At 41.2% G+C, this 103,831-nt stretch overlaps 1 protein-coding gene across 6 annotated transcripts; it reads right to left on the bottom strand.

Moving 5' to 3' along the window:
* Positions 1 to 1,620: 1,620 nt before the first annotated feature.
* GTF2I (general transcription factor IIi) lies at positions 1,621 to 100,369 on the bottom strand. Of its 6 annotated transcripts, none has more exons than XM_045786154.2 (35): positions 99,980 to 100,369; positions 78,262 to 78,365; positions 74,158 to 74,296; positions 71,795 to 71,929; positions 70,329 to 70,512; positions 70,127 to 70,155; positions 66,160 to 66,214; positions 65,634 to 65,677; positions 58,308 to 58,385; positions 49,664 to 49,723; positions 47,492 to 47,548; positions 45,518 to 45,580; positions 38,162 to 38,272; positions 36,813 to 36,878; positions 33,399 to 33,582; positions 30,361 to 30,419; positions 29,348 to 29,419; positions 24,284 to 24,467; positions 22,895 to 22,953; positions 20,028 to 20,099; positions 18,788 to 18,971; positions 18,087 to 18,145; positions 17,632 to 17,706; positions 11,764 to 11,865; positions 10,944 to 11,009; positions 10,430 to 10,613; positions 9,258 to 9,316; positions 8,786 to 8,866; positions 8,265 to 8,348; positions 7,722 to 7,905; positions 6,519 to 6,547; positions 4,813 to 4,854; positions 4,023 to 4,064; positions 3,469 to 3,545; positions 1,621 to 2,755 (listed from the first exon to the last, which is right to left on the bottom strand). In XM_045786154.2, exons 2-34 carry the CDS (start codon positions 78,358 to 78,360, stop codon positions 3,487 to 3,489), a joined length of 3,000 nt encoding a protein of 999 aa, XP_045642110.1. In that variant the 5' UTR covers positions 78,361 to 78,365; positions 99,980 to 100,369; the 3' UTR covers positions 1,621 to 2,755; positions 3,469 to 3,486. The 6 variants fall into 6 exon arrangements, with proteins under 6 accessions (XP_045642110.1, XP_045642111.1, XP_045642113.1 ...); XM_045786155.2 differs by having other exon boundaries at positions 49,664 to 49,720; XM_045786157.2 differs by lacking the exon at positions 45,518 to 45,580.
* Positions 100,370 to 103,831: the final 3,462 nt, after the last annotated feature.

The following is a 103,831-nucleotide window of genomic DNA, read 5'->3' as shown; positions in this document are numbered from 1 at the left end:
GCTCCAGCGGCGGCCCTTCCCCTCAGGCCCACCCTCTGTGGCACTGCCTCCCAAAGGCTCCAGGAACCAGGCTTCACTTTGCCCACCACTGAAGGTCCAGAGCTTGGAAGGCGGGAGGGGGTCAGCCCTTGGCCCGACTCTGCGGACGGGCTCTAAATCCTATAATCCTGGGATGTCCGCGTTTCCTTGCTTGTACTGTTTAACTGATGGCAGGTTCTCAAGGTTAACAGTTGTCCGGAAGTGGAGCTTGGATGTGGTTAACAAAGCCTGGGTTCCTCATCACTACACTCCCTGGTAAAATTCTGTTTAACCAAAACTCACGGAATGAGGAGGACGTTTCAGAAACACTAAGCATCAGAATCACTGACGAGACCTATCTCGTCAGACCTATTTGCACAGTTTCGTTTTTCCGTTTGCTCCTCACTGACCTGACAAAGATCTTGGTGGGCAAGTTTAATCCCCTCACGCCCTCAAAGGATCATGCAATCTATCCACGGTCCCGTTTATGCACGTGCTGCCGACTTGTGGACACCGGGAGCCGAGGGCTTCAGCCTGGGGACAACCCGGGCTGGGATCTCGCGAGCCAGGGTGACCTGCCATCCATTAAACCAGTCCAGGGCGGCCTTGAGGGCAGGGAGGCAATCTGGGAAGGTGGAACCCTCACAGAGGCCTGGAGGACAGAGGGGAAGGTTCTGGAGACCACAGTGAGTCCGTAAGAAGAACCACTTGTTCCACACGCGGGCTCCTCCAAGAGGAGACAGGACAGCGGCACCCCCTGCTGAAAAGTCAACATTTCTTGAAGAAACCAAGCTTGTCGAGTTAAGAGGGGAGGCGGAGTAGGCCAGGGCAGCATTCCTTTCAGAAGTTACGTGGCTGCAGCGCTGATTCTGGGCTGTTTGTCCAGAGTACACAAAGTATTTGCTTGGCAGATGTGAAATTAAAAAAAAAAAAAAAGCAAAAGCAAAAGCTTTCTAACAATACATGAAAACGGACACCGTGTGTATGCGTACAGAATTTTCCACTGGCCGTGTACACTCATGCTGGATAGGAAAACACATCTCCCTGCCGAGTCTGCAATCCCACAATGTGTTAAGGCAGCGTTAATGTATGTGCTTAACTCCTTTTAAAAGCGCCCGTGCGTGGAGAGGCTTCTTAAGCAGGTGGGATGGGAAGTTGTGGGCAAGGGCGGCAAGGCTGTGCACACTTCTTAAGAAGGCTTCAGAGGAACCACGAGATCTGCTGGAGCAGCTGTCAGCCGCCGATGTCAGCTGGCAGGGTAGCAGGCGGGGAGCTTTGCTTTCCCTGAGCACACATGGGTCGGGGAAAGGGGAGAGGCAGGGGCTGCGCTGGGAGAACAGAAAGAAAATGTGTAGTCTGGGCGTGATTTATTTTTGTGGGGGGAGCTGATGCATGTGCTCTATCTGGGGAGGGATCCTGCCTCCAATCCCACAGAAGTCGCACGCAGCCGGCATGCCCCAGCTCAGACGAGATGCGCACCGGTCGCAGAGAGCCCGCGACAGTGCCCGCCGAGCCTTCACTGTGCGCTCCACCTTCCACCGAACCACCCACCTTCCCCAGACAGAACCATGAAAACACCTTTGAAAGAAATGAGTTAGTGTGTGAAAGGCATGGATGGATTTTATTTATTACCCTATATCTACAATTTAATTTGAGGTAAAATATAAGCAACACATAAAAATGCCTATTTCTGCTACCATGTAATATAATTCTCCATCGTGAATATTGTGATAAAGCTAATGAAAACTCTATGCCATCACGTACTCTAGCTTCTCATAGCTGGTATTTTACAACTCTCATTGTCTGTGAAATCCAACCCACGTAAGATTCTCCCACCAATGGCGCAGAATATCGGAGGGCGCGCCACTAGCTTAGCGGCCCCCGCTCCCCACACTGGAGCTTCCGTGTTACAAGTAGAGTTCTAAAATAACGAAGGCGATGAAAACCCCTGGAGTCTGATCCGAGCTGGAAGTGTTCCAGAGAGACCCACACCACAACAGGTTACATGATCGCGAGGCTGTCGTGTCGGTCACTGGGCTGGCCCAGACACTCACACCTGACCTTACGCTTCCAGTACACTGTGCGTTTGATTCGGATGCAAAGTCACTGGGGACGAGGTTCTCGGCACTGCATCTCTAGGCCACACGCTGACATACTAACCTCTCACTGGCTTGTTAGGTGATCCAGATGGTGGTTTTTTTAATTATGATAAAAAACATATGAACCATGATAGATAGCTTAGGAAAAGGTTTAGTCAAATATACAGATACTAACTGTTCACTCAGTCGTCGAGGAGAGCCGTGAACAAAAGGATCATTTAAATGATTTTTCAAATAGAAAAACTAAAAGGACTGAACTACCACAGGTGTTTCTTCACTGCAGGAGCTGAGATGTTCCAGTAGGAGAGATCTTCGCTTGATTGGAAAATAAACACCATAGCTGAAGGCTCTGCTGATACGTAAAAAATCTGATGAGATTCATCCCTGTCATTTTCCCTGTCGTTTTTCCAGCATTGCTGTAAAATCCTTATAATACATTCCAAAGTAAACCAGCCATTCCAAATCTACAGTCACTCTGCTCTTTAATTCAATTCACAGAACTGCTGAAAAAGTAGACATTTCTATCTAAAAGTAGAAAAAAAGGTTTGTATAGAAGGTATTTCTGTTATACAAGTATATTACACGGCTTGGGGCAGTAACAGGTCCGAAAAGCTCTTCTCACCCACTGATACTTTAAGCTAAAATAGGAGAGAAAACAAAGAAGCGAGAAACCAGTTATTCCGGTTACAGGAATTTAACACTGGCAAACAGCAAAACTCAATCAGCACGTAAGTCCATGAACTGACAGTATATGGCCAATTCCCAGACAAAAAAAGGTCTCTGTATAAAAAAGTGCTCCGTCAGGTACAGATCAGAGCAACTGCTGTGAAGCCAAGACCCTACAACCATCGTCAACTATTCAACAGCTCGGGCTTAGCGAGGTTCAACGGGACCAAAGAACCGAGCGGGCGGACTCCTGGTGTAGAGCTGCCTCTGCTGTTATCGACGTGGCCAGTTCAAGGCTGTAAGTTAATTATGCAAGGTGCACAACGGGTTGTGCATCTCAGCCAGACTCTGCAAATGCTACTTTTGTCAGTGTAGTGATCCGCATTCAGAGCCTATTCCAATAGAGAGGGTGAGATTACCCTACGGATTAGAAACAAAACATTTTTCTTTTAGGGCAAAAGTGCTTTTACATCTTTGACTCGCAGACGAACACTGATCCAAGGAAAATCTCTCTGCTAATGCTCTAACTCAAACCATCCAGTAGGGCTTACACTTGACCTCCTATGAACTGAAAGGGGAGGGGGCACCATTTATGGCTGAAGCGGGGAAAACACACTAGCTTCTGAACACACAGGCGGGTTCAGATGAACATCAGATGGCATCCCGGACACAGAAGCTGACTTACCCTTAGGAAGGAAGAGGTCTACCACGTAGGGTCTGGTTCTTGCTTGATCTGAGAGTTTCCATCAGTCTCCTTTACTTCTATCAAGAAAAACAAAAGGGAACTGGTAACTTGCACTATGAATGCACATCTGTGTAATTATAAACCCACTCCTACCAAACTGTGCACTAAAATGGTCTAACAGGAATCGTAAGATACTAAAGAACATTTTCAGAGACAGTGTTCCTCCAGCAATCAGTTCTTAAGTGTGTTACTCAAGTTTTCAAAGTAACAAACACCTTATTATTTTTCTATTTAAAAATCTAGCTGAGAAAGTGGTCATTGTACTGGTTCAGGATTCATTACGAGTCATTTAGAGAAAAATGGAGCGGAAGAACCACAAGTCATTGCTAACACGACGTTTCTGGAGGTAATCGACAGATTCAATTCACCCCGAAACAAAAGAAAACACAACCACAGGGTTCCAGGGAGGTAGTGTGAAAACCACAATCAATCCTTTGTCCTCAGGACACTCTTAAGGAACTTCAGTGTTTGGAAGCTGGACTAACCCTTTTTACCTTCTGTTGCAGGAACCTCCAACTGGCCGGGCTCAGCCGATTCTGAAGAGAAACACATGAAGATTTACTCTAACACTGTTCTAAAGTCGCTCTCACTTACTTAAAGGGCCTAGAGGAAGCAAGGAGAAAGCTCTCCAACACTGTACACAAAGCACACGTCCCAGATGCAAGAGCAGCCACAGCGTCTTGGGGTTAAACATGTCGACGCAACCGTTTCGGACACGTGCTAAGTTACCTTACACAACCCAAGTCTTAAATAACAATCGTGATTAACGTAGCTCTAACGAGAAAGAAAGAAGTTCCTTTTTAGGTCTTCTCCCCCCTTCCTGTGGATTCCTTTTCGATAAAATAAAAGCCTTTTGTTGCTTTCAAGTGGATCACAGTAGCAGGCCTCAACCCTGGTTCCTAAGGAATGTGTAAAGTCCCAATTTCTACTTAACACAATTGGGCTGATGAGCAGCATTAAATATGAATGACATAAAGGGATAAAGTTAGAAAGACACGCTTCTCACTAAAAAATTATGCTCTACAACACTGGCCTCATAGGTTCCTGACCTCCCTTCTGCCTGACCAGGACAGTGAGGTCAAATGGCATGTGGCCCACAGTTCTCAGGACTCAGAGCTCAAGCATATACAGGTCTCTGAACACAGAAGCCGAAAACACAAAGTCTGAGTGTGTAAATGACTTTCCCTGAAGTGAGCACACATAAGCAAGTGAGGCCCCACAATTTTATGTGATCCACTGTATCGCAAAAGTAGGAATATTTCGGTTTTACCCTGCTTAATTTACCTTGTATCACTGGGCCTTCTGACTCACTCTGATCAACCAACTCTGAAAATAAAAGCAGATTCATTTAAACAATAATTTGATGACATGTTGTTACAATGGAAAAGCATTTTTACATACAATCTCTATTTGGATGCTTTGACCTTGCTGTAACAGGCACTATTTTCCGTATGACAAGAAGGGAACACGCATTAAGAGCTCTGGTATGTCCCATCAGAGTAACTAATTCACCGTAATCACGGGAAAGTTCTGTTATACACTACACCACACAAGGATGAGAACAAAACCGAACATTTTAAAAATAACGGAAGGGGGCAGGAAGTCTTAAAATACAATACTCTGTGAAACTAGAAATTACACAGAAGACAGATGCATTGGGATTAATAACGACAACAACAAAAAATCTGAAGGAAAAAACCATCATTGGATTTCTTTAAATGACCAAGCTCCCTGGTGTGATTAAAGCTGAATGTCACAAAGAGGATTAAAAATCTATGAAGCAAGGTCTATGTCCTCTTTCATTACTGACACTACTGGATATTTACATCTTTCGCCAAGATAGAGAATATAATAAAAACGGAACCTATAAGAAAAGAATTCATGGTTTAGGAATCAAACCAAATGAATATATTCTATGATAAAGTGAAACCCAAAACCGGGTAAGCAGAAGAGACAGAACAAAATCTATGACCCTGAAAAGTGAAGGCCCCAAACAGGGCCAATAGTGTAAAGTGAACAGAAGGGCAGGGGCACCTACAGTGACTGCCTGATTTCCCGGGGGAGGCCCTCTGCTGCTCAAGGGGCCCTGAAAACTCCAGAACACGACACTGGAGAGGCTTACGCTCTCCCAGTGAATAAACTACAGAGCTGAGTGCGAAGTGTAGATGGGTTTTAGAGTTAGAATGATAATACCAACTGGAAAAGAGACTGAAGCGCTAACGGTGTTGGGGAAAGAGAATTCTCACTTTTGAAAAACTTTAATAAAGTTATAAGACATGTACGTATAATATTTGCTAAAAATACGATTTTAAATGTTGTGAACTTCAGGAAATTGGAAAACCACATACATTTGTTCGTGCAACAACATTTGAGAGCCCGACATGTGCCAGATACCGGCTTAATTAATAACAGAAGCGAGCGACATCCCACGAAGAGGCCTACCTGTTTCAGCACAGTACTTACACTGGAATAGTGCAGGCACGGCAGTAGTAATACCAAATTCTGCCTGTACTTACTGAGCACATCAAGTACGGCTCTAGGTTAGGGGTCAACAAACTTTTCAGTAAAGAGCTAGTTAGCGCGTATTTCAGGCTTTGCAGGTCACAACGGTCTCTAGCCGCTTCCCAATTCCATCAGCAAAGAGGCCAGGAAATGTTCTAATAAAACTTTATTTACAAACAGACAGGAGCTTGCTGAACCCTGTTTAAGATGCCTGACACCAAAGGAGTCATTTAAACTGCTCGAAGACAAAATGGGTACCAATATTCATTCCTTTTATGAATGAATAAGATTTAAAAAGCTAAGCAAAACCCCATTTTACATGTAGAAGTGCCTGGTGCTTGGACACTGAGGCTAAAACACCAACTTTACAGGTGACTGCCATGGGTGAAGTCAAACACTCCATTCTGTGAGCAAAGAACAGGTGCACACAAACAATCTCTCACACCCCAGAAAAGAAGAAAGGAAAAGACTTCATGAAATTTACTCACGGTTATTAATCACAAGTCCTGGAAATGGTCTAAAGAGAGAAACAAATTATGTAACAGTTTATTTTTGCTCCAGAAGAATTTACATGTATATTCAGTTTATTTAACTAATATTTAACTCACGTCACTTACGTGTTAGAATGAGCAATGTTATCCAACTACGTTTCAATCTTACACTTTTTAATCTATGAATAGACAGACACATGAATAACTACTACAGACCATCATTAGAAAGGGCTACACTAAAGATGCTGTGAAAACAACAGGAGCCAGGAAAAAAGAATACAGTAATTCCACTGACATGGTCTAATGGAAGCAAGCTTTTACCCAAACCCCTGGGGAAGAGGACAGCCCACGGACCACGGACATGGGTTTAGTGGGACAAAAATGGGATTTTTAGAGAAAGGGTACTGGGAGAAGGTGAGCGGGTGACAGAAAGCCTCGGGAAGTTACCACATGAGCTATTTCTGAGAGCCGGTCCTAAGTGATTTGTACTGGGAACAGTGGAACTTGAATGAACTGACTGGGAAGATTTAGTGACAGAGAAGTTTTGGGGAACCGGAAGGGGTGAAGACTACATGGACTCCTGCTTAGGTGGAAGGGTAAGGGGACATCTGCTGAACACCTACTTGGACGAGCACCATTCCTGCTCCGTGGATAAGGAGCCCATTCTCAAAGGTGACAACTCTATCTTTATGGTACAGACAAGGAAACAGAACGACCTGGCTGACTTGGGATCAGATCCCTGTCTGACCTGAGCCTGGGATGACGTTCCTAAGACACAGGCTGGCCAGCTGTTTTCTGTCCTGGGTCAGCCGGTAAGTATTCTCGGCCTTGCAGACCATACTGTCTCTGTCCCAACAGCTCCGTTTCATCCCGCAAGCTGAGAGCAGGGGTAGATGCTGTGTACCGCGAACTGTGTGTAGGATTAGGCTTTAGGTACTGTGTTTTAATAAGGCTTTAGGAAAACAGGCAGCAGGGCTGGATCTGGTCCATGGGCAAAGGTTCGCAAACCCCTTGCCTTAAAAACCAGAGAATTCAGAGTAGCTCAGGGAGAAGAAAATCTCACAGCAGAAGAATTCAAGTATTTTATGTGTTACATGGAAAACTTGACTCTATTATTACCTAGGACTACATTCTGGAAGATGACTTAGCCTCACCATCGACAGACTCATTCCTACCAACAAGCAAGGAAGGCTCACTTACCTAATGACTGTGAATTTAATGAACTCAGCAGAATCTAAGATCCTCCTCATGGAGCTGATTTCCAGGTAACTGGGGGCTTTGAATGACACTCCGGGGGGCATGCCATCAACCACCACACAGCCAGGGTTAATGGTGATTTTCCTGTAGGGAACTTTCACAGGGAAACCCATACCAATAGCTTCACCTAGGACAAGACAAACAGCATAAAAGCAGAGATCAACCTATCATCTCCGAAGTGGCTGAAAGCACATGAGCAACACTGAGGACAGTCCCCGCAGTTAATGACAGCCACAGTACACGCCAAGCAACCTCACCTCCGAACCTCACTTCTACTCACTTTGATGGCGACCATCATCGAGAGTCTAACACAGCTAAGGTTTCCTTAGGAAAACACTTTGGAGAAACTCAAACACTTGCATTTCAACCTCATTTCCTTTTCCCCAGGGAGATAATAGCTATCTGAGTGCTATCTACTGCTCAGCTCTCACTGGAAGGAAATGTCCTCGCTTACTGCAAGCGGCACTATGCAAACGCCAAACTCACCAAATTTCCGACTGAAGAGGTCGTTCACTTGCTCTCTGAGCTGTCTCGCTTTCTCAACTTTTGACAGTCTTTCGTTATCATCATCTAGAAAAGGCAAGAGGACGGTTATCGCTTAATAATGCAATTTTAATTCCAAGTCCATTTTTAGGTGCTCTGAGTGAACTCACTTCATGTTTTTGGGAAGATTTAAGTATTTTACAGTGACCTAGATTGAAATGACTTCACCAAGTGATTTGACTCCAAAAACAAACTGAAAATGCTATGCCTTTGTCCCTATTGTAAGGATCTCTGCCTGCTCTTTTGTACAGGTTTCCTAAGACACTAGGTACTAGCTCATGCCGTTTCTGGTAACTGCCTAGAGCTTTCTGGAAAGGAACTGATGAGATGCGTTTGGTGAGCACCCTCTGCAGGGCGGGCGGGGGCAGAGCACCGCACAGAGTGAGTCCCAGGAACCCGAGTCACTCAAGTGAAAATCCGAACATGGAAAACCCCACAGCGAGAGAAAGGCAGAGAAACCATACCTGGAATCGTCACCTGAATGATGTTAAGATCTTCAACACCTGATGCAGTAGTATTAACATTGGGCGATGAATTTATTTTTCCTTAAAATAGAAACTTCAGATTAGAACACACACAAAATGTAATTAAACTAGCTCTACCAGTGCACTTGAAATTCAGACTACACAAGACGGTATGTAGCCCAATTTCGTGCACGGGTTGTTCCTTTTGATGGTGTATTTTGTCATTCTGGGGCATTAAGCTTCCTGAAAGACTGCTCTCCCCCAACTCTTTTTCTCTTTCTCGTTGTCTCAGTACAGCATCAGACAAAGATTCTCATTTATTAAATAAACTCAAAATTGTAAAGCAATCAAAACCACAACTTTTAATGAACTTTCTTGGTTTTAACTCAGAAGTGGTTCTTTCAATGACTCTTAAAATTACCGCTGCAACATAAATTTCTCACAGCACGTTTTCTGTAGCAAGGACACTCACTCGGAGGGCTCTTCGAGGAGGAGGTGCTCTCCTTAATTGCGGTCTCGAACATTTCAGGCCTGAAAAACAGGAACGGACAAAAAAACATGTGTGCTAATAATCCCATAGTAAAATGTTAAAAAATAAACAAAGATTTAAAAAACCATTTACTTCCTGTACATATACATTCAATTCCTAGTAACGGGAGAACAGAAAGAACATGTCTCTCGTCTAAAGAAACATACAAAAACCCCAATTCTAATCATGATCACCACACCAACCCAGCTCTGTCTAGCTTAAATTTTAGCTTCTCTTTCCCATGGTTTCAACTATATCCTGGAAGGATCCATGCTAGACTGAGAATGGACACAGGGAACATGCTGTATGCGGGCAGCATGGAAACAAGAGGACAAGCTTGTGAAAACTTAAGCACGAGTCTTTCTCTAGGAGGACGTAGAAGCAGAGGCCTTAGCTATTGCCAGACCTCTCCAGACCTGGCCGAAGTACAAAAGGTGGCCATCACGGTTGGCAGTGTCGGCTTTAAGCATTTGACAATACTGTTATGACTCAAAAAAAAAAAAAAAAAAAAAGGCATTAATAAATGACACCCAAAATTCACTTCCATTAATTTCAAATAATTGAGCATCAACATATATTTTTAATTTCTGATTATTCCCATCCATTTCAAGGGTGTTGGCCTAATTCATAGACCTCCAAAGCCAACAGAAATTTAAAATATTCTGGAGGCGCCTCGCAGGCTCAGTTGGAAGAGCATCTGACTCTTGATCTCATGGTCATGAGTTCAAGTCCCACAATGGGTGTAGAGATTACTAAAAAAATAAATAAACTTAAAGAAAGAAAGAAAAAATATTCTGTAAGCTGGAGAAATCCTAAGGCTTTACATAACTGAACAACTGCTTAGACCCCAGCAGCATCAACCATTAACAATAAGGCAGTGGCAGAGTGAACAAAATCAAACTGTTATCCCTCTGACAAGCCACAGCCCTCCTTCCCTCTTATAACCAATTATGAAAAACTTAAAAGATTTATAAAAGTACAGCTTAAAGAGCTCTTTGTTGACTCTTAGAGCTAATTTGGTCTTGACACAAAGTTGAACCCAAGTACCAATCTGCCTGCGTCAGACAGAGCACTGACGCCTCACAGCCAGGCTCCTTTCAGCTCACTGCTCTTACTTTTTAATGATGAACTTAATCTTGGCCTTGTTTCTGAGTATCTTCTCCAGCCTTGGAATGCCAAAAGTAGACGGCCGCCGGAACGGAACACCCTCGGGCAGGCCCTCCACATAGAAGTCTTCTGGGAAAGACTCAAATAATGCAAACGGCACTTTCACAGCCTGCTTAAGGCCAAGAGCTTCACCTGTGAAACACACACAGACGTTTCTCTTATTTCTCACATTCGTCACTTTTCAAAACTAAACCTTTCTTAAAAATACTTTTCGAATTACATTTTGTAGGTCCTAAAATTATCTATTTTTTTGGAAAAATCATATTATTTTCAATTTTAGAAAAATGTGTTCAATTTGCAGTGCCCAGAAAAGTGGGAGAAATGATGGCATCCACGCTCACAACACACATACACTTGCAATGACACTAACATTTCAACACTGCACACTTGATTCTGCGCACATTCTTCTATTTGGAAAAGGCTACTACATGTTTTAGCACTAATATTTCAAAATAAACTTACCGCATTTTTCATTGAAAAGATTTTCAACTTTCTGTTTTAGGTCTGTGATTTTGGCATTCCAGGCCTCTGCAAGTTAAAAACAAGACAGTTACTAGCAACACTTAGCAAAATACATCTACGTTCAGCACTTTATTTTACTGTGTTATCTTTAAGAAGTACAAAAAAAAAAACCCACAACACAGGTTTTGTTTTTTGGTTTTTTTTTAAAGATTTTATTTATGTGACAGAGAGACAGCCAGCGAGAGAGGGAACACAGCAGGGGAGAGGGAGAGGAAGAAGCAGGCTCCCAGCCTAGGAGCCCGATGTGGGACTCGATCCCGTAACGCCAGGATCACGCCCTGAGCCGAAGGCAGACGCTTAACAACTGTGTTACCCAGGCGCCCCACAACACAGGTTTTTAAGCATGGTCACGTCTTGGCAACTACACTAATCCTACATTACTAAACTGTTTCACTGTATTACTGATACACTGGCAACAAATAAATGACATAGGCTAAAATAAAAAACAAATGAGAACCAAGAAATCTCCCAAAAACCAATGATAGCACCTTCTATGCGCCAGGTATGGTTCTACCCTTTAAATAACTTAGTACTTATAATCTTCATAATAACCCCACAAGGAAGGAAGCAATATTATCCCCATTCTACAAATCCAGAAACTGAGGCACAGGGGGGCTAAGTGGCTACTACAGTACCTTTAACAGCTCATATATACCAACTTACCAAATAAAAAAACAATTCACCTAGAAAAACAGAAGTGTTTGTACTGGCTCTTTTCATTTAAAATGATGAAATTAAGAAAAATAAAATTCATACTTACCAAAGGAAAACTCTCTCCCTCGAGGCTTGAAGGGAACGTTAGAACCATTAGTCTGGGTAGGGGTTCGAACCGCAGAGGTTTGAGGGTTGTTGTTATTAGGGCCTGAAGAAGAATTAAAAGGAGAAAATCATAATCAATACAAGTACTTCATCACGTTTAAGCACCGTTTGTGATTCCCCTGAAAAACCACGTTAAGTTCCAACAGCGTACAAGCACTGTGCAAGGCAAATGGGCACCGAGGCCCAGAGCCACAGCCTCCATCCATTTTTCTGCTTCTGTCCCTACATTCAGCCATTTTGCCCCAAACAGAATTAGCTTTCTAGAAGACCTGACAGATTTTCAAGTCACTTAATACTTCAATGCACCTTTTTGGAGCCATCGAATTTTTGGGTAGCTGTTTGCTTCTGTGTTTTTCTTTTACCTCTTGAACATAATCACCACCTCAGGTACGGTTTTACTATCTCCACTATGAAGCCTTCCTTTGGATTCTCTACCTGACTCTGGACACATCCTGCCTTCGAATTCTTCGCACAAATTAGAAACAGTGTTATAGGAAACCAGTTGTTTTTCCATTGAATAAAAAGGACTTAAACTAAATTATTCCTGTAAACTCCTGGCCCAGACTCTTCTTTATGTAGAGGTCACCTAAGGCTTAAATAGTTAAGTTTATTTTAATCTGAAGCCAGCCAGCAATTTTTTAAAAAATAGCCAAAATGGGAAAATAGAAAAAAATTAAATTTCGGGGTGCCTGGGTGGCTCAGTTGTTAAGTATCTGCCTTTGGCTCAGGTCATGATCCTGGTTTTCTGGGACTGAGCCCCACTTCGGGCTCCCTGCTCAGCAGGAAGCCTGCTTCTCCCTCTCCCACTCCCCCTGCTTGTGTTCCCTCTCTCGCTGCCTCTCTCTCTGTCAAATAAATAAATAAAATCTTAAAAAAAGAAAAAAGAAGAAATTAAATTTCTTCAGATTTTTTGGGAAAATAACCAACATTCTAAAGATACATCTTCGAACTCCGAATTTCCCAATTTGCAGAAAATTTTGTATAGACTCTGGGCTTTCAAGGCGCCTGGGTGGCTCAGTTGGTTAAGCGTCTGACTCTTGATTTCGGCTCAGGTCATGATCTCAGGGTCCTAGGATGAAGCCTTGCATCAGGCCCTGCTCTTAGCGGGGGTCTGCTGGAGATTCTCTCTCCCATACCCAGCACATGCATGCTCTCTCAAATAAAATAAAATGAAATAAAATGTCAAGATCCAACATTCTACTCTTTAATTATTTCAAAACTCCTGAATAAAAACAACAGCTTCCTTAAGACGGCATAGTGACAAAAGCCAAGTGTCCGAGGGCTAGCTGTCTCTAGCAGCCTGGGCTGGCTGGCGGGTACAACCCCGAAGAGGTGATCAGTCCATCCCATCACCGCCGCCCTGCAGCAGGCTACTAAGGTCAGCCAGCTTACACCTCTGCTTAGGCTCCACGCTCATGAAGCAAGCCTTCGATAGTAACAGGGTGAGACAGGAAGGAACTGGGGAACAGCAGACACAACGGACATGATTGAAATATCTAGTTCTTATTCGACATTAATAAAGCAGCACTGGGGTTTATAGTTAAGTGAAACAGCGCCACACGCCCACTGGAAAAGCTAAATTTAAAACAATGACAATGCCAAGGACCGAGAGGATAGGTGGCAACTGGAACGCATCCCCTCCCGGCAGGAGTGTAAAATGACAAAAGCACTTCGGAGAACTGTTCGGCCGTCTCGCAGAATGTGAAAGGCTCCACGATTCCGCTCCTGAATCCCTCCTCAAGAGGAGAAGAACATATGCCGCACTTTGTACACAAATGTTCTCAGTATCGTTTTTAGACAAGGCTGGAAACAAACCCAAATGTCCGCTGACAAATGTATAAACAAAATGTGGTGAAGCCACACCATGGAGGAATACCCCGCCCGCGATAGAAAGAGGACACTGAAATGTGCCCCGAGTGTAAATCAAAAAGCATTATGTTGAGAAAAAGAAGGCAGCCATGAAGAGTAGAGCCAGCGGGACTCCACTGATACGAAATTCCACAACAAGCAAAAGCATTCTATGGCGACAAAAAGCAGACCGAGGGCTGCTTTCGGCCTGGCTGGGAGGACCGGCCGCTGCAGCGCGCGGGGCTCAGGGCAGGGTGATGGAGATGTTCCAAAAATTGACTTAACGTGGCGGCACCAACACTTTTCAAAACTCAAACTGTACAATCGCACTGGGCACATTTTACTGTGTATAAATGATACGTAATACATTTATTTTTTAAAGTAAAAGAATTCCAAACAAGCATGCTGTATCATTTAAAACAGTATCAGTATGGTGCAAGCAAAATACCTTCCCCCACCACGAAACTGCCAGAAAGTTCCTGGACATGGACACAGCTTTTACTACATACATCACCTTAAAATACTAACAACTATTTTATGGTATTTTAATGAATATCACTTAAGTTCATTTATAGACTTGGTGAAACAACAGAAAGCTACTATGGGACACGGACCTCTACGGCACGGGGAACGTAATATAAACCTATTCTCTGTCAATCTGAAGGCAGGTCAATACCATTTTTCACCAAGCCATCACCAACCTTAGCCCTCTCCTTCTGAATTAGAAACCAAAAGTATAAAGTGTGCTAAGTGAGGGTCTAGTACTTACATGGTATTTCTTTCAATTTAGAAACAATGGGTTGTTTTTTTAATAAGATTTTATTTATTTGTCAGAGAGCGAGACAGAGAACACAAGCAGGGGGAGCAGCAGGCAGAGGGAGAGGCAGGCTCCCCTCCAAGCAGGGAGCCCAATGCAGGGCTAGATCCCAGTTCCCACTGAGCCACACAGGCGTCCCGAAACAGTGGGTTTCTAAACAACAGGTTTATTACCCAACCTAAAGAGCATCCCATTCCTATCTCGTTTCCCTTGCTGATTCTACTGCAAAGCAAGAAAAGTATCAGCATTTACACGAGATAATTCTAGTTAACACATTCATTTGTATTTAATAATCAAACCCTCAAAAAATAAACAGAGATTAAAAATCTCTGTCCATACAAAAACTTCTATATGAATGTTCATAGTAGCATTATTCGTAACACCCCAAACCAGACACATCCCCAATGTCCATCTGATAAATGGAGAAACAAAATGTGGTATATCCACCCAATGGAATATTAGTCACCTAGAAAGAGAAACGGACACCCATTAGGATGGATACCATCTGAAAAATAAGAAACAGAAGGGGCACCTGGGTGGCTCAGTCTCTTAAGCGTCTGACTTCAGCTCAGGTCAAGATCTTGGGGTCCTGGGATCGAGCCCCAGCATCAGCGGGGAGTCTGCTCATCCCTCTCTCTTCACTCCTCCCCCTCCCCCTCTGCTCAAGCTCTCTTGCTCTCTCAAATAAATAAATGCAATCTTTAAAAAATAAGAAACAAAATAGAAAGCGGTGGCCAGTACGTAGAGAAACACGAACACTTGGTGCGCTGCTGATGGGAATGTCGAATGTGTGGCTGTGGTGGAGAATGGCGTAGCAGTTACTTAAATGAAGGGATTCACTGCTGACAGGGGCAGAGGACAAAGTTCAGGAGATCGATGGTGGTGACTGGTGACAGTCCCACAACAATGTGAACGCACTTCATGCACAGAACTGTACAGTTAAAAACTGCAGACCGTTAGAAGGGCCGATCTTTGTTATGTATATTTAACCACAAATCTTGAAGGTGGACGGAGGGGAAGGACTGCAGTACTGGGACAAGCTACAACACAGATGAACCTGGAAAACATTCCACCAAATGAAAGAAGCCAGTCACAAAGGGTCACTCACTGTGTCATTCCACTTATGTGAAATGTCAAAAATAGGCTTATCTGGAGACAAAAAAGTAGATGAGCGGTTCCCAGGGGCTGCAGGGACGGGGAGACAGGGAGCAACTACTACAGGTATGGGGTTTTTTTCTGGGTGATGAAAAGGTTCTGGAGTTCGACTGGCCTGAAGGTTGCACAACCTTATGAATATACTAAAAACTACCGAATTGTGTATTTTAAACAGTGAATTTTAAAAAATAAAATGGTGAATTTTATACGTGAATTACACCTCAGTTTATGAAACAGCACGGGAGTTAAGTATCATTCTTATTACTGCTTTACCGACGCACTAACTGAAGCAGAGCTTTTAAGTAATTTGCCTAAACGATGGAGCCCAGACTTAAAAATCCAAACACGTTAGTACCAGAGCCTGTGCATTATTTTGTTTTAAATTCTCCCCTCCCAACCAAGAGACCTAAGAATCAATCTGCTAGGGAATTCTAGAACGGCTTCTTGCTTTTGCGGACAATGGGTCCAGGCAGGTGGGATACTCCATCCCCTCCATGTCTTGCCTTGTGTGTATACCTGAACCCGGAACTCAATCGTTCTTCTTGTATCCACGAAAGAAAGGACAGGAGGAAACCCAGAAGTCAGTCTCATAACTTCTGAGCTACTAAAGGGTAACCTACCTTCAGAATTTCTTTTATGTAAGAAAAACAGGCATCTCCCCTTGTAAAATCACAGTTGTTTACAACAGAATACAATCCTAATTTCTACCTGGTAACCATACTAATATAGACCTAATCACATTAATGTGTTACGTTAACTCTTCGTTTCTCTATTTTCCTAGCATCTAATTGATAACCAAGAGTTTACTTATATTTATTTAAGTAGGCTCCACACCCAACAGGGGGCTTGAACTCATGACCGAGATCACGAGTCAGCCTGCTCTCAGAGTTGTGAGATCGGGTTCCACATCAGGATCTGCACTGGGCATGGAGCCTGTTTAAGATTCTCTCTCTCCCTTGCACCCCCCAAAAGGGGGGGTGTTAGGCTGGCTCAGTTGATTAAGCGTCCACATCTTGATCTCAGCTCAGGTCTTGATCTCAGGATTTTGAGTTCAAGCCCCATACTGGATGTGGAGCCTACATTTAAAACAACAACAACAACAACAACAACAACAACCACACACACACACACACACACACACAAAAAGAGCTGCATGCTCTACTAACTGAGCCAGCCAGCTGCCCCCAAGATAACTAAAAGGGAGCTAAGGTTCCATTTAGTGTCAGTACTACAAACCATTAACACAACACTTGAGGTTATGTGACAACAAAGAATTATCCTAATGTAGTTATTCTTTCTCTTTGCGTTAAGCGAAGAGACAGAAGGTGATAGCCATACCAACAACAGGCTGAGACCTACCTATATTGTGTGAAGTACTTTAATACCATGAACCTTAAAAGATGAGACTCCCACAGTCCCATGGGAATAGAGAAGGTGTTAAGCTGAGGATGTAGCAGGAACTAGTGTAACCCAAGGTACTGCTGCTTAAATTACCCCTCAACTCTTTACTGGAAAGAATAGGAGGGGTACCTGGGTGGCTCAGTCCGTTAAATGCCTGACTCAATTTCAGACTGAGCCTGGCACTGGGCTCCACACTGGGCATGGAGCCTGGGATTCTCTTTCTCCCTCCGTGCCCCCACCTCAGAAAAAAAAAAAAAAAGAAGAAGAAGAAGAAAAAGAAAAGGAGAGAAAAGAATCCCATGTGTTCCTCTCCATAGCCTTACTTTGTTAGCAGGAAATAAAAGCATTTTAGGGATCTTCTTGCAAAGCAGATTACGATGTGCTCTAGGAACACCATGTAGACCATTGTGAACATTGCAATCAGAAAGATTCAGAAAGTTAGCTTTATCACAGGTAGGTCTTCATGCATAAGCCCAGTTTTGTTAAAAATTCACTTGCATAAAAACGAACAGTAAACTGAAGAACTGATGGATGTAATTAATCACTGAACTGGAGACTCATCGGAAACCTGCCCCAGAGTGGCCTTACCTTCCACAGTGACCTCAATTTCAGGAACTTTTGAATTACTCCCAGGGCTCCGTGGTCTTTTTGGCGACTGCAAGGCTATAAAATAAGCACATGAGCACCTTTGTCTATTGAGGGGGAAACACCCAGAAGGGGACGCTTTATGAAAGCGGAGTATTAAAATTCATACAGTTTGGATCTTTTCAAGAAAACCTGAAGAATTAAACTGGTAATATAATCCTCCACCCGAGTCTCAACAAAGCTATGGAAACACGAACGGAGGACTGAAAGCACGAAATTTTCAATGAAATGTTTTTAAAGGGGGAGGAGGGTCCACCACATAGAATACCTTAAAAAGCAAAGAAACAAACCGAAAGCCCCCCAAAGACCCTAGCACATGATTCCGTGTGATTCAGGTAATGTCAATAAAGAATGTCTGACTGCACGGAAATGTTAACAGAGTATATATCATCTCTTACCTTTAGTGTTTATTTTACTAGCCATTCCAGGAGGCAGGTAGGAAACAACTAGTTCAGGTCTAGAGAGAAAACCAGGAAACATTACAATAGCCAGCACACTACGGGTCTTCACAGCTAGTAAACATTATCACGACCAGTGATTTTTATAAAGGCCATCATTCTGTAATGCGACAATGCACTCTGTCATCATGGACAAAAACATCCCTCACTTGTCCCTCCCACCATGATCTGCTACATGATTTTGTGAAGAGTAAATGACTTCTTCCGTGAAATGAAGATTAACGGACACCAGCTTAGCTCCCTGCAAGTACAGACAGCCTGCAGGCGTGTAAGGAAGAAACACAGGCACGGACACTCAGCTGCCCACGAGCTGCCTCAGGAACACCGGCGCAGATGCGGATCCATGTCTTCACCCCCCACTCAAGTACTGAGGAGTGCTCGGGGGCAGCAGAGCGTCTGTGACCAAGTGGAACACCGCCCCTGCGAGGCAGGGGTCACCCTTCTTGTACGGAAATAGAAAATCTATACGGGTTCAAGGACGAGCCAAGGCAAGGGCTCTGCCAGAGCTGCAGCTCAGAGCTGCGCTTTCCCACCGCGACTCCAAAGCCTTAGCCGTCGCCCGCAGCTAGGAAAAACTTCAAATGGAAATAGAACTTTACTGTTTTGATTCCAGAAATGACTGTATGGCAAATCGAACTTACTTTTTAACAACAAACTTGATTTTATTACTCCCACGGACAATCCTTTCAAGTCGGGGGATTCCGAACCAGGTTGGGCTTCGGAAGGGAATTCCTTCTGGCAAGCCTTCTACATAAAGGAACTCGGGGTTTGATTCAAACACAGGGTACGGAACTTTTACTGCCTCTGTGAGTCCAAGAGCTTGAGCTGCAAGTTAAGAGAACATAACGTATGGAAGGTAAAATGTTACAGACATTCTTTTATTTTTGTCTGTATGCTTTTTAAAAATGTTTCATTTTACTGAGGTATAGCTGACATATAACATTACACTAGTTTCAGGTGTACGGCATAATGATTTGGTATTTATACAAACTGCAAAATTATCACCACAGTAAGTTGAGCTAACATCCGGGCATTCTCAAATGTGTTATGCAAAGATTCCCTATCATCTAGCAATCGCCACTCAGTATTTTTTTTTTAAAGGGGAGTCTCCACTCAATTATTGGAAGCATTTTGTGTACTATATTGTGCAAACCTGAAGAATGGGCCTAAAAAATAATTACTTGGAAAAAGAACATTTCAACACTTCAACAAATCGAAAGGATAGTTTCATTATTAGTCAAAATGGTCTTTGTGCTCTGGGCAGAAATGAACTATGGGCCATGGCACACCGAAGAGGTAAGTCTGCTATTGACAGATACAAACTGCATATGGTGCACCCAAGTGGAACTCATCAAAGTTAAATCAGAGGCAGAGATGGAAGATTCTGGATCCGAAACAAAACGTGAACACCTTTTGATAATGATGGATGGGAAGGCCCCGGGGATACTGCTATCACTCCCACTCCTTACTTCCTTCTCCATGACAGACACACCCAATCAACTGAAACACTCTTGCTGAATCTCCTCAGAATCCTCCTCAAGACAGCGCTCCAGGAAACCGCTGTCAACAAATCTACGTTGAAACAAACGATGAAACCTATTTGCTGTACGTGCGGTGTTAGCCAGATTCGAAGTGCAGACAGTGGGACTGAGCCTTCCCCCAACTCCTCCCTTCCTCTCCCGTTTGCACATACCAGAAAACCAAATCTGAGAGAAATAAAGGAACTTGCTCAGGTAAAGCAGCGAATTTAGTAGCAGAAATAAACGAAAACCCAGTTTCTGGGACCTTCCTTCCGTAGGCCCTGAAGTGCTGTAATTCATTCAGAACACTGCCTTTCATTTAGGTTTCTAAACTAAGACATAATCACTGGGTTTTACTTACCAAATTTCAAATTAAAAATCTCTTCCACTTGCTTTCGTAGCTTGGTAATTCTGACATTCCAGTCTTCTTTGACTAGAAAACAAAAATAAATGTTAATTAACAATGTTCTTTCTTGGTGCTGACACAAAATTAGGTTGGAGGTCGTTCCTCGCGGTGATGCTGCTTTAGAAGCGTCAGAGCCGGCAGCTGGCTGACGCACAACACTGCCTCAGCTTCGGGGGTACATTCCAGTGATGCTCCGAACCTGATCTTGTTAGGAAACAAAACCCCTGGGTCTTAAGGAGAAGGAGGATTCCCTGCACCTGTCAAACATCAGAACTTGAGGAAGACAATTCAAATTTCAGTCCGCACTGTAAATAAAGAACTTGTTCATAAGAATGCTCTAAATGAGCTCCTCCTTGGGGAGCACCACAGGCTCCTGTCAGGGAAGGCAGGCGCGGTGTGTAAGGGCCTGGGCATCCCATGCCAGCTTCACAGAACAGCTTCGACTGTGTCTGCTTTCTGTACAGGCATGCCTTGTCTTATGGAACCGACCTGCGGCTAGAGGTCCACAGAAAGCCGACTTCACTAATCACAGAAATACATGGGAGAGATAACACGTTAAAGAGATTATGGAGATGTGACTTGACACCACTCACATCTATATTCTGGCTTACTTTCTTCCCCTTATTCACAGGACAACCATCCCCTTGTAAATAAAGGGAAAAAGAGCCACTGCAGAAGACCTGTAGGATGTCATTGACTTAACAGACACTCAGGGCTTGTTCGGTGGAGCTGTGGATGGAGAGAAGCAATGGAGGATGACGGGACGGGCCAGACAAAAGAGAGGAGAGGAGAGAGTGAGCGAGCAAGAGAAAGAGGGTGGAGTAGAGCACAAGGATCGCATCCAGGGTAGAAGTCATCTGTGTCTGCGGACAGAGGTGGTGGGAAATGATGGGAAAGCTCTGGAAATACTGCTAAAAGTCTCGTAACACACTATTTTTTTACTACAGGAGTACTTTAAAACTCTTCCTTTAAAAGAAAAGTTAACTTCTAAAGGGTTTCATATGGTGTGGCTCAACTGTTCAGCCAGAGGAAGGAAGTCTGGTACAAACCAAAATTTTTAACTGTAGAAACATTGAGACTCCCCTTCTCCAAGATCAAGAGCTTCTGTTCACTTGTCCAGTTTCTGCCTTACCCTACGCCTCCTCTGCCGTGAAGATCTCTGTGCTCCTCCTCCTAGGAATCAAGTCACCCTCCCTGTTCTGCCCCTTCAAAGCTCAATCGTCCGGTTAACTCTAGAACTTTCTCACATGTGACATACGTGTATGTTACAAAACTGACGGCAAAGTGCCCCCCCCGTGTTTAAGCATACAACTTTTATTGAATCTCATGTCATGCCAAGAATTAAGTAGACCTTTCGTCACGCTGCAGCCTGACTTGAATTGGCCCAGCGAAAAACGAATGCCTGGTTTATTGGCAGACCAGATAAACGTTTTTGCGGGAATGAAGAATGACAACTTTAATTCTTGCCAAGGTCTCCTAGGAATGGTGGAAGGCCAAGTATCGTTAATGATTCAGAGCACTGAGACTATGTTCGATGACAGGCTTTTCAGGTATCTATGCTAGCGGACAACAGATCAAGTACGGCTGACAATGGGATCCCTCAATCTACCATTCTCACATTTGCAGTCACTATCAGAATGATTAAGCAGAGATCCCATTAATCACAAACTTGAATTTGCCGTCTCTCTTGAGAAATGAAGACTCGAACAGAGACTTCCATCACAGTCACACTAATCCAGGTTAACCCAGTTCTACCTTCGGGAACATTTCTCTTTCCATTACTTCCCTCGGCAAAGTCTAGGTCATCCTCAACCCTCCATTCTTCACCAATACTCTGTTTCTTTGCCTAAATCAAAAGCACGCTGAGGAGGTCGCTGTGTGGTTTCTGATGCTCACTGATCATACAGTCTCCCTAGCAGGATTCCTGGCACAGGAGAATTCTGTCTCCCTCGCATGGTATTTCTCAACCACTTTGCATGCCACTAAAAACAAATGATTTTACAATCTCTCCAGCACCCTGGCTGACCTTTGATGGCTGCCCACAGGTACCCTCAGTGCTAAGGATCAGTATTTAGAACAGACATCTTGTATACCATTTTGCCGCAGTATTTGTAAGAACAATTAACTGCGTGAATTCAGAAACGCCCCCTAGCTCTTGGCAACAGAAGTCTGTAATGCTGTAGAAGATATGCAGGCTGTGGTCACTTTTTCTGACACTACACATGGTAAACAAAAAGATAACAAAGAAATAAAGGCAGACTTATAGTTCAGATGAAGAAAATAAAACCATGCATTCACACAACTCAGACTGAGACCTCCCAGTTCTACTGGGCTATGAGGTCAGTGCAGCTGCTGGAACTGCAATGTTTGTCATTAAAAGAACAGGGGCCATGGGAATAAAGATTATGGTCTCAATCTGCATGGTCTGCCACATCAGCCACACGTGGCAACTGGACACATGAAACGGGCTTCGTTGACGTGAGATGTATTCCAAGTGTAGCACATGCACCAGAGTTTTACCTCATCATGTGTTTGATACAGGCTGAAACAGATCTGGCTACCAGAATATTAAAAATAACACGTGGCTTGCATTTGTGACACACATTCTATTTCTACTGAAACCACTGATCTAAATTCAAAGCCTGAGCTTTCCCAAAACTAGCTGGGTGTGTACTGATAAATGAAGGAGTGACTGTATTGAGTGTCCACATATGATTTTGGGGGGAAAGGGAGAAAAGATGAGCTCCATCACTTTAAAAGATTGTCAAAAACCTGAAAAACACTGATCTGAGCTCTTACAAAGGAATTCACGACTATCTTACCTGGTGTATTCGTTCTTGGCTGAGTGACTTCAGCAGTACTGTGGGTCAGAAGTTCTGGTCTGTAAAAACATGGGTGAGGTGAGTAACAGCACACACAAATGCCTCAGAGGCCGTCCCCACACCGCTGTGCACTGTCAGTGATGTCCACTATGGTTCATTCCCACTCCATTTCCAGGGGGGGAAAAGTCAGTTGGAGGACTCGATTATTTTGAAAATAGCGATTTTCACAGATTCAGGTTCGGACCTGTATGTCCTCAAAGGCATCTGAAGCTCAACTGTGCGAAACAGTCGCCATTTCACCCAAATCAGTTCAACTGTTTCTAAAACCTCAGATGAGCTCCACCACAATACAACCAGAAATATCTAGCCGTGTTGTCCCTTATACGGTGAGACCCAGTGACCATACAAATGCACAAGCCCCAATGACTAAGCCAGAGCTACACACTCCACCCCTACTGCACCCTTCTGTACGAAAGCCAGGCCTCCGCACGCTCCCCCTGCCCCCAAATCACCCATTCTGCTATCCTTCAAACTCCAGCCAGAAGAATCCTTTTAAAATGCAACTCCGAATTATTATTATTATGATGATGATTATTTAAAGTAAGCTCTACACCCAACATGGGGCTTGAACTCGCAAACCCGAAATCAAGAGTTGCACGCCATACCACTGAGCCAGCCAGGCATCCCTCCAAATTCTTTTAAGAGGAACTGGCCTTAAACCTTTTAATTACTCCATGATAGTACAGAGGACCGAAGAAGGCCTTCTTCCACATGCCCACGTCTGCCTGGCTTCCCACACCCACAGGACATCATCACTCCTTCCTTCCACACTGAATGGTGCAGTTATGTGACACTTCCCTCCTCTACTTTTTTTTTTTTTTAAGATTTTATTTATTTATTTGACAGAGAGACAGCCAGAGAGAGAGGGAACACAAGCAGGGGGAGTGGGAGAGGAAGAAGCAGGCTCCCAGTGGAGCCTGGGATCACGCCCTGGGCCAAAGGCAGACGCATAATGACTGAGCCACCCAGGCGCCCCACCCTCCTCTACTTTTACTATTTCCTGTATTTGAAGCCCCTTTCCACTGCTCTATGCACAGCTGACCCATCTACCTGCCACCCTCACCTTCTCCCCCAAAGCACCCTGTAACACCTTATTGCATTTATCTCTATAATAAGCCTCCCAAGACAGGGTTCCTTTCGGACCCAGTTTTGTCCATCTGGTACCTGATTCTAAATAAACATTTGCTCAATAAATGAACCTAACTGTAATACAACTTAATTTTAAATAGGTAGAGTAAGTCCAACTGAGAGGGGAACAAAAGACGCACGTGCATGAAATTAATCTTTTAAGAACAGCATTACGAGTGTTTCTAGAGATTATAATCTTACCTTTTAATAACAAATTTAATTCGATTGCCCACTTGGATGATCTTCTCCAGCCTTGGGATGCCATACCATGAGGGACTTCTAAAAGGAATGTTTTCAGGTAGTCCTTCAACGTAGAGGTCATTAGGATGCGCCTCAAATTTCTGGTAAGGTACAGCCTTGGCCTCCGTGCTCCCCAAGGCTTCAGCTTTACAAAGGAAAGGCAATTCCGAAGATTAAGCTTCTGCTGAAATCAGTTTAGTACAATCCAAAGCAAGGTGGTCGTCAACTTTTTGAAAAGCAAAGTAAACTCTGGATACATACACACTAACTATGGAAACAGACTCAGCACAGCAAAGGCAAGTATGAATGGCCCGTGATCAAGAGGTAACTTCTGGTGGAGGGAAGTTTCTGGATTTGAAGACCATCTTAATAGCTCTAAGGTCCTATAAGAGAATTTTCAGTATCTTCGGGAAGAAAGAAGAGGATAAGAGAACCACCATACAGAATGAAGACTGTAACTTAGATACTACTTTTTCAAACCATCTGGAGGCTGGCTTTTGCTGCTTTGTGTTCTCTGAGTGTGAAAACCCCGTTACCGGCTCCGGCACACAAAGTTACTGCAGGCTCTATTTTTTACTTACGTTGCAACCATGAGATGAATGTTCCTTACACGAGTGTGGCATTTTAAGAGGAAATAACTTCTGCAAAGAATGCATGGAATGGGAAATAAAAACAGCAAGCAGAGACTGGTTTAGATTAAAAGACGCGTTGACCAAAGCTAATGCACAAGTGTTGTTTAGACCCAGATTCAAAGCAAAACCTCTGAAAGTACTTTTCAAATGAATGAGGAAACTCATAGACGGGCTAGCCAAGAGTGGGTACAAAGGAACGGCTAATTGTGTCAGGAGTGCCGACGACACGGTGCTCGTGTAGGAAAATGAAAGCACACTATTCACAGAGGCGCAGTGAACACCACATAAATGGTGCAGTGCCTGTGATGTGCGTTACAACGTTCCCACCGAGGGAAGAAAGAGGAAAAGATGAACAGCACAGAAAAATCATAACAATAACTGGTTCTGAAACATGGGTCCATGGGAACGCATTGCACTGCTTTTCTAGTTTTGAACAGGTGGAGAATTACAATTTCAAACTGTAAAAATGAAATTTCTCATCTTCGCTCTCAAACCATACTCGAACAGAGCTCTAATAAGAAAGATTCGAGGCCTTCCATTTATCTTCTTTCTTATTTCATTAGCACTAAATCTGAAGGGCCCAAGTACAGGATCTCTGTCCCTCTCTTTTTAAATATTTTATTTATTTATTTGTCAGAAAGAGAGAGAGAAAGAGGGCACAAGCAGGGGGAGCGACAGGGAGAGGGAGAAGCAGGTTCCCCTCTGAGCACGGAGCCCGATGCAGGACTCAATACCAGGACTCTGGGATCATGACCTGAGCCAAAGGCAGATGCTTAACCAACTGAGCCACCGAGGTGTCCCTGGATCTCTTTGGTGTAAGTAAAGAATGTGTATTTGAAAACCACACAGAGTGTAATAAAGATCATGACTGTTCAAAGAGACACTCCCCTCAAGAAATATGGTAGAGCCTTTCACACCACACCTGGCAGAAATCTACAATACAGTAAGATATGTAATAGAATAATAATCACTCAGGGAAATATAGCAAAAAAGGATACAGTCATAATTCTAATGAAATTCCTATGAAATAAAAAAGAATCAGCTGCTGCAGTGGAGACAGGAAGAGCAGAAGTTATGGGAAAAGGGGAAGGCCAACTGCATTAGCTGGTCACCAGTGAGGCTTCCTCTAGAGAAAACAACAATCCGTCTGGCTCCCTGTTCCCCTCTTGGCCCCAGACCACGTAACACCGCTTGTATCCTACGTATTCACTTGCTGCTCTGCTGTGCGTCTGTGTACTGGGTCTGCCTTCTGCTCTGCTGCGCTCTCAGCACCTGGCACCCAGGGGTCCGTGGGTGCCGAAGGCCTAAAACTGACTATTCTGCTGAAGCAGTGGAATCTTCTAGACATAGGATGTTTGACACTTACAGAAAATGTAAGCTCTCCTCTTTCCCTTTCAGGAACTTTAGAGAAAGCAGCAATCCTCTCTACACTACCTCCAGTCCTAGACTCACCTAAGGCCATGAGCAAAAACAAAGAACCAGACTTTTCTGTTTATAATGTAGCAACACGTAAGCTCCTACCTATTTTCTTAGCTCTGACACCAGGCCAGAGTATTTTCCACTGGCCCCTTTTCGTGTGAATGAGTACATGGGCTTGTCAACAGCCTCTTCTTGCCACGAGGCTAAAGTCAGCTTGCTTGGCAAGCATCAGCGCTGCTAATAGGTTTGGCCGACTGTTTTCCCAAGCTCAACTTCCAGAAGCACACGTGAGGGCAAAGTTTAAACCTGTTCATGCAGATACTCCTGGACTCTAACAACACTATGGTGGTCGTCTAACAACACTATGATTCATTTTACTAAATGCCTTGGAAATACAATGATCTTTAAAGTGGGGAAGATGCTTTAGTTTATTGCTCAGTAGCTGACTTCCGACCAGACGTACTAAAAGGAGAGAACTTGTCACTAAGGTCCTGCATTCACATTGCCTAGTCAAGGACAGGGCTAAGGAGAAAAAACTTAAAATTCGGACTTCTCCCCAGTGTCTTCAATTCCCAGGTCAAGAGTACAGGTAAACAGTAAGTATATGGATTCTACAAACAACATATAATCAGTGACCTAAGTTGGCAGCTGCCACCTGAGATGTACCTAAGAGCTGGTTTATTAGGTCTTTAACACCCAGGGCCATGCACCCTGCTTGGAAACTGCAGGGCAAATAAGAATCATCACCCAGGAGACGGCTTTTTATGGTAAAACTCAAATGGTTTCTCTCGCAGAATAGTGAGAACCACTGTGGTCCTGGGACTCTCCGTGCCAGCCAGCCACACTGCCCTCTGCTGCAGCCTTCCCCGTGCAGGACAGGTGGGGTGCTCCTGGACAACCTCTGGTCTTCTCGGTGACATAATTTAACGAGGTCCAATGTACACTACCTGACTGAAAAGCTCAATGATTTCTGGCGACGTTAGCATACACGTCCATGACACTGGTCTATTCAGAAAGTATTTGGTCAGTACCCGCTCCAGCACCAAGCGCAGTTCTAGCAGTAGACAAGACACGCAAGAGCTTGGCAGCCGTTATCTACGGTGCTGTAGTGGGAAGCAGAAGAGCACCATTAGTGCTTCGAGGAACGAAAATGGGATGAGATAGGATGTGTTTAGTGGTGTGCCGTAGGCAAGTACCCCAGTGAAGATCAGGCCGATGCGGCCACATTTAAATTGAGATGTGAATGAAAAGGAGAGGCACAAAGACATCTGAGGTCCCAGCAGGACAACACTCCCTAGGAGGGCATGACCTTCGAAAATTCAAGGACAAGTAGATGGTCATTACAACCGGTACGAAGTGAGCCAGTGGGACAGTCCATGATGTGATATTAGAAGGCAGGGTGGCTATGACCAGGGACTGTGGCATTATTCCAAGAACAAAGGGAGGCCATGGAATAGAAAACAGAAAAGGGACATGCCACCATTTTATGTTTTTAATGAGATTAAAACCTAGCTGCTTTGTGATTAAAACCGGCTCTGACAACAGTGAGAAGACAGCAGCAGAGAAGGAAAGGGTAGGGATTTGGGGTGGGCTAAAGTCCGGCCAGCAGGAAGCCTTGTGAGAATCAAGAAATCCTGGGTGACTCCCAGGGCTTTAGCTGGGACAATGGAAGAGAGGGTGGTGCCCCGGATGGTTGGGGAAAGTAACATGTTGCAGAGGTGACAAAGATCCTAATGAGGACATGTGAAGTCTGCAGAGGTACCAAACAGGCGGGGGAAAAATAAAAGTTCTGATGTCAAATGGGAGTTTCCAGCACTAGAAACTTAAATGCAAAAGCCATCAGGAAATAGAGAATCTACTATGTTCATGACGTGAGATGGGAGGGACTGGCTGCCGAGAGCACACAGCAGGGAAGGAGACAAAGGACTCCACAACTGCGAGATGCCCAGCGTTGTCCAGCGACACTGGGTCAGAGTCACTCAGGAAAAGAGCTCGTGCCTCTGCTATGTGGTTCTCTCTCCTCTGGTATGGGTCTAAAACTCTGCAGGATTGACATATGTATATTCACCAATGAAAGAAAACTGGAGGTGACACACCGGTCAGAACAGCTGAAATGAACAAGTCAGGTAATGACAGATGTTGGTGAGGATGTGGAGAGAGGGGAACTCTCCTACACTGCTGGTGGGAATGCAAGCTGGTGCAGCCAACTCTGGAAAAGAGTACGGAGGGTCCCCAAGACGCTGAAAATAGAGCTGCCCTATGAACCAGTAATTTCACTACTGGGGCTTTCCCCCAAAGATACAAATGTAGTGAACCGAAGGGGTACCTGCACCCCAATGTTGACAGCAGCAACGTCCACAATAGCCAAACTGTGGAAAGAGCCCAGACACCTATCGACAGATGAATGGATAAAGAAGATGTGGGTAGGGGGGTGGGGTGTGTGTGTGTGTGTGTGTGTGTGTGTGTGTGTGTGTATGGAATATTACTCAGCCATCAAAAAAATTGAGATCTTGCCATTTATGAACTAAAGGGTCTCATGCTGAGCGAAATAAATCAATCAGTGAAAGACAATTATCGTATGGTCTCACTCATATATGGAATTTAAGAAACAAAATAGGATCGTAAGGGAAGGGAGGGAAAAATTAAATTAGACGGAATCAGAGAGGGAGACAAACTATAAGAGACCCTTAATCACAGGAAACAAATAGAGGGTTGCTGGTATGGAAGGGGTGAGGGATGGACATTAAACAGGGCATGTGATGTAATGAGCACTGGGTGTTATGTAAGACTGATGAATCACTGAACTCTTCCTCTGAAACTAAAAATTCATTATATGTTGATTAATCGAATTTTTTTTAAAAAGGGGATAAAAGAAAACTGGAGGTGAATCATTTCACTGTATTTACTTTCTCAAAGCAAAATGTGGAAAACTTATTCTGCAATATACTTTTGTTGTGGAAGAAATCAGACTTACCAAATTTTTTGCAGAAAAGCTGATCTACCATCTTTCGCAATTTAGTGATTCTGGCATACCACTCCTCCTTCACTGTAAGAATAACAAACACACAAATTTGCTCAAATTGGTGGCAGTACTAAACTAGGTTAAGTATTATGATTTTTTTTTTTTTAAGTTTATTTAAGTAAGCTCTACACCAATGTGGGGCTCAAACTCACGACTGACAGATCAGGAGTCGCCAGGCGCCCCTGTTGTAAGATTATTTCTAAGATTTCAGAATGTGTTTCTTAAAAACAGTGCTGACACCGAATAAAAAGAACAAAAACAAATGAAACAATGACAAAATGGAAATTAATAACTGAGGAGTAATGTCACAGGTACTCTCAAGGGTCATGATCACAGCTCGGAAACAGCAGAGTTCAGTGCACCGAACAGCAGCCTGGAGGTGAGCTCCAGGACGGTACATTTAGGGATAGGATAATGCTGGCAAGCCTTCCATCGCACGAACTCGAAGTGATAGGACTTGTATTATCTAACCCCACCCGCAGCCCTCCAGAGCCAAAGGCAGTAAGAGAGCAAGTCACAAATGTATTTTCCCCAAAACACGTCTCACAAACAAGTGATGATACCCAGGGCTCTGTGCTCTGAGAAGGAAGCCCCTTTATGTCCTGTGGACAATGACAGGGGATGACTCAGGTGACTAATGCAGGCCTGGCTAACAGACTTGCTGTCTCAGAAGTAGAGCGGCCTTAGCTCTCAGTCCACCCAGCAGTGTGATGTCTGCACTTATTTATAATGGATTATCAGGAAGAACAGGAGTTTATTCTTCTAGAGAGCAGAGAATAGTATTTCAATATTCTGTATTTCTTGTATATGATGTTCTGATTTGACACATTTTTAAAAAAGTAACCTCTATGGCCAACGAGGGGCTTGAACTCACAACCCCGAGATCAAGAGTTGTGTGCTCTACCAACTGAGCCAGCCAGGGACCCCACTATGACACACAGTTAGAAACAAGACAGGAGACCTACCTCCTGAAGCTGGTTTATCAAGCTGTAAGTCTTCACGTGTTGAATTCAGAAGTTCATGTCTGCAAGGTGAGAAAAAGTACTACGTATTTACCAGGTTAACACTTAGCGAAAGCAGGAACTACTAGTACTTATTTGATACTCGGTCATGAAGGCAGTTTGAAAAAGAGGAGACACTCAGAACTCTTGAGCACAATTAAATCCTCGTTTCTGGAGATTTCAGAGAGTAATAAAACCAAATGGTAACTGCAAATTGTTTCATAAGGTGCGTCTTGGAGCATGTGTCCTTCACGGAAAACGTTCACTTTGCAATCCAAAGATATCTTATAAAAGTGGAACACCAAAAGAAGAGAACCACAAAACTTTTTAATGAGAACCTTTAATTTTACATTATACTCAAAACCACCTCACTTAAACACATCTCTAAATTGGTTATACAAATCCTAAATATATTTCAATATTAACACATCTGTAAGACAGATTACATGTTTATTTTGTAATAACAAAACTGCCCAGAAAACATGATTTCTAGATCAAAGAATTTTCACAGTCTAACTTATATAGCCCATCATTCCTTTCTTTTTTTTTTTTTTTTTTTTAAAGATTTTACTTATTTATTTGACAGAGAGAGTGACAGCCAGTGAGAGAGGGAACAAAAGCAGGGGGAGTGGGAGAGGAAGAAGCAGGCTCCCAGCGGAGGAGCCTGATGTGGGGCTCGATCCCGGAACGTCAGGATCACGCCCTGAGCCGAAGGCAGACACCTAACAACTGCGCCACCCAGGTACCCCAATATATATAAAAATTCTATATAACAAATCTATAAAATAAATTCTATATTTTAAATATTTTGTTATTTAAAAATGAATTTAAGGGGCGCCTGGGTAGTGCAGTCGTTAAGCGTCTGCCTTGGGCTCAGGGCGTGATCCCGGCATTCCGGGATTGAGTCCCACATCGGGCTCCTCGGCTGGGAGCCTGCTTCTTCCTCTCTCACTCCCCTGCTGTGTTCCCTCTCTCACTGGCTGTCTCTCTGTCACATAAATAAATAAAATCTTTAAAAAAAAAAAAAATGAATTTAAAACCTCTAATATTAAAAGCACAATTTAATAAAATGACAGTGCAAAAGTTTTCTTAAACTTACTAATGAATCAATGTGTAGGGGGAAGGGGGATGCTTATTGATGGTTCTTGGCTAGGGCTTTAGAACAAGCCTATTTGGTTGACAATTCAATTTCCTGAGCCACTAGATCTCGAAACTAAAAATTTATTTGCAACAAGTTCCTCTCTGTGGAGGACAGCTCACTTATTATCTTGAGGTACCTCTTGGGTCTTTTTCATGCTTAGTTAAATCTTAAAAGCTATCATTCCCTTACTGAATACCAATACAGATGCAAGCATGCTTGGTTGTAATCTTTGATCCAAGTGGTTGTTAAATTCCCATTTTTTCAGCAGTACCAGAGTGTTCCCGAAGTAATGAAGTTGAATACTTCTGCAAATGATAATATTATTATTCCACTACTGATTTTTTTTTCAGGTTTATTTTATTTGAGAGCAAGCAAGAGAGTGCAGTGGCAGGGGGCAGAGGGAGGGAGGGAAAGAGAAGCATAAGCAGACTCTGTGCAGAGCCCAAGGCGGGACTTGATCTCAGGACCCTGAGATCACGATCAGAGCAAAACCAAGAGTCAGAAACTTAACCAACTCTGCCACCCAGGAGTCCCTATTCCATTCCTTTCATTTACTTTACTGTTTATAGTTCAAGAGATGTCAGAAAAAAGTTTAAAAAATCAGTTATAATATGCACACAGTTCAAAAAGACTCATTCCCAATAGGAGGACTTAAAACGAAAATGAAAGCTGTATCTTTCAGCAGAAGCAAACCCATCGCCCCTCCTTGGGGCCCGAGTACTGCTTGGTCTAAACCCATAATGGTTTATCTTTCTCATGCTTGTACCTGGTTGAGGAATAAGCACTTGACAGAATTCTAACCAGAGAAGAGTTAAGGCCACCTTCCAAGAGAAACAAACATAGGTAGCTGCTGTCTCTCCTCTACACCCTGCCTGGCTGTGGGCCTGAATTACTGCATCGAGCACACTACTGGTCTAAGGAAACTAGCAGCACAAGGAGGGAAGAATCCGAAGAATAAAAGCAGAGCCCCACGTACCAGTTTTAATCATCCTACCTCTGACCTCTTTGTGATGCAAGCATTTTACTACATGACGCCGACTGACAAGGATTTTTGTCCCTTCCTGCTGCAGATCCTAACTGCTACCCTACCCTTTCCATGTCAGAAAGTCTCTATTTGGGGGGTGCCTGGGTGGCACAGCGGTTAAGCGTCTGCCTTCGGCTCAGGGCGTGATCCCGGCGTTCTGGGATCGAGCCCCGCATCAGGCTCCTCCGCTATGAGCCTGCTTCTTCCTCTCCCACTCCCCTGCTGTGTTCCCTCTCTCGCTGGCTGTCTCTATCTCTGTCGAATAAATAAATAAAATCTTTAAAAAAAAAAAAAAAAGTCTCTATTTGGGGCGCCTGGGTGGCTCAGGTGGTTAAGGGCCCCACTCTTGGTTTTGGCTCTGGTCATGATCTCAGGGTTGTGAGATCGAGCCCCATGTCCGGCTCCACACCCAGCGCCAGAGTCTGCTTGAGAGCCGTGCTCTCTCTAAAATAAATAAATAAATCTTTAAAAAAATTTTCAGACCTAACAACAAGACACTGTTTATAGATACTGATTGGTACTACATTGCTTTTTTAAATATTATACTGATCCATTGATACTCTATTCCTTTCTTTAGCCGACTCAGCAGAAAACTGGAGCAAGAGAAGGGCAGCTATACATCAATCACATATGGGCAAATATTCATGTTCCAAAAGCCAAGTCTGGGCATGACCAAGAAAATCCTGTCCACAGAGACACATTAAAATGTGGTAGATAAAATAAATATATAACTCAAATTTAATTAGAACACAGCCCTAGAGGTTAATGGACACTTGACAACAGCATAAAACAATGCACTAAACAAGAACAAAGACAAGAGTCCAAAGAGCGTCTTACTTCTTAATCACAAAACGAATCCTTTCCTTTGCCAGTAATATCCTCTCAAGGCGAGGAATTCCGTAAGTAGATGGCCTTCTAAAAGGAATTCCTTCCGGAAGTCCTTCTACATAAAGATCTTCAACGTGTGACTGGAAAAGAGGGTATGGGATCGTCACAGGACCTTTGGCTTTTATAGCTTGAGCTTTAAGGATAAAAAGAGAAAGGAAAAATCATTAATTGACAGGGATTAACCACACAGTTTATACAAAAGTAACTGAATACACACTGCTCTGTAACTTTTCTATCTTTATCTTTGCTTCTGTTTCCTGTAACTGAATCACAAGAAAAGTAATACAAAGGAACTAAAAGAAAAAGAACACCAACGATGCCAGCACTCTAACTAAATCTGCAATCAAATAATGTATTATTTTGGGGTAATGCAGATGCAGCTAGACGTTCTACTGAAATCTGAAGAACGTACGATCCAGAGAAACATACCAGTTCATATCAGCTAATACATACAGTATTTACAGGAAGACAAGTAGTATTTTTCAATGATAAACATTAGTGTAAAAAGGATTTTTTTTAAATAAAATAACAGAAGCAGAAGATTTTTCTGAATTGTAAAGATTCTGCTACAGTTTATCTGCCCAGAGGTAAAATAATGCAGCAGCTGCAAAAGGTCAAAAGCATGGGGAGTCTCAAGATTCAAATATAACGAGAAGACCTTAGTGAGTTTGTCAAACTAGAAAGGGTCAGATTCTCTGAACAACAGGGTACATCTGAACACCACTGGGTATTACATGTCATGTTTTCAGGTGTGATAATGGAACTGAGATTAAGACGGTTCTTTCCCCTCACCCAACTCCCAATTTTGCACTGTTTGTTTGCAAAGTAAGCTTTATGCCCAGTGTTGGGCTTGAACTCACAACCCAGAGATCAAGAGTCGCCTGCTCTGCTGACTGAGCCAGCCAGGCACCCCTCAACTCCCCATTTTTTTTTTTTTTAAAGATTTTATTTATTTATGTGACAGAGAGACAGCCAGCGAGAGAGGGAACACAGCAGGGGAGTGGGAGAGGAAGAAGCAGGCTCCCAGCGGAGGAGCCCTATGTGGGACTCGATCCCAGAACGCCGGGATCACGCCCTGAGCCGAAGGCAGATGCTTAACAACTGCGCTACCCAGGCGCCCCCCTCAACTCCCCATTTTGAAATGTGCACTTCTTAGAGCTGAAATGACAGGATGTCTAGGACTCTGCAGTTTTAAAATATGCCTGCATCTTGGGGCGCCTGGGTGGCGCAGTCGTTAAGCATCTGCCTTCGGCTCAGGGCGTGATCCCGGCGTTCTGGGATCGAGTCCCACATAGGGCTCCTCCGCTGGGAGCCTGCTTCTTCCTCTCCCACTCCCCTGCTGTGTTCCCTCTCTCGCTGGCTGTCTGTCACATAAATAAAATCTTTAAAAAATAATAATAAATAAAATAGAATATGCCTGCATCAAAAAGAGATGGGACAGGAGAGAGAGGACAAGAGGGAAAATACTGTAATGTTAAAATAAAGGTTGTTGAATCTGGGTAATGGATACTTAAAGGGTCTCTGTATCATTTACTTTTGTTTGGAAATTTTCATAATATAAAGGTTTTAAAAAGCATTGTTTAAGCTCCCCCACAACAGAGGCACATTTACGGATACTATCAAAAATTCCACAGTGAAACCTTCTGATACTGAGTCAATTGACGACAAAAGTTCTAGGACGCAGAGCAGACAGACATCTATCCCTTTTCTTCCAAAGACCTCTACTTCACTTAATGAGCACAGCACCACTATGGAAAAAGCTTTCTAGTGGGTGTGCCGCAAGAATAGCAGGTGAGCTACTGACCTGGCCAAAAAGGCCCCAAAAGCCCCAAAGCAGAAAGGACTCTGTGACCACCCCGTGCTCCCTCCTTCTCCCAGAAGAATCCCCCTTCATCAGAACAGCCGCCCTTCCTTACTAGTATTTTATGTATGTCTGTTTGCTAAACATTAATACGTGCACTGAAGTTGCCAGTGGACCACAGTACACACTAGCGCTGAGTTACAGTCAACATCCTTTGTGGACATACTGCATCTGAAAATCCTATTCACATAACAAAGAAAACATCTTCCCCTAAGGCTATCACCATTAAAATGGTTTCCATTTGAAAAATGTGAATATTGTTCTTATGATCTCACAATAGTAGGAAAATATTATTTTCTTATATGCAAAATAATGAAATAAATCACCATCATGACAAAAGCAAAAACATAATCTTTGTTTCCCTTTATGAGAAGCACTGAGATTTATAAAACTGTCGTAACAGGAAATTATTTTTACTCTATAAACAGTACTACAGAAGTATATAACAAAAGTATAAACAAAAAGCACTTACAATGTACTTATGTGCCACCTACGACAGACACTATGCTGTCTATCTTACCAAATCTTCCTAACAGATCCTCAGAGTGGATGAAGAGAAAGGGCCGGGCGTTGTGTCCCCAGGGCCTGTAACCTTACCAGCACAGGACAGTGCTGAATATAGAAGAAGTCCTGGGAGTTTCTGCTTTGAAGTGGACCAATTAAGACCACAGGGAAAACGCTATGGGCACTGGAGAGAGAGGGCTACTAGGACAGCCTTAAGGAAAAGTTACTGAATTCGTTACTGAATTTACTCTTATTCCGAATCGTCACAGATGGGTCAGCTGTCATCCATGAAAAATGGTACAGGAGCCATCACTTCAAGTTTAGTAAAGTAAATAATGCCAGTGCAGTCTATCATTTCAGAACTTCACCCAGAGAAACTCAGTGATGCGGGACAGCACACTAACAATAGGATTTTCAAGTGAAAATCCGGTATAATCAGCCCATTTTCCAGATTGTCAGGCCATTGCAAAGTTAAGAATACTCCAAATAAAAACATCATTCAATGAAGGTTGCTATTTTTAGCTGAGCATTTAATATATACCAACCGGTGGTAACGTGGTACTTGTGTCTTTGATCACTACCCTGAAGGCAGATGTAGGACAGAATAATAAAAGAAAAGGACAAGAGAATTTAAGACCTAACTTAACCAATTACATACCAATTGTCAAGAAAATAAGGACACAAGATGAATACTGGACTTAACACAGCAGACGAAGAAAGACTATTACTGGAAAAGCTCATCTTCAATTTCATCTCCCAAAGGAACATGTTGAAGGGTTAAAAGAAATGCTAATTGGTAATCACAGAAAGAAAACTTTCCTGAAGTGTCACAGTAATCTAGGAGACGAGGTTTCTAGTATTTGAACACTCTCCATGACCTTCTGAGGGACCAATACTTCACTGCAAGAAGTGAACTTTCCTACATTGGATGAAAAGTAACCCCACTGTTAAAAGGCTTATCAACAAATGATTACAAGAATTTCTGATTTTAGACTTACCATATTTTCTTTCAAACAACTCTTCCACTTGTTTCCGTAGATCAGTAATTCGAGCATTCCATTTCTCTGAAAAATTGAGAGTTCAAGTTACATCTAAACAATAAATCCCTTTTTGGGGGCACTATCGTATTACAATGACCCAACATTTAATGACATATTTTCTACATAATATATACTAACTTTGTTTACATTAAGTAATCTCTATGCCCAACATGAGACTTGAACTCACGACCTCACCAAGATCAAAAGTCACACATTCTACTTACCGAGTCAGCCAGGTGCACCCATCCTAATTTTTAATAATCCAACTCCCTCTATGTAACTTTACTGCTTTCTTAAGAACTTTCCCTTTTTTGTGCTTCTTAGAATTGGGCCAATGAGAGATTACTAGAGATGTTTTTAAAGTTTATTTTCGAGGGGCACCTGGTGGCTCAGTCAGAAGAACACCCAACTCTTTTGATCTTGGGGTTGTGAGTTCAAGCCCCACATGGGATATAGAGATTACTTAAATAAATAATTTTAAGAAAAATAAATACAGTTTATTTTCAAAACACTGAGTACCTACTTCTTTTTAGCCTGATAATTTCTAAGAAGGTCAGAAAAGACCAGTCCAATTAAGCAGTACAAAACGGAAGCAAAAAAGAGGAGGTGTCCAAGATCATTCAGGAAACCTTCTAAAGCATGCCTAAGTTGTGTGGAAATAAGTATTTACATACAGTTGCACCTTAAAATAGAGGGCTAAGGACTATAAAATACATGTAAACTTACTACTATCTATATAAAACCAATTTATATCCAACATTTATGATTATGACAAATGAAAATACTAAAAAGCTATTTTTAAAGTGTAGAAGTTAAATGTTCTAACTATTCAAAATATGGATCGCAAATATAATTTACTCCAATGATATTTTATTTAGCCCCTTCAAAAAGATCATCTCCTGGGGCTTGGTTAGATTAGCTGCTGGCAGTTACACAGTACAAGAAAAATCAAAGTGTAAAATAGATCTTAAATAAGGAAGGTTTTAAAGCGAAGAAAAATGACCTAATTACTGAGTCATCAAAACACTGATTCAAAGTCTATTACCTGTACTTAACATTAGAGGATGCACTGTCTCATGCTTTGGTCAACCCACACTACGCTTCAACAGTGTCTGTGAGCTTGCTTCAAACTGTCTTGGTTTTCCTCACACTAGAATCTAAGGCAGTAATGTATTTTAAAGTATCCCCCCCTCTCCTGCCCCCAAACATACACACACACACACACGAATGGCTCTAAGTTTTAGGAGAAACAGAAAATGTGTGAAAGGAAAGAAAGCAAAGGGGCCTGCATCTGAGCGAGAACCTACCGAAGTTGAACTCCCTCACTTTCCGCTTCCCAGCATTGGCGGGCTCCGTGGCCGGTGGCTGGGGGGGCTCGCTGCTCTTTGGTCTCTTGGTAGGTGGAGAATAATCATCATCTTGAAAAAGAAAATTGTCATCACTGGAGGAAAAGTCTGAGTGAGTTCCGACTACCATCTGTTCAATTCTCAACATTCAAAAGACAGGGGCCTTTACATCCGTTTGCAGCCATAATCAGTACTTCTCTATGGTCATTTTAGGCCTACTCCTTCCCAGTTACACCTGCAGTGTTCCTACTCGGAGCGGATGTGCTCGGGGGAATAGTCCTCATTTTCCTTTGCCTTACTTCATCATGTAATTTGAATGACGACCTCATAAATTTCCCTTCTCCCCTAACTCCTCTTAGCTCATAAGATTACAGTTTAAGTCTCTCAAGAAAAGGGTTTTAACAGAGACAGATACCTACAATTATACAAATATACACGAAAAGAGGGAGGAAATATAGCTTGAAGAGAAAAATATTTCAGCTTATACAAAATCCAAGCATGCACCAACAAGGGAGGGCGGGTAACCGTATGTCGAACACTTTTAACAAACACAAAACATACAGAATTAATGAAATAGGGCTACGTTATTTATGAAACAGATAATGCTGACGGAGTCAACACAAAACCCAGCAGAAACGAGCAAGAAGGCATTGAAGTACAGAATGAAGACTACTTCAGACGTTTGTAGTGCGAGTTCAGGCTACTGCATGTCCTGCAGCTCAACCCCGCTAGAAAACTTCACCTAATGCTAAAATTCAGGACATCTGGATAAAATACGAAAAGCTACCAATGTCATCTTTTCCTAGAACCCTGAAAATGTCACGTGGCACAATACTAGGCTTTCTGCTCAAACATCATCCATAAATTATTAAAAATATCACTTCAAGAAATCTCCACTTGAAACTCAATACGGGGATAGAAAAGCATAATCACTGTGTTAGACAATCACAAAAAAATGCCATTCAGGTACTACAGGTCACCCTTCTAGATAATTTGCACTCTCCCCTCGCAGTTCAAGAAATCGGCTTCGCGAACGTTGTGTGACTTCACCTTGTCACGCCGCTCGACAGAGCGCAGCTGAGATCAGACTCTGAGTGTGACTCTTAGCACCAAACTAACATGGCACTCTCCAAGACCTAACAAGAAATCCAAACTCAGCCAAACACACGACGTCACCTGGAGCAACCATACATAACTTCTATGCACTTTGTATATTAATCAAGGGAAAATCTGACCAAAGCCTAAAACACCTGTATGCCATTCCTCTCGGATCAGAGAACACACTCAGATGCTGTCACCCCAGCTCGCCGACTTCGGGTTCTTCCTCTAATGCCAACAGGTAACTCCAGTAACCTGAAATCATTCGCTGATTATTCTAACCAATAAGAGAAAAAGTCACCAATGACACCAACAAGAGGTTAAGTCACATTAGGACCCATTTATGAGCTGAGAAACACCAAAATGCCACGTTTAGGGGATACTGGGAAATGTTACCATATGAACAACTTCTAACTTTCATGTGTTGACTGCCATTGTAGAAACCCTTCCTCAAACCCAGAAAAAAACAAAATCTATAGTAGAAGATTTTAAAATTACAAACTACTACTAAAATAAAACTTGACCATGTCATCTGGGCTTATTAAATTACTACAAGGATTAGTGGTCAAATGGCTATAAAAATGGCCAAAACAGTATAAAAGATTATCAAGTAATTAAATTCAACCTAAAAAGACACATTTGGGAAAACATATCAGGTATCATTAATACGTTTGCCCTTCCATTCTGAAAACGTACTGGAAAAAAACATCTTTTTCCACTTCCAGATTTTTAGAAACCTACAAGTATTTTTATGCTAGTTTGCATAAAGTAAAATGAAAGACACTCGTTTCACCTATGAATAGTGTCAAACCATTTTGTTTTATTTTAAGTAATCTCTACCCCCAACGTGGGGCTCGAACTCATGAACCCGAGATTGAGAGTGGCATGCTCTACCGGCTGAGCCAGCCAGGCGCCTCATGTCAAAGCATTTTAAATGCTTAATGTTTACGTTTCTTTACAAACATTAAGCAATGACATGAAAAACAAAAGTACTTTCCCTGTAGGCTAATGTAGCCGATTTCTATAGGTCATCATTTAAACTGATTATTAACTGAATTACATAAAATGAAAACTAATAAAAGAGTGTAAAATTAAGAAGACAAGAGAGCTGGAGGGTGGTAATGAAGAATCCCAGCAATCTATTAAATTAATCTCAACTATAAGCTCTTTGAAACTGAGGCCCAGGGGAAAGGACAAGAGAGCTTTCTTTAGTGTCAAGACTGCTTCAATCAGTCCAACTTTATTTTACAACATAAAGGATTTAATGGGGTAAACATATTTTATAAAAGTAACCTCATTTACCATAAACAGAAAAAAGAACAAAGACAAATCTAGGATAGTATGCGCAAGCAAGCCAAGCGACTGAACAGACTGTAATGTATTAAGAAGTGGTATCCTGTTTCTCCCCAGCGACAAGTTTAAGCTATAAATGTGAACATATACAAAGAGATGAATGTAATTATTTGTGATAATAAAATATCACACCACACATTCTAGTAAAAGACCAACCCATTTCATATATTTACTAATCAATCTTCAGGTGTTTTAAATCCTGTGAAACGTGGAATGAAATCCCAAGAACGGCTACGAACCTGACCACATCTTCCATAGTCTTTTCCATTCTTTGCTGCAAAAAACTGTAATTTCTTTTGCGAAGGTATGAGAAAATGTTATTCTTGACCTCAAAATCCTTGCCACAAAGGATCAAAATTACTTACTTCTCTGTAGCAAAAATACAAATAAAGCTCTAAGCGTTTGCCTCTTCTGACAGTCAGGTCTGGCAGACAGAACACGGTCACTCTAATTAACCGTGGCATTTCCATATTAGAAGCAACGACTTTTGTGTTAAAAGACACATATTTCAGGAAGCTTCAAATTCAAGCCCAAACTGAAAATGTTTACATCATCAATGCTAAAATCTTTTAAGATAAATTTCGTATCTTAACATGCAGAAGCTATTATGAGGGAAGAACTAAGTATTACGCTGCCAGTAGTAATACAAGCACCCACATCTTGCAAAAAGGCAGCTACTGTCCCTAACTCAAAATGTGTGTTTAGAAAAGCCCGTTCTCCTTTTTGCAACGTATTTATGAATATACCTACAGGACAGCACAGACTTCAGAGCTAAAATTTATTACGGCATCCTGAATGCTGAATGGATTAACAGAATATGAAACAAATCGCCTGCTACTTTTATTTGCAACACAATCCAATAGTAATGTTTTCATCATACAATCTGACACCGATTTTTTAAGAATCGAAATAAACTTGACACTATTATCCCTTCTGAAATTACGCAGAGCCATGAATTACCCTACACATTTCAAATTAACGGATAGCAGCTTTCATCCATGGATCCAGGTCCCAACTCCTCTAAAACTCTAATTTCTACATAAACAATTGGAAGTTCATTACGTGACTCTTTAGCAGCTATAGAATTCAAAACACAAAAACTTCAAATACTAACCTACTCAAGCATCCAGATTCTATGAACGCGCCGGTAACATTTCTAAGATAAGCACAATAATTAAATAATGATGAACAGCAAAGCCTACTTACTGACTCTATTTTCAGAACATACCCAGAATCCACCCACTTTTATCTCCACTGCCTCCGTCCTCTTCTGAAACACCTAGCCTTTGGCCCTGGGTAGCCAAACCAACAGCCTTCTATGCTGGTGTTCTTGCTCCACTCCAGTCTGCTCTCAGGCTTTCACAAAGCAGCCTTGTTTCTTCAAAGGGAAGGAAAGAAACTGTCGTTCCTCTTCATCAAAACCCTCCAGTGGACTTGCCTATCTTGTTCACGCCTAAATTCTTACTACTGCGCACGGTGCCAAAGCACGTACAAGGTGCTTGGTATTTACGCAATGATTGAATGAATACTTGCAAAGTGCGGTCCTCAAGCATAAGCAGCAGCCAAATATTTACGAAGGGGCTATGCATGAATGTCACAAAAAAGGATTCCAGCAGAAGACGACACATAATCCAGCCACTGAAGCTCTAACACATGTTCCCCGATGACAGCCCACGTGCCAACTACGTGTAGAACTGCACTCCTGTGCTGAAGTATTTATGTGTTTCCATGTACAGGAGAAAGAAAATCTACTATTTCAAACACAGTTTTACTTAAGAAGATGAAGGATTAATCTCTAAATGAATCTCTTTACAACCAATTTAAAGAAAAATCTGGGGTGAAGAAACCAACAGGAGGTTAGGCCACAGCACAATGGACATGTGTGAACAGCTCAGGTTTGGGAACCAATGCCCTAAAAAAGTGAGCGTGATCAGGGAACCTCTCCTGAAGCACAAAACATCCCCTTATTACCATGCCCATGACCGATAAATCAAACAATTCTGAAATAAGATTTTCTCTGCACATATCAAAGACCTGTCAGCAGTCTGATTTTACCTCCAAATGCGGGCACGGTGTTGACTAGATTAAGGCAAGCGTGGTCCTCTTATTCCAAAGGCGATTTCCCAAACCTAAGTCACACAAGGGGGGAATGTATACCACTGACTTCAAGGACAAATGGACCACCACGAACGGGAGAGCACAACTCTGAGCACGCCACCAGCAACGGTGAGGACTTTGATCCTAGATGATGCGTCCGCATCGATGCCAAATCAGCCCTCTGCATCTCCACATGATTTCAAACACAGAGAGCGGTGATAAGAGTGCTGTGGAAAAGTCTAACAAACCTACTTCGTGACAAGTTCTTTTTTTTTTTTTTTCCTTTTCTATAAACTATTTGGGAAATGCAGAAAGATACAACGGAGAAAATAAAAGTCATCCCAAGCAAGCAGGATTATCTTCATTTTTCTTCTTTTAAGCCCAGCATTTTCCTAAATAAAACTAACATCATTCTCTAGATACAATTTTCCTTTTAAACTTTTTTTGTTCATAAAAGGTAGAGAATTTTCAATCTCGAAACTTTTTCAGGTCACTTATTTAAAACCAAAATGAACAAAAAACCACCCCCCTACTTCAGTGCCTGTGTATTTTTTCTATTTTGAGATATACCACATTTTATCTTTCTCACTCTCAATATTGAACTAGTTTCTACCATTTTGCAATCATCTTTCCAGAAAAAAGATACAATATATTTATCAAAGAGATGTGCATGTAAGTTCTCATTTGACCTTAGTTTACCTTCCTGCATGTACGAATTAAAAGCTAATTATCAAGTTTAATTCAGGTTGGTATAGATCATGTGCATGAAGGATGTGCTGTGGAGAATGACAGCCTGAAAAGCAATTACTTTGCACAAACCTGGCATTTCACTGCTCTTCTGAACATAAAGACATTCTACCACTTGTTGATAAATTCAGCTGGGTAAAGCAAACTTCTGGCACTGTCTTAAGATTCAAAGAAATAGGATTTACCACTTTCCTCCAAAGAGTCAAAACTGAAAACACTGACACACTTTAGGCTCATGACCCATTTATTTCAAGACTATCTTTAAAGGTCTTGTGCTACAAAAGCAGGTATTTATTTTCTAATTTTAACAGCCTTTATCTGCTTTAAGCGTTCATAAATCCACTAGGTTACTAGTCCTATTTTAAAGTTTTATTTTAGGGGCGCCTGGGTGGCTCTGTGGGTTAAGCGCCCCTCTTGGTTCCAGCTCAGGTCATGATCTCAGGGCCATGAGACTGAGTCCCACATCGGGCTCGTGCTGAGCAGGGAAAATGCTTAAGATTCTTTCTCTCCCTCTCCCTCTCCCCAGCCCCTGCTCTCTCTCTCTCTCATAAAAAAAGTTTTATTCTAATAATTTTAATACTCATCTGTTTTTCCTATCTCTATAGAAAGGACAAAGTTCTGAGTGTGTATAATATTTACATGCTCTCAAGATATCCTTCTCTCATCACTGAGGTTTCTAACTAAAAAGCAATTAAATTCGAGTATTTAATGCTGACTACAAACAATCCAAAACTACTTTTAGGTCAGTAAAATTACATTAATGATACAAGAAATATGTATGTGATATTAACTGAGATATTAACACATAAGTATGACATAAATTCTCATGAGAATTGTCAACTTATATTTCAGAAGCAATGAAGACATTTTGAGTAGTATGAAACAGCCAAACATGATAAATAACCAAATGACAAAAGAGCCAGGTTATTAAAAGAGAGAGAGATCAAATTAAGTAAGGTTAGGCTGCAGGAAAAGAACAAAAAAACAAAACAAAAACACAGACACACACAAAAACCCCAAAAACCTGAAGTACCAAGATGTGTGGTTACTGTGGGGGGAAATCTATGGAAATGTGATATACGTGTATTTTACAAGTCCATTATAATGTTGTATGCTGAGAAGACCTACATAATTTTGCAAAACTATATACATACATGTGTATTTATAAATAAAATTCCTTTTACGTATATGCACAATAAACTGACATCTACCCCTGCGTTTAGGGACTTAAGAACAGGGCAGAGGGGTAAATAAAACTTCACACAGTGCAATTTATTGTAGTGTTTCAATATTTTACCTTAGGAAAGAACTACTCTGGGGGTGGGGGGGGAACCTTTTAGAGGGGTAGTGAGAGACATTAACTGAAAAGGAAAAATATCAACATGCATTTAGTAGTTATTAAGTATGAAAACTGACACTGTTAATAATCCTATTAGCTGGATTTATACATAATTCTGGCTCATCTGCATTCATGCAGTACCCTGGAAGACAAAACTAGGTTTGAAGCCACTTTAGCTGCAGACATTACTTAAGACTCTACTAGTCACTACTGCTTCAATAATTGTTTTTAAAGACAGATTCTGCACTAGCCTCTCATAGTTTTCTAGGGGCAAACATGAAGAATGACAGGCTACCTCTCCACACTTTCCCTCAGAGCTCACTGAGGTACTGGTTAGCTCCCTTCCACCACGACCCAACCACCGGTTCTAAAGTCTGTTCTCGTGTGCATCATGTCTGGTCATAGTTTTCATTGATTTTCGATTCCCGGTGACAGAAAAGGCTCGGTCCACCCGCGGGCCACGGCCTGTGCTCACAGCTTGCTTTGTTGTCTAGAACTCCCAAAGCACTGGCTGTGATGCTGGGAAGTGGGCTGCTTTGGTCACACATACACATATATGCTTCAATTCTTTTCACAAGTTTCCGTTAAGAATGAATGAAATGCATACTTAGCAATGTGAATGTGACAAAGAGTTTTATGACCAGAAGTAAACTTTTGGAATCAAGGCTTTTAAGGTAACTAACCTTCAATAGTCACCTCAACTTCGGGGTCCTCACTTGTTTCTGAAGGGACATGCTGAGTAGAATCTTGAAAAAAATAAAATTCTAAAATGACATTCATTATAAAGCACTTCTATATGTTCCAACATTTCACTGATTTGTTACTCCAAACGCAGCCTACAAGAAAATTTTTACTGGCATTTGAATTCAGCTCATAGTTGTTAGGTTAAAATATCTGACCCTCTTCATTGCAAACAGGGATGAGAGAAACCAAAAAGAAAAACTCTGGGAAACTATTTGATAAAACCAAGTTACTTGCATTAAGTATTAATGGACTCAAAAGCCTCTGATTTTAGAGGAAGGAGATTATAATGCCATCACTATTGTTTTCCTGCTGTAACTAGAAAATGCTAGGATAGACACAAAGGCTTTCTCTTTTGTTTACTATTTCCCCTCTCCTTTCAGAAATCCCAGGAGTGGTTTACATGGTTAAATAAAACCACAATCAACGTTTTGCTTTGGGGACCTTCATATTAAGACAATGACTAGGACAGATGCATACAGGACTCTAGCCCCTAACTTGATACGGGACTTGGATATTTTATTTATATTTGTGTTACTACACAAAACAAATGTACATCAGAATGTTAGTGCTAGAAAGCTCAGCTAGAGAGTATCCTCGTCAATTCTCTTTTCATTTTGCAAAGGTTGAGAGATTAATTGATTTGCCAAAGATCATGTTCACTTGTTAGTAAAGGAATAAAGACCAGAACCCAGGTTCGATTCAACTCTATTCATACTGCAGTGTGACAATAAAAATCTCAAACATCAAGTATTTCAAAGCCTAGTATCTGATGACAGCATTGTGGACCATGGAGCAACGCAGACTGCCTGAAGACTGCCTGGGCCCCGTGGGGCCTGCACACAGGTATCCCTGTTGCACGCAGACCGCCTATCTAAAACAGAGATGTTGTTACAAAGGAAACATCTAATTACCTCCACACAGTAAAACATCAAAAAAAAAAAAAAATCATCCACACAATTTTCTATAAAAATATCTCAAAAATAAATGTAAAATACTGTTAAAAATAAGCATCTTAATATTTTTTGCAAGAAAGGTACTTCAGTTAGAAACCCTAATTCTAAAATTGAATTTGGAAAGCTTAGCCACCATTCCAGCGACCTTAAGACCTCCCTCTCCTCAAAAGAGGGTAGAAATCAAATTAATGACTTTAAAAAGTTAAATAAAAAAGCAAATATAAGGGATAAAAATTTACCGTAGAGACTCCCTTTTTATTCCGGGGGCGGGGGGGGAGGCACAACATGACCAGTTTATGAGAGAAATCATAATCTGAGAACAAGATTCAGGTACCTAACACCAATCATGTTCCTTGGGAGAAATCTACGAGAGTTCTTCTGAAGCTACATAAATTGCTGAGAAATAGGAAGGCATTTGGCAGGATAACAGCTTCCCTTAGGATTGTGAGAATTTAAAGAGCCGCACCACAGTTAAATATTCCCTCAATGCCACAATCGAAGGAGGACTGGCTGGGAAACAGAATAAGCAGAGCGAAAATCCCTCCTTTATTAAATCTTATGTGGAAACACTACCCTACTTTAAAAAATGGTACCATTAAGTAATATGTTTAAGAATGAAATATAAACAGAAGCCAGTCATATTTTTAGGTCTAAAATATTGAAGCCATTCTTTCTTAAGGGATCCTTAATATGGCACGAGACGATGAGGATAAAAGGGCAGCATTTCGCATCATGAAGAGTTTCACTTACCACTTCCGTTTCCATCCCCATATGCTTTATTACTCAGTACAGTAAAATATGTAAATTACATTTTAGGACTAAAAAAATAAACCTGCTGGCTAAGAAGGCATACCAAAACAATCATCTTTTTGGTTCCAAATAAGGTGTTTTAAGGGTAATATTTAATAGAGAACAAACATAATATGAATACTGCAAATTAAAAATCCCTTTATTTCTAACCTTCTGCTGGTACTTCCATTTCTGTTCCTTCATTGCCTTCTGAAGAATGATGGCTTCCTAAAGAGAAAATAAACCACATATACTAAACCAGTAAAAACTTACACTGAAATAAGAGAAACTAGGCAACAGTGCAAATAATTTAACACTTAACCATACAAACATATACAAACTGATTAACTCTTTCGCAGTTAATTCCAACAATGTGATCTAATTCAGAAAAACATGTAACACTTCTATTTGAAAGCACAAAAAGCTATTTTAAAATGTAAATAGATAAAATAAACCTCAGTAGGTTTGGGGATTTCATGTTATTTACTGTAACTATACAATATAATTACTGATAGATGGTGGAATTTGAGATACAGAACAATTGTGGTTCAAGGTACCATGCTCATCTGTCAATGACGCACACACAAAAACACAAATCTGAGTAAATGCTATCTTTGCTCACAGATTCTATTAAAGTCTATACAAACAAGTTCAGGTTTGGCTGTGAATGTTTCCTGCTTTCCATTTTTACAATGGCGGAAGCTATGGAAACTCAATCCCCATTATTTAATCAAAGTTGTACTAAAAGGAAACTCGTAAGTTAAAATTTAAGATACTACCTTTAGTCTCAAAAGCATTTTAATTCAGGTAATATAATCTGCCTGCTTCTAAAAACTGGAACATAAAGCAATGTATCAGGTTAGGCAGTCACAAGGTAAACAGGCTCATCCTACTAGAGCAGTTTTACTCATAAATAGGAAAGAAGTAATCTACAACATTAGAGAGCCACTTAGGATTAATTGCCCAAACTGCCCCAGAATATTCCATCCTCTGTCTGTCCTTAAATGTCTGAGCTGCAAATACGGAAAAAGCTGAAAATCACTGCCTTTGTGTATCAATAAACTGTATTACCTAGGAGTAAGAACAAATCACACAGGGGAAGCAAAATCCAATGTATTTGGTCATCCAGTGATAACTGAACTCAGAAGCTATACTAAAGGTGTGACCCTCAGACATAGGTTTAAGAGTATCTTAAAAAGCATATCTTGCTAGTTTAAGAGTATCTTAAAAAGCATATCTTGCTTTTTTAAGAGTATCGATTACAGTTTCAAAAACTGCCATCCAGTGTCTAGTACCATTTAACTTAAAATGCCATACCAAGGTCAAATACTTTGGGTTTTTAAATGTCTAGCTTTATGATGCCATAATTATCTTGGGACTCTGTTCCACTTACTCCATATTATAAAAACTCACCTGAGCTCAAAATGCTAGGTAAATCTATAAACCTAGAGCCATGAACTAATCTTTAATTAACTTTTTTTAAACTATGCTTTCTCAACACACAATGCCCCCCCAACCTTTAACATTAACATCTGAATTCATGGAGCACTGGCTTCTTTGACTGTAAAGTCAAAGAAAACAAAGATGTGAGGTCAGAGGAATGCGAGATAATGGAGCAGAGAACAGTATTTCAAGAGGGAAGGGTGGGTAAAGAATAACTAGTTAAGGAGGTAGTTCCACCCCAATATCACAAAGAGCATGGCAACAATGATTCTGTGTCCTTTCTGTTCTTTTTTTAAATCTGAAATAAGCAATTACATTTACAGTCAAAGTAAAACTAAAATGAAACAAACAAACAAAAAAAAAACCAAAAAACAAACAAACAAAAAATCCTACTCGACCACAGCCAGAATAGACAGAAGTAAAAGCCATCACAAATAGCCTATGATTATCAAGTTAACGGCACACTATACAAAAATTCCCAGAAAAGTATTCAATTAATAAACTTAGGGATTTATTTACAAAGTGGTATTTCACAAATCTTTCTAAAAACTAAGTATCAACATGACCTTATCGAAATTTACATTACTAACTATACAATAAACACCGTATTTCTGGCTATTCTGATATAAGGTATAAATGTGTACTTTACCTTAAATATGAAAGTGTGTCATGTACCCATTTCGAGATTCATTACTAGATTCACAAAAGGGAAAATTGGTTTTGAAAAATTGTTGCTTGTGAAGTTCATTTATGTTTAAAAAAAAGGCCAATACATTTTCTTTTTCCTTTTCCATTTAGAAAAGTAACAATACAGATATTAATACTAAAACACAGTCTGTCCAATATAAAGAACATCACATCAGAACAGTATGTGGGAAAACGGAAGCAAAAAGGTTATACCTTGTAAAGACTTCGAAAGGGGGAGTTTGTCATCAACATCATCAGTTTCGGAAGGGCCTGCTTTGGAATACAAAGATAATACTTCAAAAGTAATCCCAAAAATATATTTTGGGTCACTTTAGTAAACAAATTTGGGTGAGAGAGATGGAGTAATACAGCCTTTTCATGAACAAAAAAAAGGCAAAATGAAAAAAAAGTATGACAAAATGAGTGGCATCAATTCATGGTCTTACTGAATGGAAAAGGTGTACTCAGATAAATTCGTATATAGACAGTTCAACAAAATTTTGAAAATGACCAGACATATGGACTGAATGGGAATGACATGTCTAAAACGGTGGACATGGGTCTTTCTACCCAGTAGAAGGTTGGTTCCTAACAGCAAACTGCAACTTTCACTTCATACAGATTGTAATTGAAGATTTATCACACAAGGTGTATTTCTTCCTTCCTTTACAAATATTTAATTTTTTGTCATGCTGGAGAAAACTGCAGAATCAAATTGTTATACCTTCCTCAGAATCTCTAAAATCATGTAATTAAACTATCAGTAAGCCTGAATCTCCACTGAAACAGAAACAAGACAAACTAACAGTTACTAATTCACAATTCCCCCTTTCCTGCAGATCCAAAGGATTCCTTAATAACTTTACATTGCTCTTCCTAGTTATTAATATAGAAAGTATTCTGAGTTAACTGAAACTTTAGAGAACGCTATAGAGATTTTGACAACACATTACATGTAGTATCAAGCTTGTTCATGATGAGAGTAATCAATCTAAAACAGACAACAAAACATTGTGTTTTTAATGGCTACTTAAAAGAAATAATGTTCTTGTACTAAAAGGCACACAAAACAGTTCACTATTTCCGAATACTGCATAGTATCGTAAGACTTTTGAGAAGTGTCGCTAACTCATGAGAAATTTCACAAAGACCCAAACTACACTTTATAGGTAAAGAACATGTCACAGAAGAAGACAATTTCAGATAAAATGCACAAATTGTATGTGAAATTTCAACTAAGAGCAAGATGCTGAATGAAAGAGACTTGAATTCAAATATAAGATTCACTGCTTCCTAGTCATGGGCTCCTGGGTAAACAATACACAGAAAACAATTAATTAAATGATAGCGAAGGGTGTTACTTGACCTCTAAGTTCGGCATTAGCTGCTTTTTCATAAGTCTGGCTTTGTAGTATTCTCAGTGTGTTCTGCTCTAGTTTTTCAAAAATAAAGTCCTCTTTAACACAAAGTACATTTTTGTAGCACTTTCAATGTATAGGATTTCTATTTTAAATAACCTGTTTACTTCTGAATTCTAATTACATTACTGATTATATTATGTTCAGAGAATTTAAGGTTATCTGCAAACAAGGATAAAGTCAATTTTTTTAAAAGATACGTGCTTTGTAAATTTATGTGCTCTGTGCAGAGTTCTCCATGTGCGTCAATTACCTTATACTTCTAAACTGCAGCATGCAAATATTCTCCTTATAATCTACAGATATTCATCTGCATGTGTTAGTCACTGACAGTCATGTTAGAATCTCCCACGTGACTGAGCACCTGGGCAGCTCAGTGAGCTAAGCATCTGACTTCAGCTCAGGCCACGGTCTCAGGGTCCTGGGATTGAGCCCCACACTGGGCTCCCTGCTCTCCCTCTCCCTCTGCCTGCCACTCCACTGGCTTGTGTGTGTGCGCTCTTTGTCAGATAAATAAAACCTTAAAACAAAAAAAGGAAATCTCCCATATGACTGTAGATCTATAAATTTATCACAGTTGTGTCAATTCTAATTTCTATTTTAATTCTGAGGCCATACTGTAAGGTATATACAAAGGTATATATATGTGTGTATATACATACACACAGACACACAAATATACACACACACGGTAGATATTAAGAACCACTATATCAACTCAGTTACTTATTAGTATATATTATATAGTTTAATTTTTTATGCCTATTACTTTTTTCTTCTTTGGCCTGAAATTAATACTTTTAAAACTTGATTTCTAGTGGTTAATATTTGCCTAGTGTACCTTCACGGATCACTATCCTCTCCAACTGCCTATGATGTTAATTTTAACTATGCATGCTTTAACCAATATGTTTGGATTTTATTCATCCAAAGCACACTCAAAATGCTAGTGGTGTCTACCCAGTCATGAAAATCAAACATTCCTAATGCTCACATCTGAGGACCACTATCCTAGGGAAACGCTGACAAGTGCACAGAGATATGTCTGAAGCTACTTTAAAATGCCGACAGTTTTGGAAGAAAACATAAATATCCTATGTAGAAGAATGAACGAATGAACTACAGTATAATCACGCAATATACTATCACAATAACACAATTACATATACAAGTGACAAAACAAGTGAACCTCAAAAACTCACCGTGAATGAGGGACACACAAGAACAGGTACGCATCCACATATATAGTACAGTACCGTTTGTGTCAAGCTTAAAAACTAAGAAAATACTATATAGAAAATGCATGTGCATGGAAATACACAGACACTTCTGTGGCACTAGATACGCAGTGAGGGCATAAAATCCTTACGGGTAGGGGGCACCTGGCTGGCTCAGTTGATTAAGCATCTGACTCTTGATTTCGGCTCAGGTCAGGATCTCAGGGTCGTGAGATCTAGCCCCATACTAGGCTGGGCATGAAGCCTGCTTAAGATTCCCCCTCTCTCTCTCCCCCCCTCCTCAAAAAAAACCCAAACAAACCTTTATCAGTAAGGATGGCCCTCAATTTCAAGAAAATATTTAACTTGGAGGAAGAGAAAAGAAAAGCAGAAATTTGGGAGAGTCCGAAGAAAGGTGTCAACTACGTATTTAACATGTTCTACTATGCTGATGGTGGTACTGGGGGGGGGTCAAAAGAATAAGATTCCATAAACCTGGGCAGATGTACATTAGGTCTTTAGGTCTGAATATTTTATTTTAAAAGAAAGTATTTTAGAAATACAATACAGCAATGCAAATAAACGATCTATAAGAACACCTAACAATATGCCTCACAAATTTTGTTTTATAAAAGCAGCCTAGGGGCGCCTTGGTGGCACAGCAGTTAAGCGTCTGCCTTCGGCTCAGGGCGTGATCCCGGCGTTATGGATCGAGCCCCACATCAGGCTCCTCCACTATGAGCCTGCTTCTTCCTCTCCCACTCCCCCTGCTTGTGTTCCCTCTCTCGCTGGCTGTCTCTATCTCTGTCGGATAAATAAATAAAATCTTAAAAAAAAAAAAAAAAAGCAGCCTAGGGGTGCCTGGCTGGATCATTCGGTGGAGTGGGTGACTCCTGATCCTGGGGTTGTGAGTTCAAGCCCCAAATTGGGTGTAAAGATTACTTAAAAAAAAAATAATAAATTAAATAAATAAATAAAAATATTTTTAAAGAACAGAAGCCTAAAACAACAGTACATACAAAAGGATTTCACTTATGGGAAATACAAAACCAGACAAAACTAACGTAGGTTGCTACAGGTCAGGAGAAGGGTTACCACTCCTAAAAAGGAGCCCAAGGGAAGGAGCTTCTAAGGATACTGGCACCTAACAGCAGCCCTTCAGAAAGCATCTCAGAAAGGAGAAACAGATCCAGAGTCAGTTGGAGATTTCAATACTGTATCTGCTACAACAAGCAGACAGAAATAGCAGCAGGGATAGCAGAGCTAAATGACTGTCAGCCAACCTTAACAAAGTTAAAATAAGTGAGATTATCCAAAGAGTGTTCTCCAACCATAATAGAAATAAACTGAGAATCAGTAATAGAAAGATACCCAAGAAGTCCACAAGTATGTGGAAATTAAAACTACACACTTCTCCTGCTACAACCCAGTAATCACACTACTGGCTATCTACCCAAAAAATACAAAAACACTAATTCAAAGGAATACGTGCACCCCAATGTTTACTGCAGCATTACTGACATCATAACAGCCAAATTATGGAAGCATCCCAAGTGTCTATCGATAGTTGAATGGATAAAGAAAATGTGGACTATAGAGAGAATGGAATACTATTCAGCCATAAAAAAGAATGAACTCTTGCCACTTGCAATGACATGGATGGAGCTAGAGGTTTTTTTTGTTTTTGTTTTTGTTTTAAGATTTTATTTCTTTGACAGAGAGAGAGAGACAGTGAGAGAGGGAACACAAGCAGGGGGAGTGGGAGAGGGAGAAGCAGGCTTCCCACCGAGCAGGGAGCCCGCTGCGGGGCTCGATCCCAGGACCCTGGGATCATGACCTGAGCTGAAGGCAGATGCTTAACGGCTGAGCCACCCAGGAGCCCCACAGATGGAGCTAGAGTATTACGCTAAGCAACATAAGTCAGTCAGAGAAAGACAAATATCCTATGACTTCACTCATATGTGAAATTTCAGAACAAAAGAAAAGAGTAAAGGGGAAAAATAACAGAGAAAGAGACTCTTAAAACAAGAAAAAAGACAGAAAGAAACTTAAGAGCAAAAGTCACTGAAAGTAAAAGTTGGATCTCCGAGAAAAAAGAAAAATTACGTAAAAGCTCTAGAGCTGGACCAATGCTTCTCCACTGCTAGTGACTGTGTCCCCACTGCACAGGGAGTGATTACAGCACGTAACTATGACAGTTCTGATGGTCACAACTAGGGAGATACTACTGGTATCTGGTGGGTAAAGGCCAGAGAAGCTACTAAACGTTCTACAGTTCATAACATCAGAGAGAGACCCGCAACAGTGAACCGTCTGATCAAAACGTCAATACTGACAAGCTCGAGAAACCCTGAGCCAGGGCAACCAAGACAGACAGACAGACACACGTTAAAAAACTGGAAATGAGAGGGGCATCATAGACCTTGCAAATATTAAAATAAAAAAAGAACATTTAAGGCAAAGTAGAAAGATTCCCGAAGAGACACAAACTGTTAAAGCTCAATCAAGAAGAAATGCGTACTCTGAACAGCCCGCAACTATTAAAAGAAACTTAAAAATTAAAAAACAGACCGAGTTTAAAAACTTGCCATTATGGAAACCAAAAGGTCTAAGTGGCTTCACTGGCAAATTTCACCAAACACTAACAAATAGAACAGTACCAAATTCTACAAAAACATTCTTCCAACACATCACTTTCCAATTCATTTTACTGAGGCCAGTATTGCCAAAACCAAACACAAAGACATTTAAAACAAAAGAAGTCTTCTGATTCGTATCTCTTAAGGACAACCAATAATACATAAAAAGAATACATTATAACCAAGCAGGGTTTATTATCCCAGTAATGCCTGGCTCTTTTTACATCTGAAAAGTAATATCAATCACCATTTTAACAGAGTAAACAAGAAAAACCCATATAATCATCTCAAGAGATATAGAAAAGACCTTCTACAAATTCAATATCCAATCAATATAAGTACTGAACACAAGAGAACTTCCTCGAACTGATGATGGGCATCTACCAAAAACCCACAGCTATTATACTGGAGATCTGGATGTCTACTCTCAGTACTACTATACAACATCAGAGGGTCCCAGACAGTGCAATTAACACAAGGAAAGGAATGGAAGGAATGACATTATCTACTTAGAAAATCCTGAAGATTTTACCCACAAGTTGCTAGAATTAGTAAGTGAATTTTAACTGAGTCACAAGGTACAAAGTCAGTACCTAAAAATCAACTGTAGGGGTGCCTGGGTGGCTCAGCCATTAAGTGTCTACCTTCAGCTCGAGTCATTATCCCAGGATCCTGGGATTGGGCCCCGCATCGGGCTCCCTGCTCAGTGGGAAGCCTGCTTCTCCCTCTCCCACTCTCCCCACTTGTGTTCCCTCTCTCATTATCTCTCTCTCTCTCTGTCAATTAAATAAAATCTTTAAAAATAAATAAATTAATTAAATTAAATAAAAATCAACTATAATTCTATGAATTGGCCATAGCTGGAAGCTGGAATGTAAAAGAACTGTACCATTTTCAGTAACAACAAAAAACATTAAATACTTCGATGTAAATCTTACAAAACGTGCACTACAGGATCTCTCCGCCGAAAACAAAGCTCTGATAAAAGAAATCTAGGAAAAGCTAAATAGGTAAGAGATGGAAACCATGGTCATGAACCAGAAGATTGGGCATGGAAGGAATTAGCCCAAATGAGCTGTACTGATTCAGCATAATCTCTATCAATATCCCCACAGCTCTTTGAACAAATCACCAAGATGATTTTTACAAATAAAGGAGCTAAAATAAAATAATTTTGAAAAAGAACAATTTGGGGCGCCTGGGTGGCTCAGTCCTTAAGTGTCTGCCTTCAGCTCAGGGCACCCCACATTGGGCTCCCTGCTCCACTAGGAAGCCTGCCTTCTTCCTCTCCCACTCCTCCTGCTTGTGTTCCCTCTCTCGCTGGCTGGCTGTCTCTCTCTCTCTCTCTGTCAAATAAATAAATAAATAAATAAATAAATAAATAAATAAATAAATAAAATCTTAAAAAAAAAAAAGAACAATTTTGTAGACTCCCACACTCTGATTTCAAGACTTACTATAAGCTACAGTACTCAGCACATATCAAGTTGGCAAAAGGGCACACAGAGATCAACAGAATAGAATATTCAGAGATATAAAGGTAATGTAATGGAAAAGAACAGTCTTTCAACAAATGCTACCGGAAAATTTGGACTTCCATATGCATAAGTTTGAACCAAATATCTTCCACACCATTCAAAAACTAAGCCTAAATTGATCGAAGACCTAAGTGTGAAACTACAAAATTTTTATAAAACGTAGAAGACACACATTGTTTAGCTCCTATCTTCTTCAACTCTACCTAAGATACTACCATTTCAAACAATCCCTCCCTCTACAGACATCTGATTTCCAACCCTCATTTCTCAGGCAACCACCTTAAATCACTCAACCTACAATCTCAGAAGGGGACAGAAAAGCTTCTATACTCCTGGCTGAGAATAATACAGCTCTCAACAGACACTACCAAAGATGAAGGCAGACTTTTTATTTTAAAAATAATCTGTGTAAAAAAAAAAGACAAGACTATTTTATTCAACAGTATTTATTAAATTTATGCCCATGTATTAGTAAGGTATCAACAGTCACTTTTATAAAGGCCAATTTTTTACAAACTTTTAACTGTTTAATTAAAACTCCACAGAACTGTCTCAACTTCTTAGCCATGTGATTACTAATGTCACAAGAAATAAATGTTCAAAACTGACAAATAAAAATAATGAATTCTCTATGAAACGGTTTAATATACGTATACAGATATTCAAATGATCACAAATCAGAATAAATTTCTTCATAAAACATTTACAATGCTCCAGAACTGATAAGGGCTTATCTTTTTAAATGAGCTACAACTGTTAGGCAAATCACAAATCACAAGTAAAATGAGGTCTTGTAAGACACTCACTAAAATGGCTAAAAAGAAGAAGACTGACAGGACAACTGTTGGCAAGGATGTGGAAGGAACTACTTATACGCTGCCGGTGGAAATGTAAAATAGTACGAGCACTGTGCAAAACACTTTGGTGGTTTCTTACAAAATTAAATACCTACCATGTGTCCCAGCTATTCCATTCTAGGAATCTACTCGAGAGAAATGAAGGCATATTTCCATACAACAATTTGCACACACAAAAAAGTTCACAGCGACTTTGCTTTTAATAGCCCCCCAAACTAGAAACAACCACTATATCCATCAATATACAAAGAGATAAACAAATTGTGGTAGACAGCCAAGCAATGGAACAATCCTCAGCAATAAAATGGAATTAGCTATGGATATATGTAACACTGTGGATGAATTTCAAAACAATTATGTGGAATGAAAGAAGTCACATCCCATCCCAAGAAAACAGTACATACTTTATAATGATTCCACCTATAGAAATTTCTAAAAAAATGGAAACTCATGTCAAATGACAGAAAACAGATCAGTGCTTGGCTGCGGAGGGCAGTGAATTGTAACATAACACAAAGAAACTAGAGGGCTATGGAAATGTCATTATCCTGACTGCAGTGAAGACAGCTTTATAGGCATATACAGAAAGTGAAACTAATCAGCTTTTATACTTTAAATAGTTTCATGTATTTTATGCATCTATAAAAATAAAATGGACTATAAAATACAGAAAACGGTCTTCTAAACTAAAATTTGATGATGGGTAAGAGCAAACTGCATTATAAAACCACAACCTTTAATGCTTCCCTAATGAGCAAGCAAAAAGATGTGGAACGAAGTGATAAATAATAGCTAAAAATTTATTAATGTCTTACCTTTTATAGATTTTTAAGATTATGATAATGCTTACACAGGTATTTTTTGTTGCACAAATAGAGCATTCGAGGTTCAGAAGACCTCTTGTGTCTTGCAAATTACACAAGAAAGAACTGAATTCTAAATTGTGCCACAACTTTTGCTTGTCCTTTTAAGAATATTAATGGCTATTTTACATTTCCCCTTTAGATAGTTTACTTATCTCATCGCCATGTTTTTTGAAATCTATCTTATTCCAGTGATAAATTATAAGCATGCATGACAATCAAGAAACAATCAATAGAATAGTATTTAACGAAGTCAGGCAATCGATACATTTGAATTTCAACTGCCAATAACTTTTGGAAAGAAAAACTGTACAAACAGTATTACCTTGAATGTTATATTGATAGTAATCAGGATCTTCTGATTCTTCTTTTACTGTCACAGCTGCCATTTCCAGGGAAATACCTGTAAAAGCAAATGAAAATATATAATTACACTTTAGGGCATGCAGTTAGATGGTGTAGGAAAATCTCTCCTGCCCTAACAATGCAGAGCAATGCATACATAAAGACTTGAAAGGACAAAAGTTTGCTAGGTAGAAAAGGGGCAAAAATCATCTAAAATCCAACCTAAGCAAAGTTTTAACTATAATTTTTTGAGAATTATTTGCTGCTTTTTTCTCTGACATTCTTATCTTTGGATTTGAAGAAAATTGGTCATACTCTCTTTTCACTCAACATTAAAAATGCTTTTACAGGGATGCCTGGCTGGATCAGTCAGTACAGCACACAACTCCTGATTCCACAGTCATGAGTTCAAACCCCATGTTGGGTGTAGAGCTTACTAAGGAAACAAAAAAGACTTTTACAGACTACTGAAAATCACTTGTAGGGGCGCCTGGGTGGCTCAGTCAGTTAAGCACCTGCCTTAGGCTCAGGTTATGATCTCAGGGGCAAGACATGGAGCCCCGAGTCAGCCTCTGTGCTGGGCACAGAACCGCTTAAGATTGTCTCTCTCTCTCCCTCTCCCTCTGCCCCCCTCTGAAAAGAGGAAGGACAGATGGACGGAAGGAAGGAAATCACTTGTAAAACCAGAGTTGTAATGACTCAATACTCTGCAGTTAATGGCATAATTTTAAATCATTTTAATAAGATACATTGATTTTTTCCCCCTCCTAATAAATCTCTTTATTAACAAGAGTACAAAATACACCTTTCTGCCTCACGCTCTACTTACAATTAGGAAAGATAATTGGACGTGGACCTCTGTGGCTAGACATAAAAGCACACACTGCCTAACTGCACATGTAGGAAGGCCAAGCACAACCACACGGTTCTGCGATGCACTAACCCTGTGCTGGCACTTCTGTGACGTGAGAAGCACGCAGAGAATGTCGCCAACTGAAAAGAGCTCAGAAAGAGCTAGCCTGCCATGCTAAGGGACACTTATCCCTAAAGCAACAAGCAATTACCAACGGGAAATGGGTGTGCTCCCCATGACAGCAGCAGGGAATAGTCTGGAACCCCTGAGATTCTGTGGGCTCTTTACTACATCAGTGTTCATCAGTAAAAGTTATGAGAAACAAGAAAGCGAACAAAAAAGGCAAATCCATTGGGGATTTAGACCATTCGGGAATGAAGGTTCAGGTGACATCAACCAAGTAAACCACCTTACCAGCTAAGGTCCTGACTGAAGGCAAAGGAAATACAATATAATGGGTAATGAATTTAAAAAGGTAGGAATTTTTGTGATAAGTTGTAGAAATGTGAACACTGTGCATATTTTCTTCCATGTTAGGAGTGTGTCTTTCTGCAAATACAATGTATTTGGATATATAAACTTGTTCTCCATTCTACTTTGCAATATTATTTTACAAGTTTTGTTCAGTTTCCATTACCATGTAGCCTCTAGAAAAAAGAATATTCAAATAGGTTGAGAGTGAATTTGAGACACAAATAATACAGCTCATGGATGTACACTAATCAGTCTCCCAGAGACAGGCACAATGACTGTCGGAACACTGCAAGTCCTCATTCTAGGGAGAGGGCATAAATGACTGACTGTAGGAAAGACAGCTACATCCTATCAGGTGGGAACATATGCTCTGCTGTTTTAGGAAAGTCCAAATATGAGGAGAAGGGTGTGGATGGAGCAGCCAGAGTTGGTAGCCTGTGCAGTCATGAAGCTGCTGTCCCAGTTCCAGATACAGCCTCTGAGACCCTGTTGGAGCCTGGACTGCAAACCAGTTTGGCTCCTTGCAAAAACTCCCAAAGGAACACAACAAAGAGGAGGCTACAAGGCTAGAGTAAAGAACATGAACCCAAGACTTCCTTTTGGCTTCTTGTCTGCATCTTGTTCTGATCAGGGTCACTCAGTGCTTATACCCTCCATCAACCTGGTGAAAGTAGACCCTTCCCATAGCAATTAGCGGGACCCACCGGAAAACTTCCAACACTACCAGAACCAGTTTTAGCAAGTCCCCATCCCCTCAGATACCAGCACCATCCAAACAGTCTCCCACCTCAAAAGTTAAAATTAAAGTTCTAGGGGTGGCAGCCAATTCCCTGGGTTGTTACTTATGTGACACTTCAGCATACTCCTTCTTGTTACAAAGCTAATGACTATAACCAGTTCATCTTTAAAGGAAATTTTCTCCATTCAAATAACTGGTATGGGTTTTTTTTCTCCTGACTGGACCACGACTGTTATACCCAATAAATATATAAAAAAGAAAGTAAAGTGGAAATATTAAAAGAAATTGTAGGATAAATTGAGAATATGAGGATACAAAGTACAAGGGAGAAAAAAAACCCTCTACGATAGAAATGCTATTATATCCAGTACATAAAGATCATTAAAGAATTCAATAAAATAGGACTTTTCTCAATTCAGCATGTTTATTTTTAGATACAAACTATTCAGGAAATAATACGTGAATAAAAAACAATTTACAAAATGATGATTTAGGTGCAATCAACTAAAAGCTAAACGCAAAACAGATCTCCTGTGGTATGAAAAAGAAAGGGAAAAACCTTCTGTAAAATAGTGTAATAGATTCAAATACTTCCTCCCAATACAGATATTCAATGCTACCTTTCTTGCACAAAACACTAAGACTTGGCCTATCTGTAACATACACAAAAGTTCCCGTTCTCTCCCTCTCTCCTCACCACCCCTATCTCACACCAGCACACACACCAGCACAATTAATACAGCTTCCTCGTGGGGCGCCTGGGGTGGCTCAGTCGGCTTAGTGTCCAACTCTTGATTTTGCCTCGGGTCATGATCTCACGGTCATGGGACTGAGCCCCCAGTCGGGCTCCGCACTCAGCGTGGAATCTGCTCGTCCCTTTCCTGTCTTGCTCTCTTGCGGATAAATTAAAATTAAAAAAATACAGCTTCCCCTTTCCCCAACTACTAACCCCCAACACAGTGGGTGCCACTGAGCAAGTTAGGCAGCTCCGTCAGGGGTTCCGTGACGCAGAGTAGGGTGGCAGAATGAGAAGAGGACTGACAGGAGGGGCAGGGGAAACCGAGCGAGGGCTTTAGGAGATGGAGCTAGATGAGGGGGCAAGCTTGAGTGGTGACAGCCCAAGAGGGAGGGTCAGAGTGGGAGTGAGGTTAAGGAGGGTGGCAACGAGCCACGGGTTAGACGACAGGACCCGGGAAAATGAAGTCAACATGCTAAGAGCAAGATGACCCTTGACCACCTTCTACTACAACAAAGTAAAAAGTTCTTGGGGCACCTGGGTGGCTCAGTCGGTTAAGCATCTGCCTTCAGTTCAGGGCGTGATGCCAGGGTCCTGGGACTGAGCCCCACGTCCGCCTCTCTTCTCAACAGGGAGTCTGCTTCTCCCTCTCCTGCTTCCCCTGCTTGTGCTCTCTCTCTCTCTCTCTAATAAATAAAATCTTTAAAAAAAAATGCAGTAAATGCCCACTTCTTGTTGCCAATCCTAAAGCAAATTATATGTTCCTATAAAAGATCTTTCAAAATTCTGTATTATCTTTAAGAGATGAACCTGCTTTCATTCACAGAACCAGAATAAGAAAAAAAATTCTGGGGCGCCTGGGTGGCTCAGTCAGTTAAGCATCTGCCTTCGGTTCAGGTCACGATCCCAGGGTCCTGGGATTGAGCCCCACGTCCGGCTCTCTGCTCGGTGGGGAGCCTGCTTCTCCTTCTCCCTCTGCCTGCCGTTCTCCATCCCCCTGCTTGTGTTTTCTCTCTCTCTGCCAAATAAATAAAATCTTAAAAAAAAAAAAAAAGAAAAAAAAAAATCCTATCAATGGAATTGTAATCCAGTCAAGAAGAGCTGTATGTTTTATAAATAAGCAAAACCACTTGCATCCTAGAAATGGAACATGGCAAGAAAGCAAACATTAAAGTAAAATATCCAAGATCGTGCTCAGTTCTCAAAGAATCTGAACAGTAAAAGTCAATTTAACTAGATGGTCCAAGTGGGAAAGGGGAAGATGTATTGGGAGACAGTAAAATAATTATATCCTCATTGTCCCATATGTTAACAGATAACAAAACCAAACCTTCAAATGACATGAGCCACAATGTGTTGGTCTAAGACTGGGCATTTGAGTTCAAGGGAACAGAAGTACACTTGGTCACCTGCTGTCTGACACAGGTGTGGAGGCGATCCGATGGGGACTGTACTGCTTTTCAACAAAGGACACCCAAAGGACACTGGGGCAGCAGGGTGTCCACACGCAGAAGGATGAAATCAGACCCTTCCCTGGCAACCCGCGCAACAACGAATTCAAAACAGGCCTGAGGCTTAGACATAAGAGTTAAAATTCTGTAATTCAAGAAAAGCACAGCAGTGTAAAATTCCTCATGACCTCAGGTGAGGCAAAGAGTTTAGGTGTTCTCAGATGTAACACCAAAGCCCCAAGTGATAAAAGAAAAACTGGAAAAACAGAATTGCCTCAAAATGACAACACTTCTAGGCTTCAAGGGGCACCATTAAGAAAATGAAAACACAAGCCAGAGAGTAGAAAACTTATTTGCAAAACACTATTTCTGATTTAAAAAATTGTATCCCTAATATATAAAGAACTCCTATAATTTAAAAAATTTTTCAATAAAAAGAAAAAGGGAAGAAAAAGGAGAAACAAAAAAGAAGGAAATCTAGCCATCTGTGACAACACAGATAGACCTACTTATGCTGAGTGAAGGAAGTCAGACAAGAGTAAGACAATATGATTTCACTTGTAGGTGGAATGTAAACAACAAAACAAATGAACAAACAGACTCTTACATACAGAGAACAGGTGGTTGCCAGAGGGGAGGTGCATGGGGGGATAGGCAAAATAGGGAAAAAGGATTAAAAGCTACAAAACTTCAGTTATATAATAAATAAGTCAGAGATAAAAAGTACAGCATAGGGAATATAGTCAATACTGTAATTATGTTAGATGGTGACAGATGGTGGCCATATTTATCATGGTGAGCACTGAATAATGTAGAGAATTGTCAAATCACTATGCTGTACACCTGAAACTGATGAAATTGTATGTCAACTCTACTTCAATAATAAATAACCAAAAAGAAAGACAACAAACAGCATAATTAAAGAATGAGCAAAAGATTTAAAAAGACATTTCACTAAACCAATATAGGAGCTAATGAGCATACAAAATGATGTTCAACATTGTTAGGAAAATGCAATTAAAATCACTATTCTAGGGGCGCCTGGGTGGCACAGTGGTCGAGTGTCTGCCTTCGGCTCAGGGCGTGATCCGGGCGTTATGGGATTGAGCCCCACATCAGGCTCCTCCGCTAGGAGCCTACTTCTTCCTCTCCCACTCCCCCTGCTTGTGTTCCCTCTCTCGCTGGCTGTCTCTATCTCTGTCAAATAAATAAATAAAATCTAAAAAATAAATAAATAAATAAATAAATAAATAAATAAATAAATAAATAAATAAATAAAATCACTATTCTAGGACATTCTAAAAACAGCAAAATGATGGAGGCGTAAAAAGATCAGTGATGGATGGCCAGTTGTTAGAGAAGAGAGGCAGATGGAAAGGCAGAGGACAGAGGATTTTTAGGGCAGTGGAACTATTCTGTAGGACACTAAATTGGGGGTGCACATCATTATACATTTATCATAACTCACAAAATGCACAAGATTGATCCTTAATGTGAGCTATGGACTCCGGGTGATAACAGTTCATCATTTTTAATACCACTCTGATGTGGGATGTTAATCGTGGGAGGCAGGGTTTTCATGTGTAGGACAGAAGATACATGAAAACACCCTCTTTACTTTTTGTTCAATTTTGTTGTGAACCTGAAACTATTCTAAAAATACAATGTCTATTCAAAAGCATTAAAAAAAAAAAAAGCCCACACAATGAAATACTACTTCATACTCACTAGAATTGCTATAATCAAAAAAGACAGACAACACCACATGTTGGCCAAGATATGGAGAAACTGAAACCCCCGTACACTGCTGCTAAGAACGTATACCACTTTGGAAAACAATTTGGCAGCTGCTTGTAAGTTAAGCAGAGTTACCATAGAACCAGCAATTCACTCCTGGGTATCTATCTACCCAAGAGAAATGAGGACAGACTTATTTCCACACAAAAACAAATATGTGAATGTTCCCAGCCATGTTATTCAGAAGAGCCAAAAAGTGGGAACAACTCAAATGTCCACCAAATGGTAAAGGATAAAGAAAAGGTAGTGTATCTGCACAATGGAATAATATTCGGGTATGAACGACCTAATTACAGTACAACTATTCTTAAAGATGAGCCTCCCAACATGATGCAGAGTAAAAGCAGCAAAATGTAGAACTCCCTATTGCAGGATTCCACTCATGCAGTGTCCAGGTGACCTACAAAACCCAAGATTAGACTAACGGTGGGAACAGAGTTTCTACATGGGTACCAGGTTTCCATTTGGGCTGACAGAAATGTTCCAACAACAGTTTGTGGTGATCACTGCAAAACTCAGTATGTACCCAACATCACGGAATTTTATACTTAGGGCAGGTGAATTTGGCTGCACAGAAACCGTATCTCAAAAAGCTACCCCCAAAAATCTGTATGAAGTAAGAGTACAAGCATGACATTTAAAAATAAGAAACTGAACACCAAAAACAGCGCAGAGTAAAAAGCAGTCTCCTTGGAGAATAGAAACAAGGGGAAAGGCGGGTGCGGCAGGAAGAGTAAGGAGGTATTTGCTTGGCTTGTGTAAAAAGCACTGTAGAAAGAGCTGACATTTTACACTATTATTTCTATATAATTGGAGGGGGGAACCTAGTAACAAATTCTGTTTACCAATGGGTAATTGGCAACAAACTTCTGCAAACCATTCAGTAAATAAACTTTTTAGGTTTTAGTATAATATTTGGTAACATTAAGAAATAATGTTGGGGTGCCTGCGTGGCTCAATTGATTAAGCCTCTGCCTTCAGCTCAGGTCCTGATTCCAGGTTCCTGGGATCAAGTCCCGCATCAGGCTCCCTGTTCAGCGGGGAGTCTGCTTCTCCCTCTCCCGCTCCCCCTGCTTGTGCTGTCTAATAAATACATAAAATCTTTTAAAAAAGTTTTTTCAAATAATGTCACTGTTGGAATAAATTTGCTCTGTCTTCTCATCAAAACATTACAGTAAATTATGTCAAAATAAAACCTTCTATTTTAAGGAAAAGGCTCCCTTACACAGTGGATTCTTAAAAGCACTGGTACATACCAGAATCTTCCGTAGGTTCAGTTTTCACTTTGACGGGGCCACAGCTGAAAGGAAAAGAAGGCATGATGAAGCTGTGTGCTGGCGCGGGCCGTCCACACACCACCCACATATCAACACATAGAATCACTCACCTGACCAAGCTTACTGCAAACCTGACTCAAGGTTAAATTTACGTATTTATTTCTTGCATAAATGTAACTTGTCCACTGAATTTAGTACTTTAATTCCAATCAACCTTTTGAGGGAAAAAATATAACGATGTAGGGTAGCACAATAACTTGCAAATTCCACTTTCCTTGAAGGCCCGCCCTCCTCTTCCCAGTGTGGTTATCAATCTATCCTTTTAGCTTCCCCCAGGAACTACTCAGTCAAAAACTGCATGTTCATCGGACCCCAAATGAATCAGCTGAATATTAACCTTCAAGACATGTGACATGGGCCTTTTTAGTGTTCTAATACCTCCAGAGTCTAAAACCTAGAGCCACTGGAGTGTGAGGTGTATCTGTACTGATGAACTGTGCTTTACCTTCCACCTGGAGACAGCAGGGACCTTTCAGTATCTGTCACCATCACACGACCACCTGTGTACAGAAGAAATCATGAGATTTAGGTTTTGCCAACACCTGCAACAGGACTAATATTTCCAAAGTCCCTAACAGAGAATGAGTGTGGACAGGAGCACCTGCAGCTCTGGGTCACACTGGGGTGAGTGCCGTGTGAATGCACACAACAGTGTCCTTCACTCTCCCCCATAAGGAAGGGAAATGGGGATGACGACCATCCAACAGCTTTCATCCCCTCACCCAGCAGCACCCTCTCCCCTTAAGGAAAAAACTCAATTTTTTATTGGCAAAACAAATACAGCAACGTACTATTACTCCAGCAATATAGACAAAGCCTCCAGTGATAACAGGAGTGCTGACAGAGATTTCTGTTAGGGATACATCTGGCTCAGAACTAGGAAACAGTAACTGGTTAACAGGTACGGGATTTCTATTTGGGGGTGATGAAAATGTTCTGAAATTAGATTGTGGTGACAGTTGTCCATCCTGGAAATACACTCAAACCCACTGAATTGTACACTTTAAAACCATGAATTTCATATTAAAAAAAAAAAAAACATGAATTTTATGTTTGCAAAAAAAAAAAAAAAAAGGTAAAGAGAGACTAATGCCACCCAATGTGATGAAGATACAGAATAACTGGGACTCTCTCGCTGCTGGTGGGAACACCAAATGGGAGTAAATCACATCGAAAATCAGTATGGCACATTCTTAAAAAAGTATATATGTAAATACCACGTGCCACTCCAATTTTAGGCATTTACCCAAATTTATGTCCACATGAAGACTTGCACTGAAATATTCATGGTTTTCTTTATTAACAGCCAAGAAATGGAACCCAAATTTTCATGGACAGGTGAACGGGTTAACAATCATAGTGTACCTATACACTGGAATACCTCATCAGTAAAATAATGAACTACTGATACATCGAGCAACACAGATAAATCTCAAAATTAAGAAGCAAAACCAAAAAAAAGTACCTACTATGATTCCATTTCTATTTTAAAAATCTAGAAAATGCAAATAAATCCACAGTGACATCATCAATGGTTACCTGGGATTAAGGGCAGGGAGAAACAAAAGGAAGGAATTACCAAGGGCTGAGAGCAAACTTGGGGGTGAAAGATATGTTCATTGTCTTGACTGTATTGATGGTTTTCAGTGTATACATGTATCAAAACTCATCAAACTGTACACTGCAAATATGTGTAGTTTATTTTATGTCAATAATAACTCAAAAAGGGGCACCCGGGTGGCTCAACTGGTTAAGCGTCTGCCTTTCACTCAAGCGGTGATCTTGGGGTCCTGGGATGGATCCCGCATTGGGCTCCCTGCTCAGCAGGGAGTCTGCTCACCCATCTCCCTCCTGCCCCTGCCCCCACTCACGTGGGCTCTCTTTCAAATAAATTAATAAAATCTTTCAAAATAATAACTCAACAAAGTTATTAAAAACTTTAAAAACTGAAAAACATCCCATTATAATCGCAACTTTCTCATTATTTTTACAATCAATATGATAAAAAGGCAGAGTCATACAACACCCCCCCGCCCCCACTTGCACCACTCAGTGTGAACACCCTATAGAAACATTCTTTAGTTAACAACAAGCCCCAAAGTTTCAAAAGAAGTTTCTAGAATAGAAGACTTCAAAAAATACAAATGGCAGATTAAAACTAACCTAGAACACTTCAGGAAAAAAAATACTGCTTAAGAAAATTCGGAATTTTAAGTTAAACAAGACAATAAATGTTTTCTTTCTCAGTCTTAAGAAGGATGTCTACAAAAAAACAGCTAACATAAGGTCCGCTAACACCACTGCCATTTGATACTGTACTGGACATTCTGGCTAGAGTAACAAGATTAAAAGATAAAAAGCATTCAGATTGCAAAGAGGTAAACTGTCCTGATTCACATACAACATGATCCACCACGCAGAAAGCCCAGAACAAATAGGCAGGGTCAACTCACTTTCAATAGAAATGCCGAAGCACTGCTGGGGAGAAAGGACGGTCTTTTCAACAAACTGTGCTAGAACAACTGGATAGCCACATGCAAAAAACGGAATGTACAACCTTACCATGTGCCATATACAAAAATTAACTCAAAACTGACCACAGATCCAAATGTAACAACTCAGGTTATAAAACCTACAGAAGAAAACACGACACATCCTCATGACCTTCTGTCAGGCAACAATCTTAGATACAAGACCAAAAGCACAAGCGATGAAAGAATAAATCTGGCTTTGTAAAAATTAAAACCTTTTGTTCTCACAGGACACTGTCAAAAGACAACTTGTAAAACTGGAGAAAATATCTGTATCAAAAATATATAAAGAACTCTTACAATTCAATAATAAAACTACAAATAACCCAATTAAAACACATGGAAAGGACCTGAACAGACTTTACTCCTAAGGATATACATGGTCACGAAGCACATGAAAAGATACTCAACGTTATTAGTAATGAGGGACGCACCACTTCCCACCCGTTAGGATGGTTAAAACCAAAAAGGCCGTACCAAGTGCTGACGGGGATGTGGAGAACTGGAAACCCTCAGACAATGCCAATAGGAACATAAAATGGTACACGCACCTGAAGGGCAGCTTGGCGGGTTTTCTAAAACTAAATGTAAAATTAGTCTACGACTCAGCAATTCTACTCCTAGGTATATATACCCAAGAGAAATTAAAGCATATATCCAGACAAAAACTTACTCAGGTAGGTCTATGGTAGTATTATTCATAACAGCCCAGTGGAAACAGTCCAAAGGCCTATCAACCAGTGAATGGATAAATGAGTGGTACATTCGTATGTGGGAATACTTACCATTCAGCAAGAAAAAGGAAGTAAACTATTGATACACCCAAGGATATGAATGAGCCTCAACTGAACTATGCTGAGTGAAAGAAGACAATCTCAAAAGGATACACACTATGTATCTAATTTATAGAACATTCATGGAAATAACACAGATGAGGATAAAAATATTCTGAAATTAGATGGCAATGGCTGTAAAACTTTGTAAACTCTGTCACTGTAAATTTACTAAAGCCCACTGAATTATATACTTAGAACAGGCAAATTTTATGGCATGGCAATTACACCTCAATAAAGCATCTAAAATATTAATTTTTTCATCATGACGAGAGGAAAACAAAGGTTATTTAACAAAAAATAAAATATGGGTGTGTGTATATTATTTTGTCCTCTCTTCCTTACGCTGGTTAACAGACTGCCACTGGTAATGGTCATTTGCAAAAGTCTCAAATAAACCTGCCTCCCAAGGGCAGCAGTCTTCTAAAAATCACTTTTTCCTTCAAATGAAATGGCTCAAACTTCCCAAAAGGAAGTCCTGTTGAAAACCTCCTCATTCAAGGGCCCATCTTAATGCCCTCTTCAACCTGAAAGCCTTCCTGGGTGATAAACGAATCCTTCCCCCAACGAACTTCCACAGTGTTTTCTCTAACCATTTGTACAGCGTGTAGGTTATATTCTTGCTGTGGTGACTTTATGGGCTTTTGATCTCTTCCATTAAACTACCAGCACTCCAAAGTTTTAATGCCTGAGGCACAGCTGTGTATCCCCTCCCCACCCAATCCTGTGCCCAGCAATTCTATGCCTGTTCAACGAACACTAGGTAATTAAGTCATCCTCTTAATACTGGGAAATGAGGGCAGATCCAGTATATGATCGAACACGCTGCCAGGGTAAAACCTTGACTACGCCATAAAGCAGCAGAGCTAAAAACAAAAAACAAGTCTCTATTTTTTCAGCTCAGGGACTTTTCATTGGTTTATATAGAACACCCTACTCAGATGTGATGTCTTACATCATATCCTCAAAATAAAAGAGAAATCAGTAAAATGTGTTTAATTTGGCCCAACAGGTTTAGGAACGATCTGGAAACAAAGTAATCACTTACCTAGATGTTTCTTTGGCTCAAGGAAAGGTCTGCATTAAAACAAAATGAAAAACTACACATGAATATACGAAACAAAAGTACTGTAAAGCACAAATCTAAATGACTCCCACCGTAAACAAGGATTTTAAAAATATATTAAAATAAGCCGAATATTCAACTTTATATACTAAACTGTTGATGGGTAAGGGATAAAGGACTTCACCTCTTAATGATGAATGAAATCCCTGCTTTGTTCTCTAAAATCCATTTCAGGGTGGCAAGATCGTAGTTCTCAGGGTGTTTAAAGGCAACTCCTTCTGGAAGCCCCTGCACGACCACAGCGGACTGATCTCGCAGCATCTTCTCATATGGAACAGGTACCACTGTTGATTTGCCTAAAGCTTTCCCTGGGGGTGAGGGACAGAGGTGAAGCAGAAACAGGATAAACATCATTAAATGTTGAGATTAAAAAACAAAACCATCATTAGTTTATCATGGCGTAACAAATGGCATTCATGCTGTTTTGTAATATCTGATTTCAAAACAAATTCAAAATATCAGAGCGCCCTATTCCCATGTTAGAAGTTCTAAGCCTGAGGGGCACCTGGGTGGCTCAGTCATTAAGCATCTGCCTTCGGCTCAGGGCGGGATCCTGGCGTTCTGGGATCGAGCCCCACATCAGGCTCCTCTGCTGGGAGCCTGCTTCTACCTCTCACACTCCCCCTGCTTGTGTTCCCTCTCTTGCTGGCTGTCTCTCACTCTGTCAAATAAATAAATAAAATCTTGAAAAAAAAAAAAAAAAGAAGTTCTAAGCCTGAAACAGATCCAAAAGGCCAAAATGAAAAGTATATAAAATATTTATACAAAACCTACACAAAATAAAAGGAACAATGGTTGATTTCTTGCACTACTGTCTTTCTTTACAATGGCCTCACACTGGTATAATACAATCTTTTCATATACAGTTCAGCCTTAGAACATGGAAACCTGACAGGTCAAACTGTCACCACAAATTAGCAAGGGATTTTTGGCCAATATTCACATCGAAAACTTACTACATAAATACAACTGACTGTGTTCTACCAGCCTGTCTGTGTCTATCAGGCAGTGAGTCCACAGACGCTAGGAACCCTACTCCCCAGAGATGAATTTTACCTAGAACCTCACAGTGTAAGCAGTATCCTCTCCCTTCCACTGTCTTTCTTAAGAGCTTTGTTTACCATGTGTGTGGACTAACAAGAGGTGGTTTTTTCAAGAAAGTGATGAGATCAGCACACAGGGCAAAAATAAATAGTTCCCTTTGGGTGATTATGATGTGTTAATGTAGGTTCTCTGGGGAGGCAGGAGTTGACAGTGGCAGGAATCTATGCAGGTACTGGGCCAGGGAGTACATGAGAAATCTACCTTCCTCTTCCTTTTCCTATAAACCTAAAACAGCTCGTAAAAAGAAAAAGGAAAAAAAAAAAACCTACCCCACAGCTCTAATAGGTACATTTGTTTGCTTCTGGGTTTCTTCAAACTATAAATGGAAAGTAAGGTCATTCCTGATGTTAACCCAATGTTCGGAAACTGATCCAATCGGTTTGTCAAAAATGTGCAGTTTGACTGTGAAACCAGTTATACAATTTACCCGTTAGCAAACTCAATTATATAATGTCTCCATTAGAAAATTCAAGCGTATAACCTTACCATAGCAAAAGCAGAAATAGTCCTCAACTGTTTTTCTGAGCGTCTCAATCTCCACAGCATCTACGCTCATCCGATTCGCCGGGGTTGTAGATTTCATCTTATGCATCTCTGCAGCCTTTTCTTCTTCTTCAACACCTGTAAAAACAATGATATAAAAGGCTCATATCCATTACCTTAATATTTGCCTTTCTGTAAGAGTACTTTTTTCTAATATTCTAATATTTATGATTTGTTATAAAAAGACAGAAAGAGGGGAGCCTGAGTGGCTCAGTCGGTTAAGTGGCTGCTTTCAGCTCAGGTCATGATCTCAGGGTGAGCTTGGTGTCAGGCTCCCTGCTCAGCAGGGAGTCTGCTTCTCCCTCTCCCCATTCCCCCACCTTGTGTGGGCACGCATGCTCGCTCGCTCTAATAAGTAAATAAAATCTTAAAAAAAAAAAAAAAAAAAGGAGAGGAGGGGACATTTCAAAATAAAAACTACAACAAATGAATAAAAAACATAAACGGTCATTTTCTCTGAAATAATTGCAGCTGTAACTAAAAATTCTGTAAAAAATTAACTAGTAGTCTTTAAAAAAAAAAGTATCTTTAGAGTAATTTATCACCTACAAACTTAAATATGAGATTATCACCACCACAAAAAAGATTCCAGGTTCATAAAGTCCAACACATAGCCACTAGACACCTGTGGCTACTGAGCACCTGAAACGTACCAGTCCAAATTATGATGTGTGATAAATTTGCAATACATACTGGACTTTGAAAACTTGGTACAGAAGGGTATACAAAATATCCCATTAATTATTTTTATATTGATTACATGCTGAAGAACAATGTTTTAAATAATCCAGTTAAACTATAACCACGAAAATAAATTTCACCTGTTTCTCTTTCTTATTGTCATAATTCAAACATTTTAAATTATGAGTGATTAACATCATCTCATTGCTCCTGGAGAGTGCTTTTCCAAACCCTGGGAAAGAGAATTCTCCCCCAAGAAATTGTAAAACTGACTCATAAACCTATGGGCTAAGTTTCAGAAGACCACTATGGATTCTTACCTGCAAAATACTTTATATAAGCAAATATTACATACCTGAGAATTACATCCAAAGATTATTTCTAGGGCATTAAATTATTGGTAACAAAAAGAATGTATGAATACTAATAGGCAGGGACTACAATTTGCAACTGAGGACAATTCCCCTAATGCTTAGTTCTAACCACTGGAGAACCACATAAGCAAGGCAGTATAGGGAACGGGAGTATAAACACAGCTGCCAGTGGGATTATAGTATTCATGGGACAGATGGCAGCTGATATACACATAATCAAAACAACATTATTACTATAAACTTAATACATAAACATGATCAAAGCCTTAAAAATTCTCAAAACGATCAGAAATAATGAAAAAAAATTTAAAAAGATTATACTACCATAAAGCTTAAAAGATTATAGTGGGGCATGGAGGGGGGGGCCTGCAGTGTAGAGAAGATATGCTTTTTTTAAAAGGACTAAAAATACAATTGAGAATTGAAATTAATGAATTGAGAAAACTATTTTATTCACCCACAATCTGCTCAATCATGAATTGGATCTAACATGATAATGGAAATTTAAGTTTGGCATTTACAGACAGACGGACAGACACAGACACACAGACACAGTACGCCTGCAGACATCCCCACCATTTCATTCTCTTTCCATGTTTAAGAAGAGGCTGTATCACTGAGACAATGTGAAACCGGCAGGCAATGTGAGGTTAAACAGATAGAAAACCAGCCTGACTGTTTAAGACCATAGGCAGTAAAAGCCTACAGCAAATTTCTCTACTGCATTTGTTTCGTGTGGAGCTGTATTTTTACCAACTGGATGAACTCCCAATCGGAGGACTACAAAACGCACCGAGAACTCTGACAAGTTGATTCTATGGAGGGAATCGGAGAGACCGGTTTAACTTTGCAGTGTGCTTACACAAATTTCGTGCACAGAAAAAGACTTGCTTTGAACATGCCAGATACCTATCAAGAAAATAACTGTATCCTTAAATAAGAATCCTTAATCAATTCAACATTTCTCCACCTCCTCTCTCAGGTGTGCCACTTATCCAAAGGAATGCCAAGCAAGGAACACAGGATAAACGTTCACCATTTTTCTTGAACTCTTCAGTATTTACCCTTATATATTACCATGTCAGGGACATTTTGAGCATTTTGAAATGTCTCTAGACATTTTAGAAAGTCCTTTTAGTATAAATCTTCTCATTCTGCTTTTAAAATAAGACACTTATTTTTTATTTATTTATCCACAAATATTTAGGCACGGTATTTATGAAATACAAAAGATAACAATACAACACTTACAGTATTTTACAAAATCTTTCTGAAAATCCTTTCTAGTGTTGACAAAAGCACGTCCTCTCTCGGTTCCAACGACAAATACGTCTGTTTCATACACCGCAATGCAGGCCACTTCTGCCTTGGACTTGGCCAATTCTTTACACTAAAACACAAAGAGCAAATCTTATGTTACATACAGATGTCTTAAAGTACTATTTCTGCTGGATGAGTAAAAAATCTTATCACTTCAATTGTCTTACTACAGCATCTGGAATCAGATGAAGTTCCTAGTTTCTGGCCTTAGATTATCATATAAAAAGAGTAACTATTTTTTAAAGGTACCATTCTTTCTATATAGGTTTCAACCCTGATTTTAAACAGGAGAAAACAGAATTTTTAAGAAAAAAGGCAGAAATCTCTTGTAATCTGTTATAGGTCAAATCCCCATGAAACAGATTCAGATTTCCACCCAGGCTTACTGAAGAGTATTCTCAATATCAACACCCATGAGACATGGGGGGCGCAGGATTCAGCAAAGGGAGAGCTGATCGTTGGTGCAGCTGCATCTGGGGAGCTCTGGAGCTGAGATGGCCCTCCCAAAGAAAGGGGAGACCTTGGGCCAGGGAGCCTCAAACACTCACAGCAGCTGGAAGGATCAGGGCCATCAGTCCTAAAGGGAAGTCTAAAGCCACATCACAACATCCACTATATAATCCCACCTTCAGAAGTAGCTCTATCTGAATACATGTTGGGGTGAGGTGGGGTTTTTTTGTTGTTGTTGTTTTTCCTAAGTATGGCTTCTACTAAATATATTCCTATAAAATTAAAAATTCTTAAAAATCTTGGGGCGCCTGGGTAGCGCAGTCGTTAAGTGTCTGCCTTCGGCTCAGGGCGTGATCCCGGCGTTGCGGGATTGAGTCCCACATCGGGCTCCTCGGCTGGGAGCCTGCTTCTTCCTCTCCCTCTCCCCTGCTGTGTTCCCTCTCTTGCTGGCTGTCTCTCTGTCACATAAATAAATAAAATCTTTAAAAAAAAAAAAAAATTCTTAAAAATCTTAACACTAACATAACACTCCATTTTATTTTGTTTAGTACTAACATTATTGGCAACGTTGGTGATTCTAATTACCACTCCTTAAAATAACACTGAAATAATCTGGGGACAAAATATTTGTGTGTAGAGTGTCAGAGATATGAAATGAGTCAAAAAAACTTTTGATTCTGAAAGTAAATACTTTTAAGGTTCTCAAACCTACTGCAAACTGCTTTCTGAGAAGATTCTATCAGTTCACACTCCCAACTGACTTTCTAGAAGAGCTAACTCACAATATTCTCACTATGATAGCGTGTAACTTTTCCAGAAACACTTTAAAAGATCTTAGTATAATCAATAGTCCACTCGGGGCACCTGTTTGGCTCAGTCGGTAGAGCATGGTGACTCTTGATCTCGGGGTTGTTGAGTTTGAGCCCCACTTTGGGTATAAAGGGTACTTAAAAAAATAAAATCTTCAATAATAATAATAATAATAGTAATAATAATCCACTGATTGGTTGGTATTAAAAAGTATCGTACCTTAGGTATTTCTCTGTAAATTAACATACCGTTTGCTTATCTTTCTATGTTAGTAGTATGTTTCTCTATTGATGCATAAAAATACCTCACGTATTTTAGGCATTAGAAAAGCTGCTTATGGAATTAAATATAGAATTATATATTTTTTCTTCTGTTTTTTAAATTTGTGCTATTACTATTTTCTACTCATCTAGATTTTTAACTTGACACATTATAAAGACTTCAAGTTTGGGGGTCTTTCTTTTGCTTTTTGTTGTTTTTGGGGGGGGCAAATACCCCATATTCTCAGTATCATTTGTTGCAAACTACAGCTTTCCGCTATTTGGTTTTTATTTACACAATAACCATCTTAAATAGAAATTATTTGCATAATATTGCTCTAAAACGTTATCTTAAATAAATACTTTTATGCCTACTGATGATGAGAAATCTTTTGACATATAATAAAACCATTGTACAGAACTTCTGACCTACAGGTGAGCCAACAATTGTGCCCAGCATGAATAATGCTACACTATCATTTTGTAACATTACATTTATATGAGATATACCGTGGCTGCTCACCTGGAAGGAAATGTTATTTACTCACTTTGTCATAGACGAGGGTGTGAGGGTGTGAGGGTACATGCCTATTCATCACTATCCGCACTTGGTTGGACATCCCCATCACCAAAGGCAGTATTTATGAAACAGCAAAGCCAGATTCATATACTGCCCAAAGATTAGATCAAAGAAATCTATGGGCCAAGGGAGAAGATGAAACTGACCTATACACCTATAATTATACTCCATAATTTACAACTAGAAACATGAGGAGAGATATACTCTTACTGCTGGTGAGGAAGACATAAAGCCTGAGAATAACGAAGTGACTTTGCCAAAGATAAGAAAATTATAAAGACAGTCTAAGGAAGAGAATGGGTTCCAACTGACCGAGCTATTCTATGTAGAGAATAGTATTAAAGATAATTATTTTAATAAACAGTAGCGGGGGCACCTAGGTGGCTCAGTCAGTTAAGCATCTGCCTTCAGCTCAGGTCATGATCCCGGGGTCCTGGGACAGACCCCCGTGTTGGGCTCCCTGCTCAGTGGGAAGTTTGCTTCTTCCTCTCCCTCTGTCCCTACCCCACCCCCCATTTGTGCTCTCTCTCTCACTCTCTGTCTCAAATAAATGAATAAAATAAAATCATTAAAAAGAAAAACAAAACCAAAAAACCAGAGTAGGATTTAATCTCTAAACTATCACTTAGGGGCGCTTATGTGGCTCAGTTGGTTAAATGTCTATCTTTGGCTCAGGTCATGATCCTGGGGTCCTGGGGTCCTGGGATGGAGCCCTGGGGAATCAGGCTCCCTGCTCAGCAGGGAGTCTGCTTAAGAGTGTCTCTCTCTCTGGGGCACCTGGGTGGCACAGCGGTTAAGCGTCTGCCTTCGGCTCAGGGCGTGATCCCGGTGTTGTGGGATCGAGCCCCACATCGGGCTCCTCCGCTGTGAGCCTGCTTCTTCCTCTCCCACTCCCCCTGCTTGTGTTCCCTCTCTCACTGGCTGTCTCTATCTCTGTTGAATAAATAAATAAAATCTTTAAAAAAAGAAAAAAAGAGTGTCTCTCTCTCTTTCCTTCTGCCCCTTCCCCTGCTTATGCTAATAAATAAAATCTTAAAAAAAACAAAAAGTAACAGTATATAGCCACTTTCTTTAAGGAAAGAATTTTTCAAAATTCTCTAATAGTACAAAGTAGGAAAAAATGCCTTAAGGGAGAAGTTAATCAACCTGCAAACTCCGTCATACCGACACCTGTGAGGTTAAATGCTACCTAATACTAGTCAACGCTCAGGACGGGAAATACATAGCCCTCTCCTAGTTAGGATATATTCAGTTTCAGTGGGTCAGAAAATACCTAAGTCTGATGCTTATAAATCTATGAGCTGAAATACTAGGTTTCCAGCTATACATCTATAAAAACATGATTAAGCAAACTGTTATTACCACCATCACAGTAATACAAAAATACAGCAAAAGGATACTTAATAGTTTACTATAATTATGTATACAACACAGTTTCTTAAAAATGAAGAGCTAACACACTACATATTCAGTAAAAGGTAGCAGGGTAAGGACAACTGCGAATGCATAGCACAATAAGGAATATAAATAGCAAGTATGCTCTCATGGCCCAGAATTCTGCCGATGTTCTTCATACAGATACAATTAAACACCAGCACCACACTAGAATACACAAACTCATTCTGAGTAACTTCAACTGTTACACATGAATTCAAAGCTACTGTTTGCAAAACAAGAAATGGCCTAAGATACTGGTGGGTAAACAGCTGAAATTAAATGTAAAAAATTAAACATTTAGGTAAGTTAAGAATATTGTGAAACATGGTAATAAAATTATTTGAAAGGCTTAAATCCAAACTGCTATTCAAGCAAAAAAACTCTTCCTATAAAACCAAAAAACATGCATGTTTACAAAAAAAAAAAAAAAAAAAACTCACCCACAAACTCAATCCTATCCAACTATAAACATTTTCTAGAACTATAAAGCCATCTCACCATGGACTCAAGAGCAGACATAAGGAACGTCACCACCATCCTGCTCTCTGAGGACTCCTCATCTTCAACGGGCAGGGTAGACATTGCTACTTGGGCCATGATCCCTAGGAAAGAAATAAGAAAGTGAGTGGCAGAAATTCACAATGTCCTTCTCAACAGACTTTCAGCGCTGTGAGAGTCCTCCACAGACTGCCTAATTTACAGTTTTCTTGCCTAAGAGGGAAAAAACGCTCAGAAGCTCAGTATTCAATTTGTCAAAAACTCCCATCCTCTAAGATATAAAATCTATCCCCTAAACTTCCAACTCATTTCCATAAAATTAGGTCAGCATAATCCCCAAAATAAACTCAGATGTCACCCACAACCAAGTTAAAATTTCTCCCAAGTGAGGGGCGTCTGGGTGGCTCAGTCGGTTAAGCGTCTGCCTTAGCTCAGGTCATGACCCCAGGGGCCTGGGATCGAGTCCTACATCAGGCTCGCTGCTCAGCAGGGATTCTGCTTCTCCCTGTCCCCCAGAATAAAAAGAAAAAAAAAAAAAATCTCCCAAGTGAGAGAGGTGAAGCACTCCACCATCCAGTGATAGTTTATCATAGTTCAACACAGGACATGGATGCAAAGTTCCCTTCCTCCCAGGGACACGCAGAGTCGGTAAGGCAGACAGAGGCTGGGTGAAGAGAACGTCTTTGTTCTTACTAAGAAGGAAATCAGTTGCAGGACAAATAACATCTAAGATTGCTTTATAATACAACATTATTATTCTCTTTAGAAAACATTTTCTGATACTTGGGTATCAGCAAGGAGCCTCAACTGAATCCAACACTATAAAAACGGAACACATAAACACCAAATAGGAACCGTTGGCAAGGATGTGGAGAAATTGTGCACTGCTCCTAGGAATGTAAAACGATGCATCCAGGGTGGAAAACAATTTGTTGACAGTTCCTAAAAAAAATTAATCATAATTACCATGACACAGCAATTCCACTTTTGGATATATACCCAAAAGAACCAGAAGCAGGTTCTCAGATCCATCTATATGCATGTTCACAAAAGCATTATTCACAAAAGCCAAGAGGTGGAAACAACCCAAATGTCCACTGTCAGCTGAATGGATGCACAAAATGGGAGACATACATACAATGGCATGTAATTCAGCCTTTAAGAGGAAAGAAGTTCTGAAACATGCTACAACATAAATGAACCTTGAAAAGATTATTTTAAGCGAAATAAGCCAGACACAGAAAGACAAATATTATGATTCCACTCCCATGAGATACCTACATAATAGTCAAATTCACAGAGACAGAAAGAAGAATAGTGGTCATCAGGGACTAGGAGGAGTGAGTAGTGGGGATTTATTGTTAATGTGCACAGAATTTTATTTGGGATGATGAAAAGTTCTGGAACTAAATGGTGGTGATGGCTGCAGAACAATGCCAGGGAGCTGTACATTTAAATAAAAATGGTTAAAACAGGGGCGCCTGGGTGGCGCAGTTGTTAAGCGTCTGCCTTCGGCTCAGGGAGTGATCCCGGCGTTATGGGATCGAGCCCCACATCAGGCTCCTCCGCTAGGAGCCTGCTTCTTCCTCTCCCACTCCCCCTGCTTGTGTTCCCTCTCTCGCTGGCTGTCTCTATCTCTGTTGAATAAATAAATAAAATCTTTTTAAAAAAATGGTTAAAATGGTTAATTTTGTTAGGTATATCTTATAAAAATTTAAAACTGAAAAGCAAAAATATACCACATAAAGACACTCTAAGAAGCCAAAATCAAAAGCATATTTTAAAAAAACTAATACTGGGACGCCTGAGTGGCTCAGTCTGTTATGCATCCAACTCCTGATTTCACCTCAGGTCATGACCTCAGGGTGGTGAGATCGAGCCCCACTGGAGGACTCCATGCTTGGCGTGGAGCCTGCTTAAGATTCTCTCTCCCCTCTCCCTCTACCCCCCACCCCCCCCACCTCTCACCCCAGTTCCTGGGCTCTCTCTCAAAAAAACAAACCAAAACAAAAAAACACTAACACAAAAAAACTTCTTCTAGAGGCACCTGGCTGGTTCAATCGGTAGACAGTGTACCTCCCGATCTTCGGGTAGTGAGTTCAAGCCCCACCTTGAGCACTGAGCTTATTTAAAAAAAAAAAAAAAAAAAAAAGTGACCTAGCTCTACCATTTGTTACCCTGTGAGTTAACCACTAGGCTAGATTTGGGCACCAACAAGTAACAAAGTGTACATACTTGGGAAATAACACTTCGCAATGAAAAACAGTAACAAAAACAACCGATACTTATCCCTGAATCTGTGAACAAATAGAAGCAACTTTGTTTTCCAAAACAAGATCTCTATCCTGAATAGAGATAGAATCAGGAAAAGCTGTATTAAGCAAGAGAATGCTTAAAACATAGAAATTACTTTCCCTAACAGCCTAGGTCCCATTCTTTTCTCCTGGATAAATAAGTTTAAGTAAATTTATATTAAAATGTGGCTCAGTCAAAATGGACTACAAAGGCATATTATTTTGTCATAATCATAACATTCACTTGGAATATACTGTCATTATTTCTGAAAATTCATAGGATTTCTTACTAATTTCACTTTTCCTTCAATTCTCCAGAATGAAGAAAAAGGAGACGTGAAAAGGGAGACATGTTCTCATTTTACAAATTCAATGATGTGTCAAAAGTTATAGCTACTCTTAGTGCCAGAACATAACACTAGGACAATTTTCTGCCTACTGTGATTTCTACTTCTCACCTTAAATTGCCAGAAATCCGCCAGGAGGTCATTCACGCTCAATGAGTATTAAGAAACGGGAGACAGACACCCCACTGACAGCCCTGCAGGGGTGCCACAGGCGATGAGAGGTCCTATTTCATAACCAGAACTTCTCAGGAGGCATCGTAGCACTTACAAGGGGAAGAACCTTGGAGGTAACTGTCCAGTAGGGCTTGGTGGGGAAGGATGCGTTTTGTTTGGGGCTTTCTACTCTCAAAATGCGCATCTGCATTACAACAGAAATTCTGGGAACTGTTCTTTGCCGGTCCCAAGGGGTCATTTCCCTGGATAGTCTTGATTCAAGACTCCTCAAGGAACAATCTCCCTGCACCCCTCACCCAGTAACTGCTGCCCTTCTCTTCTCTTTCCTAGAAAGGAACTGCCATCACACAGTGGCACTGACGAGGGCCACCAGGGCCACACACCAGGCCAGGCTGCTGACACAGGCTTATGGAGCATGCGGCATGATAGGCACTGGCAGACCAGGTTGTGGGTCCCTGGACCACAAAGCAGCTCCGTGACCTCCAGTGAGCAGAGACACTAAATCAACTTGCTTAGAAGTCCCCTTAAACCTCTGACCTTTTATGAGGCCCCTCATTTTAAATAAGGGCTGGACAGACCAAAAAGAAAAAAAGATCCATTAACTACATATAGAACTACTCATTATCTATTTCACAGTCCAACAACCCTGTAAGGGAGAAAGAATAAGAACACAAAAACGAGGGGCGCCTGGGTGGCTCGGTCAGTTAAATGTCTGCCTTCGGCTCAGGTCATGACCCCTGGGTCCTGGGATCAAGCCCCACACTGGACTCCCTGCTCAGTGGGGAGCCTGCTTCTCTCTTTCCCTCTACTGATCCCCCTGCTTGTGTGCTGGCGCTCGCTCTCTCTAACAAATAAAATCTTTTTAAAAAAAAAAGCGCACAAACACGAAATAGAAGTACATTCACAGAGCCTAGAGAAAAGAACTTCACAGGAGATGGTGCTCCCATAGAACACTTGAGCCGAGTTCATGTATTCTTTTTCTGGTTTATTTTAAACAGGAGTGTGTGTTTGTGTGTGTGTGTGTGTCTAGAAATGAACAACAACAAAAAATCACCGCTGAAAGCAACTAAAATGGGATAGCTCTGTACTCAAGGAATGCTAACAGGCACATCTGTATCTCTAAACTTCATTAGGGATATTCTTTGGAACAAAAAGGGAAATGAACAAAATGATCATATACTCCGTAAGACAGTAAGTACAAAAAAAAAAAAAAAAAGTATGGATCCTTCTGAATCTTCTAGATACAGAAAAGGATGAGAAATTGACCTGAGATAATTCAGAGTTAACCCGTTAGAACAGAAAACGACTTCTGGTTTCTGGATCTATAACAGAAAGTGCTTGCTCCCCCCTGCGTATCTCTGATGCTGTCTTGGTAAAGGAGGCCTTATGAAGAGCTTACAAGAGAAAAGGTGATCTCTTTATAAAGGCAGTCATCCAAGGAAAAAGACCAACAGTCAAAGAACAACCTGGTGGACATACCCTTAGAGATGTACTATCCAATGTGGTAGCTAATAGCCCCATGTAACCACTTTAATTAAAATCTACAATTGTAATAGGATTAGCCACCTTTCAAGTGCTCAATATCCACATGTAGCTAGCGGCTGCTGTTGAAGATCACAGAACATTTTCATCATCACAAAAACTATACTGCTAGAGAGGCTACACTACGTAGAATACGCTCGGATAAGCTTATTCGTGAGAAGTAATTCTCACGAGAGACACAGACTCTCAAGATAAATTAGTAAAATTCCGAAGAGGCTAACCCACTATCAGTGCAGTGACCTTGACTCAGTGATCAACTAGCATCATGTACCTGTGATCACATTCCATATTCTTACAGAACAAATTATTATTTATATAGCTACATAACAGCCCATCAAAATGGAATCATACAATTTCTCTGAACATCTTCATAAATCTTTTGTCTTATTTCCATATTTTAAAATTCTTAATACTGAAATAGATTAGTATGAGCATCTTTATTTAAAAAGATTTATTTGTTTGTTTGTTTACAGCGCACAAGTGGAGGGAGCGGGAGGAGCAGAGGAAGAGTGTCTCAAGCAGACTCCCCACTGAGCAAGAGCCTGATGCGGGGCTCAATCCCAGGACCTTGAGATCATGACCTGAGCCGAAATCAAGAGTCGGACGCCCAACTGACTGAGCCACCCAGGCGCTCCAATAAGTAGTATGAACAGCTTTATAGCTCTTGATGTGTAATGCCAAAATTTTCCCAGTGTTCCCAGAAATGTTTAAAATACACTAAATCTGGGGTGCCTTAGTCGTTAAGCATCTGCCTTCGGCTCAGGTCATGATCCCAGAGTCCTGGGACTGAGTCCCTCATCGGGCTCCCTGATCAGGAGGGACCTGCTTCTCTCTCTCCCCTTGCTTGTTCTGTCAAATAAATAAGTAAAATCTGAAAGAAAGAAAGAAAGAAAGAAAGAAAGAAAGAAAGAAAGAAAGAAAGAAAGAAAGAAAGAAAGAAAGAAAGAAAGAAAGAAAAGGAGAGAAAAGAAAGAAAAGGAAGGAAAAGAAAAAAGAGGGGAAAAAAAGTAAAGAAAAGAGAAAAGAAAAGAAAAATCATTTTAATTGTGAGGCCTGTGATTAAGGCAGGTTCCTCCAGGTGTCTGGGAACACGACCTGCTTGGGATCACCATAATCCAAGTTCAAGGCTTCAGGGTGCTTGGGCCACCCAGATGTTAACCCAGACCACAGAGATGCAGGCTAGCTTACTTGTCAATCACCCTCATCCAATTTGGGGTCTCATCTTACTGGTGAAAAAAAAAAGTCTATTTGACCCCTAGTTTTGTGTAGGCTCTGGGCTTCCATTTCTGAGCCTCACATCCCATAAATTGGTACAGTTAGTAGGTACCTTCAGGACAAAAGTGATTTTCACTTCTATTATTTGAGTTCCCACTTTCTTTTTGCTATTAGTCTTTTTATATTAGCCCTTCCAAGTTCCCATCTCATTAACTTTTTGTTATTTATACCAGTTTTTGTTTTATAATTTTAGAACATTCTTATTAGTTCCACCCACTCTGATAACCACATCTTATAACAGTCTTTATTCTGAAGAATAATTTATGAATTTGCCAGGACGATCTTAGACTGTAAGGTTACAAATTCCTATTTCCAACCACCCCAAGAAGGGAATTTTTATTGTCTTCGGTAATTATTCAGCTGAAAGGATGCACTGGCTCTACATAAAGCTAGATCCAGAAACACAAGACATGTCGCTAGAGTTCTCTCTGCTCCCACGGAGTCTTCACTTCTCCTTGAGCAGATGGGTTTCTTCCCTAAGGCAGAGATGATGGCCAAGTGCATCTTTAAGCTTACCACACACCTGTACTGTGACCCCAGAGGCAACAGACTGCTGTATCTTCCCACTACAATGTGCACAAAAGTTCTGGGGGTTTGTGTCATGAGCCTGGTCTAATTACAGTGGCTAGTCAGAACAAAATTATCTGGGATTCACTGACTGGCAGTCTAGCTAGAGCCACATGGAATAGGAAGGTAGGCAGTTATTCAGAAGGCAAAGCAGGGGGACACCTGGGCGGCTCAGTCCCCAGAGCACGCGACTCTTGATCGCAGGGCTGCGAGTTCAACCCCATGTTGGGCATGGAGCCTACCATAAACAGAAAGCAAAGCAAGGACAGGAGAAAAAGGATGAGAAACCATAAGCAGGCCCAGCACCCAAAAAACAGCAGCAACCCTAGTCGGCTGTAACTTCTTCCCTATTTTTTCAATTTCCTCAATTCCTCCATTCTGAATGTTTTCTGACTTTATCTTGTGTTTCCCTGATTTGATTTTCAATTCTCCTTTAGGAATTTCAAAGATGACCTTCGTTGGACTGTTACTGTTTCATACATCTCTCATCCTGGTCAGCTACTGTTTAATGGATGTGAGGCCTTTTTGATCTGTCTGAAACCAGACTCCAGCCATTCTTTACAATCTTCTTCTGTTTCTTGTTGGAGATCCATTTCAAGGATTAGGTTTATCTGGGTCCTTACTGTTCTGATCTGTTCTACCTCAAAATAAGCCAATAATTAATTCCATATAAATTTTCATTTGACCATATTTCTTTTAACTTATTGATCCTTGCTGTTGTTAATGCTGAACAGCAAAATAACAAAAAATATTTTATAGTGAGTCAGAGGCTTCATGACGATTTTCACACATGCCATTATCACTCTGACAACAACAGCAAAACACTAAACAAAAAACCCCACTGAGATCCTTAATATTTTTTACTATGGTGAGCTCTAAAATATTACTAAACTGGCACCTGGGTGGCTCAGTCGGTTAAGCGTCTGCCTCAGCTCAGGTCATGGTCCCAGGGTCCTGAGATCTCTGCAGGGAGTCTGCTTCTCCCTCTGCCCCTCACCCCACTCGTTCTCTCAATCTCTCTCTCTCTCAAATAAATAAAAATACTTTTTAAAATAAATAAAATAAAATATTACCAAATTTTCAGTACTTGTGCTTCAAATTTAAGCTTCGGATCAGACCGGTAAGTGCGGAAAGTACTATATTACACTGATCCTGGTTTTTTTTTTTTTATTACATTTTTACTCTTTCTTTTTTGTATTTATATTTTTAAATTTCAACAAGCATCTTTCCATTTCAGTCTTACAACATATAATCTTAGATCAAGGGAAAAAAAAAAATCAAGATATTTTAGTGCAACCTCCTTGCTCCATTATGTTATAAACGAGAAGCCCAACCCAGAAAGATTAGCTGTCTTGCTATGATCATAAAAACAGTTAATTTTACAACAAGTGACTGGAATCCGTATCTCCAAATTCCAAATTACCTCTTTCATGCACAATAATAATCAAAGAAAAGCAGGTTAAATAGAGGAACCCAAGGTAAATAATTACACAGTGATTAAAACTGTAATACTAGGCAATCTTTATGAGGCAGTAAATTAACTGCCACCCACTGTAAACAAACTGAAGCAAAAGGATAGTATCCTTTTTGTCCATAAAGCACAGATTACGGTGGACCCTGAGGAATACTTTATGTATCAACATCAGCCACATTCCATTAAGAAAAATAAAGGATTTGGTTCCAAGAAAAAAATACGAATGAGAGACGGGCCAAGCTTCTACGTGAACACGTAATTTGTGTCACAGAACTCTGCTGACAGACACGATCAGGAGTCATAGGTCCTCTTAACAGCAAACAACAGCCCTCAGAGTTGAGTTTAAACAACAGTTTAACTGAGTAAAATTTTAGTAAAATCCAAGACGTAAGACCCACTTCTCAACCAGGAGCAAATGGATTTAAACTGATAGAGACGGCAGGCCCATTATTTTAATCTACTCTCAAAAACTTTATTTTCACAATTTTCTACAAATTGTGAAGGTTATCTCCGTTATTTTTACTTCCAGTAAGCAATTAAGAGCTACCCTGCATAGTTACTTAAGTATGGTGAAATTAATTTCAAGACTGCAAAAATCATTAACTTTCCTAACTCAACGTTTTGTACAAGAGCCATAAGCACTAAATCCCAGCTGGATACCTGATCTATTAAAACTAAGAACTATTTAACAGTACGTAAAATATCTACCACTAGGATACTGTCCATGGAAGACGACAGACAGTATTTAGGACAGGTAATGGTATTCAATTCTGTAACTATACAACAGGTTACAGAGGTAAAAACAAACAAAGGAATATTTTTACCAGGACAATCTTTCATCCAAACTTCTTCAGTTATTGACCTCTACCCCCGAAAATGCAGTGGGGGGGCATCTGGCTGGCTCACTAGGCAGAGCATGCAACTCTTAATCTTAGGGTCTGAGTTCAAGCCCCATGTTGGGTGTACAAACTACTTAAAATAAAAATAATAAAATACATTTTTTTAAAAGATTTTATTTATTTATTTGAGAGAGAGAGACAGTGAGAGAGGGAACACCAGCAAGGGGAGTGGGAGAGGGAGAAGCAGGCTTCCCAGTGAGCAGGGAGCCCAATGGAGGGCTCAATCCCAGGACCCTGGGATCATGACCTGAGCCAAAGCAGACGCTTAACGGCTGAGCCACCCAGGCGCCCCCAAAATAAAATACATTTAAAAAAATGCAGTGTAAAGTTTCCTGTATTATGGATGGTCTTTTTCCTGGCCAGTATTTAAGATCTCTTCCTCAGTTCTTTGGTGTCAGTTCCAGTTGTTCTCCATTCTATGAGATCTAGTCCCAGGTTATTCTTTACATGTGATGTAAAACTCAAATTTACCAATTCATTTTATTAAGAAATCCTGAAGTCTGGTGAGTCTGGGTGGCTCAGATGGTTGAACGTCTGCCTTCGGCTTGGGTCGTGATCCCAGGGTCCTGGGATCGGGCCCCATGTTGGGCTCCCTGCTTGGCAGGGAGCCTCCTTCTCCCTCTACTGCTCCCCCTGCTCATGCTCTCTCGCTCTCTGTCAAATAAGTAGATAAAATTTAAAAAGAAGAAGAAGAAGGAGGAGGAGGAGGAGGAAAGAAAAGAAATCCTAACGTCAAGTTTTGACACAATTAATGATGAAAGGCACTATCACAGTCTAAAGTATATAAACTAACAAACATTTCAGTGAGAAGTATAAAATAATTTCAAGTATCACTTAATTCTAAGGAAAAACTAAAATGGGACTGCAGACTTTTGAATATAAACTGTAATATATAAAAGAAATTTCCTCAAAATGACAAGTACAAACAGAAAAGTTAAAATTCATCATCTAAGATGTTACACATTTTGTCATAACAGGGTGCCTAAAATAAATGGAAAAGATCTAATAGTTCGATCAGCTGACTTTATCCTAAACAAGATTCAGTTGCATTAAAATTAATTTAGGTCATCATATTAATACTGTATTGCAGCAATCTTCTAGGCTGCCTAAATCTTTCTACCTCTGAAACTGATGGTATTTAACACCTCCATGTTGCATCTGTAATTACTAAGTAGCAAAAGCTAAAGAACCTGTTTCTCCAGAGAGGAGAAATGTCAGTGTACATTTACTATAATCAGTTTGGATTGCAAACACAGAATTTGTGCCTTAAATTTCTTTCAACATGCCACCATTTGTTCTAATTACGTCTACTTAGTAGCTTCTGCAGAAGACGTGTTTAAGGTAATTCACTGACCCTATTAAATTTGTCTTTTGAAGGATAACAAAGAAATTAACCTGACGTGTTTATTACTAAAGCAGGGCATTTGCCTGACACATTTTACAAAGCAGAACTTTTTTCTAAATATAAGAACAGTTTATAACTTGGAAAAACAAGGTAAACTGCTCGAGATTACAAAATTATTAAGTAGAATCTATTCGAGATCTGACTGCTCTTAATTCTCCATGTTCTTTCAAACCACATCATCTACTGTAAAATTTATTTTTTTTTTTTAAGATTTTATTTGAGAGAGAGCGAGCATTGAGTGTGGGGAGGGGCAGGGGAGAGGGAAAAGCAGGCTCCCCACGGACGCAGGACTGGAGCCCAGGCTGGGGATCATGACCTGAGCTGAAGGCAGACACTTAATCGACTGATCCACCCAGGCGCCCCCGTAAAATTTAATCTGATTTTTAATGTTTCCCAAATTCCACTATTCACAATATTTAAATTCCAGAAAAATATTTAGTTTTCAGAGACTTAGACAACAACTACAATGGGATTTTTAGGTCCATGCGCTAATCTTCATTCTAAAAAATAAATATCCCTAGCCCCAAGAGAAAAAAAATTCTCAATTCTAAAAAACAGAGTTTCATTATCCCTGAAGTACTGCCACACAAAATACTTATTAACGAAGTAAAGCGTGGCACACACCAAGTGATCAAAGTTAACACTAGTCAGGGGACAAACAGACTTCACATACCACCCAACAGAACCTACTGAGTGAGAACACTGTGATATTCCTGCATAAATACATCGGACAAACCCAAGTTCAGGGACAGTCTGTAAAATGACTACATCTTCAAAAATGTCAAGGGCACACAATTCAAAGGCTAAGGAACCGTTCTAAAGCGAGGTGTATTAGAGGGACAAGACAACTGGGTGATCCCGGATTAGACAGACCCTTTTGCTATTAAATGACATCTCGCGGGGCACCTGGGTGGCTCAGTTGGTTAAGCGGCTGCCTTCGGTTCAGGTTGTGATCCTGGAGTCCTGTGATCAAGCCCCTGCTCAGTGGGGAGTCTGCTTCTCCCTATCCTCTCTCCCTCTGCCCCCTCCTTCTCATGCTCTCTCTCTCAAATAAATAAAATCTTTAAAAAAATAAAAAAGTGACATCTGGCAAAACCTAAGTGGGGTTTTTGGGTGAAGGGTATATGGGCAATTTTTGTTTGCTGTTCTTGTAACTATTTTGTCAGTTTCAAGGGATCCCAAATAATTTTTAAAGTACTAAGTACATATGTGCTAATAAGCTAATCAAAAGTTTTCTACTTTGGTCTTATCTCATGGGTGTTTAAGTCTTGCTGCTTTTGCTGTCCAAGGTAGGCAGAACGTTAAAATCAGGAGAAAGGTGAAGGACGTTAAACAGTAAATTACTGACTGCAATTTGTCTCTATTAGCTAAATAAAACTGGAAATGGGCTGTTTTTCTTTCTTTTTGCATTTGAAGGAGGGAGTGAAGGTAAATAAGCCCAGAAGTGAAGCACACATACTACACTTAACTCAAAAGGTTATCAAACTTCTCTACAGACTGCACACAACTGGTAAACCAGGGGCTTTTAATTTGGACGGTACTTGTTATTGACCGTGTGCCTGTACACTAGACTGGGGGAGGGGGAATCCTGTCACCCCAGCACCAACACAGTGCCTGGCACATAGTGAGCACGCCTGTGCTGAATTCAATGAATCCTAAGCTCCTGGCTGATGTTTTCCCCCCAATACTAGAACTTAGTCACAATGAAGGCTACCAAACAGATCGCTGGCTAAAATGGCTAAGTCAGAAAGTGTAATCAATAATTTGATCCCAGGTAAGTTTAAGTATAAATTAAACTTTATTTGGTTTTCAACCTTGTAGCTATCCTGTTTATTAACAGTTGAGTAAAATTACTAGTTTATCATTAATACCATTACCTAAACTTTAAACATTAATATCAGAACTGGAAATTAGTATAATGTGGTAATTAAGAGCATGGGCTCTGAACCTGACTGCTTAAGTTGATGGTGCCTGCCTACTTTGGGGCACGGGACTGCTGTGATGATTAAAAGTGCTCTAATGTAAGAAGTGCTCAGAACAGTAAATGCTTTTATAAAAAGCACCCAAAAACTATTACTAGTTACAGGTATTCTTGCTCAACTCTCTTAAGGCACCCCAAGTTTTGACACATCCTCCAACAGACAGCTTGCTTTTTTTTTTGTTTTTAAGATTTTTTTAAAGTAATCTCTCCACCCAATGTGAGGCTCAACTTACAACCCCGAGATCAACAGCTGCATGCTCCATGGACTAAGCCAGCCAGGCACCCTGAGCTTGCTACTTTTACATCAACAATATGCAATTACGGGACTGGTTTAGTATTGGTCCTCCTAATGGATCCAATCCGTCCCTGTGGCATCCTCCTCCTGGAAAAGCCGCGTTCTACAAAGAAACCCTTTCATGCGTAGCGCTCCTCCACCTGCTCATCTCTGAACTAAGCATCCACCGTCTGTCCTGCGCTTTCCTTGTCCTTACCTTTATCACACCATCCTCAAAGTATTTGAGTTTGTCCAGGCAAAGTCCCGGAATTGGATGTAACATCTCAGATAAGATCAGCTCACCACACACTACGCTTGGACCTGTAACTCGCAGGATTCCCTTATTCCTTGCCTATTATCACAGAGGGATATTTTAATTCACGTTTCTAAGAGTTTAACTCCGCAGGCTTAAGAGGTATTTTTCAAAGGGAAGAAAATTAGGTCAGTGCTTCATTCAGAGGTTCCATTTCACAAACATTTCATAACAGAATATAAAGTATCACAATTTATATTAATATAGTAATATTATTTAACATATATACTTTAGCAGACAAGAGAAACAGAACCAAAGAGCCCAAATTAGTTCATTTAATGTTCATTAATTTTTAGAAATTCTATGTAATGGCAAATGCTTAGAAATAAAATTAGAAATCCCTAAGATGAACTTTTGCTCAAGATGGATTTTTAAGTCAAGGCTTTTAAGTTTTGATAGCTGGCTTCGCTTACATTTTAAGATGCTTAATTCATTTCTCTCTACTACGATAAAGCTGGTAATCATGTCAGTAAAACCCAAGTGATCTCTCAAGAAGAAACAAAATACATTTGAAAGGTTAAGATTTGAAATGATCTGTAACAGTTGTATTTATACTTAAACCTTTATACCCTTTTCCACCAATATTTCGAAAAACATGTTGAGATACCTCACAAAAATAGCTTAATTTTATTTTTTTAAAAAGCCAGGTGAAAGGAAGAATGACGAAATAATAAAATGAAGCCAGGGAAAGAGGATCTGCCCAACTGATGGATCACAAGTTCAGTCCTGAGCCTCACAAGTAGCCAAAGCAATGTCCTTGAAAAACAAACCCCCCAAAAATCTTATCAGCTATTCAGGAAGATCTGCAACTTTTCTTGGCACTACACTTTAAGAGAAAATGTTTGCAAATGTAAAAATTATCCTTTTAAATTGATAGTCCAGATCTTTAAAAACACAGCAGCTTGCTCTACCACTACACCAAGAATGTATCCCTTTGACCTTATTACAAATTTTTAAATTATTTAGGACTGGGAAACCGGGATCACTTGTTCTAACTTTGTATGAATGGGAAGAGGAAATGAAAATCAAGTAACTACGATCTACAAAGTCCCATCTTTTTCTTAATGCACTGTTCACAGATAGCAGGCAACAGAGCCAAGCTACTATGACACCAATTCTGAAATCAGACCAAAGTTCTGAATTCAAGTTCTATCTCCAGTACTAGATATGACTGACCTTGGGATTCTTTTTTTTTTTTTTTTTTAAGATTTTATTTATTTATTCAACAGAGATAGAGACAGTCAGCGAGAGAGGGAACACAAGCAGGGGGAGTGGGAGAGGAAGAAGCAGGCTCATAGCGGAAGAGCCTGATGTGGGGCTCGATCCTGTAACGCCAGGATCACGCCCTGAGCCGAAGGCAGACGCTTAACCGCTGTGCCACCCAGGCGCCCCTGACCTTGGGATTCTTGAACCCCAAACTTACTGCTCTGGAAAATGACAATAATATGTGAACTTACCTCACAAAGTTATCAGAATGTAAGTTAAGGACCTGCTGGTGTTTCACACAAGCATTCAGTAAATTAAGCATTTAAAAATTTAAATTTCATTAAAATTGTTACTTTTAAAATACATACATATTTATTTACATATAAACTCTCCAAATCCACATCTGATAAAATGAAAATTTCCCAATTAGTTGCTTTATTACCACTAAATAAAATAACCTATTGTCTGATGGGGCAGGAAAACTAATGAGATAAGTGTCAAAATAAATCACTGCTTTTTCCCCCATTTATTTTCCCCAACTTTATTGAGATATAATTGACATATAACATTGTGTGCATTTAAGGTATAAAATAAATCACTGCTTTTAAAGCCTGCACATGGGGCTGCCTGGATGGCTCAGTCAACTAAGGATCTGATTTTGGCTGGGGTCATGATCTCAGGGTCCTGGGGTCAAGCAGTCTGCTAGTCTCCCTCTCCCTCTGCCCCTCCCCCTGGGTGTGTGTGTGCACGCGCGTGCGCTTTCTCTCTCAAATAAATAAATAAACCTGAAAAAAATAAAGCATGCATGTGTTTACATCAAATGTGTTCCTCAAAAATTATTTTAGGGGCGCCTGGGTGGCACAGCGGTTAAGCGTCTGCCTTCGGCTCAGGGCGTGATCCCGGCGTTATGGGATCGAGCCCCACATCAGGCTCCTCCGCTATGAGCCTGCTTCTTCCTCTCCCACTCCCCCTGCTTGTGTTCCCTCTCTCGCTGGCTGTCTCTATCTCTGTCGAATAAATAAATAAAATCTTTAAAAAAAAATTATTTTAAATTTAAGTTACAAAGGTCACCTTATTCCAAATATCTAAAACAAAGAAACTAGACTGAATATACACACCCGACTAAAGAGTCGTTATCCTGAAGCTCTCGACAATATAATCTGCTCAGACCAGTATTTACCGAGAAATAGACTGTGTCCTGGGGCTTCACAGAAGAGCTAACACACCCAGACAGCCCTCGATATGTTGGGTAAGTGAATGAATAAGTACTGCTCCAAAAGCAGTAAGGGATCCCTTCTTCTCCAAAGCTTAAAATATAGAAGATGAATACTGAATAGCTCAGCCACTCACTTTGCTAGTGTAAGAACACTGTTCAGGGGAACCTTGGTGGCTCAGCTGGTTGAGTGGCTGCCTTTGGCTCAGGTCCTGATCCCAGGGTCCTGGGACGGAGCCCTGCATCAGGGTCCCTGCTCAGCGGGGAGTCCGATTCTCCCTCTTCTCCTCCCCTGCCCCCCGCTTGTGCTCTCTCTCACTCATGATCTCTCAAATAAATAAGTAAAATTTCAAAATAAAATAAAATAAATAAAAAGGAAGGACATTCTGACACATTCTATAACATGGATGAACCTTGAAGACACTATGCTAAGTGAAGCAAACCAGTCAGGGAAGGACAAATACTGTATTATGAGGTCCCTGAAACCATCAAAATCACAGGCAGAAAGTAGAGCGGTGGGTACAAGGGGCTGGGGTGAGGGGAAACCTGAACTGCTGTTTAACAGGCAGTCTCAGGTTAAGAAGATGAAAAGTCCCAGGGGCACCTGGGTGGCTCAATCGGTTAAGCATCTGCCTTGGCATAAGCCACATTGGGCTCCTTGCTCAGCGGGGAGCCTGCATCTCCCTCTGCCTGCTCTGCATGCCGCTTCCTCTGCTGGTGTTCTCTCTCTCCTACGTAAACAAAATCTTTAAAAAGAAAAGAAAAAAGTAAAAGAAAAACAACGATCCAGCATTTCCACAAAAGATTTGAAAACAGGCTTCAAAACACACTGGTGAACCAGTGTCCATAGCTGCGTACCCATAATAGCCAAAAGGCAGAAGCAATCCAAACGTCCATCAACAGAGGTTAAGTACAAATAAAATGCTGTACGCTATCTAATGGAACATCATTCAGCCAAAAAGAGAAATGAAGCTCTGACACAGGCCACAACATAGATGAACCTTGAAAACGATACGCTAAGTGAAATAAACCAGACACAAAATGACAAACATTGTAGGATTCCACTTTAAAAGAGGTATCTAAAACAGGCAAGAGGCCCCTGGCTGGCTCAGTCAGTAGAGCGTGCGACCTTAACTCAGGGTTGTGAGTTCAAGCCCCAGGTTAGACGTAGAGCCTACTTATAAATAAATGAGTAAGTAAAAAGACTAAAATAGACAAATTCATAGAGTCAGAAAGTGTATTAGAGGTTACCAGAGACTGGGGGAGAGGAGAAATGGTGAGTTATTGCTTAATGGGTGCAGAGTTCCTATCCGGGGTGAAAAGAAATATTTTCAAAATAGTGGTGATGATTGTACAACATTTTGAAGGTAATTAACGCTACTGAATAAAAAATGCTAACAACAACAACGATGTTTAAATATGCTTAAAGTGGCAGAAAGAACAGGAGGAAGAAGTGAAGCTAACGGATTTCCTTATAACTGTTCAGCCAGTTTTCAAACTCATTCCAGAACTAGGGTCAGTTTCTATTTCCTCACTTATAAAGTGGGCATAATACATGCTGTCATCCTCCTTTGTCAAATTATCGATGAAATAATGTAACTGAAGTGTTTGGCGCCTGGCCACAAATAAGATAGCTAAGCTTTTCTTACCTCCTTTAACTGCTCTGTAAAAGCCAAGAAATTATGACTACCTTTCAACTCCTTTACTACTTGCTATGTCAAATACATCAACATCACAGTTCGAGAAAGAGGTCACTACCTCTAAAACTTGTGAGGGCTAAAGACGGAAAACAGGCACAGTGAATGTATGCGTTGAGTAAGCAGTTCCAGAAGGCTATTTTTCAATTATAAACTCACTATTCTCAAGGTAGACATGTTTCATCTCCATTACACAAATGTACAGATTCTCAGCTCGTTTGAAGTAGATACCCGAAATAAAACCAAACTCTTCACTACTCTGTAGAACTATACTATAGTATAATCGCATATATGTACTTTAAGGGGAACAAAAGCTCATTATTTCCTCTGCCCTCCTACAAAAACAAAACAATTTAACAGTCATAAGGAAAAAATCCCAAAAAGTCCTTGCCTTTCCAGAACTTATATTCTTCAGTTTGGGGAGATTAACCTTGTAGTCAGTATTACTGGGAAAATTTTTATTTCCTTTGAAAATTCAATTTCTCAGAAGTATTCAACAATGTTTTTATGACTAATATTTACTGAATGCTTATCATCGCCAGATACCATCCCAAGCACTTTCACTCATTCAATCTTCACAATAACCTATAACAGAAACAAGGCTCTCCCATCATCATTCCTATTTTTTAAAATAGGGAAAATGAGGCACAAAAAAGGGGAAGTGAATTGCTCACGGTAACAACCAGAAGTAGCATGAGCCAGGATTTGAATCCAGGTAATCCGATTTCAGAACCTGTGTCTGTTAGAGCCACACTAAGTCATATTCTTCTCTCACAATTATAAATTCATTTTGTCCCTTAAGTTTCATTTTAAGTAAACTAATTCTTCAAAAATCCTCTAAAGTTTCAGTTGTTTTTTTTTTTTAAGATTTTATTTATTTGAGAGAGAGAGAGCAGGAGCTGGGGGAGGAGCAGAAGGGGAGGGAGAGGGAGAGAAAATCCTCAAGCCGACTCCATGCGGAGCCCCATGCTGAGCCCCATGCAGGCTCCATCTCACAACCCTGAGATCACGACCTGAGCCGAAACCAAGAACTGAGCCACCTAGGCGCCCCAAAAGTCCTCTATAGTTTTCAATCAAGTTACAACCAAGGAACGATGAGTCGATTCTCCCATCAACTCTGAAAATCCCTGGCTATTTCAAACTTTCTCTTAAGTTCCCACTAGGCCAAAGTCGAAAAAGCAGAGGCATAAATGCCAGAAAGAAAACACAAACAAGCCACGGTAGGAAGGCAAGGACTGTAGAAACAAAGAGAACGAAAGAAAACAAAAACAGGAAAACTGCAGTGGTGAGGTTCCAGCAACGCACAGGCAAGAGAGAGAATGGTAAAGGACAGAAAAGAATGGAAAATGAGTATCAAGATACTACCTTCAGCACCTGCGATGATTTATCCACATCATTTTCCCACTGTACTTACATCCTTTAAATACTAATTCTCAATTTTATTCCCCCGGCAAGTCACCTCAGGCTACACACTCTGGCCAAATGAATATTCTGCATGTTGCTATGCTGCCATTTAAACCACCTCGATTACAAGGAATCTCAGCTTCACAACTACAACCAACTGATTGATTGCCACCTTTCAGTTAGTAACAATGAATAAGCTTCACCCAAATGAACGCATACAACTTTTGAAGAAAAATGCTACCAATGATCTTTAGTAGTTTGCTACTGATAAAATTCTTGGCAGTTACCCTTCAGGTCAATTGCCTCTGACATATTTCTAACAGAAATACTGTTCTCAGAGTACTACTTCTCAACTCTTCAGAAAATTTTTTCCCTTAGACATACATAAAAAAATCACTTGATCAGCATCTGTTTAAGCCAGTGGTCAAAACAATTTCATGTGAATTATACCACAACAGTTATGAAGAGAATGGCAACATTTAAAAATGCATGTTTTCAATGAAGAAAGAAAGAACTGAATCAGGTGAAATGCAATGCATAAGCTAGCCAGCACTAATAAATGGAAAGGTTGTGTTTAGTAATTTCTCAGTGTCTTATTTACAGCTCCTCTAATCACAACCTGGAGAAGGGCCCTTGCCTTTTTATGTTTTGTTTTGGAACACACGATCCATCTATGGATCATCAAGGATAACAGAACATTCCTCCTACCTAATTTGAGTTACTTTCTCCAGAAGAAAATCCATTATAATGAACTAAGTTATCTTTCTCAAGACTTGTGCCCCAAGAAAAAGAACCTCAGAAACCTACATTCTAAGGACAGTCTTTGTAGTCATTCTTTTTTTTTTTATTTTTTTTTATATTATGTTAGTCACCATACAGTACATCCCTGGTTTTTGATGTAAAGTTCGATGATTCATTAGTTGCGTATAACACCCAGTGCACCATGCAATGCGTGCCCTCCTTACCACCCATTCACCATCTTTGTAGTCATTCTTAAAAGTAAACCAAATCGGGGCGCCTGGCTGGCGGCTCAGTCAGTGCAGGATATGACTCCTGATCTCAGGGTCCTCCGTTCAAGCCCCATGTAAGGCATGGAGCCTACTGAAAAAATTAAAGAAAGAAAAAAAGGTAAACCAAATCACTTAAGTGTCTGGAGCTTGGGGGTGGGGGGGATTCAGGGCTGCAGGTGATCTGCACCTCCCCCATCTCAGCGTCAACCTCAGGCCCTTTCAGGCCCTCTGGGTTTCCAGACTAGACTAGGTGGTAGGACGGGATGCTTCAGCCATCTCCGGGAGGAGATGATAACAAATGTCAGTGGGGTAAATAAGTTAAAAAAATGACTGAGGGTGAAAAAAAAAAAAAGCCAAGATTTTTAGGTTTCTAATTTTTATCCTGTACTTAAATCCATGACTTTTAAAACCTCGGCCTTATTAAACTTTCAATTTTCGTTCAAGAAAATCTAGAATAGGGGCTCCTGGGTGGCTCAGTCGTTGGGCGTCTGCCTTCGGCTCAGGGCGTGATCCTGGCGTTAGGGGATCGAGTCCCACATCGGGCTCCTCCGCTGTGAGCCTGCTTCTTCCTCTCCCACTCCCCCTGCTTGTGTTCCCTCTCTCGCTGGCTGTCTCTCTCTCTGTCAAATAAATAAATAAAATCTTTAAAAAAAGAAAGAAAGAAAGAAAATCTAGAACAAATTTCCCACACTCCTAACTGGATTTCTGCACTGTGGTGAAAGGCTCTCACAGTGCCATCGCAGCCGCAGCAGCAGTAGCACCGCCTGCGAACTAGTTAAAAATGCAAATGATCGGCCCCACCCAGACCTGCAGGATCCCAAAGTCTGGGGTGGGGCCCGGCAATTGGGTTTTAACAAGCCCTGCAGGGGTTGCTGACGCTCGGGAGTTTGAAAGCCACTGGCTTAAGGGGTTAAGAGTCAGTCATACTGCCCAGGCTCAAATCTTGGGAGTCAAGGTTGACTTGCTGAGTAATCAAGAGTAAATTACTCCGCTTCTCTAGACTTGTTCCTAATCTACGCGAGGGAATTACGGGGTTGTTTTGATGATTAAATAAGAAAATACATGTTAAGTGCTTAGGAGGGATGCCGGGCACTTAGGAAACATCATCCAAATGTTAGCTGTTGTTACTACTATATACAAGGCCCTTTGACGGTTTGTACAGTGGGAGGGGAGACAAAGGCGGAAAAGGCTTAATCCCTACCCCTTCTACCCACTGACTAAGCAGACGCGAGTACACAGGGTAGAACCAAACATACTCCTAAGGGAAATAAAGAGACCCTCCTAGAAGGGGCACACAAGTGACTGGGACACCGTACGAAGAAACAACAAATTCTGACCGAACAATGCAAGAAACGGCTTTCAGTGACTGCATACAAGCAAGAAGGAGTTCCAAAGTCTGAAGAGAAGAAAAAGTCCTTCCAGCCGAAAGGTGTGAACCAAGGTCCAAAGGAGGAGGCAAAAGGAAAGCGCCAGGCGGTAGCACTCTGCCGCTGAAGAATTGACAAAACAAATATACAGATGTAGTAGTAAATAAAATGTCATTCCCAGTCGCAGGCCTTAGCCTCGGGGAAAGGCTGGCCCTCCTCGAGGCACTCCGAGGCACCCTCACTTGCCAACTAACTTCCCCTTCTGTTTCCTGAACGACCAAAGACTACTTTTCTGCACTCGGGCCCATCAAGCCATTGTCTGCACAGAAGTTGAATGCAAAGAAGTGAGAACTCTGCACGGAGTCCCGCATCAGCAGGAGTGAGCACCGCTCGAACCGAACTAGACATCTGAACATTCTCAGCCGCCAATTACCGCAAAACCACATTAAAAAGAAAAACAAAAAACTTGCTTTATTAAAGGGCAAAACTTGTCATAAAGTGGAGGGGGGACAGGGAGGAGGGGAAAGAGGACAGTTTTTCATCTTCTTCCCTCCCCGAAACCCCGTCTGGGTGCTGGCGGAATCCAGACGGCTCTTTTCATGGCCTGAAGGCTGAGGTTTTCCTTCCGGTCATTGTGTTTATTTCCCCCAAAGAACAAGCCCCGCGGGGCCGGCGCGCCGGCCGGGCCCGGGACAAAGCCCACTCCGGGCTCCACCTGGGCGCGGGCAGGGGCGGGGAGGAGCAGGGGCGGGGAGGGGCGGTGCTCCCGGGCCCGCCTGCCCGCCGGCCGCAGTTACCAGGCAGCGCGGCAGCACCGCCCCGGACGCCCGCCGGCCAATCCGGCGCGTCTGCTGCCCGGGCGCACGAGCCCCGGAGACACCAGGCCGAGCGCGACCCCACGGCTCGGGCCTGGCACCGCGCGCGCACCCGCACCGCCCGAGCCGGCCAATCAGCGGCCGGGCATGCGCAGCCCGCAGGCTCGCTCACGCGCGGGCCTCACGCGTGAGGCCCCCCCACGCAGCGCCGGCGCGCGCGCCCCTCCCCCACGCGCACCCAGGCGCGCGCGTGCAACTGTCGTCCCCCGCGACCGCGTCTGCTCCTGCCCCACCCCCAACGCCGGCGGTCGGGGGGGGGGCGGCCGGGTACCCCAACACGGTCGCCGACGGCCCCCAGACCCCAGTCTGTTCAGGCCCCGGAGGGGGCGCGTCTCAAATAAAGGCCCTGCTCGTGATGGCAACCCGGGCGGGGAACGGGGGATGAGGCGACAGGGACTCACCCGAGTGCAGCCGCCTCCAGGCAGCGCCGGGGCTAGGGGAGCCGAAGGGAAGCGAGTGTGAGCCGCGCGCGAGCTGCGGCCGCGGCGGAGCAGCTTCGGGCTGAAGCGAGCGGGCGAGCGGGCAGGAGGTGAGAGGGCGAGGGGGCCCGGGTGTCTCGGCCGAGCTCCTGTCACCGCCGCATGGCCGCCCCGGCAGGGCCTCGCTCAGCGCCTAAATCCGATCACAGGGGACCGAGGGAGAGGCCGGGGTAACCGCGGCAGGCGGGCGGCCTCAGCTAGAGAGCGCGTGCGGGGAAGCGGGGGGGCGATCGGTGGCCCCTTTTCTCTGCTCTCCGAGCTTCTCTCTCACCCTCCTCCTCCTCCTCTTTTTTTTTTTTTTTTTTGTTCCTCGAAGGCGCGCTGCGCGTGCGCACCCGCAGCGCCGCCCAGCGGGAGTTGTAGTTTCTGATTCGTCCCCACCAACGGGACTACGGGGGTGGTGGACTACGGCTCCCAGGAAGCCTCGCGCGGACGAGCCCCGAACCCGAGGACGCGGCGAGCGCAGCGCCCGGCCCTCTCCGGCAAGGACTGTCAATGGAGGCGCGGGTGGTGGGAGCAAGAACATGGCTGCACCTGGGGCCTGCGCGGCTGCCCGGGTGGGGGAGGGGAGCCGGGGCGCGGGGCGCCTATCTAGGCCGGAGGTAGCCTCCGCTTGCTTAGTACGGGGATGCAGCCGGCCTCAGCCACCGTCCAGGGCTTACACTCACTCTTGCACCCGAGATTCCCTGCCGATTGCGAGGCCGGAACACGGCAAAGGCCGGGGAGCCCCAAGCCGGCCTGCCCCTCTCCGTGCTCCGGCAAGGGACTTCCTCCGCCCTGCACCACCCTCCGGGACACAAAGAACTCCTCTGTTAGTTTTGAAAGCTTGCCTCCAAAGCGGCCGAAAGAGACTGTTGCCCCAACTTTGGACGGGCGACGGGAGGAGACTCTCATGTTTTTATTTACCCACACCCCCCGCCCCAGGCTTTCCTCACGCTCCCTCACTCAACATTTGGAAGCAAAGTTGAGGGAAAGCCTCGGAGTGAGAGAAACCTGTCTTGTAGCCCGTTCGTTTTGTTCTGTCAACCGCGGAGAAATTTGAGCGAACCTCCCCCCCCGGTTATTCTTTCGCTTTTCAACTTGAGCTCTCGAATTTCGAAAATGATGAGACATTGCTCTTCACCTAAGTGAAACTCAAAAGTTAAGAAAACTCGAGCCCAGAGGTCGTAAGTGGTTCTGTTAAGCACAAGATCGAAGGATTTCGCGATTCTTCTCCCCAGCGGAGATGGGGGCCACGCCGGCCATCCTCCCCCCACCCCCTCCTCCTCGGTAGGTGGCGACCACGGCGCTTTTTCCAGCCTTTGTCGCTGGAAAGAAAACTTTCCGAGCAGCCAGTCTTTTGATGTAGGTCCAAGACCTTCCCTTTGAATCTTCGTTCACAGATTGGCGTTACCCATCTTTCTTGCATAGACCGCACCCATAAAGCCGCCTCTAGAATTTCCATGTTGGGATTCTTTAAATTAGATGGAGACTTTAAAGATCCCTGCGGAAGCGGTCTGATTGCAGAAGATCTCCACGTTTTTACGATTTCCCCTACGATCTTTTACAGGCATTTTGTCCCCGCCTAATGCGACTGTGACTCTCTTTTGTCGAGTCTCTCCAAAGCGTTCATTTCATTTTCACGAGAATAGTTTTCTTTTTGCACTCGTATTTCATTAACATATTGGAATACTTAATTAAAGTCCGTATTCCCAGTAGCATGTACAACGAACACATATTTAAGGAACAAATGTAACTTTGGGGAAGTCCACCATTGACTGATAGGAGCAGCCAGCCTTCCAGGGGCAAACATTCAGCAGCTGTGGGCATCTGTGAGTATGTTTTATAGACGGATTGGAGTCCTGGATGGTTTCTTGAGGACACCGGAAGTTTGAGGACAGCGAAGGAAGGATTCACTGGGTGTACTGGTGTCATGGAGTCGCATTTGGAGAGTGTTAGAAAGTGAGTTGGAAAGGCAGAAGTTCATCGAGTCAAGATCACACTTGTCATCATTAAAAACTTGTTTGCCCCTCGCTTCTGTGAATTTAACACTCTGGTGTGGAATTTTGCTGCTGCTTCATGAAAAACTCCAACTTCTTTGAGGTTGAAGCCATTCCTAAAACTATTAAATCCTAAAGCAGTTCCTCAAGCTTTAGCTGGCTTTGAATTGCCTCTAGATAGAAAGCTGGCCCTTTTTGAGACAATGAGCTGTGTATGGAATGGCGTGTGGTTCGAACTCCTTTTTTTTCTGCCTTCCTCTGTTGGGGGTTGTAACCCTCAAATATATGTCTTATAGTCACAAATACAATTTTACAGTCTTCCCTAAGGCCTGGCTCACCACCTTGGCAGTTACTGGCATACTTACTCCTTTTTGTTAGCTAGTTCGTCTCTCACCTCCCTGATAGGTGCTATGTTAATGGGGACCATAAGGATGAGCCACTTTGAATACCATCTCAGCAGGGCAGCATAGGATCAAATTGCTGGTTTTGGAGTTGAGCAACAAACGATTTGTGTTTAGGGGTGGAATCCTTTGTTAAATCGCACACAACTTGCTGTGGTCAGAATCACGTTCAACATAACAAGATGTGTATGCTGAGACTGGTTGGCAGCTCTGGCATCACGCTCAAGACCAAGTGCACAGAGGCCAACAGGTGGCGGAATCTTGCATGTTATTTATTTTGAATTATTTCAAATATTTCTCCTTTTATTTATTTACTTTAGAGAGAGCTCAAGCAGGAAGGACAGAAGGAGAGGGAGAGAGAATATCAAGCAGACTCCATGCTGAGCCCAGAGCCCGACAGGGGGCTTGACCCCCCTATCCTGAGATCATGACCTAAGCAGAAACCAAGAGTCAGATGCTTAACCGGCTGTGCCACCCAGGTACCCCCAAATATTTCTCTTTATAATGTCTAACCTAGTTGTATGCAGTCCTGCAGATGAGTGTCCGTGTAGTATGACACCATTCTACTGTATACCTGGTCTAATGGGCCTTGGCCGGTCAAGAGATGCATCTAGGCCAACTGGTACAAATGCATCTTCAAAAAGACTGAGTTCACAGCCCTGTAGATTGCTTTAAATACCAAGTGATATGGTACTGTTTGAACGTCTTCAACAATCTTGAAAATGAATCACGTTCTCCTGGGGTTTTTAATGCTTGGTATCAGGAGTCTACCTTCTCCATTATCATGGGACCATTTATTATGGACCCACCCTGGTTAGGAAACCCTGAGCACGCATGCTGGCTGACAAATGCTCACATCACTTGGTCAGGGTTACTGTTGTTGAGAGATCATGTAGTGCTCTTTTTAAAGATGCTCTTTTGAATCCAAACTGAATAATCTTTCTATGACTCTGTCATGTATTTTAAAATTGCCCAAAACCACAATTCTAAACAAAAGTTGAGATGCTCTGACATACCCATTTTCCACAACACATCTGGTCTTCCTTTTTTAAGGTTTTTGGTTTTTTTTTAATTTTATTTATTTGAGCGAGACAGTGTGAGTGAGGAAGTAGAAGCAGGGGGAGCAGCAGAGGGAGAGGGAGAAGCAGACTCCCCACTGAGCAGGGAGCCGAATACAGGACTCAACCCCAGGATGCTGGGAATCATGACCCAAGGTGAAGGCAGCCAGTTAACCGACTGAGCCACCCAGGCGCCCCTGATTTTTTTGTTTTAAGTAATCTCTACACCCAACGTGGGGCTCGAATTTACAACCCCAAAATTAGAAGTCCCATGCTCTATTGACTGAGCCACCGAAGTGCCCCAGTCTTTCTTTTTTTAATATTTTATTTTATTTT

This window comes from Ursus americanus, chromosome 2 (genome assembly GCF_024610735.1).
Source record: "Ursus americanus isolate L20-20 chromosome 2, mUrsAme1.1.p, whole genome shotgun sequence".
Classification (NCBI taxonomy): Eukaryota; Metazoa; Chordata; class Mammalia; order Carnivora; family Ursidae; genus Ursus; species Ursus americanus.
Note: the sequence above shows the minus strand (reverse complement) of the source record. Positions and strands in the feature narration are given on the sequence as shown.

Bases quoted from the DNA above. Each gene is read 5' to 3' on its own strand.
- GTF2I (XM_045786154.2), bottom strand. From the start codon at position 78,360: ATGGCCCAAGTAGCAATGTCTACCCTGCCCGTTGAAGATGAGGAGTCC. The intron at 36,879-38,161 runs GTAGGTTCTCGC...TCAATTTTTCAG, and splicing joins AGTGAGGGAGTTCAACTTCG to AGAAATGGAATGCTCGAATT. The intron at 22,954-24,283 runs GTAAGATTATAA...ATGTTTTTACAG, and splicing joins ATTAAATTTGTTATTAAAAG to ACCAGAACTTCTGACCCACA.